The sequence below is a fragment of the Pezoporus flaviventris genome, unplaced genomic scaffold (genome assembly GCF_033815535.1).
Source record: "Pezoporus flaviventris isolate CSIRO_AGI_PZ_B2104156 unplaced genomic scaffold, CSIRO_AGI_Pfla_v1 ptg000069l, whole genome shotgun sequence".
Lineage (NCBI taxonomy): Eukaryota > Metazoa > Chordata > Aves > Psittaciformes > Psittacidae > Pezoporus > Pezoporus flaviventris.
Window position 1 is genome coordinate 2,104,779 of NW_026892617.1, and position 138,233 is coordinate 2,243,011.

At 51.6% G+C, this 138,233-nt stretch overlaps 7 protein-coding genes and 1 long non-coding RNA gene across 13 annotated transcripts; 4 read left to right on the forward strand and 4 right to left on the reverse strand.

The window, feature by feature from the left end:
* Nucleotides 1–7,332: 7,332 nt before the first annotated feature.
* Nucleotides 7,333–25,143, forward strand: WNT2B (Wnt family member 2B). Its single transcript, XM_061471952.1, has 5 exons — nt 7,333–8,008; nt 19,956–20,176; nt 21,928–22,205; nt 23,011–23,275; nt 24,132–25,143. The coding sequence occupies exons 1-5, from the start codon at nt 7,845–7,847 to the stop codon at nt 24,359–24,361; spliced, it is 1,158 nt and encodes a 385-aa protein (XP_061327936.1). The 5' UTR covers nt 7,333–7,844; the 3' UTR covers nt 24,362–25,143.
* A 5,230-nt stretch (nt 25,144–30,373) lies between these two features.
* On the reverse strand, nt 30,374–53,549 carry ST7L (suppression of tumorigenicity 7 like). Of its 2 annotated transcripts, XM_061471953.1 has the most exons (15): nt 53,332–53,549; nt 52,421–52,503; nt 51,180–51,339; nt 50,276–50,330; nt 49,607–49,722; nt 47,583–47,661; nt 46,672–46,826; nt 45,839–45,936; nt 45,126–45,240; nt 43,252–43,324; nt 42,428–42,530; nt 39,281–39,431; nt 39,053–39,145; nt 36,187–36,326; nt 30,374–30,884 (listed from the first exon to the last, which is right to left on the reverse strand). In XM_061471953.1, exons 1-15 carry the CDS (start codon nt 53,528–53,530, stop codon nt 30,678–30,680), a joined length of 1,827 nt encoding a protein of 608 aa, XP_061327937.1. In that variant the 5' UTR covers nt 53,531–53,549; the 3' UTR covers nt 30,374–30,677. The 2 variants fall into 2 exon arrangements, with proteins under 2 accessions (XP_061327937.1, XP_061327938.1); XM_061471954.1 differs by lacking the exons at nt 46,672–46,826; nt 47,583–47,661.
* A 219-nt stretch (nt 53,550–53,768) lies between these two features.
* CAPZA1 (capping actin protein of muscle Z-line subunit alpha 1) lies at nt 53,769–65,683 on the forward strand. Its single transcript, XM_061471955.1, has 10 exons — nt 53,769–53,915; nt 59,280–59,343; nt 59,600–59,651; nt 60,505–60,568; nt 61,655–61,861; nt 62,242–62,321; nt 62,757–62,835; nt 63,319–63,390; nt 64,006–64,068; nt 64,679–65,683. The coding sequence occupies exons 1-10, from the start codon at nt 53,877–53,879 to the stop codon at nt 64,817–64,819; spliced, it is 861 nt and encodes a 286-aa protein (XP_061327939.1). The 5' UTR covers nt 53,769–53,876; the 3' UTR covers nt 64,820–65,683.
* LOC133278808 (uncharacterized) lies at nt 57,126–67,688 on the reverse strand. The gene is made up of 3 exons (XR_009746696.1): nt 67,527–67,688; nt 60,181–60,277; nt 57,126–57,402 (listed from the first exon to the last, which is right to left on the reverse strand). It is a non-coding gene; the product is annotated as an uncharacterized LOC133278808 (long non-coding RNA).
* A 413-nt stretch (nt 67,689–68,101) lies between these two features.
* MOV10 (Mov10 RNA helicase) lies at nt 68,102–75,321 on the forward strand. Of its 2 annotated transcripts, none has more exons than XM_061471957.1 (22): nt 68,102–68,277; nt 69,119–69,215; nt 69,319–69,452; nt 69,540–69,778; nt 69,847–70,087; nt 70,489–70,608; nt 70,714–70,867; nt 70,950–71,104; nt 71,217–71,393; nt 71,669–71,816; nt 71,887–72,048; nt 72,147–72,250; nt 72,616–72,713; nt 72,802–72,921; nt 73,007–73,109; nt 73,298–73,421; nt 73,500–73,691; nt 73,818–73,892; nt 73,987–74,112; nt 74,276–74,364; nt 74,494–74,615; nt 74,776–75,321. In XM_061471957.1, the coding sequence occupies exons 1-21, from the start codon at nt 68,144–68,146 to the stop codon at nt 74,606–74,608; spliced, it is 2,907 nt and encodes a 968-aa protein (XP_061327941.1). In that variant the 5' UTR covers nt 68,102–68,143; the 3' UTR covers nt 74,609–74,615; nt 74,776–75,321. The 2 variants fall into 2 exon arrangements, with proteins under 2 accessions (XP_061327941.1, XP_061327940.1); XM_061471956.1 differs by having other exon boundaries at nt 74,832–75,321.
* Nucleotides 75,322–82,396: 7,075 nt separating this feature from the next.
* Nucleotides 82,397–91,798, reverse strand: RHOC (ras homolog family member C). Of its 2 annotated transcripts, XM_061471959.1 has the most exons (6): nt 91,729–91,792; nt 90,015–90,087; nt 84,075–84,232; nt 83,688–83,808; nt 83,250–83,380; nt 82,397–83,110 (listed from the first exon to the last, which is right to left on the reverse strand). In XM_061471959.1, the coding sequence occupies exons 2-6, from the start codon at nt 90,019–90,021 to the stop codon at nt 82,937–82,939; spliced, it is 591 nt and encodes a 196-aa protein (XP_061327943.1). In that variant the 5' UTR covers nt 90,022–90,087; nt 91,729–91,792; the 3' UTR covers nt 82,397–82,936. The 2 variants fall into 2 exon arrangements, with proteins under 2 accessions (XP_061327943.1, XP_061327944.1); XM_061471960.1 differs by lacking the exon at nt 90,015–90,087 and having other exon boundaries at nt 91,729–91,798.
* A 960-nt stretch (nt 91,799–92,758) lies between these two features.
* PPM1J (protein phosphatase, Mg2+/Mn2+ dependent 1J) lies at nt 92,759–102,018 on the reverse strand. Of its 2 annotated transcripts, none has more exons than XM_061471962.1 (10): nt 101,946–102,018; nt 99,514–99,640; nt 98,765–99,076; nt 98,267–98,379; nt 96,874–96,958; nt 95,277–95,395; nt 95,000–95,063; nt 94,718–94,825; nt 94,466–94,617; nt 92,759–94,334 (listed from the first exon to the last, which is right to left on the reverse strand). In XM_061471962.1, coding segments are annotated over exons 1-10 (1,230 nt in total). In that variant the 5' UTR covers nt 101,948–102,018; the 3' UTR covers nt 92,759–94,186. The 2 variants fall into 2 exon arrangements, with proteins under 2 accessions (XP_061327946.1, XP_061327945.1); XM_061471961.1 differs by lacking the exon at nt 101,946–102,018 and adding an exon at nt 100,770–101,041.
* A 5,452-nt stretch (nt 102,019–107,470) lies between these two features.
* On the forward strand, nt 107,471–125,238 carry TAFA3 (TAFA chemokine like family member 3). 2 transcript variants are annotated; one of them, XM_061471964.1, is made up of 6 exons: nt 107,471–107,602; nt 114,379–114,463; nt 114,720–114,835; nt 120,750–120,899; nt 121,771–121,895; nt 124,050–125,238. In XM_061471964.1, exons 2-6 carry the CDS (start codon nt 114,450–114,452, stop codon nt 124,059–124,061), a joined length of 417 nt encoding a protein of 138 aa, XP_061327948.1. In that variant the 5' UTR covers nt 107,471–107,602; nt 114,379–114,449; the 3' UTR covers nt 124,062–125,238. The 2 variants fall into 2 exon arrangements, with proteins under 2 accessions (XP_061327948.1, XP_061327947.1); XM_061471963.1 differs by lacking the exon at nt 124,050–125,238 and adding an exon at nt 123,170–123,627.
* The last annotated feature ends 12,995 nt before the right edge of the window (nt 125,239–138,233 follow it).

Sequence of the window (138,233 nt, forward strand, 5' to 3'; positions counted from 1 at the left end):
GCCACTGCTCTCGTTACATCCCTGTTCCCTTCAGCAACAGATTTGCACCAGACCAGGCACATGGAAGCACCAAGCAAAACAGAGCTGTACCATTTCCAGGCTAACAATGATTTCCACTTGCTCCCTCTTCCACAATAGCTCTCCCTGCTTAATACTGGTTCCTGACACAGCAGCACACAGGTTATCAGAGCAAACGCTCTGTTCTTGGCACACCGGGGCTGAAAGCACAGCTTGCTCCCTTGACTCCTTGTTGGATTTCAGAGAGGCTGGCAAGTCAAAAGCTGATCCAATTTAGCCCCAGTTCATTATCCGACATAGCATGACATTGGGACACTTGCAGACATAATCCAGCTTCCTCCTGCCTTGCAAGATGTATTGACCAAAGGCAAGAAAACAGAGCATTAATAGCTCTCTGCTGTGCAGCTGAATCCAGGCAGCAGCAATGAGATTCTTTGGGCTATTTCTATCCAATCTCACACAAGAGTAAATCAGAAGCTTCTGCAGCCTTCCATTAAATTTCCCTCTCAATGTAACACAGACCAGAATTTGTCCTCATTTTTTTTACACTTTTCTGGTGTTTTAAAAAACACTGAAAGTCTTCAGCTTCTAGCTGAGCTGAAGATAAAAGTTAACCTCTGAACCACACCAGCATCTTTCATGTAAGGCACAATACCGAGAGGGCTTTTTACAGCCAGTTTGGATCCATAATGCACGTTTCACACTGTCTCTGCTTGCCCCCATCCCCACCTGCCTCCGGGAGCCAAGGCACAAGGGAACCACCAACCTTCACAACACACCTCAGGTGGTGGCAAGAGCCAGGAATGCCAGCCCATGTCAGCAGGGGTGACAGCAGGCACCACACCAAGGAGAGCGGTCCCCAGTGAGACCCATAGAATGAGACTGGCCAGGACTGGTTATAAATAAGAGGGGAAATCATCATCACAGAATCACAGCCTGGTTTGGGTGGGAAGGGGTCTTAAAGTTCATGCAGTTCTTAAAGCCATGGGTAGGGACCCCTTCCACTGGGGCAGCTTGCTCCAAGCCCCTGTGTCCAACCTGGCCTTGAACACTGCCAGGGATGGGGCAGCCACAGCTTCTCTGGGCACCCTCACAGGGAAGAGCTTCCTGAGATCTCACCTAAATCTCCTCTGTGTGAGGTTAAAGGCTCTCTCCTGGCAGATGCCTCGCATGATGCTGGGCTTTGTAATAACCTGTTATCTGATCTGGAGTTCTCTGGCCTTTCCTCTCAGGCGGACAGTCCTTCAAGCCCATTCAGGGACTATGAGTCACTGAAGAAGCACTTAAAATCCATCCTCGATGATAAGGTTAGAACTATGTGCGGTGCATTTCCTGCCCTAGTTTGGAGTTACACTCGGGCTCTCCACACTTCCTCCCTTATTCCACCTTAAAATGACTGAATCATAGAACAGAATCGTCAGGGTTGGGAAGGTCCTCAAGATCATCCAGTTCCAACCCCCCTGCCATGGGCAGGGACACCTCACACTAAACCATGGCACCCAAGGCTTCATCTAACCTGGCCTTGAACACTGCCAGGGATGGAGCATTCACAACCTCCCTGGGCAACCCATTCCAGTGCCTCAGCACCCTAACAGGAAAGAATTTCCTCCTTATATCCAATCTAAACTTCCCCTGTTTAAGTTTTAACCCATTACCCCTTGTCCTATCACTACAGTCCCTAATGAAGAGTCCCTCTCCAGCATCCCTATAGGCCCCCTTGAGATACTGGAAGGCTGCTCTGAGGTCTCCACGCAGCTTCTCTTCTCCAGGCTGAACAGCCCCAACTTCCTCAGCCTGTCTCCATACAGGAGGTGCTCCAGTCCCCTGATCATCCTCGTGGCCTCCTCTGGACTTGTTCCAACAGTTCCATGTCCTTTTTACATTGAGGACACCAGAACTGCACACAACATAACACAACCTTTTTCTCCTTCCAGATCCCCACCACAGCAAGCTGTAAAGCTCTGAGTGGCTCAGCAGAGATTCATCCAGACCCAGTGACTACACTGGGGCCATAACAGGGTTCTTGCAGCCAGGAAAGATGATGTCTGTGCTGCTCACAGCCAGCCTGGGGACACACAGCGTTACCTGCTTCGAAGGGCAGAACAAAAACCATAGGAACTTTGACCACCAAAGCTGCTGTGATGCTGCCACCAGCCCGTGAGCAGCTCCTCTGCTCACGCCAGGACCCAGCAGAATGCTCTGGGGTGGCTCAATCCGCTGTGCTGGCAGCAGAACGGGCTCGCGGTGTGAAAGAAAAGGCAACTCAGTGCTGTGGTGTCAGCAGGGCTGGGGTCCTGCAGGGTGAGGCAGGCTGTGTGAGCAGCGGTCAGCAGCCCGGCACGTTTCTCTGCCCGGGTGAACGTGAACTCGAGAGCCCCAGGAGCGGGTTCGTGACACCAGCAGTAAATCGTCATCGCTGTCGGGCACTCATCCGAGCAGCATCAGCGCCCGGCAGCATCCCCCGCTCCATCAGCTGCGTTCGGTGATAGATTTGCCTTACATGAGTGAAATAATTACTCTTAATACTTAGACACCAATCGTATTCCAGAGGAAAGGGAAACATAAATCCTTCCTTGCGCTGACAGCGACAACCCACATCCCAGATAGGAGAGGAATAATTAAGCCTGGTCATTCCAGCCAAAGCCCAGCGTGTTTGTACAAGCTTTGCGGTCAAAGTGTGCACAGGATTTGGCCCGATTTCCCCATATTTATTAATCACAGGAAAAATCCCCCATTTAGAAATAATGTTAGAGATAGACCTGATAGGGTCGTTTCCCCTCCACCACCACCTTGGCCATTTACCACTTGGCAACAGAGATGAAGTTCTGCCTTTGCAAAACATTTTGAGACCTGTTTCTGTTCCAATTCAGAATCACCCACCCCAAAGCGTTCGAGGTTATCTGTAAAAGAAAAGCTGGAGGAATGGATGGCTTGAAACGCTTCAACTGATAAACTCTAAATAAATTACTTTAGCTGTAATTTTGTTTTGCATTGAAAATGTGCAAAATCACAGGACAAAAAGTCACTGGGAATGGAAAAGGTTGTTTTGGAAACGCAGGAACAGAACTTCTGGTGCCCTGGGGATCACCTTCCCTTTCCCCAAAGCTTGACAGTGTTTCGCAAAACATTTCAAGTTTGACGTGCTGCGTTTTGGGGGGAGCTGAACTGCCCCTGATGGGGAGGGTGAGGAAAAACTCCAGGAGCAAAAAAAAACAGCTGGAAACCCGGACAAGGCACGGCAGTGCCGCAGCCGTGCCCTTCCAGCTGGTCTCTGGTGCTCCTGCCCTGGTTTACGCTTGGCTTTGGTACCCAACTGCTCCATCAGTGTTGCGAGGTGTCCCTATGGAAGGTGGCTGCTCCAGGGACACGGGACAGGCTCCGCTCCCGTTAAAACCCACCTCAAGCCCTGGTTATAAATAAAGCAGCCGCCGACCTCGGCGATCCATCAGTGGCCGGTATCTCTGCGCGATGTCACCCTGTGTTTTTCCACAGCCCTGTCAAACTCCAGCCCCTCCTGACGCGCCGATGACAGCCGGGGCTCGCGCCTGCCAGACAGCACCGGGGCGGCCGCAGCGGCGCGAGGGAGAAGCCGGAGCCCGGCAGGATTTATGGCCGGTTTCTCCCGGCATGCTCTCCCCACCGCACACACACACACACACACTGCACAGATGCCTCTGGAGGATGACGGAAACCGGCGCGGTTTTGGTGTTATTGCACCATTTCTGGCCTTCGGTGACTTTGATGAGTAACGCAGCGGGATTTGCGGCAAGCAATCTGTACCTGGTTACCTGTGCGTGCTGAGCTGTGTTTCACCAGCCAAGTGCAGCCCATCGGGCTGGCAGGCAGGGATGGAAGGGATGAAGCCAGGTCCATGCTGATGCCATGGTGTAGGATGGGTCCTGTGATGGGAAACTGGCTCTTCCCACCTCTGTCCGGGCACGCAACACAGGGGAGACTGATCCCGCATTGTGTGTGCCCAGACATCAACAGAGGCCAAAGGGTTACCAGTACCACGTGGCTGCACAGCCAGGCACTGCGTGTCCACACAGCAATTCATCAATTAATCTGAGAAGGAACAAAGCAATTAACAGGGGAACCAGGGGATAGACTAACAAAGCACATGTCAGCGCTCTCCTGAAAGGGCTGGCTCGTGCCTGTTTGTTTGGCTCCTGTTTCTATGGTGGTGGAGGCTGTTATGAAGGGTCAATTCATCGTGCTGGTTATTTGTAGCTAACCAAATGTATTCTTAGCATCTCAGACCTTGGAGTGATAGCCAGGGGCTAACCAGGGACTGCTCAGCCACTGGAGTTGCCTACAAGGAGTCTGCAGAGGGAGTTTTCACAAGGGCCTGTAGGGACAGGCCAAGGGGAATGGCTTTAACCTGCCAGAGGGGAGACTGAGATGAGCTCTTAGGCAGAAGCTCTTCCCTGTGAGGGTGCTGAGGCGCTGGCACAGGGTGCCCAGAGAAGCTGTGGCTGCCCCATCCCTGGCAGTGTTCAAGGCCAGGTTGGACACAGGGGCTTGGAGCAAGCTGCTCCAGTGGAAGGGGTCCCTGCCCGTGGCAGGGGTTGGGGCTGGAGGAGCTTTGAGGTCCCTCCCAACCCAAACCACTCAGTGATTCTGATTCTTTTGGGGAATAAAAGACCTTCCTTTCATAACTAAGTATCAAAGTCATGGAGCAGGACATCTTACCATGAGCATGGCTCTTGCCTGGGGCTCCACTTGTGCCACCGTGACAATGGCCGGCACCGTGTCCCTGCAGTGCCCAGGCCACAAGAGAAGAGGTGAGCAGGGCGAGGACCATGCCCATTGCACTGACCCTGCCAGCACATAGCCCCTCTGTGGTCCCTTTTCGCACAAGCTCAGGAGCTTGTTTGGGCCACACTATCCATCCCAAAATAAATCCTCAATAAATACGTTTACAATGGGGCTTTGTTGCCTAAAAAAATAGGTTTCCCCTGAGGTCAGCAGGCCTGGCAATGAGGGTTATCCCAGGACAGGGATTTTTCCCCTTGGGGTTCCAGGCAGCTGTGATTATGCAAGGCTCCGAGTTATTCCTGGGGCTGCCGCATGAAAGGTTAGCTTCCGAGCTGTGCCCGAGGTGCAGCAATGCCTCTGCCATGTCCACCCAGCACCTGCGCCTGCACAATCAAAGCAGGAATCCAGCACTGCGGCAAGAGACAGCTGGGAGGGAGAACAACCTCCCAGCTCCGCACTGCCAGAGCGAGCCCTGCTCACTGCGGGGCAGAGCTCCCTCTCCCACGGGAAGAGGGCAAGGGCAGGCAAGACCGTATTGCCTTCACCTCTGTGGAAAGATGGGGAGACTCCTGCAGAGCAGCTGTGGTTCTGGGATGCATCCCTGCCTTGCAAACCCTGCCCAGTGCTCCCCAAAGCACGCTTAAGGCTGGATGCCACCAATGGCACGGCAGGGAATGCCAGAGATCATCCTCACCTGTACATTTCCTTACCCTGCTTTCCTCCCCCGGGGTGACACCATGCAAGGTGTGACACAGGTCCTGGCTTCCAGCACCTGGAGTGAGTTTCCCAAGTGACCAACGTGCCAAGAAAATAGAGAGCTCCTTCCTTTGAAGTTAATGAATCGTGAAAGCCTTTGAAAGCAGAGCCTTGTTTATTTACCCACCGCAGCTCATGTGGATGAGGCACCCCAGACACCCCGAGCATGGCTAATTTGAATGGAAGATCAAAGGTGGGGCTCTGCCCAGCTGAGCTGCAGTTGGAGGAGCGAGGGCTGCCCTGGCAGCTCCTGCTCAATGCAGGCAGGCAAGGGAGAGCCTGACACAAACCCACACAAGAGATGGTGCATGGGCTGTCGGTCAAGTCCTGTGGAAGAGCATCCACATAAGTCACCAAGTTGATAGAGAAATACAGCACACTGAGTGCAGAGCGCGGTGAAACCTGGACCAAGTGTGCCACTCCAACATCCCAGTTCAGCTCTGACATCCATCCCCTGCAGACACCCACTGCTCTCCCTTCACAGAGCTGGCACTGCTGCCTGTACCACTGCCTGCACTGCTGCCTCTTGCCCTCATCCTGAAGCCAGCTACAGCCCAACCCAGAGGTCTCCTGCCCACATACAGCACAGGCAAGACCTACGCATCCAGAGGCATGTGGCACTTGTCACTTCTTCCCCTTCCTGTCCCATCAGAGCAGGGTCTGGAGAATTCCATCCCCTCTCTTTGAATGAAAGCAACCCAGAAGCAGAGAAAAGCCCATGAAATGGCCACAGCAGAGACCCAGCGCGCCCTCTGCTACGATGGGTCTTCTAAACAAAATCACAGCCTTCCACACACGTCTATAAATATCATCCCTTTCAGTGCAATCACTGTGTGATACAATATTCCGTTCGGGCTCTCAGACAAAAGGACAGCTCCATCTTTCTGTCACTGCCGTTTTCCAAAGTATAATTGGATTATAACCGAGTGTGAGCTTCGAGTGCCCGTTTCTCTCAGGCTGGGGAAGTCGCTCTCTGATCTGCAATAGGAATGGGAAGGAAAGAGCAGAATGAGCTGAGGTGGGTGGAGGGGAGGGGGCAGCTGAGGGCTTTGGCAGAAGGACTTCGGTGGATAATGAGGTTTACAATCACAGTAAATAATTAGGCAAAGTGGGAAATGCCAGCAATGAGAGGGTACCTACGGCAGCCTAACGCCCGCTCACCTCCAGGCTGCGGGAGGACCAGACAGCCAGGGACCACATAGGGAAGAGAGAGCTCGCAGGAAAGGCTGGTCTTCACCAGCCGCCAGCCAACAGCTTCAGGGTGATGAAGGAAGGAGAGCTGAGATCCACCAGCACACCCACCAGTTCTCCCTGTCCCGCAGCCACAGCAGAGGTGGAAGAGCTCCCACCAAACCGGCACGAAGGAGCGCTGCTGGTGCTGTACCAGGGGAGGCAGGCAGTGACTCTCGGTGGGGACATCACCTCCGCAGGCAGTGCTGCGGTGTCCTGAGAACAACCACCGTGTCCCGCCCCCCCACCCCGCAGGTCCCAGTGCAGCTGCGGGGCTGCCCCGCGCCCGACACCCGCCCCGTTCCCCTCCCGGCCACCAACACCGGAGGCACCGGATGCCCGCGCTGCCCGCACCGGGACGGGACCGGCGGCGGGTGGTCGGAGCGCGGTTTCCCACCCAGCAGTGACACCTGGCGGGACGAGAGTGGGAGGAACCGGCCGGGCCCCGGCCCCGGGCATCCCTCCGCGCCGCTGGCCCCTGCTCCGGCTGGAGCCCGACGGGGCTGCCGCGACCGGCGGCTCCTCGCTGCGTCCTCGCGGGTGCGGGCGCGGCGGTGGGAGCGGCCCCGGTGAGCGGCGGCGGGGGCAGGAGCCCGGAGGGGGCTGTCCGACGTGCCCTTGGGGAGGCGGGGGTCGGTCCGGCCGGAGCTGCGGCTCCGCGCCTCTGACTCTGCCCAATGAGAGCCCGGAGCACGGCGGGCGCTGTCAATATTTGGCCGCGGCCCCTGCGCTCCCATCCCCAGAGCGTCCTCACCCGCAGCTCAAGGACCTCCATGGCCCGGCCCGGCCCCGCCGCCCGTCCCGCACCGCTCGGGGGGTGCCGGCCCCGCTGAGCGCCCGGAGCCCCCGCGGGGAGCAACCCCCCTCTTCTTCCCCGCCGCCGCCCGGCCCGGCCCGGCCCGGCCCCGCCGCCCCCCGCGCAGCAGCATGCGCCTGGGAGCGGGGGCCCAGCCGGGGCTCGCTCAGCAGCGCGGAGCCGGCCGCAGTGCCGCGGGGCCGTGACGGGCAGTGCCCCCGAGGGGAGCGCGGGCAGGACCCCCCTCCCCGGTCATTTCTCCGTCTGGACGCCGCCCCGGAGAGATATGCTCAGCCCAAACCGCCTGGAAGCGTCTCCTGGGATTGCCTTGGCCCCCGGGCGTGCGGAGTGCGGAGCCTTCCCTCGGACGGCGGGCGCGGCCCCGCGGCTTTGCCTCCCCCTCGTACTCCTCCTGCTCGCCCTGACGCCCCGCGCCGATTCCTCGTGGTGGTGAGTTGAGTCCCCGCCACCGGTCCCCGCCCCGACGGTTCCGGGGCTGCGGCCGGCGGGAGGTGTGCGGGCAGCGGCTGCGGGAAGGGGATGGGAATAGGGATGGAGAAAGGGATGCAGATGGGAAGCCTGGCCGGGAGCTGGGGCAGCGCTGCCAGCCCCGCAGTGCCGGAGCGCAGCGCCCGACGTGCGGCGGTGGGAGCCGCGCGCGGGGCAGCGGGACCCTGCGGGGACCGGCCGGGGCTGTGCGGGCTCCGGGCTTCCCCCCCCACTGCCGGGTGCATCGCGGGCCCCGGCCCCTGCTGAAGCCCCGCAGCAGAACGGGCTCGGGGCTCCCCTTGGCTCCACCTGCGCGGCTCCGGGGGAATCGCCTCCAAACTGCCGTACGGCACCGGCACCGCAGCCGCCGCCGTGCTCCCACGGCCTCGTTTGTCCCCGCGGCCGGGGCTTGTCATGGGACCCCCTGCTTCGGATCCCGCCTCATCTGCCGGGGAGCGGAGCCCCTCGCACCGGGACCCCCTGAAAGCCGTGCCCGGACAGCGGCGGGGAGCGGGATTAGCCCTCGGTACGGTGTAGACCTGGGAAGCGGCGAGCAGCCCCCCGCCAGTTTACCCGTTTCAACCCGGGCATCACTCCGGAGTCCGGGTCCCCGCGGGCTGCGGTGCTGCCCTGCGTGCTCGTATTGCGGCTTCTCCTAAGCTAGGAAGTTGCCGTTCTCCTTCGTTTGGGTAAGATGAGGCTCTGTAACAGGTATAAATGATGCCACAGAAAATACCAGCCTTCTAGAAACTAGTCCCCTCCCGTCCCGATTCCTGTAACAATGAAAATTCATGGATGCAGAATGAGAGTAATTAGGAAAACAAGGGCTGTGAAGTTTTCCAAGCGACCCCGTGCTGCTTCAGCAGTTCAGTAACACTACAGGGAAAAACAGTTTGCTGCAGGAAAGTTCTCAGCGTTCCCCACCCTAAAAAGTCCTCTCTAATCTTGTGGAAAACACTGTTTTTCACGCCAATCTCATCATCATTAGCACATTGTAGTGGATGAGGCAGAACTTAATCAAATTCAACCCATCTGCTGCTGAAAGAGAAGTGGTTTCTGGAATTCCTCAACTACCGTGGCGCACGTTGCGAGGGCCCGGGAGCACTTAGTAGTCGTGCCGATAACCCAAGTATTCCTAGTGTTTGAGAGCACGTCTGGGCGTGTGGCAGTCATGGCCCGGCTGGCATCCCTGGAGAGCGATCCAAGGGTGAGGAAGGCGAAGGGGAAAGCTGCGGGGCTGGGAGGGAGCCAGGAGCCCGGGGAACATGCTCGGGCAGCGGGTTGCAGCCAGGCACAAAAGGTGGATTCCATGGGGGAAAACTCCCTGAGAGCAGCACAGGCTTTGGCGGGGGGGGCACACGATGCAAACCAGCAAGACCAGTGCTGCTCCCGGCTATGCCAGGAGGAGCTCCGCAGCCTGATGAGCCCGTGGGGAACTGGAATAGCTGGGCAAGAAAATGAGTCATGGTCGGGGAGCATCGGGTTGATACAAGTGCTGGCCTGGCTGCCAGTCGCATCGGCCCCACGCGTCGGGGCAGGTGAAGGCACGATGGTGTCTGCAGTAAAGGGGATGCTGCTGATGTGCTGAAAGCCAAGGAAGGGTCATAGGGCAGTGGAGAAGTTGGATGATTTCTCTTCATTATCAAGGATTACCCCAAGATCATTATTATCAAGGGAAAGGAGGCTCAGTAGAGCTGAGGAGTGGGTTAATGAAGTGATGCTGCTCAAAAAGACGAGGTATCGAGCATCATTTGCCCGGAGCTGGGCAGTTCTGGTAACACTTGAATGCTGCCTGAAGGATGTAATTTCTTTCTTTAGGAGGAGCATGAAAAACACCTATTTTCCTTGCTGTTGTGCCCCATTTCTCCCCATACACTGCAGTGTCAGCCCTAATTCCAAGCACACGTCTCTTCCCAATGAGCCGGGGGAAAACCAGCCGCATTTTAAACCTCTGTAGCTGCGGCTTATTTGGAGGAAGCTGGATTTAGCTCCCGCAGCAGTTTGCGGTCTCAGCTTGCAGACCGGCTCCCTGGCTGGCAGCTTCTCTGCCGAGGGAGGATGGGCTGAGAGCGGGGACAGCCCTTGGGGTGGCTGGGGCTGAAGCCCAGCATGGGGCATGAGTCCTTCTAACGTTTTCAGCAAGCAGAATTGATCCCAAGGGCCTTTAAAATGTGACTTTTAAAACAAAACAAAAGAAAAAGTAGAAAGCGAATATGCTAAACTCAAAGTTCCCGTTTTTGATCGTACTTTTCTCTTCTGTAGATCAGAACATTCCTCATTGAAATTCCTTCATATTGAAATGGGTGGTTCTGCTGGACATGTCAGCGCTGATAAAATACCGTGTTTAGATGAAATTGTGTTTTACTGAGAACGGTCTTGACCAGCTGTGGTTTGGGAAGAAGCCATTCCGTGATTTACCCAGGTTTTCGAGCACATCTTCAGCACTACTGATATTCCAATAAATACATTTGGTGGTGCATCATCGCTCCTTATTTTTATTATTGTTGCCAAATTCTTCCAGGGATTCACACACAATAAACTTGTGGAAAGAGAGGAAATGCTTCTCATTTTCGGAGTCAACTTTTAAAGTAGATTAACAGGGAAAAAAAAACCAGCCCTGGGTCCATCCTGATGGCAGGACACGGGAAGGAAATATCAACCAAATGTTTCTTCTAAACAACTGCAAATTATTAATTTTGGGTGACGTCAGGCCCGGCCCACGCCGCCTCCCAAACCCACCAGGAATCAGGGAGATTTGGCGCTGGAAGAAGTGTCCCTGGGTGCATGTGTGTGTGTGTGGAGCATGTAGTGATGGGAGCAACGTTTGCCAAGGCAGAAGGGCTCAGGCTGGTCTGGCGGCGCTGCCTGGGCTCTGAGGCCACCGGGATGGCTGAGAGCAGCACCCGTGCGGAAATGCTCCCAAACTATAAAGTGTTCCTAAGCAACAAAATACCACTGAAACACAGACTGAAATGAAGAAGGAATGCAACGGGGAAAATCCCTAAATCCCGTTTACACTTGAGTGCACTTCGCGTAGGGAGAACAGCGAGGGCCAGGGGACGGAGGCTTTCCCCGGGCAGGACTGTGCCCTGCCAGAGGCCATCGGGCCCCGAAAGTGGCCTCTGCAATTCCTCCTGGAAGATTTGGGGAGATAAGACAAACGTTGCTTATAAACATAACCCGTGCGGTAAACAAGCGCGGTGTAAATAACTAAGTAGAGCTTACTCGCTGTCGAGAGCCCCGCCGGCTGCTCTGGTGTGGAAAGCCGTTTGCAATTGAAGGTTTGGTTAAAGAAAAATGTCCACAAAGCCGCACGCACACCCCCTGCACCCACCCTCACACGTCCCCACTTGCCTGCAAGCCCACACGAACCCCCCTCCAAGCACACCAAATCCTTGTTAGCGAGCTTGTTTGTTGCTAACCACAGCCCTTGGAAAGCACAAATATTTGATTTCATCTGGCATTGGAGCAGATGGGAGGCATCAGGCTCCCAAAGAGATAAAACAAATCTGGGGAAGGAAGGATAGCACAAGCTTGGGCGCAGGCTGAGGAGTGTGGAGGAGCCTAGCAGCTACGTGGGGCTCCTCAAGGCATCGCCAGGTTATGGGGCTTCCGCTGCACCCCGGTGCTTGGTGCCTGTCTCATTACTCTTAGGGATGCTCTAGTCCAGACTTAGGCAGCCATCACTCTCCAGCTCCCTTCTTGGCCAGGGAAGGAGGTTTCATGGGCAGGGAAAACACACCAAGGGCAGAGCATGAAGGAGGCATGCCCTGTCCTAGAGTCAGCCCTCAGAGCTGGCATCAAGCTTTTCCCAAGGGCTTGGTGAGGACACCCCCATTGCAGGTGGAGAAGGGGATGTTCCCACCACAATGCACAGGAAGGAGCAGTGCTCCTGCAGCCATTCCTCTCTGGGCTTTGCCATGGTTTTCTCTCATGGCATCAGTGGTGGGTCATGGTCCAGGGCCTGTGGATGGGCATAGAGAGTGATGGAAAAATTGAGCCACCCGTATGTGTGGGTATAGGATACAGGGGCTTATTTAAACAGGCACCACACTGAGGTGTGTGGGAGGGGAAATAGCATCAGTAGGAATGTTTGAAATGAAGCCAAGGGAAAGACAGCTGCACGGAGGAGCTCCACAGCCATGTAACCCTTCTGGGGTCACTGCCTCCCTCCGTGCCAGGCCCAGCGGGCAGACCCCAGCAGCACCAGGAGTGCTTCACTAGAGTCTAGCAGCTCGTAAGGTGGCTCTGAGCAGTGCTTTCTGCAGCTCGTGATGCTATGGATGAGCCGTTCCCTCCTCCACCAGTGCAGAGCAGCTCATCATCCAGCCCCGGTGCTGTCACAGGCAAGGCGACATCTCAATGGCGAGATGATGCGCGGCGCTCAGAGCACAAGGGAGCTGCAGGAGGCTAGCACTGCCTGTACGTTTGTTGTTGCAGAGCATTTTGCATGGCAATAAAAGCAGGAGGTCAGTGACCAGGAAGTCTTTATCCCAGCTCCGGCTGCCCGCACAGCCACGCTTTGAAAAATCAGTTTTAAAGTAATGTCAGACTGATGGGGAATGAACCCTGTGGCCTCTGCAGCAGCCCTCGTGTTCTTGGTTGGGCTGTATCGAACAGATGGGTTCTCTCAGTCACTCTGCACCGTTAGAGTAATCCCAACTGTGTTTCGTAGTTCATTTGTCATTAGGGTCACTTTCACCTATAGGAAATCTTTCTTGCAAAGCGATGCAGAGCAAAGCATCCTCCTGCTTTTCCAAGCTCATTCGCTTTTCCTAACACTAAGAACAATTCGGGCAGTGCCTGCAGCCCACCAGGAGATGTGTGCTGGGCTCCGAGCAGCTCGCATCTAACACACAAGTGATGCCATGGACTAGAGAAGAATTATCCATCCTACTGCACCACCAGAGACTGTCTTAACCTCCCCCCTTCTTAGCAAAGTGCTTTGAGATTTGGGGGAGAAAACAAATTGTTCCTTCGGGATGAAGCATATTCTTGATGAGCAATTTGTGCTGTATTCATGCATCACCATCAAGGGACAGCTTTCACGCAGCACTGAGCGAGAATTTGGGGCACTGCAGCATTTCCCTTCCCACAAAACCAACATCCCGTGGCTGCACACGGGAGCAGGAAAACCACAGAGAGGGGACTGCGACAAGGAACCAAAGGCAACTTGGTGGTACAGAAAGGATGGAGGCGCAGAAAATGTCCCTTGAATGGCTCAGCATTATGGTCTTACAAATTACTCAAGTGAGACCAACGCTCTCAACATACAGAGTAGTGGCTCTAAGTGAGGAAATTAGGACTATTAATCATTCCAAGGCGTTAACAACTCCAGCAGGCCAGGATGGCCCTGTTCCCAGTGGGGCTTAATAAAATACTCAGGGTTTATAATAATAAAGTAATATCTCAAATGTCTATGGCACCTTGCAACCCACAGTGCTTTGCAGTTAGCTATAAATTGTCTGCCCACAGCCAGGGAGAGCAGAGGAAGGAAAGTGCAGCATCCTTGGGAAGTATGCAAAGAACTCGAGGAGGTGAATGCTGCCAGGCACGTTGGAATTTGCTCTTTATCAGGCACAGAGGCAGGGATGTTGGATTTGATCCTATCTGGATGAGGTGTCTCCAATAACCGTCTAGGGCTTTCCAGCCTCCCACCAAAATACAGATTTCGTGCTGACTCAATGGGATGGGAAGAGAATGGAAGCCAAGATAGTTTGGCTCCCAAGTTGATCTTTCAGGGCTATCAAAGTGGTTGTAATGGGGAGGTGGATCGGTTTTCTCAGGGGGAGGACTCCAGCAGCCTCTGACACCACCAAGAAGCCAAACCATGCTCCCGTCTCAGCACCCAGGCCAGAGCTCTTGGAGCAGATGGCAGCAGAGATGAGGCTCTGTGCAAAGCAGGCTCTTGGCCCCAGCCCGTGGGATGGATGGCACAGGAGGCTGAGCATCTCCTGCCCAAGGAGATGGGGACTGGGGCTCCAGCATTCGCCATTGACCATGGCACAGCGCGCTCAGGGGCAAGAGCAGAACCAGTGCCAAGGGGAACATCCCAAGCCGGGACCAAGCCCCAGTTACAGCTCAACTTGTGGGTGTCTGGTGGCACACACTGGAGCTGTGGAGGGGCTTGAGCCCAGCATTCCTTCCAGATGGTGCTAAGGTTATTTGTCCAAGTCATATTAGGTGGGAGAACTGCATGTGACAGGCAGGCAGCGGCAATCAGAGGATGCTGAGTTGACAGGCATGCTTAACACGGCCAGGAACAGCACCTTGTGATTTCATGTCTGCTTGAGTTTTCGGTTTGGTTTACTTTGTTGTTTAAATGTGGCTTGGTCAAGGTCAGAGCCCCCGAGTGCTGCTCTGCACACAGCACAAGGCTGCCAGCATCTCCTTAATGCCTGTAAGAAAGGAGCCTGTTTGTTTGGAAACCTGTGCCTGGGTCCAGTGAGTTAAGCTTGCTTTACCCAAGCTGAGAGCACCCTGCACTTGAGGAGCGGCAGCATCAGTATCTCTGGTGAGACCCCCCTGCAGTCCTGGTCCTGCTCTGAGGCAGCAGCACAAGAGGGACATGGAGCTGTTGGAGAGAGGCCAGAGGAGGCCATGGAGATGCTGCGAGGGCTGGAGCAGCTCTGCTCTGGAGCCAGGCTGAGAGAGCTGGGCTGGGGCAGCCTGGAGAAGAGAAGGCTCCTGAAGGGGAGACCTGAGAGCGGCTCCAGTGCCTGAAGGGGCTGCAGGAAAGCTGGAGAGGGGCTTGGGACAAGGGATGTAGGGACAGGCCAAGGGGAATGGCTTGAACCTGCCCGAGGGGAGACTGAGATGAGCTCTGAGGCAGAAGCTCTTCCTGTGAAGGGGGTGTGACCATTCTGTGATTCTATGATAAGTATGGAAGGGAAATTCTCAAGCTGAAAACCCATGAGATGGGATGTCAGAGCTGAACCTGCTTCCTGCACCAAGGCTTTGGTTGGAGGAGCAGCTGTCAATGATTTCAAAGCCATCACGCTGACAGGCTTCATGGTGCTGTGTCTGGCCAGAGCATCTCCTGCCCCCCAGGCACTGCATCCCCCTCGTGCTGCTGTTCCTGCCCTACTCTGAGCCAAAGAAGGGGTTACAAACAGGTGTCAAAATGGTTTTGGATCCTCTGGAAGAGAGAAGCCACAGGAAGAAAAGCTGTTACCCTGCCACAGATGAGCTCTCTGCATCACCATATGATACGTCTGGCTTACTGATCATGAGCTTTAAGGTCCCTTCCAACCCCAGCCTGTCTGTGATTCTATGATGGGGGGGGGGGAAGCTGAGGCAGCCTGTAACCCACACACCCCACACTGACACATGGGCAATGGGCAATGGCCAAACCCACACAACGAGGCACTAGGAGGAAACGCAGAGCTTTACCCAGCCACCGCAACCACCACCACAGCCCTGCAACGGCTGCGGTTTCCCTGCAATGCTTGCCCCGACCCTATGGCAAACAAGCAGCAGCAGGGAATGCTGCAGGGATACAAAGGTTCCCCTATGTGGGGCTGACTTACCAACCCCCTGGAGAAACGGCCCTGCGTGTGTGGCTGGTGATGGGAGCCGTGGGGCTTCACTGCCATTGCCTCTTGGGGACTGGAGAGCCAGGAACCACTGGGTCTGCCAGGAGAGCTTTAGCAGCTCACCACAACCCCTGCCAACAGCTCAGCAGCAGCAGTTACCGCCTGCCTGTTGCTGAAGTGCCTTTGGTTGTGCTCTGAGGGCTCTGCAAGTCATAGAAACATAGAGACCCAGAACAGTTTGGGTTGGGAGGGACCTTAAAGCTCTTCCAGCACGGGCAGGGACCCCTTCCACTAGAGCAGCTTGCTCCGAGCCCCTGTGTCCAACCTGGCCTTGAACACTGCCAGGGATGGGGCAGCCACAGCTTCTCTGGGCACCCTGTGCCAGCGCCTCAGCACCCTCACAGGGAAGAGCTTCTGCCTAAGAGCTCAGCTCAGTCTCCCCTCTGGCAGGTTAAAGCCATTCCCCTTGTTCTGTCCCTACATCCCTTGTCCCAAGCCCCTCTCCAGGTTTCCTGCACCCCCTTTAGGTATTGGAAGGCTTCCCCAAGGTCTCCCCAGAGCTGGTCAGGCTCTCATGGGAAGCACAGGAGCAGGACACATTCAGCACGGAGGCACTCCGGGGAAGGGGGTTAGCACAAAACACACGCTGCCAAGTAAATAGATGCCTCTGCCTCTGATTTGCATGTTTATCTTAGAAGCAATTTGGGTTTCGCCTTGTTTACAAGAGTCGAAGTCAGCAGACTCTCAACAAGAACAACTGGGAGCCAACACGTGATGCTTGTCTCCTGTCTCCTGCTCCCCCAGTGCAGTGGGGACAACCAGCGAGGAGCCTGCTTCGGCTGCACCAGGGGCTGCATCCCTGCAGCAGATTGCTTGTAGGGAGAAGTAGGGTTAGCAGGGAGCAAGGAACGCTTCATCTCCAGGCTCTGGGAGCACTTGCCCTTCTAACGTGAAGCCTCCATGGGCTCTGCACAAGCCGCTCCTCTTAGGGAACAGGGAAGGGAAATCAGTGCCACAGAGGGTAGCAGAGAATTCCCATGCCTCACACCCATCTCCTGGCAGCTGAACTGGAGCAAATGGGAAATACAAGCTGGTGGTTGATGCTGATTTGCAAGAAGCAAATGGTGCAGCATCACGCAGGCAGAGGCTGCCAAAGGGACTGGTGCCAGCCCCATCCTGAGCTGAGCAAACAGCTCTATGCTTGGCGAGGCAAGGGCTTTACTACCCCAGGACCTCACAGGAGGCAGCAGCCCGTGGAACCCCATTTGACAGGGTGGGGGATCGTTATCCCCACATGCACTTAATTATCAGCTGCCTCCCTCGCAGCTCCTCCTCGCTGCAGGCTCTCACAGCCTTTCTCCTCCTGACCACGCAGAATCCAAGCCGGAGCAGCCTCCAGCACCAGAAAGAGTTTCCTCTCACAGAATGTTCTTAGCTCAGGGCTGGAGGGTTCTTTGTTTCCCTGCAGTGAAAATGCAGATTCCCCAAGAGTGCAGCATTTCACGGGAATTTGCCACTTCCAGCACAACTTCATGTGTTAAAACTGCAGTTCTGACACGGCAGCCGGGGGCTGCTCCGAGCATCCATTGTCTTTCCTCTTCCAGTGCTTTCCAAGTGCCATAGTTTTTTAGGAATACAATCGGAAGGGATGCTTTCATCACTCCAAAACAAACGTTCGGGCTTTTTGCCCTCCCGCCATCCTGCTTGGCAGAACTCACTGATGTTCCCCATCTCGCTCCATTTCAGAGGAGCTGAACCCAACCGGAGCACTCACGCAATGGAAGATCTCGGCCCTGCCGAGGTAACCCCAGCCTTTCCAAGAGGGGAAGGTGCTGTCCCACTTTCCAGTGCCACAGCCATGGGGAGCTGGTTTCAGGATGCACTCCAACGGGTGCCTGTAGGTACCGCAGCAGGTACGCTGCTTGTTGGCAGCCTCAAGCAAAGGGAGATGCAGGCGCTGGTGCTCCGTCGGCGATCGGCGCCCTTTGCCCTGTCTCCTTCCACTTTTTCCTCCTGATACTGTTTGCTCTGAGCTCAGTATTTGGCAGGAGAATTAAGCAGACGTAATTAGCTCAGTGTGCAAAGGGAGGGCCTGGTGTTTATCTTGTCTGGAGGGTTCTCCTTGATCTTGTCTCCCAGGGGTGCTGTAGTTGGTGCAGTATCTCGTGGCTCTCCTCTTGTGGAGGCAGCTCCACCTCCACCAGCATCTCTCCTCCAGTGAAGGGGAGCTTTTGTACTGCTGCAAGCTCCAGCCTGCAGCCTTGCCCCAGCTCTTGGCAGCACAGGCAGGGACACATCAGCCGTTCCCATCCTTGCTGGGACCGGCCAGGTTGTGCAGAATGAATTCAGGACCATGGTACCCAGCCATGCTTCCCTGCTGGATCTCTGCAGCCGCGCTCGAGACCGCTGGCCATTGCCATCATCCAGCTTGCGGGATGCTCCTCTTGTCCTGCTCCCTGTGGGAAGCACCGGCAGCTCCTGCAGCCCAGCCTGAGCGAGGCAATTAAACACCCATGGGCAGCATTGCTCCTGTCGGCTTTTCTGCCCTTTAGGGTTTCTGCCACCTCCCCTTTCCCCCTGCTGCAGGATGAAAGGCTGACGAGCGAAATAATGCTCACCAGCCCTCGAAGTTGGGGCTTACAGAACCATGGGGAGCCGGGTTTATTATCCTCAGCTCCAGCCTGAGATGACCTTGTGCCTCTGCCAGCATTTAAACAAAATATGTTTGAGAAGGGAACAGATCCCACTGCGTTCTGTGCTCCCAGGGCGCCCCTGAGCCCGGAGCTCTCTGTGGAGCTGATGGAAGTGATAGAACATGGCCAGAGAGAGACAATGAAATATGGCCCCAGCTTATGGCTTTTTATTATCATTAAAGGAAAGTTCTTGCTTCCAGTCCGGGAGGGGGTGGTGAAAAATGTGAATCCCACCCGAACCTCATCCCTTCCATCCAGAACCACAGCCCCGTGCTCCCTTGCAAAGCACACACCGCCGCTGCCTGGCTGGGATGAGCCCGTGGCGCAGGCAGCGGCTGCCCAGGATGGAAAATTCCACGTTGCCACCATTGTGGAGGCTGGTGCAAAGCTCAGGGTCCCTCCCTGTGTCTGTGGAATGCTGCCCGTGGGGCTCAGCCAGGCTCTACCAGACTGTTGTTTGCACATTGTCTTTCTGCTCCGAGCTCCCACCCTCTCCCACTGCTGCAGGGAGGGGACTGGGATGCAGGCAGGGTGCAGGGATGCAGGCAGGGTACAGGGATGCACACAGGCTGCAAGGATGGCTGGAAGGTTTGGGCTTGTTCAGCCTGGAGAAGGCTCAGGGGTGACCTTTTCACTGCGTTCCAGTATTTAAAGGGTGGCTACAACGATGGAGACTCCTTTTTGACAACGAGTCCTATGGAAAAGATGAGGGGTGATGGGCACAAGTCACTCCTGGGGAGATTCCTACTGGATGAGAGGAAAATTTTTCCCAGTGAGAACAACCAGCCATTGGAATAACCTCCCCAGGGAAGTAGTGGATTCTGGACACTGTTAAGATGGCTGGACAGGGTGCTGGGACATCAAGTCTAGGTCATGCTTTGCCTAGGAAGGTTGGACCAAATGATGCTTGAGTTTCTTCCAGTCTGGGATTCTGTGATTCCATGAACAGCAGTGTGATCCAGGACTGCAGCAACAGGAGGTGAAGCCTGCTCCTCCTCTCTCAGCTGAGCATCGTGCGGGTGCCTGTGCCATGGACCCCACAGTGTGCCCCAGCCAGCGTGCAGAGCCTGTGCTGGGCTCCATCCTGCTGTGCTCAGCAGGGCCGGGCTGGGATGCAGGGGAGAGGGTGGGAGCGAGGTTTTGCACATCAGCAAGTTCCTGTGCTCTGCCCTAGGAGCTCACAGAGCCCAGGCTTGCAGGGGCATGAGCACCACGACTCGCAGCACCCAGGGGTGGCTGTCTGAGAGGAGATGGGCTCTGCAGGACCCCTGCTCCCTGCCACAGCCATGTGCACACAGAGCAAAGCTTCACCCACCCTGGGCTGGGGCAGCTCAGGAGTATTTTGTTAAACCCAAAGACCAAAGCCAAGTGGCTGTGATGGCTCAGCAGTGCCCTGTCCCTGTATCCTGCCTGTCTAAGCCACAGAGCTGGGCAGGTCTCTTTGGGCAGCCAAGCCGGTACAGGGATGCAGGCAGGGCTCTGCATCTCACCCACACCAAGGGGATGCTGCAAGGAGGGATGCTCTCAGCAGAGCCCAGAGCAGCTGTGACAGGTACAAAGAGGGAAAGGTGGGCTTCAATATCAACCCCTTCACAGCAGAGAGAAGACCCAGGGAGGCAGAGCCCTGCAGCTTCCCCTTGTTCATGCAGTGTGATAACATGGCTCTGTTCTATCCCCCAGGTACATCGGGGCGCTGGGTGCGAGGGTGATCTGCGATAACATCCCAGGGCTGGTGAACAAGCAGAGGCAACTGTGCCAGAGGTATCCCGACATCATGCAGTCGGTCGGGGAGGGAGCCAAGGAATGGATCCGGGAGTGCCAGCACCAGTTCCGGCACCACCGTTGGAACTGCAGCACCCTGGACCGGGACCACACCGTCTTCGGACGGGTCATGCTGCGAAGTAGGTGCTGCCCCATCCCCTCCCCTCTGCCTTGTCTCCCTGGGAGAGTCTCTCCTCTCGCTGGGCTGCCGTGCCCAGTGGCTTGAATTACTCCCTTAGGAGAGCTTTGCCTTTCCCTGTAAATTAATCAAGCCGTAATGGGAGCAGAGCGCTGCGTTTGGAATAGCTGCACCAGATGAGATGGAGCAGGGGGAGCACTGGGGGAGAAGGGGGAAGGAGGAGACACCTCCAGAGAACGGGCTCGTATGTAAACAGTAATGGGATATATAAATATTTGGAGAGCAGGGTTGGCCAGGACTCAGCAGTTCACGTGGGAACTGGCTGTTCCCTTGCATGGCAGAGCCGCGGCTCCAGCCCTCACTTCGGGCTCCGAGGTGGAGGAGGACCACGGCCACAAGGGCCCGAGCGGCTGCACACAGACCCTGCAGGGAGGGACCTTCCACTCCAGGTGAGGGTCAGGTACAGCCCAGGCAGGGATGCACCCAAGGAGAAGAGGTTTGATGGGGACAGGGACAGGGGTGGTTCTGGAGCAGGAGCAGCATCGTGGGCTCCAGCAGCAATCAGGCCCTGGGATGCGGAGAGAACCCAGCACTGTGGGACAGATGCTGCTGCACCCCGTGATGGGCCGGGGCACATCCAGCCATGCGGCCTCTGAATCAAAGCAGTTGGGAAGAGCCTTTCCACTCACCAGGAGGGGCTCATATGGAGGACATGTGAGCCCCACAGCGGGAGTGGGAGCAGGGGCCTGCTCCCAGCTGCAGGGGGATGGAGCAGCTCCCTGTGGGGTGAACAAGCAGCAGAGCTTGTGAGGAGACCCCCAGAGAGGAGCTGGTGGGAGAGAAGCATCTGAAGGCACTGGGATGCAGCATTCACCCTCCATGCTGCAGCCTGCCCCGTCTCAGCCTCTCCATCCCTGTGCCTGCACCTTTACTCTTGTTCGCATCCTCTCCCGGCAGAGGATGGGGAATGATGAAAGCTCCTTGCCACAGCCCCATCCTGCGAGGCCCAAAGAGAGCTCTGCTGCCTTTGAAGTTGCTTTCAAAGGCTCTCAGAATGAAGATGAACATGGTTTTGATTTGCAGCTTCTTTTACAGCATTATAAAACCAGCTGCGAACTCAAACCAGAGACATACAATAGCAGGCAGCAAGCTGTGCCACGCGGGACAAGCCGAGCCCGGCCAGAGCCGGCACCAGCTCCTGTGCTCCACATCACCCTGGGAGGTTGGTGGCCTTGGCTGAAGGGTACTGGTGGTCACAGCACCAACAGGCACCCACACTGCCCCTGAGCTTCAGAACAGCAATGGGGACCGGTCAGGCAGCCCTGAGAGCAGCCCAGCATCTGAGCTGCAGAGCCTTGAGGCTCCACATAAAAACATCCTTACAAACATAGAATCAGCCAGGTTGGAAAAGCCCTTTAAGCTCATCCAGTCCAACTGCTCCCCAGCACTGCCAAGGCCACCACTAACCCATGGCACTGCGGGCCTCATCTATATGGTTTGTGCCGGTGACTCCAGCACTGCCCAGGACAGCCTGTTCCAATGCCTGAGCACCCTTTGGGGAAGGAATTGCTCCTCAGCTCCATCTAAACCCACCCTGGTGCAGCTTTCCCTTAGGCTGAAAGGTGCCAGGGAAGCTGGGGCCGGGCTTGTCTTCCCTGTGTGCGGGATGCTCTCACCCCGCTGCATGGTGCCACGCTCCTCAGCGCAGCCCGGCGCGCTCCCTGCTCATCCCTGTTCCTCTCCCCGTGGCAGGCAGCAGGGAGGCCGCCTTCGTCTACGCCATCTCCTCGGCCGGAGTGGTCTATGCCATCACTCGGGCGTGCAGCCAAGGGGACCTGAAGTCCTGCAGCTGCGACCCGCTCAAGAGGGGCCGCTCCAAGGACGAGCGCGGGGAGTTCGACTGGGGCGGCTGCAGCGACAACATCAACTACGGGATCCGGTTTGCCAAAGCCTTCGTGGATGCCAAGGAGAAGAAAGTGAAGGATGCCCGGGCGCTGATGAACCTGCACAATAACCGCTGCGGGAGGATGGTGAGTGCAGCCCCTGCAGCTGAGTTGGCAGCATCCCACCGGGACCTCCTGCTGGGGAATGGGCAGTAGGAGCAGCCTGGGCATGGGAGCTGGGCCCTGGGTGTCCAGGGAGGGCAGGTACCACTGCAGACAGAAGCAGGATGTTGCCCCTGCATGGCCTGTGCAGGGAACAGCCCCATAAGGATGGCAGGACTCTGCTTACTTGTGCCCCCAGCATGTGTCCTTGATGATGTGGCCATGGGAATCACAGGGTGGTTTAGGTTGGAAAGCACCTTAAAGCTCCTCCAGCTCCAACCCCTGCCATGGGCAGGGACCCCTTCCACTAGAGCAGCTTGCTCCAAGCCCCTGTGTCCAAGCTGGCCTTGAACACTGCCAGGGATGGGGCAGCCACAGCTTCTCTGGGCACCCTGTGCCAGCGCCTCAGCACCCTCACAGGGAAGAGCTTCTGCCTAAGAGCTCAGCTCAGTCTCCCCTCGGGCAGGTTAAAGCCATTCCCCTTGGCCTGTCCCTACATCCCTTGTCCCAAGCCCCTCTCCAGCTTTCCTGCAGCCCCTTCAGGCACTGGAGCTGCTCTCAGGTCTCCCCTTCAGGAGCCTTCTCTTCTCCAGGCTGCCCCAGCCCAGCTCTCTCAGCCTGGCTCCAGAGCAGAGCTGCTCCAGCCTCTTCACGCAGCATCCTTCCCCAGTTAGGGGCCCCGTCTCACAGGGGAAAGGGCTGACAAGCTGCACCAGGGAGGAGCAGACACAGGTGTGATGTGTGACACCCAGGGTGTCCACCGCTCCTCACAGCATCCCTCTTCCCACAGGCCGTGAAGCGCTTCCTGAAGCTGGAGTGCAAATGCCATGGAGTGAGCGGCTCCTGCACGCTAAGGACTTGCTGGCTGGCAATGTCAGATTTTCGAAAGACAGGGGATTACCTAAGGAAGAAATACAATGGGGCCATCCAGGTGACCATGAACCAGGACGGCACCGGCTTCACCGTGGCCAACAAGAACTTCAGGAAGCCCACAAAAACAGACCTGGTGTACTTTGAGAACTCACCCGATTACTGCGTGATGGACAAGTCAGCAGGTAAAAGCCAAAGCTCCAGCTATGGCCCGAAAGCTGCTCTTCCTCCCCTCCTGCCCAGCCTGGCAGGGATGCTTTGGGATGTCAGCTCCCCCAACAAGCCCCGGTCCACAGTGGGGTTGTGCTGTTGGGGGGGTCACCCAGTGTCAGTACTCGCTGGAACATTGGGTCCCTGCACAGCCAGGACTGGATTTGTCCATAATCCTCAGGCTTTCCACTAAAGATCCAAACTGAGGAGGCTTCTTCCAATGAACTCAGCACAGCATTTCCTTCAGAGCCTTCGTCCTGCAGAGCAGAGCTCTCTTAAAGAGGCAATAAAGAGCCTGTTTCACACAGCAGGCTGCTGGCTCCTCCTCTGAACACAGCTGGAGGGATGAGCAGGGAGGGTGGCCCCAGGGCTGCTCGGCTCCTGCAGGGATGATCAGTGGTTTCCCAGCCTGGAGCATCCCCAGAGGCTGTGGGGGCTCGGCTGGTCAACAACCTCTTCCGTGCAGCCTGTGCCCAGCCTTTGGGGCTATACTGTGGGACCATGCTGCAGCACACGCTGCAACAGAAACAGTGAGAACTCATCACTGCTAAGACAGGGGTAGCCAAGGTCTCTGGTGCAGATGGTAGATAAGAGGTTGGCGAAAGAAATGGTAAATGCCCCACCCCTGGCAGTGTTTTAGGCTGGGTTGGGTGATGTCTTCTAGTGGAAGGTGTCCCTGTCCATGGCAGCGGGTTGGAACTGGATGATCCCAAACCCCAAACCGAAGCCTGTGATACCCAATCCCCCCCCAGCTGACCGCAGGGCACGGGGTAAGAGGCATCATTTGAGTGAGGAGAAGGAACACCCTGACCCGCTCTCTCCCTCCTCCAGGCTCGCTGGGCACGGCCGGCCGCGTGTGCAACAAGATGTCCCGGGGGACGGACGGCTGCGAGGTGATGTGCTGCGGGCGCGGGTACGACACCACGCGCGTCACGCGCGTCACCAAGTGCGAGTGCAAGTTCCACTGGTGCTGCGCTGTGCGCTGCAAGGAGTGCGAGGACACTGTGGACGTGCACACGTGTAAGGCACCCAAACGGGCCGAGTGGTTGGACCAGACCTGAGGAGATGGAGCGCAGAGGGAAGAACCCACCGCCACCTCCCCTTCCTGAGTTTGAAACCCCTGTGCCCCGAGGGCCAGGACGTTCTGGGAGCTGTAGTTCAACTGCATGGCTTTTATTTAATTAATTCTGCAAAGCACTAAAGAGAGGACTACATTTCCCAGGAGGTGCTGTGGACCCTTCTGTTTGCTCAGCAAAACTAATCCCCTACCTAGGAGGAGTCTGCAATCCTTGCTTAAACTGTGAAACTGCCGCTGCGGGGTGCGCTCTCTGCAAAGGAGCGGTGCAGCCGATAGGGATGTGAAGGACCGATGGCTGGGATGCGATGGCTGAGGACATGTGCACCTCCCCAGAGAACTTCCGTTGCAGTAAAGCTTCACCAGCAAACAACCACTAGTGCAGAATAATCCACTCTTGCAGAAAGCATTCTTGCTTGTCCTTTCCGGCAAGGCCAGAGGAAGGGTGCTGTGAATCCGTAAGACAGCTCCGTGATCCCTCGCACTGAGCACCAGCAACCTCTGCACGAGGCTTCTCCCCGTCTCCCCAGCGAAGGTGATGAGTGGAGCTGTGGGTTGAAACTGAGTCCTCAAGGACTGCACAGAGGCAAGGGTCAGCCCCAGGTGCTGGCAGACCCAGAGGGATAGAGAGAGCAAAGCAACCTGTGAACATACTGGGAGGTTCTGGAGTCAACAGATAGAGCAGCGTCTCTGTACAGCTCACTTGTATGTTGTGTATACTGCTTATTATTTTAAGTCAAAATTCATTATAAACCTGTATCAGAAAATTACATTCTTTCCTTTTTGAGTTCCTACACACCCCATCGGGCACTTCCCCAGGGCAGGAACCAGCCTGCAGCATTTCTGCTGCCCACGTGCCTGCAGCTCCTAAAGCACAGAGCTCCCCACCTCATTTCCCACAAAGCAGAGCCATGGCATTCAGTGTGAAAAGCCCCACGGAATCCTTATTAGGCAGCAGCAACCGTCCAGGACATGTAATGACACAGCACGGGGCCAAGCAGGAGATGCTGGTTTAGCTTCCAAACCTTTCCCATAAAAACAAAACCAACTCAAACACCCCACAAACTTAAACCATCAACTACTGGCAAACCCCCAGAGCCTGGGTATCAGAAACACAGTAGTTCCCTAGAGCTAACTCCAAGGGTTGGTGCAAGATGAAGTCCCACTGTGGACTTAGGGGAAACGCAGACTGGTCAATGTCTTCCTGCAGGTGAGCCCCAGTGAAGCTCCCCTTCAGCACACTCCTCAGCAAGAGGTTTCCCATCTATGAACGCTTATGAAGGCTGCAGTCCCATCAGGGAACACTCAGTTCAAGCCCCTCAAGTAATGTGCCTAAAATGTGCAGGGAGTTTTTTATGTAAGATCATCTTCTACTTACCCTCCAGCCAGAAGCTTGTCTGAGCTCAAGGACAAGGAGCAGAATTAATTCCTCCATGAGCTTCAGAGTAAGTTACCCTCTTTGAAGAAGCTGGATGGGACACCCAGGAGGAGTTAGGAGGCATTGGAAACACAGGATCCACAGAAATTCAGGCTATTTTTTCTCACATGTGAGTGAGAACAGCCATTCATGTCACCACGGTCCAGGTGACACCATCATTTTTTGGGATGGGTGTAGTGATAAGATCAAGTTGCAGCATGGTCAAGTTGCAAGTGATAAGATCAAGAGCTGCAGCGATGCAGAGCACACGCGCTGCTCACCTATACCCAGTCCCAAACCCCCTTGTTGCTGCCCTTCAGTTCAACATCACGTTCACACACACACACAAAAGGCTTTGCTTGTGTGGCCTGTGGGGGTCATCTGCTGTAATAGGTCCAGCTCTCAGGGTCAGATTCATCAGGGCCCATTGACTCCCATTTGCACAACCTGCCCAGACCTGTGTGGGAGCTTTCACATCCTGAATCACTGCAGCCAAGTCACCACAGGCTGCTCCAGCGAGCAGCAAGGGGGTCACTGCTCTGGAATCTCAGCTCATGAGTCAATGCAGGAGAATGCAATAGTCACACACTGTGTCACACTGGTTTATAACTGATGATAGTCTACAGCCAAATTAGAAAAGAAATCAAGAGGTCCTTAAGAGAAGGGTCCGAGCTACCGAGGCCATGATATGATTGCACAGTTCAGTGCACCCAGGCTGACTGGAAAATGTCACTGCCCAGAAATAACCACAGCAAGCAGATCCCCACTGGAGACACACTCATCTTGTGGATGCATCCTCACTGAGGCACTACGTGTGGGTGTGTTTTCTAGCTTTCCCCAGTGACCAGACTCACCGAAGGGCCCACCAAAAAGCACAGTACAACTGAAACTGGAAATGAGGAAAATTCCAAGCACATGAGCAGCATCCCTCATCACTGTCTTCCTGCTGCAGTGCTAAGGGCTGGGGCATGCAGAGCACACCCCGCTTGGGAGGCTTGAGAAAGGGAGGAGGGAGCCAGGAGACGAGAGGCAGAGCTAGATGCTGGAGCTGCCCTTCCCCTCTATCCACCTTTATTAAAAGCAGGGTGAATTCAGACCGGTGTGGTTGCTGCCATCAGCATGATCTATGTTGAGAGGATTTTGACACATAAGATCAGAATAGCTCACACATCACCTGCGCACTGTACAGCCTTAACTGCAGAAGAGGGAAGAATCTGTCGGTCCTTTATAACAGCAAAACAGGGCACAGAAGCTGGTAGAGAACAAACCCCATCTGCCCTTCCTGCCCATGCTACCAACACTGTCCTCTGCTCAAAGCACAGCATCAGGGTGGGTTTGCTCCCTGCCTTCACAGCACCCATATATTAGCAGCTTGGGAGGTGCATTCCCTCCCTCGATGTCTCATCTGTGGGCAGGAGCGAGGGCAACATTCATGTATGTCTGTGTGAGCCCCATCCCTGTCTCCTTTCCTCTCAGCGAGTTTGCTCTCGTATCTAACCTCTCCAGCCTGTTGGCACTGGAGGCAGATGATGCAGCCTGTAGAGGTACAGGCACTTCCCTCTCCCCCTCTCCCTGGAATCTGCCTCTCACTTGTGGTCCTTGGGATTCACCCAATGTTTCTCAGAAAAAAAAAGAAGAGGACCTCAAGACAAGTATGCATTTAATAAGCAGAGAGACAAATAAGCTCCAGTTATCCCAGCAGAATTACAACACCAGAGAACAATTTTCTGCATTCCTCTGAAGGCCTGAAGGAACCCAATTGCCTGCTCTCAGCCTAAATAGGTACCAGACACCAAGTGCTCCATAAGCAAACAGAGCCCCCAAAGTGCAAAAATGAAATAAGTAAAAAGCTTCACATTACATATAAACCAGCCGTTTGCACCTTGTTATTAATGGTCTTGACTATGACCTTTAAACCCTGCCTTGCTCAGAGTCATGGATCTACGAGCCTTGGCACCCTCACAACAATTCCAGGATGAGGAGCAGGGAATAAACAAGAGCACCGGAGGAGATGCGGGAAGGAACTGGCCTGCCACAAACCCGGAGCAGGAACTGCTCCAGTGCAGCAGCCAGGGCTATGGGGTGACCATCTGCATGTGAATCTGTCACCAAACCTCAGAGACCAGGGTTTCTGACAGCAGAAGTCCTGCTGCCACATATACATGTGCACAAAAGCTAGTAACACACACACCTATCCCCAGAGAGCAAAGGGCTCACAGCATGGTGAATAACTGCAAGAGAGCTCATTCCCCAGAGGATAACTCTGATGTGGCTCAAAGCCCACATGAACTAGAGCTGCCTTAAGGAGACCCTGCTACCTAGAAATATTTATTAGTCTAAACTGCCTCACCGCTGCTCTAAGAGCTTTGTTGTTCTAACAGCACCAGTAGCCAGTGGAAAGTTTGACTCCATAAAGATGTTCAGCACAAAGTCATTGACTCTGGAGGAGAAGACACTGCCACACATGGCTGAGAATGCTCTGGAGACATGCACACGCTTGGCTGGCTTGGCTTCTCTGGGCACCCTGTGCCAGCACCTCAGCACCCTCACAGGGAAGAGCTTCTGCCTAAGAGCTCATCTCACAGTCTCTCCTCGGGCAGGTTAAAGCCATTCCCTTGGCCTGTCCCTACAGGCCCTTGTCCCAAGCCCCTCTCCAGCTTTCCTGCAGCCCCTTCAGGCACTGGAGCTGCTCTAAGGTCTCCCCTTCAGGAGCCTTCTCTTCTCCAGGCTGCCCCAGCCCAGCTCTCTCAGCCTGGCTCCAGAGCAGAGCTGCTCCAGCCGTCGCAGCATCTCCATGGCCTCCTCTGGCCTCTCTCCAACAGCTCCACGTCCCTCTTGTGTTGTTGCCCCAGAGCTGGATCAAGACTGCAGGGGGTCTCCTTGGAGTGCAGTAGACGGGGAGAATCCCCTCAGATATATATATGTGTATATACACACACACATGCATGCAACTTAACTGCATATGGACTGATACAGGCTATTACCATGGTATGGATCAGGTTGTAGGGCCTTGCTCCAAAGTGGCAAATCAATGTCCTATACTGCATGAACAGCCCTGCTAGGAAATCATAGAGAGAGCTCCTCCTTCCTCAAGAATTACTGGCACTTGCAGAGAGAGGAAGATTTTCATTACACTGCCTGTTGCCAGCTATACTTTCAGCATAAGCCCATCCCCTTTCTCTTACTGTTATGTCAGGGGAGGACAGTGAAAGAAAGCAGCTCTTGGGATGATACATGGGAGGCAGTGCTTCATTTATAACCCCACACAAACGCTGGAAAATGTTCAACTTTAAAAAGCATTAGGTTGGTTACCTTATGGGCCCCTGCGGACCAAGAAGTGAAATTACATGAACACAACATATCTATTAATCACCCCAATGATTCCACAGCGAGAAACAGCCCCAATGACATACATTCAACTGGAAAGAGAGTTGAGCAAATTACCTGCTAGTAGTTAGGCAACTCAAAAAATGTGATAGTACCTTTGTGTAGGGCTCCCCTCTTGACTCCTCAATGAATTCAAGTATTTCACTTGGATTAAAGCCCAGTCAATACATACATACAGTGGAGAGTAACAACAGCATTTCTAGCTAAACATGTGTGTTTCCTCTCAGCCAGGGTTACAAATAAGCTCCACTTACATGAGATGCGTAGGCAACTCTCCACCTGATAGCACTTTGCTTACAATGTAAAGAAGGAGTCGGGAATAAAGAAGAAAAAAGTCATTTCCAGTCTTCTGCATCAAGACAGATTACAGGTCAACTCAAACTGACCTCTAATTGATTGATTTAGGTGTTACTATACAGAACAGAGAAGGCTACAGCAAGCTTCTTCCATCCAAAATTGAGAAACTAGAATAATTAACACCACCTTTGAAAGCAGCCATCAATGTCACAGCTGACATCAATCCTTCACCAAGATCAGTGAAGGTTACACATGTAAAATCTCCCTAGTTATCATGGTAAGTATATGTGTTTATCTATAAAATGTAAGATGATGGCCAACGTTTCCTGTGCTCAGAATTTGCATTTCTCCACCAGTCTGGGCTATTTTTATCACTCCCACCCTTAAGCAGCCTTGGTTAACGTGACTCTGCCTCCTCAATGCCAAGCAGTGGACCTGAATGTGAGAAAGGAGACATTTTCTCTAATGGGGGTCATACCAATTACCTCAAACCACTTGGCTGCCACAGCCTTTTTTTCACCTCTGCAGTAAACAAACCCTTGTAGCTGGTCCGTATATGAAGCAATTCCTTTGAAGAGTGCTCCACATCTCCGCTCTCTTCAAGGCTTGATATCAACAACGATGATACTTTGGACTAACACTTGAAAGTTCAGGTCTCCCAAAAGACTCCCATGCAGATATCACAACCACTTTTGGCAGTTTCAGAAAGCAGCCTGTGCTTCAAGGCAAAGTGGTTTGAAAGACAAAAGATACACAATTAAATTTAAAGAAGTATCAGTGTGAAGGAGTTTATACTTCCATTTCCTTGCATAACGCAAGCTTATAGGACACAAACAAATCTTTGTTTGCCCACTAAAATCCAATTTAAACAGACACTTAAGAAGGCAACAAGTTCAATGTGTTAAGAAGCAACCTTTTAATAACGAAAGCAGAACCATACTTTGCTGTTAACAAATATTTTGAAGAAGGCTTATAAAATTAAATCTAAGCCAATTATCTGGTGCATCTGCAGCTGAGAAGGAAGTGTCAATACTCCAAACATCTGCTCCATTTGTGTCCTCTCCTTTCTTACAGAGGAAGTATCAGCTTCCAATTGTATGATTAAGGTACTGCTCAACAAAAACTGTTTTCTTAGGTGATTACAGACTAAGGCCAAAGAAGGAATTCGTAAGTTAAGCACCATTACCAACATGGAAGCCTGTCAAAGGTAGGAGTCTGAAGAGCACAGCTTTCTTCCTTGCCCCACACATGCAGGGGTCAGGTAACCACCTGGGGTGAGGCTTACGAGAACAATCATGGAAAGCATCTCCAGTGACACTGGAGTCATCTGATGCCAGAAACTGGACAGCAAGAAGACCTTGATGTTTTCCATAATGGAGTTGAGGGGTGAAAGAAGAGTCCCAGAGCACTGGAAGAAGCAGAACACAACAACAAATTAGCTCAGTGTCCAAACCAATGTCTTTTTACAGGCTCGAGGTATGAACACAGAACCACCCTGTATCTTTCCCTCAAGGCAACAGAGCTGATGCCATGAAACAGGCTTGCAGGAAACATTAAATACCACCCAAGACATACAAAAGAAGAAAAATGCCTCTGGAAGGCAGGGCTCCAGCCTCATCCACTCACCTTGGTGCAGGCCACTCAGCTGGAGGCCAGAACGCTGGGAGCACTCACAGGCCACAGCACCCGCAGCACCTAGGGAGAAGCAGGGGTGGGGATTAGGACAGTGTTTCTCTGTGCCACAGCATTTCCAGCCACCCTCTTCAGTGTGGAACGGGCTGGGGAGGAGGACAGTGTGTTTTCTTGGAAGTTCATGGATTCTGTGCAGGTCATCAACTCAAATGTGTGAAAACTGAACAGACCATCCACCAAGACCAGCCCATGCTTCCAGACAGGATCCATATTCTAGATGCCATCTAAACAGTTCCAGAAATAAAGATTAGGCTAAAACAAATGGTGCAAACTCCTCTGCACCTTCTCAACCCATCCCCCAAGTATTCCACTGGGACTTGAGTTATCCTTGCACAAACCCTCTTTTCACAAGGCAGCAATGACAGGACTCATTTACTTTGAGGGTTTTACTTGGGCCCTCCTGGCTTCTATCATAACCTCAAATATTACATTAAAAAGGCTTTTAAAACATAACATTCGGAGCAGTGCAGGAGCTTTTCACTGAGCTAGCTTCTTCCCTGCCTGCTTGCGTGTGGCACCTTCACATTAAGTGCATGAGTTAAGATGGAGATTAGCAAGGCAAGAAACCTTTGCCCTTGGCATCGACACTCAGCTGTGACAGGAAACTTCAGGCTTTGGGTTTTTTCTATGAAGTGTAGAACCACTCATTTCACATTGGAGGGAAGTGCACATCTCCAAACTATACACATTTTCTCTTAGATAAGCAAAAGACTCAAGTGTTTATAAATATGAAAAGTTCAGCAGCTGGCTCAAAAGTTAATTCTCCAGTCTCACTAATGAGCTCTGGGGAAAGTGGCAGAGGGATTTGTTCAGAGAGTAACACAGTGTGTCACAGAAAGCAGGACTTGCCAGACAGGGCTCTCTTTAGTCCTATTTTTCTCCCCCTAGACGGCTGCTATCAGCAAAATGGCAAGAAGTCCTTTAACGGGGAGCTACAAACAAGAAGAATGAGAAATGGTTTCTTCTAATCATGCAATCAGAAAAAAATAGCCAATTTTTAATGTAAGCCCCATGACTTCTTGCTTTGTTGTGAAAACATCAAGCAATCCATATCAAAACACTTTAGAACACGGACTGTCTTAGGATTTTGTCCAATTCCCTGCACAAAGAAGTTGTTTTTAGTAGGATTTAGCAGGAACACTGCTGCAATATTTTTTCAGTACTTTAGTATTAACTACTACTGGCCTATTTCAGTAGCACAAAGTTTGGACTTAAAGAATGGGACTGACTTGCTTGGAAGGTTAGCTGTTTAAAGGAACTTCTAAGAAGCCTATTTCCAGTGCCTGCTGTCACTCTGCATCTCTGGCTTTCTTGAAGGCAGACTTTTTGGTGTCTTCGTAAGAGATTACAGAAGGATTTGGACAAGATGATACAGAGCTACCAGTTCTCCACCTTTTCATCTGCAGTTTCAGAGGTTGTTTTATGTAACAGTATTTTTCAGTTTTCTCAATGAACTGCACAGATTATTGCCATGCCTTTTGTGCGCCTCCTCCCTCCTGTCACTTAATGAGGATATTCTGACCAGCTTCCTTAAGTAGTTGCTGGTCTCTGATGACCAAGAACAGGGTGATTCTCCAAGGCATCAGATATCTGGCTGAAACAAACAGCAAGGCTGAGCTCCTACCCACTGAGAACAACTGTACTTGTACTTCAGCTGATGTGGAGTTCTCTACCACTACCTATGCCACCGTCCCCAGTGGCACATCTTCCCTTCATCAGAGAATATTAAAAGTCCGAGTTGCAAGAGAACTGGAAAGCCACATTTGGGTCTAACTGAATCCATAAACCACAGAATGGTTTGGGTTGGAAGGGACCTTAAAGCTCATCCAGTTCCAACCCCCTGCCATGGGGGGGTTCCTTCCACTAGAGCAGCTTGCTCCAAGCCCCTGTGTCCAACCTGCCCTTGAACACTGCCAGGGATGGGGCAGCCACAGCTTCTCTGGGCACCCTGTGCCAGCGCCTCAGCACCCTCACAGGGAAGAGCTTCTGCCTAAGAGCTCATCTCAGTCTCCCCTCTGGCAGGTTAAAGCCATTCCCCTTGGCCTGTCCCCACAGGCCCCTGTCCAAAGCCCCTCTCCAGGTTTCTTGCAGATGCTTGTAAATGCTAACGCCAGCACCACTCCCTGGTGCTGGGAAACCCTTCCACCTCTGCAAGACCCCATGAAACCCCCTCTGGTGCCTGGTCCCAGGGCCGTGAGGACGGCCCAGGATAGTCCCCTTCCAGAAGGATCCGACCTGCAGACAGCACCAGCGCTTGGGTCTCTCCTGCTGGTGTATTACGCTGTATACATTGGAACTAGTAAATGCTTCATTGTGATTTTTGGCCACTTGGAACATTTTTAGCAACTTGCCAAGGTTTACCCTGTGATTTATTATGGAGGAAACAAACTCAAGCACTAACAAATGAAAATATGTAAACTCAGACTTTTCAAGTCAATACAAAGGTATTCAGCTTCTTAAAACCCTTTAGAGGCCTGCAGTTTGCTGTAGATTCAATTGCTGGAAACAACAGGTTGCTCAAGAAACAACTGAAATGTCATCTAAGGAGTCACATTTAAGTCACTTTATAGAGATTTATAGTGAAAAATTCCACATGTATCATACTTTCCAATTGTCCTTCCTAAAGCTCTGGTCTGGATTTGTTGGGAAATTCAACAGTTCAACAATTTGTTAGAAATATTTTGTATTGCTTTTTCATTAAGGCCAACATACTCCAGGTATCTGCCACCTAGAACTTTATTATCTGAAATTACTATATGTAATAAGTTAAAACACACCATGAAAATATACCTGCAATAATTAAATACATGGGGAAAAATCATTTAGAAAGCTTAAAGCACTGGAATTACCTGCAAATATAATGCTACATACAGCAAATAATAGTTGCAATACAGTATTTTTGGGTAGAGAGGCAGATGTTGTTAAATAGAAGGTAAACTTCCATTTTCAGTATAAAAATTCAACTAGATGCTAGTACCATGCACTTCCAGAACACAACAGTGTTAGCAGCCATCACAGCATTATCTGTACTTAAAATACTGAAGCAATCTATGAATAAAATCAGAAGGGTTAGTTTGATTTTGAGTATCATTGTTTCTTGCAAGTTGTGTGAATGCCTTGAATGCATCAGGAATGGGATTGAGAGTACAATAATCTAATAATTATGGGTATTACTGGGAGTTCATATTAATTCCATCTAAAAGAGCAGAATACTGGAAGATTGTATTGTCAGCTGTCAATCTCAAGAGATGAATACGGAATTCCTTTCTTTGCTGTTTATCTCAATACACAGTTTCCACTTTTACCAGCATGAAACTGGTACAGTGAGTGTCAAGAACCTCTCTGTCTGTGCCTGCCACCAGTGGGACTTGGTTGGTGGAATGATGCAGCAACATGCATGTTTCTTGACCATCTTTTCAACTGAATAGACACTATCCATCCTTTCCTATAGAAAACAAGCAAAATGAACAGACTGCAAATGACCAGACCCTGGGAGTCTTTTCCCCTCATTTGGACACGTCACTTGACATTCAAAATGCCATTATGCAAAGCCAACTAACTTGTACAAAGTCTTTTTTTTTTTTTGGTTCAAGAAACCCAGCAGAGAACTTCACCAAGCAATTCTTTGTTAGCATAACATTTGACCTTGTATCTCTTTGGAAATCATACAACTTTGCTAATGCAGTCCTTACAGAATTAATCAAGCAGATAGTTAGACCCTGGTTACTATGAACCCAGCCAATTACGAGCAGCACTGAAATTTGTCACTGGCATGTCCAACTACATTTTCCAACATAAAGATCAACAGAACTGTGTGGAAATGAGGCCCCACTCTCAGACCTGCATGACTTGGACACTGTAGACTAGAATCACTAGCAAAGCCAACGCTTTTAGGAACAAAGTATTCTTAAGCAAAAAGGCTCACCTCCCTGGTCTCCATTACCTGCTGCATTAAAACAGCAAGAAAGCATAATGCCTTTCACCCCCTTATTTTGACTAGCAAAGCTAGAAGAAATGATTCATTGAGAGTTCAGAGCTCTTTATTTGCCACTCTGCTTTACCGCATGAGCTCCACAGTTCAATAAAGGGCATATCTACTGCATGGCTTAGTATGAGAAGTGGGGAGGGGAAGATGCCTAGGCAGTTTCTCCCTCTGTCAAATGAGACAGCACAGCTTTCAGAGTGCAAGGAAAGAGGACAAGGTTACAGCCAGCAGCAGTGGTAACAAGTAAGGAAAAGAAACCTGGAAAAAAGCAGGGCAGAGAGAGGGAGAGAGGAGACACACAGAAGGTACCCATAGGAACAAACAGCTCAACAGCAGACGTATTTAGATACGTTTAAAGCAGCCTGGATTAGAAACATATCTACCTAAAAGCCTGATTGCCATTGTCAAGTGTAATTTCTGCCCTTGAACAAGTACTCAAATGACAGAACTGTGGGCACTGAACACGTTCTCCATCGAGTAACTGGAACCGGGCGAGATATAAACCCATTGGTCTGGTTCCCAGAAGGGAAGTGACAGCTAGCTAACTGCTGAACCCAGCTGGAACTTAACAGTTACTTGACCAGTGCTCCCATCCATTCCATTCACACCATGCTACTAGTTTCCAATGCTCAGCAAGAGATCTGGTTTTGCCTGCAGCCCAGCCTGCCTTTTACTCACTTCTCAAGATCTCCAGTCCATAAATGTATCTGAGGCTCTCACACTGCAGTCTTGACTTCCATGAGAATAAAATCCATACTCACCACAGTACTCTGTGCCAGAATTTCTCTGAAATGCTGCTCCCTTACCATAAGAGGGCAAATTAAAGCCATGCTGTTATAGTAGCAGTCAGTATCTTTCCAAACCAGACATTTTGCTCAAATTTCAACAAGTGTTGATCAGTAATGAGATTCTTACAAAAGGAGAGAAAATGATTCATGCCCAACAAGCATGAGACTGACTAGAACATTCTTCACCACCAGCCTCCAAGTTCAAAACATCCCACAAGTTACCCCACGACAGAGAGAATACTCACAGCTTTAGCAAAAATGACCATCAGCTCAGGGAACTGGTGCGTGAGGAGGGCAAGCATCGCCGAAAAGGAACACAGGCCTGCTGTGAAATGGATGAAAAAGGGGAGCTCCTTCTGTGGGTAAACGGAGACTTCGTGAAATGCTGAAAGAGAAAATGGAGAATTATTGGTATTTGATAATCAAGGACAGTTTTCTGAATTACTTACAGTCTTGTACCTCAGTTCTAGGCTTTCAGAGGGATTAAGTGGGGACTATCATGCAGCACGTTAGGTCCCAGCACTTAAAACTTCTCAAGCCTTTTTCCCTATATTAAATTCTTCATTCATTGGAACTAGATGTTCTTTCCAACCACAATCATTCCATGATTCTATGCTTATTAATAGTTGATACATCTTTCTCTTCCCAATCTTTTTTATCTTGCATGGGCTTTATTTTTGAAGCATTTTATGAGGCTTAGTTTTTGGTACCTACTCTTTCAACAGGACAGCGGGAAGAACTGTACAATTCACAAGCTGTCCAAATTACCTAAACCAACCGAAACAATTCAGGTGTTTCAAGGCTCTGAAGCATTAATCCTGTTACCTGAAGAGACCAGCACTTCTTCCCACCCTGTAAGAAGCCCAAGGCAACCATCCTGTTGTAGATACAGGGTAGCTCCTTAATACTTCTCAAAGATTCCTGCTTGGTAGGCCACAGTAAATTGTTTCAGAGCAGCTGACAGAGCAGACCTCAAAGAAAACACTACCAGGACCAGGTTATAAATTCTGCACATAGCAGCTCCTTGCAATTTCCAATTCATGGTAACAAAATCCAAAGAAGGCGATTAGACAGGCTAAGGACTGGCATCTGGAGCTTTCAGCACTCAAGACACTACTACTGGTTACTAGCTGAGGACCCATGTGTGAATTTGCAATTACTGGCTCAGAATACCTGCAGCTCTGAACTTTTATCCAGTGATTTTAAAGGGTTTTTAAATGCAGACAAAAACCAGTTTCTATAGACATACTTAATTCTGAAAGGGCAGCATGCCCAAACTGTGCTTAAAATCTAACAAAACCCTCAAAATTTAAGCAAGCCCTCTCACAAAACAAGAAAATGCAATAATATTAGTTTTTAAACTGAAGTCTGAGGAGTAAGAAGACACTCTACCCTCTCAGTTGTAGCTCCTGAATGCTGGCACACAATATGCTTCCATTGTAAGAGCAAGCCCAGCAGAAGTGGTTTGTGCTCTTGCAACTTGTTAATGGTCAAGTGCTTGAGTTTTGGTTTGCTTTTAAGTATATGATTTTGGAGCACTACTAAGGAGAACATTTGGGGCTCTGTGCTTAATGCCCATCAGCCATGTTTAATGTTCTCCCAGCGATTATCAGTTCACTTTAATATGCAACCAGCCCTGCTAGGCCACAGTACAGGTAACAGTAACTTGCTCCCCTCTACTGTGCAACCAAAGAAACCATTTGTCTACCATAGAACACTTCTACACTCATACTATGTGAAATATGGAGCACTATAATTTAGGAAAGGTCCCAACAGAAGTTTTTCCTACACTGAAAAATCAAAATCAAACCCAAAATAGATAAGGACAACTAAAGATAAATCTGTGTGTTCATAGCCACAAAACTGGTACCAGTCAGACCAATACAGGATTTGTGAACCATTGATTTGGTCAACGTTATTTTAAATAGATAAATTACAAAAAAAAAAAAAACCAAAACCAAAAGTGTCAAGATTTCTCAAGGAAGTTCTGCAATAAAAGTGTTAAGATGATTTTATTTATGGGTAAGTTTATATTTAAAACATAACAGGAATGCGTGAGTGATCCTGTTGAAATAGCTGCATGTGTTGGTGTTTAATTATGCTGGGAAGTCTACAATTTAGGGGTAGCTGCTAACCAAGGAATTCCTTGTGCAATATCCTGCATAAGTGAGAAATGAGTAATTTAAAGCAGTCTGGGGGCAAATTTACATTACACATTTTAAATATAACTTCAGGCTTTTGAAACAGAAACAAGTATGCGCAGTTTTCCTTTCCACAGCTGTGGTCTCAGTGGTTCTGCTGGTGCTTTTGCAGTAGCCCTTTTCAGTCCCAAGGGACTTGTGTTTCTTCATAATGTAGAAGTCTATCCCAACGGAACTCTATTAGCATGTACAATTAGCAGTCCAATTCTGATCTGAATTAATGCTATCTTCCTAAATCTGATGAGCACAGACCCCAATGATTAGTCTGTTTGCCTTATCTAAAGAAAAAATAACATGTAGGCTCATCATTGTACAAAGTAATCTTGAAGTAATGAGCAGCTGAAGAAGACTTACTTTTCAGTGTAAAGTGTTAGTATAAATCCATAAATGCATACATAGATAAAAAGTTCCAGGAAACAGACAAATATGTACCAATGAATTAATGACAGAAAGCAATATTCTGTGGAGCTGAGATTAACCAAGGGTTCTCTGTATGATCACAGGCAAGTTCTGCTAGACGCTGAAATGCAGGGCTGGAATCATGCATTTAGTCCTTGCTAAAAGGAGAGCGCTCCTCTACAACAGCAGTCAAATCCAAGACTTCTTCTAAAAGTAACTTACAGAACTGGCCCACTTTGCTGTTCTCAGAGTTGGCCAAACTTGGTCTGAATGTACCACACACAGATTTCATCTCCGAAGGGCTTGCACTGTTACGGAATCAAGCTAACGTTTACCACACATGCATGTCAAGTGCTTCAGGATCATTTGGGAGGGACAGCAACAAACAGCTGAATCCCCTTCACAGGAAGCTCCAACTAAAAAATTCACAGTAAGGTAAATACAGAATACCACAAGCTGAACATGCCCTTAGCTTATGTTTTATTATCATTACTGCTTAGAAACCACTTACTTGGCAACAGTTCTCTGTCTGCTGTTTCTGTGCAACTGGGATAGGGATAGAACAGATGACCTTTCTCTAATGGGTATGGGATCATCCTAAATGCTGAAAAAAAAGAGTGGGTGACATTAGATCTGTATCTAAACCAAGTGACAAAGAGAACCAGTTGTGCTGGAGATGAATAAAAGCAGAGAGACTAATCTACTGTATAGGAAAAATAAACCAAGGAGAGATACTTACTGCCTTCCCACGTGCAGTGTAGCAGATTTAGAGCCCCTTCTATCCTCTTCCAATGCTGGAGGTGAAAAAAAGCATATGCTACTGCCTCACTGTCCCCTCGCTTCAGAATATGCTCTGGAGGTAGCACCAAGCTTTTCATTTCTAGTAAATACTGAAAGTAAGAAAGGAAAGGACTCTTATTACATGGAATAGTCAAGAACTTTGAATTGTGAAACATAAATGATCATTTGAGGCACAACTGAGCATATCACAGGGGCCAGCTTCTGCCTATTGAAGAACCTGCCCCATCCCACTATAGAGCAGACAGCCCACATGGGAAGTGAAAAGCAGCAAAACACATGTTTTATCTAAGACTCAAATTGGGGTTTTCACACACAAAGCATAAGGAAAAAACCTGCATCTTCAGCAAGGCAAAATAAAAATACATTCCTGTGGACTATACATACAAGTGTAATGTTGCAGGTACAATACCAATGGGCTACAAGTTTAGGCTACTAACAACCAAACCACTGAGGTTATTTTTGCACATCATTTCATCACCCACAGTTTCAACATGGGAGGCTAAGTACTTGTTAGCTCTCAAGTATGAGGAGCAAACCAGAAAGTGCAAGTGTGCTAACCAAAGGAATAACAACAAACCTAATCCAGGAAAATCTTGGTTTCATGTGGTTTTGCTGGACTACCACAAGGTATCTCTCGCTTTCAGGTTTTTTCAGTTGCAGCCTTGTCCCTCCATCAGCAGAATAGCTGCTGCACAGCAGGGTCAGGGAACACAAGGATCAATAGTTTTCCATTTCCCTCGAAACACAGGACATGCAATTTTATTTTCTCATAGCTATTAAAAAGAAGGGCAGGTATTCATTTGAATTTGGCTTTTAAAACCTGATGAGTAACTTTTACAGGAATGAAATGACAGCTTCAGCTCCAGTATTTACCTGTGAGTCGTTCTTTCCTACCATGTAGTGTCTCATTGAATCACAGCCAAAGTTAATCCACATTCTTTGATCAATGTAGCTGGCAATTCCTTTGACTGTCTCCCGAAGTGTAAGAATGCAGCTAACTCGCCGATTTATTTCAGCAGATGCCACAAACTATGAGATTATTTACTAATCCAGTTTGAGGACTTAACTTTTCCCATTCAGATTCTTGAAGGAATGTAGGAGGGGTTATGCCCTAGCCAAATAAAGCACATTTACTGCCTGGCTAGGTTCTTCTCTTAGTGCCTTGGGCCTGCACTCCAGAGGGGAATATTCCTGCTAATCCCCTCTAATCCTCTTCAATTTTTTTCTTTTTAATTTATTTTTGTTTAACACAGGGAAGGATCACTCACACTGGGCTGCTGTGGGAAAATGGTCTCCAATATCTGACCCTTGACCTGACTCCTCATCACTACTAACCACGCACAGCGGTGGGGAATGAAGCCCCTCTGCAAGTATTGCCACAACATACCAGTGCATTGGCTGTCTCTGTGCCCATGTTACCCATAAACAGCAAAACTCCAGAGTCTGGCAGGTTTTCATGTCAGTGTTCAACCATAAAACAGGCAAAGTCTCACCCCTGAAAATACCTTGGGGTTTGCAGATTTGAGAAAGTCTTTGCACACAAGATAAAAGTCTAAGATATTCAGAAGATGATTGTTTCCTACATGACCAAAATGTAGTTACAAATCTCTAATGTGAAACAGCTCAGGAGGGCCAGTTCTCTGGCACTGTAAAATGCTTTCCTCGGTTGCCAAACAAAACGCATCCTTGTAAAAGCAGAACTCAGAACAAAGGGAAACAAACATTATTTTCCTTATGCAAAATGATGTTACGTGTAAAGACAACCCCTTTCATCAGATGCAAGAAGAAAGGGATTTCAACTTTACAGACTCATTTATTTTTAGTCCATGGGACAGAACTGACTACAAATTCCAAACCCAGATTTTCTTCCCCACTAGTCCACTGACTTTGCTTGGACTATGAGCATTTCAGAGTTCTCGACAGCCAGCACCAATGAATTCCTGCCCTGCCATCTAATAAACTCATGTTTCAAAGCACTACTGTAATAAAAATCAATCATGAAGACGACTGGATAGGTACACAATTAGAAGAGAAGATCAAACTGCTGAAACCTGGAACCAATTTCTGTGATTGTCTATAGATCTACAGAATATATTTTGCTAATAGCCTGTTTGAAATGGTATCTTAGCTTCTTTTAAAATGTATATGAAGCTCCTGAAACAACTGGAGGATACACAAAATAAAAGCACTTCTAGATAACGATAATGCGTTATAATCTTCTTCCCCTAAAGGCAGAGGCTAAAGAAAAATCTGTCTGAGACTGTCTGAAATGAACTTGCCACGCTCTTGATCAGTCATGCACACAAGCAGCAATTTCTCCCAGCAATTAGCTTTCTCAGTGCACATTCTATTAGATTGGACAGGCAGACAGAATAGAGCAGCTGGATAATTCCAGCCCTCCCAGCACCGGTCACTGGGACTCCGTGATCATTTGGAGAGGATTAGGTCCAGGACTAAGCCAACCTACGGCATTCAAGGTTTCAAGCTGAACACATCACCAACGCTAGTACAGTAAAAAGCAACATAACATTTTATTTTCACCCAGTGGAATCTGTACCTTGGCCACTTCAAGTAATGCCAGTAACTACATTACAGCCTGTAGCAACACTGATTCTGAATCTTGTTGACACGTGGATGAATAAACTAAGTGACTGTAGATATTTGCATAAGCTAAATCCTGAAGCGATGCGTGGAAGCACAGCAGAAAAGTGGTTTGAAACACTGTGAGTGGTTATTGTTTGGAGAACTTGATTTGGCTTCAAGGATTTTAAGTATCCAAATTTCTCTGTATTAGTGCTTACCCTTACCCAGTAAAGGGACTTCAGTAACAGATTAATGGATTTTCCAATGAGTTAGAAAATTCTGAGTTTATATGTTTTTAGAAAACCCTGTTTGATCATCACCTATTGCAAACAACTAATTCTGGCACCAAACATTTACGACATAAATGCTGATTTAACTCCTCAGTGGCTGGAATTACCCTAACCAACCCAAGGGAACATGGGGCTAGAAAGGCAATAATATAATGTGACTTGCTTTCAACAGACAATAGGAAGCAGTCCAATAGGAAATAAAATACTCCTACCTTTGGAACATGAGGGTTAAATTCCACAGCTCTGTGAATTGCTTCCACAGCATTAATTTCTGCTGTACTGAGCCCTCTTTTGGAAGCAGTTTCTGGGGAGAACCTGAAAGGAAAAACCCATACTGAACGAAAGTAATAAATAATAAATGCTAACCAGGTGTTGATTTGCATTGTAAGCCTGGAGTTCATTAAAAATCGGCTGATTTATCAGGAAAGATAAACAAACCCTTCTAGGAGACAAATGGTCACGTTCATTTAGGTATCCTGACTGTCGCCCACGCCCATATGACAAAGTTTTGTTTAACTTTTTGAAACAGCATGTCAATCACATAAGGTAACTGAGTGCCCAGTCATTCATATCCCTGATACAGCATCACCTACTGAGAGGTAAAGCTAGAAATCAGCTGTGCAAACAGACCAGGGTGAAAGCAAAATGCCAACATGAACTATCACAACCATCCCACACCCAATCCAACCATCCCACACCCAATCCCCAAAACAAAGAAGTGTTGAACATCACAAGCAAGATGCTGAAAACAAGACTGATACAAAAGCACACATGTACACATGGGCCCTTGAGAAACATCTTCACCTGTATTAACTTTACGGATGCTTTAGATTACAGATGATTTAGAAACTTTAGATTGCATTTTAACTACACACACATATGTACGTAGGGATACGCTTAACTTGCTCTTAGAAACGCAACTGCTACATACTGGATTTAGACCTTTTCAATTCACATTCAGACTTTTAAAATTCATATTTACAGCATAACCCAAGATTAGTAACAAATCACTGTTTTCACAAACATGCGTGCTTACCTTTCTGAAACAGCTCTGGCTTTTAACAGGGCTGCTGTGTAACATATTGCTGCTGACTTTGGGAGACTGATATCTATGATAAAATAAAACAATAAAGCTGTAAGATCCTAAGGCAAGACAAACATTTTAAACCCACATCCTTTGAGCTTAAAGATTTTCACTTGGGTGTACCAGACAATGAATGTAACATCTGGAACATTTCAGCTAGGATGAGAAACTCTGCATTTCTTTGCACAGTCTCCCTTCTGCTCACCAGTCAGATTAACAACTGATTAACAACTCAGAGCTGTAGTTAGGTGGTAAAGTGTAATTTTTTCTTCTTAATGTACCAAAACATTGAAACTGAGTATAAAGAGACATGCATGTTTAAATACACACTTAAGACTGGTGTGATTTTCCTGTATTAACCCAAGGAGGTTTAACATAATCTTCTTTTACCCGATAACTGCAATTGTACATTAACAGCAAGCTTTACACAATGCTAAAAGAGAGACTGACTTGAAGCTGACCAAAAAATGACACTACTGACAGGTAGACAAATTTGACTGAAGATGCAATTTCCATTTTTTTCCAGTTCCATGGGGAAAAATTCTTTTAGTTGTAGTTTTTTGTAGACTATCTGAGGCCAAGTTTGAGCTGACAATTACAGATTAGAAGGTTAACACTCCACAGTACAAGTTTACTTTAAAAGCAGACAAAGTCTGGGGTCTAATTCCCAAGTACCATGTTGTGTACAGTCAGATGGCTCTTGCTTTTTTTTTTGTAAATCCCATCCTGGGCTTGTCCATCACTTACTAGAAGTCTGGCTGTCGTGTCAAGCAAAACACAGGGGTGCTACAGACTGCCTGAAGCTCATACTCATTTTTCCAGATGCTTAGGAAAAAATCAGCAACCTTTTCTTCAGTGTCACAATTCCTGATTTTAACGTGAAGAAGCACGAGGAAATAAGGAAACAGTTCTGTTAAATTAATAAGGATCCACACAGAACACCATGGACAGCCAAGTAACAGGAGCAGGCTGCTAGGGTGGCCAAGCACAAGGGGCACAGGATTCGGGCAAGAATATTCTACTTTCAATTCACTGAAGCAATAAAAAATAGACATAAGAGAGAACATGGCAACTGCTCACAAGCAGGGAACAACAGCCACAAAATACTGTGGCTGTGTCCCTCCATTCTGAACGTCAGGGACAGCTTTGACAGCAGCACTAATGATGTGGGCATTACCTAGGTGGCAAAACTGTAGGGACAATAAGAAAGTAAGTACATATTTTATCAACCTTTATCTAGACTTGCACAGTACCCAAAACGTATTAACTGAAATGGAAAGTGAAAGCAAGCTCCTGCCATTTAATAGACCAAAGCTTGCACACCACTAATCTCTGACATGCAGCACGCTTGCACATTGCTAATCTCTGGCAAGCAACCTCAGTTTACAGAATCATGAGGCCAAGCCTAGAAGATAATAGAAGGGAAAACTACCTGTTCCAGCTTATTTACAGCAATTACTATAGGGGCTATGCACTGACTGATAAAAGCCTGATGAATTTAGGCATAATCAGGGATGCAAAAGAGATTAAAAATTTACAATATCCTTGAATTGAAGCAGAGTGAGCGCAGGAATTTCTTTACAGATTAGAAGTCACCTAAAAACACAAAATAATTTGTGTGCTATTTAGCTTGCCTACATTTGACCTCATTGTTCAAAAGAAAAAACTTAACTTGGACTCTGGAGCTTCCTATTTGTTGCTGATGAAGTGAATCTACTCACCTAGCTGAGCTTAGCAGTAGACATCTTCTGGACAGGCACACCTTGCCCTACTCACCTACACTCTTACATAAAAACACCACTGTTTCCCCAACAGACATCACTTACCATCATACTTTGCTAAAACTGCTTGGACATCTGCATAGGCCTGTAACTCCAGCAGTGCCTCCAGGAGGTTTTCATGAATATTCAGCATGCTGAGAAGTGGAAACTCTTTCATTAACTGCAAATCAATACAGAGAAATATATTAAGCCCATGCAGAATTGCACCTGAAACCCTGAAATACTTCACAGAAATCAGTACAACAATTTAAGCTCTTTCAACGTTCTCTTCCTTCAAAGTGTTAGAAACTGGCACATAAGCAGCATGAAAAGAATCACATCATTTCTACTTTAGTTTTTCCCTATATTCACCTGCTGGAAAATAAGTAGACTGAGGCTCACACAACACACTCTCAGCCCAAATTTGCACAACTCCCACAGTGAGCTGGTTTGGTCAGTAATATTTTCCTATGAAAAAAGAACTTATGATGCACCTGGGGCAAGTGAAAGAAGCATTGTGAAGTCTAAAGCTCGCTATTTTGACAAGTTAAGAGAAAAGCATGAAGCAAACTGGACAGCAGAAACATATGACATTATGCAACTTAAACCTGACATGGAGGAACAAAAAAAACTGTTCTCAAGAAATCGTCAATAACAACATACAAATCTCATCCGAAGAGAACTGAATTAGATTCATTATGATGCCTAGAAAGGAACATTAAACAATCAATTTGGAAATGTGACAAAACAAGTTGCTCTCTTTTTACATTTTCACTTACATCTCTCATCATTTTTACTGCCTCTCGGATTCTTCCAAGTTTTCTGGCACACATAGCCAGTCTCCTTTTCACATATACCAATACATTGGTGTCTCTTCCTGATAACAAAGACAGAAAAAATTAGGCTATCAGTTTCAAACCTTCCCTCTCTTTCCCTCTCTCAAAAGCCCCAAACCACCCAAAATCCCACAGCCTTCCCTGTGAGGGTGCTGAGGCCCTGGCACAGGGTGCCCAGAGAAGCTGTGGCTGCCCCATCCCTAGCAGTCTTCAGGGACAGGTTGAAAGGGGCTTGGAGCAAGCTGGTCTAGTGGAAGGTGTCCCTGCCCATGGCAAGGGGGTGGAACTGGATAAGCTTTAAGGTCCCTTCCAACCCAAACCACTCTGGGATTCTATGAACCTTTTTCATAACCACACGTAAAAGCATAAAATAATTACTACTGCTGTCCCAAGCAAGGCCCATCTAAACCAATGGCAACTTTCAACTAGGTTAAATGAGAAAAAAAATAATCTATTTTTTCCTAAAAATAGTTGGTAGAATAAGAGCAGATACTACTGGCACACACTAATTGCTTCAGTAATTTGCTCTACCTATCTATCTTTCCCAGAAATAATGTACTGAGCCTCAGCAAGACAACCCACGATGAGTACAGAGCATAACTGCCACTGCCTAAGATTCATTCAGGTGCTATGTAAGATCCCATGGCATGCCACGCACAAGCATGGCTACAAGAGTAAGAACTCCTTCACTGAGCTGGGAATCTAACTAGAATCATGAATTTTAACTTTAGCTTTACATTTCTGCTCACACAAGACCAAGAGTTATGAGTCCTTACTCAGCTGTGCTTCATGCTGCGGACTTTGGGAATGGCAGTTCTGAGACTTTCTGTAAATCATTTCTCCTGCTTTCAGAGCCTGCTTGAAATACTTCTCAGCATCCACAATAGTTGTTGCTTCTTCCTCAGCCAGGAGGACATATGCAGTGGCACAACTGTAATAAGAAAGGCATAAAGTTTAGTGTTTTTTAAGCATTAGAAGCATTAGACCTCGGCAGTTTTCACTGATGTTTAGTATCAAAGCACTAACAATATTCAAGTACCAGAACATTGCCTTGAGTTCAAATGGTGAGCGTCAGGAAAACAGAAACCTTTTCCATGTTACAGAGTACGCATTTGGAGAAAGAACAAAAGAATAACAGCAAGTCAAATTATTTCCCTTGAAATATTAAAAATGCTCTGGCAATTGTTGGGAGAGAGTTTTTGTGGTTGCTTTGCTTTTTTTGAAGCAGGAGATAGACATTTTGCACAAAACCAACAAGACTACATAAAAAGCAGACCACAGAAGTGTGTGGAATTGTTTGGTTTGTACTATAAGAGTGTTTTCAAACCCCTCACAAGAGTGACATCTGTGAACTTCCAATACAGTATTAGCACGATGCCACCTCTGAAACACTTCCAACCTCTTCTTCAATTGAGACTGTTCCATATCTGAATAACATTTCTCATTGGTTATGGCTACTGATACATAGATTAAATGGCATCTTTCCCAAGAAAAGAAGGTAACAAAAGCTATTTTATAATAGAATGGTTCAATACTTCAGTGCAACTGGCAGCCCATGTACAATTCTCACGGTCACCCTTAAGCTATTCAGAATTATCAGAACACTAAACTGGCAGCGCGCTCAATATCACTCCATTTAATCTTCCCCACTAGAAATACAGCAATTGAACTTAGACTCTAAACTTACTCATTGTTCAACTCTAAAGCTTGGTATGCTGCTTTGATCCGAGCTTGAGGGTTTCTCTCTCGCCACGCTTTCTGCATAACTGTGGCAAAAACATTGAAAGGTTGATGAGGGACAGAGACAAACACCTGAGAGCCAACAGACGTGATGCTAGCTGCTCTGGGTCAGCTCCACAGTAACATTCACTTCCATTCTGCAAATTCCTCTTTGCTATACGACTGGTACAGGGAACAGTAAACAAGAGTTTGAATTCCATAAGCAGCAGACTTGCAACTTCTCATCATGAAGCAAACTTAGTTCAAGAAAGCAACACCGTCAGAAGATTATTCTCTGACCATGTAAGAACTCCTACGCTGAGAGCAAAGACAGCTTACACAACCAGGCAGATGTACAATTTCTACACTGCTACAGATTTTTGGAAACACTTCCCCAGGCTTGCTGAAAGCTTGGCAGGAGCAACTGTTAAACACAGGTTCTTGCACGGACCCGCACAGAGTTTTATTTAAGCTTTCAAACAGAACTTCAAAGGAAACGGGGACGGAGTGTGCTGTGTCTTGCACAGGTACTGTTTCATACATAAGGATTTAGACAACTACCAGATCACACAGGGTTAAATTACTTGTTTTTATATTCACAGAATCCCAGAGTGGTTTGGGTTGGAAAGGACCTTAAAGCTCATCCAGTTCCAATCCCACATGCCACAGGCAGGGACACCTTCTACTAGAGCAGGTTCCTCCAAGCCCTGTCCAACCTGGCCTTGAACACTGCCAGGGATGGGGCAGCCACAGCTTCTCTGGGCACCCTGTGCCAGCGCCTCAGCACCCTCACAGGGAAGAGCTTCTGCCTGAGAGCTCAGCTCAGTCTCCCCTCTGGCAGGTTAAAGCCATTCCTCCAGTCCAGTCTCTACATGCCCATGTCAAAAGGCCTTCTCCAGCTTTCTTGAAGAGGCCCTTTTAGGTATTGGAAGGCTGTTACAAGGTCTCCCCTGGGCCTCCTCCACTCCAGGAACATTTGAGTTGAAAATTCAATTCAAGATATACTATAATAATTTATCGCCTTATCAGAATGTGTCCTAGGAACAACCAAAAAGGGTGAAATTATCTATTCAAAAGGGTCACTTGAATTGCAACTTGAATTCAAAATCAGTCAGATAAGGAGCAAACAAAAGCTCAGTGGAATGACTCTGAACTCTTTCCCACTATGCTTGTATTAGGGAAAAATGGAAATCCCAAACTGAAACCCAACTTCTAAGCAAAAGGAAAACAACATATTTGGAGCTACCGCTTTTCGTGCAAGAACTAACAGCTTTCACCCTAAATCTGGAGGTCTGAAAGAACTCCAAAACTCATGGAGTTACGTATCTGGCCTATCTCAAGTACGATAAGAAAACTGAAGAATCTATACATGTTTCTTTTGGAACAAAACCTTCTGCTGTCCAGCAAGAATAACGTGGAAAAATGTTTGAGTTTTCTTTTGGAAACAAAATATTAGTCTTGGCTTAGGGAGCGAGACAATACACTCCATTTTGTGAAACAAAAACACATCGTTCATGTCAAGCATGTCACAGCCAGCTGACAAGTAACACTTGCCCAGCTTGACAAATTGACAATGGTTCACACCCAGCCTGACAATAACCAGGTAGAGAACGTTTTCTGCACTGAACATGTGGAGCACAATGGAAGAATTCTGCAGACTGCATTATTCATTACTGAGGTTTAAATGAGACATCTCTGGCTGTTGAGAATACAATCCAGGTTTTCAATATTGTGCTGTTAACTATTTGAAAAGTGTGAGACCTTAAACTAAGTCAGGATCCTGACAGCCTCCAAGTTAGTAGAGAAAGCACATGGCAAAAAAAAAGAAAACATCTTTTCACTAAATACATCTGTTAAACCTCATTAGTAGTTGAGAAAAACTATAATTTCACAAAGCATTTCACACAACAGCTTGTGCTACCACCAGTATATATTAAATACCCACTTTACACTCTCCAGCAGTCAGATATGTCATGCATAAGACACTGGTACCTGTATCTGAAGGCCGAAGGGCATCTGTATCACATGTGAAAAAGTTCTGATGATCCTGAGCAGACAAATTCATGTCGTAGTAGGTAAGAGGCTCCTTCCCAGTCACCCACATGTACCTTTAACAGGAGAAATCTCAGTAACAGGCACTCCTAGACAATAACAATGCTGATATCAAGGGGGCATTGATGTGCCTAACAACTGAAGCTAGTGCAGGAAAATTCAATTAATAAAAGACTGGAGCTACTAACCAGAACTTTCAAGTACTACTGCCCCATAAACTGTACAGATTGGAAAGTACTAACCAACCTGAGATCTGACTTCCTAGCAAGCAGGTTTTCCTATGAGACTTACAACACAGTCCAATCAGTTTAATAAAGAGAAGTTAAATTCAGAATCACTGTCTCAACCTCTGAATAAAGCTTTTCCTCCTACTTTACTGCCTCTCTCTCAAAAAAAAAAAAAAAAAGATGTTATAGTAATATTTGCATTCTTAACATTGAAACTGCCAAAACTTGGATAGGTGCCTTTTAAACACAGGATTGGCATCAATCACCACTATAATCCTGCAGGTGCCTCCTGATATTACTAGTTTGAGCTCTGTACAGAAGTCATGTGTATGCCCCCAAATTCATTTTAACAACATGCAATGGCAAGTAGGGTAATAAATACCTGCTGTACTCTGCCCCTCTGAAAAGATTGAGAGGATTTCGCCACACTTTGCACTCTGAGGAAAAAAAGAATATGAACTTTTAAAATATGGAGTCCAGGCAACACTCCCCTGACTTTGAAATACAGGAATGCAAGTGCAGGTTTACCTTCTAAAGGTGCTTTAATTGTATCACTACACAACCTGAACAGAAACATATGATCCTCTCTATAAACTTCTGCTATTCCATAAGCATTGTTGCTTCCCAGCATTGCTGGGGTACAAAAGCACATGGTGGAAAGATCAAGCACTGCCGTTTACATTCATGCAATATTTATCTTGCACATATTCAGAAAATAAAATATCTAATGTTACTGAAACAGTTTTAACTGAATAGGTAAAATACTTTAACCGTATTTTTAAGAATAAACATTTTAGATCAAAGACACATTATTATTTATCATAGAATGGTCTGGGTTGGAAGTAACCTTAAAGCTCATCCAGTTCCAACCCGCTGCCACGGGCAGGGACACCTTCCACTAGAGCAGCTTGCTCCATGCCCCATCCAACCTGGCCTTGAACACTGCCAGGGATTGGGGCAGCCACAGCTTCTCTGGGCACCCTGTGCCAGCGCCTCAGCACCCTCACAGGGAAGAGCTTCTGCCTAAGAGCTCATCTCAGTCTCCCCTCTGGCAGATTAAAGCCATTCCCCTTGGCCTGTTCCTACAGGCCCTTGTCCAAAGCCCCTCTCCAGCTTTCTTGTATGCCCCCTTCTAGGTATTGGAAGATTTTGCTTATTGGAAGATTTTGTTTACCTTTACCATTATTAATAAGCACTAACGTGGAGTCAAAGCCATTTAAAAGCCAGTTCATGCCAACCAGCAACCTTGAAGCTTAAGGAAAACTGCTGGGGCACATCAGCAATACCTGGCATGTTCTGCCTGCTGGTCTCACTCTCTCCAGCAGAGAATGCCGCTGGTGCTGGAGGGCTGTTTTCTGCCCCCCCAATGAGGGGCCTCAGGTGACTCACAGAAACCTGCTCAATGAAAGATGTGCCGTACTTTCGGAAATGCCACCACTCAAACACCTGTTACAGGAAGAAAACACCAGAAATTCCTTAGGTGACACCCTTCCAACAAACATCAGAGAGGAGGAGCCCGTTGGTCACAGCTGGTACATCCCCTTGCAAATGACTGTAGACAGAACCCATCTGCTTATAAATTAACACCAATTATTTTGGCCTGTCTCGTCATGCAGGATGCCATGAAAGAGACAAAAAAAACAACAGTAAAATTTTAGTCAAACCTATGTTCCTCCCTCCCCAAGTCATTAGAATAATGTCTAAACCCTTTCAGTTGGGTTGTGGCTGGAACTGGATGGGGCAGCCCCAGCTTCTCTGGGCAACCTGTGCCAGCACCTCACCACCCTCCCAAGGAAGAACTTCCTAGTATCAAATCTAAATCTACCTTCTGATATCTAATCTAAATCCTTCAGTCAAGTCCCAAGCAACACTACTGACTGCAAAACAGTTGTGTCTGCCATAAAAGACACTTTTTTTTTAGTGGTGGCTACAAGAAAACCTTACCTATGAAACAGACTTTGCATATTCTGGTAAATAGGTTTAACTGATGTGAAAAGACATTTTCTTTAGGTTCTAATACTGAAATAGAGATTAACCTAAAAGATTTGCATGTAGCACCACAGGTTTAGATGACCCTCACTGAATCATTGCTTCATTTTCACATAGTTATACAATGACACTTGCATAGCACCACCCCCCCCCCGAGTTACTGTGGGAAGCCAAACAATCAACCAGCTGGGTTAAGGGAAATACAGATCTCAGTGTTTTCTATACACAGAGAGGCCTGCAGAGTTTGCATGTGTTTGCTGCATTTTTCACATATCTATGTATATACGCACATCTGTGCACATACATATGGACATGTACCTCCTTAAAACAAGTGCTCTTCCTCAGGCTCACCCTAATGTACAACACACATAGCAAAATAGTCATACAATGCATCAGAAAAGATACTGAACAAGTTCCTTCCTAGTACAAAAGCACCCTCTAGAGTCTGACCAGAAAAGAGCTGAGTGCATTTACCCTTAATAAAGGCATCTTAGAGGTGTTAAAAGTCGTTTAAAACAAATAAACGTGGACTACTTACAAATATCAGTCCAGATATAAAAGATGAAGTCACTGTAAGGGCAAAGTAGAATTTTGGAGTCAAAGTGCTTAAGAACACAGTCACTGTTAAGAGAAGCAGAAACAAAGACTTTACAAGAGAACTGAAAAACACAAAGAGGTTTTTATTAAACAATGCCAAATGAAATATGCAAATTACAACGTGAGCCTAATAGCTTTACAGATGTTCCTTTGTTAGAGAATTCTTGCCATCTAGCATTACTTCTTGTTTGCAACCATCTATTACAGTAAATTAGGTTATATACCCAATCTAAAAAAAAAATTCAGTGTAAAATCTTAGAGCAGACGATGGGTTCAACCACATCACAGCCGCTGGCCCACAAGCCAATTTAATGTATTATTTCATTTTAATCCCAAATGGAAACGTGCAAGTTGATCCTGGACGTTAAGCACACATTTCCCACAGACCTCCCTTCCCGGTACTCCCAACACAAGGCAGTTTTCCAGCACTCTCTGCCCCTGGGTTTGACCCTACTGCACATCAGCTCCGGCCCCGCCGACAGCCCAGGCGGGCAGGCGGCCGGCAGCTCGGGCTCTCCCCCGCTTCAGGCTCCAGCCACCCCGGGAGCGGGTGTCTGCAGGGACACGCAGCCGGACGCCACGGGACAAGGCGTGGGCCGGGTGGCGGCGGGGCACGGCCAGCATCGCCCCGGGCACTGGCCGGGCCGCCTGGGACGCGGGCCCCAGCGAGAGCCCCGGGGCTGGGTGGATACGCTCGGTGTGTCGCTGCGAGAGGCTCAGGAATGCAGGCGCCCGGCCCTACCCTGCCCTGCTCAGCCCGCACCAATGACCCGAGAGTGGAGCTCGGTCTGGACAGGGGGAACCGTCCCCGCCGAGCCCGCAGCCCCCCGATGCGGCCCCGCCGCGTCTCACCGGCCGCCAGGCTGTCCCGGAGCCGCAGCGGCACCCGCAGCACCACGTAGAAGAGGCCGAGCCCGGCGGCCACAGCCAGGAGCCCGCGGGCCCACGGGGCCGCCGCCGCCACCCGCCGCCTCAGCTGCTCCCAGCGCCGCAGCGCCGCGGCCGCCCCAGGGCACGGAGGCCCCCGGCCGCTCCCGCCGCTATCCGCCATGGCCGCCGCCGGGGGACGCCGGGAGAGGGGCGGGCCGGGCGGCGGGGCGGGGCGCGGCGGGCTCCACAGGCGCGGGCAGAGCGCTCCCCAGGCCCATCACCGCTCCTGCACCGGCGGGGCGCGGGTCGAGCGTCCCGGGGAGCCCCGCAGGGCCCCGCGGCTGCCACTGCCGGCGGCTCCGCCAGCGCGGCCCTTCCCGGTCCGCCCGCTCCTGCAATGGCCGCCACCGCGGCGTCTTGCCCGCAACTAAGATGGCGCTGAGCGCGCTTCCGGGCCAACCCGGCGGCGGCGCGCGGTCGGCCGCTCCCGGCATGCTCCGCGCGGGGCCGGGCCCAGAGCTGCCAAAATGGCGGACTTCGAAGACCGGGTGTCGGATGAGGAGAAGGTAGGGAAGGAGCCGCTGTTCCACGGCGGGATCGGACCCCTGTCCCCACAGCACCCGCGGGAGGGTAGCGGGCGGGAGGTGGTGAGGAGGGTCACCCGTTCCCGGTATGCTGGTCTGTGGCCCGGTCTCCCGTCGCCTCCGGGTGGGCGGGCCCCCGAGCCCGGCCGGGCCGCTGCTGCCCTGGTGAGAGGCCGGCGGCCGGGGATCAGCGGTTACCGCAGCAACTCTTTGCTTTTCGGTTTGTTTCGGTGCAGCTGAGGTGGCTCGGCGTGTCTTTGTGCGTGGAAATACATTCTTTGGTCTTCCGCTTTCTCTTTCCTGGTCAACAAAGTTAGCGGCGTCTTCAGAAGGTGCTGTGCAACCTATTGGGCTCCAAAACGCCTTCAGAGCATGTCTTCACGTTTTCTGCTTGCCTCAGCTGCTGACAGTAACTTTGATGTTGATCCTACAAATTATACTGGGTGGAATAGAATCACAGAATCAGCCAGGTTGGAAAAGGGCTGTAAAATCAAGTCCAGCCGTTCTCCCGGGTCTGCGAGTCCCCCACTAACCCATGTCACTGATGGACTAAGCAGAAGCAAACTGGCAGCACTGATGCCATTTAACACATGAAACTTGCCTTTTCTGCCAGGTAACGCTAGTTGCCTACAACAGTAGTTAAAAATCCACTGTTACTCTTCCTTACATAATAACAGAGACTACATGTAGCTTTTTGCTTTGTTTCTTAATGATCTGGAGGAGGTATTAAGCTCATGGATCTTCAAGGATCTTGCAAGTCTGGAGATTGCTTTCATTTTTCCCTTAAACTGCCTGTTTCAGCTTCCTTACAATGACATTCATTGTGAATCAAGCAGAGCTTTAAAGGTGCAGCTCATCCTTTAGTTAATATTTTAGATGGCATGAGCATTGTTGGAAACGGAAATTCCAGAACTGAATTCAAATGGCCTTTAGCACGTAACTGAGATCTATCCAATGGTGTATAAACTATTTTCCCCTGGCATCATTTGGCTGAATTTCACTTGAAGTGATACAACTGAAGTTATCATTGCGTCTGATGTGAAAATGAAAACAAACCTGAAGCTTGCATCAAGGCCTGGGATTTAGTCTGGGACTGAGAGCTGGTGGTGCAAGGACTTGGGGTCACTGGGTGGGGTTTTTCCTCCTTTTGCTGCATTCATCTGAAATTTGCGGTTCTTTCAAAGCACATGCAGGGAAGCAGTGTCCTTCAAGAAGTGGACTGCGCTTCCCCCAAGTGCTGTACCTGGCAGAGTAGATGAGATTTCACTTGAAATCGGAGCTTACATTCTATTAGATGTCCTGGCTCAGGCAACCTAGATTCAATTTAAAGCAGCTCCATGCCTAGCATGGGTAGAAAAGGATAGAGAATCTGAAAAAGAAACATACAGTGAAGATTTACCATAGGATCCATTTCATAACCTTTTAGATAGGTCTGGACCTTTTATATATGGTTCCTTTTTTAAGTCTGAGTTTGCCAGTGCTTCAAGATAAACAAAATGAATTCATTGCATCCCCTGCCAAGCCTCACTTCTTTATTCTCTGTATTTTAGGTAAATTAAGGGATTCATTTTAGTTTAAGGTCTTCTGCAGCCTACCCTATTGTCTACTTAAGTTCATCGTGCTGCCATTTTGCCACTTACACTCATGGCTGAGCAGCTTCTCTCAGCCACTTTCCCCATTTCAGCAGCAGGAAGCGAGTTCTGCTGGCATGGTGCACAGCACCTGAAATGGCAGCGCTGGCCAGGAAGTAGGTCAGCTTGCAGAAGTCTTGTTTTGGTGCTTCTGCAAATGAACATCCTGTTATGTGCTGACACCACTTTGAAACAAAACAAGTCTCAAAACCAACTGCAATTCAAATGCTTGACATTTAGGATTAATTACTCCGCAGCCTGTTTCCTGCACTGCACTCCTGAATTCAATAGTTTGATTTAAATGCTTTGTATTTAAGGTTGGATGGGGCTTGGAGCAACCTGCTGTAGTAGAAAGCGTCCCTGCCTGTGGCAGGGAGTTGGAACTGGATGAACATTAAGGTCCATTCCAAACCAGACTGTTCCAGGATTCTGTGATTTTATTACTCCACACAAGAGACAGGGCCAGGGATCCCTTAGAAAAGTGAACGCCATTCACTGGCGGCATTTTCTTTGTTGATGGCTGGTTTTGTGATAGCATTTGATTGAAATGCAGGCTCCATTCTGTTTTGGCTTAATTTTGTTCATCCTTCCAAGGAAAAAGAGTTTGTGGAAGACTAAAAATCTCTCCTGTAATATTTACTTTGGTTTTGGTTTGTTTTTTCTTTTTTTTCCTACTTTTTCCACAAGGATCTGTTTATGAGAATCTATTGATCTAAAAGCTTATTAAAACAGTGTCCCTTTTATGAGGGTTCCATGTACAGTGCAATTCTGCAGCCACAACACGGATGAATAAATTCATAAAATACTAAATTTTATGTCTTTTTAGGGGCCTTATTTTTCCATATGTTGAAGCACCTCATAGAAGGGAATCTATTCATCTGGGGAGTTAATTTACAGGATGTATTCTAGTGCAGTCCTCCCACTGACAGGCATCACAGCATGAAGTGCTTTAGCACAGTGCCACACTTCAGCACAGGGAGACACCTGCGCTAGTGCTTCCACTCATGCTTTCTTAGAAAAGCACATGGTGTCATTTCAGAAGCCCCTCAGCTATTTTGGGCTGGCTCTCAGCAAAGGCCACAGAGAATATAAAGCAGAAATATCTCTCTTAGTTACTTATACATTATCTTCATCACCTTCCAAATATCTGACAGTGAAATGTAACAAGACTGTGGCAGCAGTCTCTCCTTGTTACAGTTCTGTAGATAGTGAAAACTTTGAAACAGCCAGAGCTACGTTTTTAGGATTGCTGGATACTAACAAACCTTATCTAGAAGCAGAAAACTAGGAGAAAGGACTTTGCTATTCTGTATTGCAGCAACTACACAAGTCCTTTTAGGGTTTCATTTGTATTGCAGAATTACTTAAAGCATGAAGATAATAGATGCTCAGTCCAGTTAAGGCAGAGCTGTTACTCAACACTGTTGGAATAAGGCAATGTACCCTTTGTTTGGGAAGCTGTTATTTATTTCCTTTCATGGCTTGCTTTAAATCATTATGTGACAAACAATACAAACAACAATTAAGAATTAAAGCAGGGAGTACGGTTGAGAGAAGCAAGTTATGTACAGCTCTGGCATAATTCAGCTGAAGAGGGTGGATGTATGCACGTTCCTTTGGTTTACTGCTCAGAATGAAAAGTAGAAAAAGTAACCAGGGTTGTCATGAGCACTGTTCTGCAGTCACCTTCAATAAATGGCTGAGGCAGGAGGGCTCATTGCCCAGCTGCTTAGCTGTGCTTATTGCAAGGAATGTGACTTTTATTATTCCAAGGGAGAGTTTTAATTTGTGACATTTCCTGTTTCAAGTGTTCCAAGATGAGTCTGTTCCTTTTGGGCCTGTAAAAACCATAAAAGATTTGATTTTGAAAACCATAAACTCACTAGTTTCAGCAAAAACAATTCCTAGACCACCTAAGTTCCATCAGTGCAAGACATGTATATTGGATTTCAGAGCACAGTGCAGGTTTATTACTTTTTAGAAGAGAATGGGGTTTTTCTGTTCCAGCTTCAAAGGTCTTTTCATTTATTTATTATATCACTCACAGCTTCACGTCACTGAGTTCTGCCACTACTCTGACACTTCATGGCTGAGCTACAGACCAGTTTCCAAGAAAACACTACAAGATGGGAGGAGTAACATGCAACAGAATGGCATAAATGGTGTGTCTGCTGCTCAGGGTTAGGAGGGACCAAGGCAGCATTAGAGGATCACAAAAAACAACCCCAACACCTTCTCAAATTTGAATGCTTTCACTTGGAGGCTCTTATCTGACTTTTCTGGTTCATTTTGGCACTTTTCCTTGCCCATTTCTGCCAGTTCCCAGCTTTTTACCTTGCGTCTCCATAGCGCCTTGTGCATGCTGAGCACATAACGTGGCTTTTCAAAGTCCATGGGGTATAATTAGCTGTGGAAGCAGTGCCATGGCAGTTGATGTAATTGATTTACTGCTCCATTTCTAGAGGGATCAGCCTCTGCTACTTCACATGCTTTTTGCTGTGAAGCTGTGGCATCTAGTTCAGCCAGTCATCAGCAACAAGCAAGTTGCATCACAGGGAATCACAGTGTCCTGCAATATAAGGTGTAAGGTTCTCTGAGTGCAAGGTGCTGCACATGGGTTGGGGCAGTCCCAAGCAGAAATACAGGCTGGGTGGAGACCAGATTGAGACAGCCCTGAGGAGGACTTGGGGGTTTTGTGCAATGAGAAGCTCCCCATGACCCAGCAGAAAGTACTTCCAGCCCAAACCAACAACCCTGATGTGGGCTGCATCCCCAGAGCACAAACAGACTGTGTGAGCAGTCGAGGGAGGGGATTCTGCTGTGTTCTGGTGAGACCCACCTGCAGTCCTGATCCAGCTTTTGGGCCCCCAGCATAAGAAGAACATGGAGCTGTTGGTGTGAGTCCAGAGAAGGCCATGGAGATGCTGTGAAGGCTGAAGCAGCTCTGCTCTGGAGCCAGGCTGAGAGAGCTGGGCTGGGTCAACCTGGAGAAGAGAAGGCTCCTGAAGGGGAGACCTGAGAGCAACTCCAGTGCCTAAAGGGGCTACAGGAAACCTGGAGAGGGGCTTTGGACAGGGGGATGTAGGGACAGGCCAAGGGGAATGGCTTGAACCTGCCAGAGGGGAGACTGAGATGAGCTCTTAGGCAGAAGCTCTTCCCTATGAGGGTGCTGAGGTGCTGGCACAGGGTGCCCAGAGAAGCTGTGGCTGCCCCATCCCTGGCAGTGTTCAAGGCCAGGTTGGACACAGGGGCTTGGAGCAAGCTGCTCTAGTGGAAGGGGTCCCTGCCCATGGCAGGGGTTTGGAACTGGATGAGCTTTAAGCTCCCTTCCTACGCAGACCACTATGATGTGTCAAACACTCCTTAGTTCTGAGGTTGTGCTGTAAGTTACCATCTAGTTACAATTACACTTCTACTCCAGTGGTTTCTTATTCTTTGTGTATCTTGCCATTTAGCTGACTGATTACAGTTCACAGGTGCCCATGTGAAGTTTGAGCTTCTTCCTGAGTACATTTAGAATTATTCTGCTACATTACACTAAAAAATCTAGTTTTAAGAGATTATTTCTACTTTGACAGTGCATGCCTAGATTTCTTCCTAAATCTGGCACTTCTATCACTGTCAGAGTTGATATTGATGGTGAATTGCTTCAGTGTAGGTTGCAGTATGTGTGAACTCAGTAAATTACCTCTAGTCCTTTTGTGCTTCTCTGTAGGTGCGTATAGCTGCAAAATTCATCACTCATGCACCCCCTGGAGAATTCAATGAAGTGTTCAATGGTAAGTAAAAAAGGTAAATTGATCGGTAGTGTTTTCTTCACATTTCATGTATTATAAGAGTCTAAGGCTCTGTCACAATACAGTGCTTTTAAGGTTAGGAAGTGGTGAGGGAAATGCATGCTGTCATCCTGTGACTACACATGCTTAATGAAATGGTGTAATCATTTTAATGTTTGTATTTGCCCAGTTGGAAATGAAATGCATGAAAAGAAACATTTGATTAAAACCCCAATAACCTGCACTCTCTGTTCTCCAGATGTCCGGTTACTGCTCAGCAATGACAATCTTCTCAGGGAAGGAGCAGCACAGTAAGTACTAATATTTCAAACACATGTCAAATTACCATCAGAGATGCATGTTTTCCTACACCCATCACTCTGTGACAAAGCCATCTATTTGTTATATTGAGAGCAATCTTCTGTTATTCCTTATCCTCCCAACAAAATACATATTGAAAGGCATGGATGATTCTTTTTAAAGCCCTAAGTCAGAATTTATACTGTAGAGGCCATATAAAACTGACAGGAAGGCACTCTGCCAAGAAGTTTTAACTCTGCAGCAGCAGGAATGTCTGATCTTGCTGAAGCATGATTTGGAAAGCAAGTGGAGCCTGAAATACTGAGTAATCCTTAGCTGAGGTTCAGAAAAAGAACTGCCCTGAAAAGAAGAGCTTTCAAAATACCTTGTTTACTTACACAGTCTCATCAGAAGGTGTTTAAAGATTATTGCACACAAGCTTTTTGATGCTAAGATCTTCCTGCAAGCTATGTGACATGTCACTCAGCAGGTCTTTGCATAAGAAGATTGTTGTGAATATTAGGCTACTCCTTTGCTTACCTCGCTGCTGTCTGAATGGGAGCTGGGGTGTTCCTGTTTTGGCCTGCTCACGTTCCCCCAGGCTGCCTGCTGTTCCACTTTTGAACTCTGTTCTTCCCTGATCATCACTAAAAGAAACCTGGCTTCAGACCTGGGGTTTTATAGCTATCTTTAATAAAAGGCATTGAAAAATCCTTTAAAAGTGCTCATGTGTATTATTTGCTAAGTTAGTTAAAATTTTCTATAATATAAATCATACCATGTACTACTTTTGATTGTACATTTAACTGTAGTCAAATAGATGTGCATGTACAGCTAAAGTTCATGTTCTCTTAATTCTTACAGTGCATTTGCACAGTATAACATGGATCAGTTCACTCCGGTGAAGATAGAAGGGTATGATGATCAGGTAAGGGAAGACACTCTGCAGTTGAGTTTTGTATTACTACACTGTGCAAACCCAATAAAAATGTTCCATCAAGATGTTGGCTAGCTTCATTCTACTTAGAAGTTACCACCTCTTCTCCTCTCCCCACATCATTCTGTTACCAACCTTTTGTTCTTATAGAAGCAGCATAAGTAAAATGTTCTTCTAAAGCATTGTCTGATACTACCCAGTAACTAATTCATCGTCCCTTAAGTAAAGCTCCTTGCTGAATGCTCTTAAATAGGAGTATGAACAATTAAAGATTATTGTTTGTTTAAAGCTCACTTGCAAATCCTTATGTTGCTGCCTGCTTACAGCTCCTACTGACAAGCAGTAATAGATTCATTTTCTGCATTTTTAACCCATTCCCAGCTACTGTACAAAGTATGTCTGGTCTGTTCACCAAGCCAGGTGCCTCCATAGCTTTTCTGCTCTCCCAGATATGTTCATGGGAGGCAAGTATTTGAGAGGGCTGTCCATAGAAATATCTTTGACAAGAGAAAGTTACAGAACAGCCTGCAAAAACCCCAAAATCAGTATTTGGGAAGCCAGAGAATTATGGTGAATAAGACAAAGGAGAGGGGAGGTACAGTGCTACTTTGCTGTGTACTTTACTTGGTGTTTATTAGAAATAGCCACATCTCTGTACCCTTCTTCACCAGAAGGAGAGCTATTGCAGCATGAAGCATGACAATAAATGCTAAATCTCAGAGTAAATTTTTTTTATTCCTTCAGAAACGAGAAAGGGAAACAGCAAAAATAACTTCAAAAGCAGAACCATCTGTTTGTACTGTAAGGATGCCCAACTTTAGGCTAAACTTACACATTATTATAATATAGCCATTTCTGGGAGAGAAAACTAAGTGCAGTACTACTGTGAAGAGCAGAGTTTAACTCCAGCCTCATTAAGCTACTCTTAGTTGAAATTATTACTGAAAAACATTTTTTCTTTAAGTGGTATTATAGCTCAAAGAAAGAATCTATGAAACATTGATATCTATTCTGATAAGGAAAAACACTAAGCACCACATTTACAGCAGCATATCTTAATTTCAACTTCTTTTACAGGTCTTAATCACAGAACATGGTGATCTGGGCAATGGCAGATTTTTAGACCCAAGAAACAAACTTTCTTTCAAGTTTGACCATTTAAGGAAAGAAGCAAGTGACCCGCAGCCTGAGGACACAGAATCAGCTTTGAAGCAATGGAGAGATGCCTGTGACAGTGCATTGAGAGCTTACGTGAAAGATCATTACCCCAATGGCTTCTGTACTGTTGAGTATCCATCTTTCCCTGAAAGTTCATTGTTCCATGTCAGGTGCTTTGTGCTGGGCAGTGCTGTTGGAATTCTCCAGCCTCACGAGTGTTTTCAACAATTTTAGAATAAGAAGTTCCAAAGAGGGTGCAAATATTTTGTTTGCACACAGTATTAGATCTTCTTTCTCATAGTCATGACTACCAACCACCTGAGCACCTTTGGTTAAATAACAAGAGGCATAATTTGTTCATGTGAAGGTGTTGCACAATGTCATTAGTGGTGTATGTTCCCAGTGCAATACCACAGTAGCAAGCCTCCACAATGCTGCCAAGAACAGAAATGAAGAATGGCTTTCCTCTGCTCTTGGGCCTTTTTAACTCTTTTTTCTAAACACAGGTTTATGGTAAATCTATAGATGGGCAGCAGACAATTATTGCCTGTATTGAGAGCCACCAGTTCCAGCCCAAAAACTTCTGGTAAGACTATTTCAATGTAGTTTATTTTCTTCCTTTACTGGTCCTCGAACAAACCGATCCTCTATGTTTTGTGACACAGTCTGAAGAGCAAATAGTTTTGGGCTTCCAAAGAAGTTCTTTCCTCATTCTGTAGTCTCTTTTCCTTGCAGCCCCCTTGGCACTTTCCTAAAGCTTTCGGTGTGGCTCAGTGACATACCCAGAGAGAAAGGTTTTAGCAGAGGCAGACAGATACCCCCTTACATATTCCAGAGCTACTGGAGCTAGTCTGTGCTGAAGCTGCATGGGGTTTTGCTGTGCTTCAGAAACTTAATTCAGTGCCATGCAAGGCACTGTAACACTGGTCATAAGCTGACAGCAGAAACAACTTGCTCTGGTTAGTTTGGTTCTTTTTGTTTGAGCTTTTTGGAAATGGTTTTCATGCTTTGCTTATGTTAGGAACGGTCGTTGGAGATCAGAATGGAAGTTTACCATCACACCACCAATGGCTCAGGTGGCTGCAGTGCTCAAAATCCAGGTGGGTTACTTTTTCTGGCAGTAACAGAAAAGGGCTGCATCATGCTTCCCTTACGCAAATGCATTTGACTCAGAATGAGATGCTGAAGTGTAGCCAAGATGTCCTCCTCAAGTCAAGATGCTATTACAATTCAAGAAGTTAAATGTAGTGTTTCAGACATCATCTACAGTCTGGCCTGTGGTTTATTATATAGCATTACCCTATAGGCCTCCAACTCGGCTTCACGTTATATGGCTAAAACCTATACCATGAATTTTTTTATAATTGCTCTTATTTCAACTCTAGGCGTTTACTGCATTAACATAATCTTGAACAGTCTTGACAAAGAATGAAACCTTTTAGAAAATCCATCCTGCTTTTAGTCTCCACGTAAGCAGAGAAGACTGGCACAACGATGCTGTTGTGCCATTCTGGTAGCATTGGGGGCTCTAGGGATTGCAAAATGAGTGTTAATGATAACCTGCATTTTGTTTCTCTGTTCAGGTTCACTATTATGAAGATGGCAATGTTCAACTGGTTAGTCATAAAGATATCCAGGACTCTGTACAGGTTTCGGTAAGTATGATAAAAGATGGGTTTATGATAAAGCAATCGTTTTATTCCTTAAACACTTCATGACCACATTGTCTTGATTTGAGAGTAATATAACTTTAGGGTGACTAGTCAGCATAGTTGTAGTGTTTAGAGTCACATGGGAAACACATTCTCAGTTGCTTAGACTGTATTAGGAGTCTCTATTGGAAAGCTTATCCTACAAGATTCGGTTCAAGAGGCCAAAATGTGCTTTTCTGTCTAAGTGCAACTGTCTGTGAACAGTTAAGAGCAGTATACTAAGGGAAAATAAGTCCTCAGTACAGTGGAGGGAGCAACAGTCCTGAAATGCCTAATTCTATGCCATGAAGGTCTACTTCCCTTCTGCTCGCTAGGGTGCAGTAGTGCTCCAGTTTGGAGCACAAGCTTCAGCAAGTACATGAAATCGTAGAACAGTTAGGGTTGGAAAGGACCTTAAGGTCATCTAGTTCCAGCCCCCTGTCTTGAACCTCAACATGAGGCAGAAGTTACTGAAGTTTTCCACTTCATCTATACTCAGCCTATCATTTGAGAAGAAACGCATCATACAGCTTCTGTAAGTTGGTCTTAAACATAGAAATTTCTTTTTCCCCTTTGTAGAGTGATGTCCAGACAGCCAAGGAATTTATTAAGATAATAGAAAATGCAGAAAACGAGTACCAGGTAAGATTAGTGGTGGTTAAATAAGCATCAAAGAATCACAGAATGACTTGGGTTGGAAGGGACCTTAAGGATTATCTAGTTCCACCCACCTATAATGGAATCATGCCAGTCTCCATTTACAGCTAATGGAAACATGGAAAACTGACCTTTAATTCTGTCTCTGGCTGAATCTGATATCGATTGTAAGAATTACTTAGGAAAGGGCAGCAGTATTTGTTTAAAGAACAAATTTTAAAGGTATTTGTAATTAAGAATCAGGTTTGCTGTGGGGTTATCTTAAATGGCTACAAATGATCCCTGGAACAAGCATGGAAGAGGAATGGGCAAGTCTATGAATCTTCCTCTGGGATAGTTAAAAATACTAAAGAGGAAATTTGTGTCACAGCTTTTTCTATTGTCCCAGCTTGCATATAAAGAAACTCAGTACAGGTAAGTCAGTGAAACACCAAAGGAGATACCATTAGGTTTATAAGGGGAATTTATAGAGACCCTTTTCTTTACACACGCCAGTGACTGTTGCGTGTCTTCTCCCCATAGAAAAGGGTTGTGGACTTTACGGTGATGCTTTCTCAGAGTGTCTTACTACTGCTGTCACTGCTTGCCTTTGCAGACAGCAATCAGTGAGAACTACCAGACGATGTCAGACACCACTTTCAAAGCCTTGCGCCGGCAGCTTCCTGTCACCCGCACCAAGATCGACTGGAACAAAATCCTCAGCTACAAGATTGGCAAAGAGATGCAGAACGCTTAACCCGGGAACGGGGAGATGAGGAAATGTTTGTGTGCAAAAAACAAATGTGGTCCTATGCCAAGTAGATGGTTTCTAAACCAGTGCAGCGTTTTTCTAGGGCTTTCAAAGTTAACAGGTTTTCTAGCCTCAGAGAGAACTGTGGAACAAATAGCATTGTCTTTGTGTTTTGTGTTTCCTGCTGCATAAACTTCCTGTTGTGACTGCATTTACTGATAGGTTGTTTTAATTAAGCCACATTTCATGGCTCAGAAGTGTAGCTGTTTTCAATCACTGGTTGGAAAACTTCCTAGCTGGAAAAGCCCTATTATAAATACAGCTGAGGGTGCAGAGCATTCCCCTCACCCATGTACAGCACTCCAGGTACTCCAGTAAGTTTGTCAAATCTGCCAACAGCCCCCAGTGCTATGCTGCAAGATACAGTAAATGCAAGAGACAGCGAGTCCTCGTGTAGCCTGACCTCCACAGAGCAAAAGCCTGCAGGCTTAGGTTGTACTATATCAGATGAGTTTACAAGACCCTTTACAGAACCCCCCCTGCCACGCAGCCAGCTCTTCCAGGGACACAATTAGTGGGTTTTTAACCTGAAGATTTGAGCCATGTTCCCTAAAAGTGAACGTTTTTGCTCTCCCCTCCCCTGTGTGTGTACGGTTATCAGGCATCTGCATTTTTACAGAGCTGCAAGCTCCTGTGTTGAATCACTGCTGATCCATGTAGGCTGGATGGTGATTAAAGATGCAAGTGTCTACAGAACAATAGGTATGTTGTGCTTCAATGCTTTGTGGCAGGTTCCTAGAATTTGTATCACAGGTGTATGGATGGATAGTGTACAAAATAAATAAACTTGCACCAAAGTGAGAGAAAAAACCCTTTCCATTTTGTCTCAATCATGGCCAGTTTCTTACTATCTTAAAGGGGATTTTAGAATCAATCTCTTGCTCTCCCAGTGCTTGCTCTGTTGCTTTTCTTCCCCCCGTAAAAGCAAAAACAGTCCTACAAGTTTCGCTGTAAGGGGAGGCTGAAGAAACATGTTTCTGCCTTTCAGGCAGAACTCAGAACATGTATTCACTGCAAAATTAAACCTTTGGTGAGCTTGCTTTGCTTTGTTTGCACTTGGTTATCACTGGGCCTTCCTGCAGTTGTGGTTTTTAAACTGGCTAGTGTCTTCCTGGGTTTAAATACACAAATGGGTTGGGATGGGGCTGACTGTGCATTCCACTTCAGGCTTTGCCCAGTAACATCACAAAAATAAGTGTGTCTATCCTTTGTGAGAAGTTTTGTCTAAATAAAATATATTTGTATTTGCTGTTGAGACTGACCTTTCATCCTCCAGGCACCCTCTGTATCCAACAGTCTAGTGAAAATACACTGGTCTTTGTTTTAAAGCCATCTGTGTCTGGTCTTTCCTGGTTTTGCTTGTGTTAGCTCCTGCTGGAGGCAGATCAACAGGCATCAGCCCGAAATCGGGGCTGGTGTTGTACGCAGACCCACAGGTGATGCTCCCAGAACTTTCCAATTCAAAGAGCACTGATTGAAGCCCTGTGCATGCAGGAAAGCAGCAAATGAGGTTGTTCCACTCCTCATGGGAACACCTACAGCACCTTTCCTCCTCAGCTCATGAAACACTGGCAGTGGGTTGCATGCTGTGCCAGGTGAAGCAGGACCATCTCTTTCTGAGGTGCTGCATGCCACCAAGCAAAGAGGTGCTCAAGGCCAGTGCTCCAGTGGACAGTGTTTGTAGAAGAGTCACCTCCCTGCCTGTGGTGCCCAGAGTTGAAAGGTTGTGTGGACAAACAAAGGTCCTGTGCTCTGTGGCCATGGTCCCATCCAGACAAGCGCTGCAGTAATTCCAAGAATGTGGAGCAGAAGCAAGGCCCAAGATAATGCTGTGCACACAACAGGGCTTTTATCTGCCTCAAGGCTTTTCCCCGCTCTGGGTTAGTTACACTGTGAGCAGCTCACCACCTCCTGTTCCAGCCTGAAGGCTGTTTCTATCTCTCTGTCCTTCTCCAAGTCTTTAGCTAATCATCCTTTAGGGCAACTCATTCCCTGCCCACTCCTGGCCCTTCTCCCCCACCAGCCTTCTTTACTTCAGGCTCAGCTATCCCAGTCTTAGCTCCTTCCCAGCTCCTATTTTTTCCTTGGAAAACCAGCTCTTTGTGTGACCAATCACCACTGGAGCACTAAGGAAGCACCAGCCCAGCAGTGACACATACCCAGAAGCATCCTAATCCTTAAAGTTGCGGCCTGTGGTCTGCTGGAGACTAAAGGCTTCAGTGGAGATTGAGGCCACCTCTGGAGCAGCACATACCCTGTGCTGGCTCTGCTGAAGTGTGCAAGAGTCAATCTGACCACGGAGGAGTCGTGGTGAGCCGGCACTGCAGCGTGAGCGAGTCAGGGAAGGCAAAGCCAGCCCAGGCAGCAGCAGGGCTATTCAGCTGCACCAAATGGAGAGAGCTTTTTCTATCGGTTTGCAAGATCAAACCTTAAAGCTCCAAGATTCTGCCTGCAATATGTGACAGAAAGACCGACAAGCAACTTCTCCAGAGGCTACATCTCCATTTTCCAAGCCTCAGAGCCATCAAACAGCCTACAAGGAGCCCTCCACCATGGGTCTATCAGGCATCTCCAGGCAGCAGCGCATTCTCGGCATGGCCTGGGGCAGAGGAAAGACCACCCATGCTAAAACCAGGGAAAACAGCAGACTTACCCCAAGACACCCAGGCCACAGACAGGGCCCAAGCAGTGCTTTGAGCAGTCCCAGCGTCTGGAGCCGTTTCACAGGGGCAGGTCGGGGATCACCATCCTCACCGGGCAGGCTGGAGGGTGAAAGAACAGTAAACCAGGTCCTGCTGCTGCCCTATTTATAGAGCTCCTGCCTCTCATCATTGGATACAGCCCTGCCAGCACCTGGGCTCCTCTCCTGCCCCCCCGGGCAACTCCAGCCAGTGTTACTGGCCGGGGGTGGCGACAAGCCCAGACCTCTGACACCCACCGCTCGGCTCCCCCAGCGCTGCACTTCTGGGGTGCCCCTGTGGGGTACGGGGCAGGGGATGCACCCCTCGGGGGTCCGGGCTGAGCCATCCCCACAGTCTCGCGTGGACCACGCAGGCGGGACCCCCCCGTGGGGTGCGGGACCCCAGGAAGTGCGGGGCGATAGGGCAGGATCCGGTCCCTCCCGACCGCCCCCCCCCCCCCGCGAACCACTGTGCGGGCGGGCCCGCAGCGCGCACGGCCCCTTTCGCTTTCGTTTCCCCTTACGGGGAGAGCTCCAGCCCAGCCCGGCACAACCCTGAGCACCTCCTCCCGGCTCGGTCCTGTTCAGCCATGCCACGGGTCAGCGTAGTGGAGGCCAGGCTGCGGGGGGATGAGTTCGTGCAGTTCCTGCGGGACACGGGCCGGGAGCAGGAGAGGCGGCGGGACACGCTGCGGGGCATCTACAACCAGGAGTTTCGGTACAGGTGAGAGCGCTTGGCCAGACCCGGGCAGCATCGCCTGGCACTGACACCCCCCCCCCCCCCAGCATTGCCTACTCCCCCTGGCCAGCATCACTGGTCCCCAGCCAGCATCACTGGGGCTTCACATGGAGTGTGAAGCCAGCTCCAGTGGGGTGTGCTGGGGAGCAGTGTGTGGGGGGGGTCTTCAGGGTCTCTCCTTTGTCATCTGCCTGGTGTGATGGAAGAGCTTTGCTTTCTGAGCAGCGAGGACCACCGGGGCCTGTTAAACACGGGCTCTGCTCCCTCGAGGCATGGATTAAACCAAGCACCACTGGGATCTGGAAGCAGAAGGGACAGAGCGGCCCCTCCGCACACCAGCCCACATGCCCCCGAGCTCCTCTATTGCACCACAGCCGTGCTGGGATGTTATCCAGCTGCATGCCCCCCACCAGCAGCCACCTGGGCACAGCTTCAGACCCCCAGTGCCTGCCTCACCCCATTGACACCGGTCACGCTGGCTCCTGCCCAGTGTCACCACTGTTAATCATTGGCAAAGCCCGGGTGTGGGGGGAGAGACCTGGGAAGCGCAGTAGCCGTGCCTTGGAGGAGCTGCCATCTGCGCTGCTGCTGTGCAGGGGGTGACCCCTCTGGACAGCCTCTGTTCAGGGTCTGGGAATGGGGACATGTCCCTGCCCATTCCTTCTCCCTCTCCTGGCACAGCAGGCAGCCACCGCGTGCTCCTCACCCCAACCTCAGCCCTGCTCCAACTTCCCTTGTTCCCACTTTGCCTCCTCTCGGCTGCAGCGCTGAGCACAGCCCAGCCGTGCTCTGTCCCCCCCCAGAAACCTCTCCCTTGTCTGTGCAGGACTGAAACGAGAATGCCCAGCTTCTCCTGTGTCCTGTACGCGCTGAAGGTGACCCACCGGGTGCAGGTTCAAGGGGAGCTGGTGCGCTTCAGGAAGGTGAGGGATGCCGTGGGCTGGGGCCGTGCAGCAGTAGCAGCACTGGGACTGGCTCTGCTGGAGCTGCACCTGGGGCCATGCTGATACTGGTTGCTCCCTGCAGAAACAGCAGCGCGTGGTGGTGGCAGACCAGTACTGGAGACCCAGAGCGAAGGCAGCGGCGCCAGTGTCCACATCTGCCTCAGGGCAGCAGCCCAGCTCCCGTCCTCGAGCACCCCTGAGCCGTGCCAAGAAGTGGTATGAGCAGCAGCACCCTGCCCGCACCCGCAATGCCCTGGGGTATCCCGTGCCTCACTTGGAAAACCTGTTCCTGCCTTCCCACAGGGCCGAGCTCATCAGCGAGAAGCACGGGGTGAAGATCTTCTCGGAGCATGACAAGGGCAACGGGCACATCCGCTTCCCGGTGGTGTGCGGCAAGCGCTACACGGTCACCGTGGTGGTGCAGAACCACGGAGCAGAGGCGGTGACGCTGCGGCGGTACCGGCCACGCAAGCCCTCCAAGGAGCTCTCCTTCACTGATGAGCAAGGGGTGACACAGGGCCAGTCACTGCTGCTGCACCCAGGTAGGGTCCATCCCTTGCACCCTGCCCTGTTCCGCTCAGGACCCAGCACTCACCTCTTGGCCGCGCAGGCGGCACATACCCCATCCAGGTGCAGTGCCTGGCCTCCTACAATGGGTACTTCCATGTCGTGGTGGACTTTGAGTTCATCAAGGAGCCGAATGTGTCCTTCAGCATCGGGCGCTGCATCGCTGCTGTCGCCGAGAGCCAGCTGGCCAAGGACCTGGGGCCCTCGGCACCGTTCCAGCCTTACCAGGCCAGCATCCAGCACCCTGTCACTGTTGTCACCGAGGATGGCATCCCCCCTGATGGGTATGTGGTGGGGTCATAGAATCATAGAATAGTTTGGGTTGGAAAGGACCTTAAGATCATCCAGTTCCAACCCCCCTGCCACGGGCAGGGACACCTCACACTAAACCATGGCACCCAAGGCCTCCTCCAACCTGGTCTTGAACACTGCCAGGGATGGAGCACTCACAACCTCCCTGGGCAACCCATTCCAGTGCCTCAGCACCCTAACAAGAAAGAATTTCCTCCTTAGATCCAATCTGAACTTTCCCTGTTTAAGTTTAAACCCGTCACCCCTTCATCCCTGCGCAGTGGCCCATGGTGGTGGGGCTGGGGACACCCTGCTTGGTGGGGACATGGGTGGTTGCATCCTGGGGGCACCCCAGCTCTGCAGTCCCTGTGGCACTGCTGTCCCCTCTGCCCAGCTTCCTGAAAAGCAAACTGGAGATGGAAATCCCGCTGTACACCTACCAGTACCCCAAGAGCCTCAAGGACACGATCCTGCTCGGACCCAGCAACGCTGGCTCCAGTTGGGCTGCCATGCAGTGAGTACTGAGGGATGGGGGCGACGCTGCCCATCCATACACCTGCCCCTGCTGCCCCTTAGCTGAGGTGTTCCCAGGGCACGGTGACATCCCTGCTGCCTTCAGGTCCATGCTGGAGGCTCCCCTCCAGGCTGGGAACTACCAGGAGAAGTTCCAGCTGCTGCTGCACCTCGAAGAGATCCAGATGGAGGTGGACATCCGGCGCTACGACATGGAGGACGTGCCCATGGTGCAGGACAGGGGGCTGCTGGTCCTCGACGTGCGTATGGGAGCCAGGGTGGGGGGCAGGAGGGGTGCTGGGTGTCCCGGGGGTGCCGGCATCACCCCAGCGTTGGGTGCAGGTCCCTGGTGTGGCTGAGAACCGCCCGTCAGTGCTGAAGGGGGATCACCTCTTTGCCAACCTGAGCAGCGAGCGGCACCTCTCCCCACTCGTCCAGTACAAGGGCTACGTGCACGGTGTGGAGCTGGAGAAGGTCAGCCTGGGCTTCTCCTCCAAGTGAGTGGTGTCCGGGCTGGCAGGGCCCTGCTTGGATGTGCCAAAGGTTTGGGCAGAGCCCAGGTGGGTGCAGGGAGCATCCCCGTGCCCTGCTCACGTGGCTCCTTCCCAGGCTGCAGAAGAAGTTTGTGAACAACCTGAGGTTCGATGTGACCTTCACCTTCAACCGGCTGCCGCTGCAGGTAAAGCACCGGGCGGCAGCCCTGGCCATGGAGCGTGGCTTGTCCAGCCTCCTCTTCCCCTCTGCCTCCTGCCACAAGTCCCTCTTCACGGGCACCTTCCAGCCACGGTGAGTGCTGTGAGTCGGGATGGGGATGGGGATGGTATAGGGACGGGGATGGGATAAGGATGAGGATGGGATAGGAATGGGGATGGGACGGGGATGGGATGGGATGAGGATGCGATAGGGATGGGGATGGGGCGGGGATGGGATAGGGATGGGGATGGGATGAGGATGGGACGGGGATGGGGATGGAGATGGGGATGGGGATGGGGATCGATAGGGATGGGGATGGGATAGGGATGGGGATGGGAACCCAACCCACTCTGCCTCTGCTCCTGCAGGTGGTTTGACCGCAAGCTGCAGGCGAATGAGGAGCAGTGCAGAGCTGTGACACAGATCGTGACAGGCATGTCCCGGCCAGCCCCATACCTTGTCTTCGGCCCCCCTGGCACTGGCAAGACGGTGACTCTGGTGGAGGCCATCAAGCAGGTGAGTGGCTGATGCCCAGGTCCAGCACTGGTCATGGGGCTCAGCACTGTCACCCCCTCCTCCCGCCTAGGTATGGACGTGCTTCAAGGATGCCCAGATCTTGGCCTGCGCCCCATCCAACAGCGCTGCAGACCTGCTGTGCCAGCGCCTCATCAAGGACATTGCCCCCCGGCACATCTACAGGCTCCTCGCCAGCTCCAGGAACTACGAGGAGGTGCCTGCTGACATCAAAGTAGGTCTCAATCCCTCTGTCCCAGCCCCTCCATCCCAGTTCATCTTTAATGGTGGCCCCCACAGAGAGCAGGATCCCACCAAACCCCTGTGTTTCAGCCCTGCTGCAACTGGGATGATAAGCAGAGCTGCTACGTGTACCCCAGCAAGGAGCACCTGGGGCGCTACCGGATCCTCATCACCACACTGGTGACAGCAGGAAGGTCGGAGGACCTGGGGTTGTTCCCACTGCCCGTGGCAGGGAAGCTCACGGGCTGCCTTGCAACCAGGCTGCAAGGGGGGTGTCCCAATGGGGTGCAGAGGAGGGTGGGCAGCAGCAGGGACCCCTTGTCTGCAGGAGGATGAGGACAAAGGGGGTGTGAGGCGATGCCCAGGGGGTGTGAGGGGATGCTAATGGGATGTGAGGGGATGCTAATGGGATGTGAGGGGATGCCAAGGGGATGTGAGGGGATGCCAAGGGGATGTGAGGGGATGCTAATGGGATGTGAGGGGATGCCAAGGGGATGTGAGGGGATGCTAATGGGATGTGAGGGGATGCCAAGGCAGCCTCACTCCACTTCCTCCCCAGGCTGGTGTCGGCCAACTTCCCCCCGGGATATTTCTCCCATGTCTTCATCGATGAGTGTGGCCAGGCAGTAGAGCCGGAGAGCGTGGTCGCCATCGCAGGTGAGTGGTGCCTGGCTGCTGTCCTGGGGACCAACCCTTCTGAGTCCTGGGGATCCCCCTTCCCCTGCTGAGCTCTCCCTCTGCACAGGGCTCCTGACTGCCATGGACCAGGACACCAACCCCAACGGGGGGCAGCTGGTGCTGACAGGAGACCCCCAGCAGCTGGGCCCCGTCCTGACATCTCCACTGGCCATCGAGCACGGCTTGGGTGAGCAGGGAGAGGGGACGGAGCGCTGCTGGCACCCAGGGGTGGAGCAGCCTTGCAGGGAGCCATGGGGTCTTGTTGGGCACAGGCACCTCGCTGCTGGAGAGGCTGATGCTGCACAACCCCCTGTACAAGAAGTCAAGTGGAGGATATGACCCACAGTTTGTCACCAAACTGCTCTGGAACTACAGGTGGGGAGTGGGACAGCATGGGGATGGGGCTGCTTGGTGTGTGCACCACGGGCTCTGGCTTCCTAGAGCCTTGTAGTGCCCTGGCTGGTGCAGGAGATGGGATCGGGACCCCTGTCCTGGGTGCGTGGTGCCTGGGAGGGTGCTGGGGCTGTGTGGTACCCACCCTAGGCACTGTCCTCCCTCCGCAGGTCCCATGAGGCCATCCTCAGGATCCCCAATGAGCTCTTCTATGACAACGAGCTGAAGGCCTGTGAGAGTGATGAGTTTGATGTCCGGAGCCTGTATTGTAACTGGAAGGAGCTTCCCAAGAAAGTAAGGGGAAATGCAGGAAGGGGAAGAGGGGAGCCCTGAGCTGTAGGTGGGGCAGAGCCCAACTCTCTGCACCTCCAGGGCTTCCCCATCATCTTCCATGGGGTTTGCGGGGAAGACCGGAGAGAGGCCAAGAGCCCCTCGTTCTTCAACACAACTGAGATCGAAGTGCTGGTCGAGTACCTCAAGAAGCTGCTGCAGAGCCGGGGCAAGGGGGGCTGCCCCAGTGTGTCACCAAAGGAGGTTGGCATCATCTCTCCCTACAGGAAGCAGGTGAGGGCACGGCTCTGCCTGCAGGGCATGGGCAGAGACCTCCCCATGGGACAGAGGGGCAGCCCCAGGGCTGCCACACGGGGACGGCTCCATGACCTGGCCCGTGCTTTGTGCCCCCCACCCCAGGTGGAGAAGATCCGGAAAGCCATCACCTCCCTGGATCCTGTCCTGCGGGCGCTGCCGGACATCACACTGCTGAAGGTACGGTCCTGAGAGCCGGGGGAGAGGAACCCCCCCCTGTCCCACCACCCTGGGTGCTCCCCAGCCCCTCGTCTGATGCCTTCCCCCCCCCCAGGTGGGCTCTGTGGAGGAGTTCCAGGGCCAGGAGCGGCGCATCATCCTCATCTCCACCGTGCGCAGCTGCAGCGATTACCTCCAGCTCGACCACAACTTCAAGCTGGGCTTCCTCAAGAACCCCAAGGTACCTGGGGTTCCTTGGAGATGGCCCCTTTCCCTTGGCACCCCCCCCCCCTCCAGTTATCAGGCAGAGCCGTGCTGGGTGCTCAGCACCACATCAGAGCTGCTTACTGGGGAGGAGGCTGCGAGGTGCTGCTGCAGGTAAAACGCTTCTTGTTCTCTTTCAGAGGTTCAACGTGGCCATCACCAGGGCCAAAGCTCTGCTGATCGTGGTGGGCAACCCGGCTGTGCTCAGCAAAGACAAGCACTGGCAGAGGTGAGCCCCGTCCGGCTGTGCCTGGATGATGCTGGGACATGCCCGGTGCTATGCAGGCAGCGAGCGCAGTGCAGGCAGCAGGGCCAACGGCACCCTCCTGCCCGTGCTCCCCTTGCTCTGTGCCCGCAGGTTCATCAGGTACTGCAGGGAGGAGGGTGGCTACACGGGGTACCCCTATGAGGAGGAGAGCCAGGCAGCGGACGGCCTCGCCACGGACCTCCAGGCGCTGCACCTCGGCAACTAGCACCCAGGTGAGCAGGGCTGGAGCTGCTGGTGGAGCTGTGGCAGGAGTGGGGTGAGCAGCGGCAGAGCTGGACCTGCAGCACCAGCATCAGGGGTCAGCAGCGGTTTCATGTGTGTGAGGGGCACTGGGGGCTTCTCCTGCAGCAAACACGACGAGGTTGAGGCCAGGGGCTGGCTGTCCCCTCCCAGGCCAGCAGCCAGCTCTGCCATGGGGTTTTCTGCAGGAAACTCACCTGGGAAAGGAGAAGAAGTCCCATGGAGCTCCAGCATCCCTCAGCCTGCCCCTGGCCTGCAACAGCAGCCTGCTCTCCCCTTGCTTCAGTGCATCCCTGCGGAGACAGGGCTGAGCCCCCCCCGGCAAGGGGGTTTCCTGACAGTCACTGCTGCAGCCAAGAGCCCTGGCATGGACCATGGGGCATCCTTTATCCGCTCTCACAGAGCGGGACCACACCAGCACCACTCTCCATTTCAATCATGACACAGCCATGGAAAGCCAATTCTCTGTGACTGCTCTCACTAGTCAGTGAATGGCTTCAGTGAGTTCCAGCCTCTGAAGAGCATCACTGGGTGCAGGGGGGAGCTCAGTGCTGCAGTGGGTAACTGGGGTGCAGGCAAAGAGCTGGCCGGGCACAGGGGGGTTCTGCACCCCTACCACAAGAGCGGGCAGCGCTGTGCAGGTTCGCTTTGCTTTGTTTCCCTAGAATAAATGTTTGGGTAAATGGGGTATTGATGTTGAGTCCTGGGCCCTGCCACTGCTGCTGGGGCTGGCAGAGCACGAACAGCCTCGCAGCAGCCTTGCTCCAGTTACAGAGGAGGGATGGCTCCAGCAGTGACCACAGTGCCCATTACATCAGCAACCGGGGAGCTCCCACCTGGCTCTTTCCAAGTGAGATGCTCCCTGGGTCTTACCCAAACAAGTGCTGATGAGCCCTGATCCTGCGCGAGCAGCTGGAGCAAGAGGGGATGAAGGATGCCACTGAGACAAGGGGGCACAAAATCACAAAATGGAATATAGAAACCTTTAGAATTAGTTTTAAGTCATGTTAAGGTTGATGGCTTTGTAACAGTAGCAATGGAACATTACTGAGGTGCATGATACATAGAGAAAAAAATAGAACATACTGAGAGTTCTTGTCCAAGATAAATCGTTATAGTTGACATAGTTGTAAGAAAAACAGTCTAGAAGAACAGGACACAGGGATGAGGAGTATCTGGGAACCGCAGGTGTCCAGGATGGGCTACAGTTAAACCACCTGATAAGTAGGAGGACAGGAGGATTATTATGTCTCTGGTGCTAACAAACCAATTAAACTGATATGAGCATCTACTGCACGTGCTTCAAAGGCTGCCAGAAGGGATGAAGATTGTTGGAGGAAGTAAAGGACCCTCAGAGGCCACCCCCACACTTCTGTACGCAGGCAGGGAACGTTCTGGAAAATGATGTAATCCATCCGTAGCCTCATGACTGTGTATGTATGCCCAGTGGCTCTATAAGGACGGCTTGTGTAGCAGTAGGGAGACACACGTCAGGAGGAGCTCTCCCCCGTGTCTCCCGGCGCCGCAATAAAGAATACCTGCTTGTCAGCTTGAAAACTTTGGTGGTGAGTTTGTTCCTGGAGTTTTCTCCGAATCAATTTGGCGACCCAGGTGGGACCCTCTCTGCTCGGCTGCAGGACCCGCTGAGGACAGGGCTCCCTAGGGCCCGCGGAGCTTTTCCCGGAGGGACCCCTCGACTCATTCGGGTCGCTGCGGGAGCAGACAAGGACCACCTCATGAAAGGTATTCTTTTCTTTTATGTAGTCTGTAAGGTGCAGGGGGCATCTTGCATAAAGACTAAATTGGGAATTGGGTTGGTTTGGTGAGCGTAAGCAAGGTTTGGAAGCCGTCCATTAATCGAGATCGGAAATCTCCTGGGTAAAGGCGTGTACCCGGCTGCCAGCGCCCGTTTGGTGTACACGCACAAGAAGCAGGGGGCTTCTTGTGGTTTGGGTCCTGCAAGACGCAGGGGGTGTCTTGTGGAAATGGTTTTGGGTCTTGTTGGTATTTGAATTACTTTGTGGCTTGTTGCGCTAAGGATTTTGGTCTTGTGATTTTGGTATCAGTGACAGACTGTTACAACTAAGCAGGGGGCATCTTGTGGTTTGGGTCCTACAAGACGCAGGGGTGTCTTGTGGAAATGGTTTTGGGTCCAGTGTGCTATCAACAGCCCATAAGGGATTTGATTCAGTGATGCTGTCAGCATGGGTCCCTGAATAGGTTAGTCGAATCACCCTCTGATACAGTGGGCTATGGGGAGTTTGGACGTTGGAAGTGAGACTGCCCTGGGGGGGGAGTGCCATGGGGTGGCTCCAGTGACTGAATTGGAACTAGACTGACAGGGACCTGGGGAATCTTCCCTAGCAGATCCACTGGTTAGATTAAAACTAGGGACTGGAGGAAATAAAGTGGAATTTTAGTGGATACAGGAGCAACTTATTCGGTGTTAAATCAGAGAGAAAGAATTTGTTACAGATGTGGGAGCTACTGGCCACCAAGAAAAAGAAAAAAAAAAAGGCATTCTTTCTGAAACCCTTAAAAGTACAAATTGGGAAAACAAATGGGAATGCATAAATATTTATGCATGCCAAATTCTCTAAAATCTTTGTTAGGGCGAGAAGCAACATTTAAAGAAGGCAAAATGGAATTTAGAGTTAAAAACAATCAATAATTGCAGGTTTGAGTTTATCTTTAATTCAGCAGAAAAGCCAACAGGAGGACCTCCCTGAAATAGAAGAAAGCCTTAATCAGGTGTATGTGGGAGTATGGGCACCTGAAGTTCCAGGTAAGGCGAAAAATGCTTTGCCTGTTAAAGTGGAAATAAAAAAGGGGGGGGCTTGCCCAATTAGAATAAAACAATATCCCTTAAAATTAGAAGATCAAAGGGAATTAAAAAAATCATTGATAAATTTTAAAATATCGATTATTAATTGAATGTGAACTGCAATATAATACTCCTATCTGGACAGTAAAGAAATATGATGGGAAAAGTTGCCGATCGGTTCAAGATCTCAGGGCAATCAACAAAATTGCGGAGGATATTGTCCAGTAGTAGCTAATTTGTATGATTTATTGACTATATTGAATAATAATCAGAAATGGTTTGCCGTCCTGGGTTTAAAGGATGCTTTCTTTTGCTTACCATTGGCCAAAGAAAGCCAAAGTCATTTGCTTTTGAATGGGCAAATCCCATGGATTCCCCAAGGAAGGGAAACTCAATTAACTTGGATGGTATTACCTAAAGGGTTTAAAACCAGCCCAGCAATTTTTGGAAATGAGCTAGCATGAGAACTAGAATCATGGAAGCCACCTACTCAGATGGGGACTCTGTTACAGTATGTGGATGACCTGTTAATCGCCACAGAAACAAAGGAAGAATGTATCCAGTGGATAATGGAATTATTAGATTTCCTGGGACTGAATGGTTATTGGGTATCCAAACAAGGCCCAACTAATCCAAACCCGAGTTTCCTACCTAGGATATGAAATAACAGGAGGACAGAGAGAACTTAGAACTGCTAGGAAAGAAGCCATTTGCCAGACTGAACGACCATCGACTGTCAAGGAGCTCTGGACATTCCTGGGAATGACTGGATGGTGCAGACTTTGGATGCATGGTTACGGTGTTCTGGTAAGACCACTGTATGAACTGTTGAAGGGAAACCCTCCCTCTTTAGAATGGACTGCTACAGCAGAGGGGGCTCTTAGAAATTTAAAAGCAGAGCTAATGAGAACGGCAGCTCTGGGACTTCTGGATGCGACTAAATCCTTCGGGCTATATTCCTGTGAAGAACAGGGAATAGCTTTGGGGGTCCTGGCTCAGAAACTGGGACCCAACAGAAAGGCAGTGAATGTTTTTCAAAGCAGCTGGATGAAGTGAGCAAAGGATGGCCCGGATGGATGCCTATGGGCTGTGGCAGCAGTCGTCATGAATATTGAAGAGGCTCGCAAATTCACCTTGGGACAAAAGATCACTGTGCTAGTGTCCCATGTGGTATCAGCAGTCCTGGAGCAGAAAGGAGCCCACTGGTTATCTCCTTCATGTTTCTTAAAATCCCAGGCCACCCTTGTGGAACAAGATGATATAAAAATTATGACCACTAACGTTGTGAATCCAGCATCCTTTTTGCAGGAATAGTCGACAGACCCGCTAACACACGACTGCTTGACCACCATGGAGGCTGTATATTCGAGCTGACCAGATCTGAAAGAAAAACCTCTGGAAGATGCTGATTCTTGGTTTACTGATGGCAGTAGCTTCATGGAAACGGTGAACGAAAGGCAGGATATGCCGTTACCACCACTTCACAGGTTATAGAAGCTAAACCTTTACCAGCAAACACCTCTGCCCAGAAGGCAGAAATAATAGCATTAACGAGAGCCCTGGAATTGGCTTAAGAGAAAAGGATAAATATTTGGACTGATTCTAAATACACATTTGGTGTGGTCCATGCACATGGTGCTATCTTGAAAGCGCGAGGACTTTTGAACACACAAGGGAAACAGATTAAAGATGCTACAGAAACTCTACAATTACTGGAAGCTGTTCAGCTACCTGAAGAAGTAGCTATTATGTACTGTAAAGAACATCAGCAAGGTGACCCTGATCAGGAAATTGGAAATAATTTGGCTGATTTTGAAGCCAAACGAGCAGCTGAAGACTCTCAAATCATGTCCTTAATCCCTGACGGCAAACTAACAATTGAAAAATCTAAACCTAAGTATTCAAAAGAGGATAGAAAATTGATTGAGGATCTAAAAGGACAGGAAAATAAAGAGGGTTGGGGTCAGATACCTGATGGGCGAATTGTAATCCCCTATAACCAGCTCTGGAAGTTAGTTCAGGAAGAACATAATAAAACTCATTGGGGTAGCAACTCTTTGTATAAGTATTTAGACAAACAAATTGTAGGAAGGAATCTATACACCACAGTCCAATCAGTGACAAAGCAATGTCAGCTATGTCTTAAGAATAATGCTAAGACTGAAAACAGAAATCAAATTGGGACAATTCGGAGAGGAAGTTATCCAGGACAGCAGTGGGAAACAGATTTTTCTGAATTACCAAGAAAAGGGGGTTATCGATATTTGTTGGTGTTAACGGATCCTTTTTCAGGCTGGCCAGAAGCATTCCCTTGTAGGCTCAATAATGCAAAACAAGTGATTAAAACATTATTTAACGAGATAATAACCTCGTTTTGGGGTACCAGAGGCAATTTCTTCCGACCGAGGCTCGCACTTTGGTGCAAAATTGTCACAAGAAATTAGCAAAAAATTAGAAATTGATTGGCAAGCACATGTTCCATACAGGCCGCAGGCCAGTGGGCAAGTAGAAAAGATGAACCATCTGATTAAACAACAGAGTAGTAAAATATGTCAGGAAATGAATTTATATTGATACCAAGGTTTACCACTGGCTCTACTAAGAATTCGAACTAAACCTCGGTCAAAAGAAGAGGTTAGCCCATTTGAAATTTTATATGGAAGTCCGTATCAGTCCCAGTTTAAAGGAGAAAGTCTTCAGGAAGAGGGAGAAGGCTATCTCTGACAGTTTCTGATCAATCTGGGAAAACTATTGGAGGAGATAAATAAGACAATAGTAGGGACAAGAGCAAGAGGTTTGGATTATCCGATTCACCCTTTCAGATCTGGAGACTGGGTTTATGTTGAGAATTTTTCAGGAGGTCCTCTACAGGAGAAGTGGAGCTGACCGTACCAGATATTACTGACCACCTTTACAGCAGTGAAGATAAAGGAACAACCTGCTTGGATACATTATTCAAGAATAAAGAAAGCACTGGAGCCAGAGAAGAGATGGTGGATCAAACCTTATGTATGAAATTGCATCGGTCATAATTTGGACTCATGATAACCAGCGCACAAGCTTGGAACCAGAAATTGTACCTGAAATTAGTGCAGAATGAAGGTTTTAATCGTAGTGACTGTTGGGTGTGTGCACAGTTGCCTAAATCAGGAGAAAATCCGGACCTTCCATTAACTGGGGTTCCAATTCCTAACACTGTCTCATGGACAAATCTGTGGGTGAACACTAGCAATCTACGTCCAAGGGAAAGGTTAAAATTTGGGATAGTTAATCCTAATCCAGGTAATAAATATTATACCTGAGTACAAAGATGTATTACACCAGGAACCAGGGTAGGAGATCATGCTTGTTTAAATGCCACAGATGTAGGTCACCATTCAAATTGCAATCATACTACTAATATAGATGGTATCGTAGTTCAGTGGTGGTCCATTCCTAAAGGGAAAGGATGGTATTGGTTATGTGGAAAAAATGCTTGTAAGACTCTACCCCCAACTGTAAGGGGGCATGCACCTTAGGTGCTGTAATACCCAATTTTACTACTATCGACAGGTATCCTTCTGGGACCTGGATTAGAAGTTTTGCTAAATGAATTAAGTGAGGGTTTAACCCTATTATTGAACGGCACACCGCATTTCATAGTTGTGGAAGAGGGCTAATTCCATCTTTGGCAGTAAGTGAATTAGAGAAGGCAATTGTAAATATCTCAACAACCATAGAGGAAATGGAAAGTAAAAACATTGATATAATCCAGGCAGAACAACAAGAGATAACTAGCCTAAGGTGATATTAAAAATCCAAATGACTCTACACGTTACTGGCATCACAAAGAGCGGTTTCTTCCATAATCAATGAAAGTTGTTGTTCCTATACAGACTAAAGTGGCGGAATTGAAACAGATCTGGAGGAAATTTGGAAACAAATTGAGATATTTCATGCAATGGCCGTGGATGACACCTCCTGGGGTTTTGGAGAAATAGTGAAAAAGTTAACTTTATGGTTACCCAATCTCTCCTGGTTGAGGCAACTGGTTGCAGGAATATCGTTGTTAATTGTTTTAATATTGATTACTTGTGGTATGATACAATGTTCCTTCTGGTGTTGTAAACGATCTATGATAAATTATGAAGATTGGAAAAGGAATAGAAGCAAGCACCAAGTAGAAACAGGAAATTATTTCAGAAAGACTTTTGACGGTAATGGTAATATATAAAATGTTGCAAAAGAATTTGCAAAAGGACAGAAAAAGGGGGGAATTTGAGACAAGGGGGCACAAAATCACAAAACGGAATATATAAAACTTTAGAATTAGTTTTAAGTAATGTTAAGTTTGATGGCTTTGTAACAGTAGCAATGGAACATTACTGAGGTGCATGATACGTAGAGAAAAAAAGAGTGCAGCGAGAGAACACGCTGAGAATTCTTGTCCAAGATAAATCGTTATAGTTGACATAGTTGTAAGAAAAACAGTCTAGAAGAACAGGACACAGGGATGAGGAGTATCTGGGAACCGCAGGTGTCCAGGATGGGCTACAGTTAAACTACCTGATAAGTAGGAGGACAGGAGGATTATTATGTCTCTGGTGCTAACGAACCAATTAAACTGATATGAGCATCTACTGCACGTGCTTCAAAGGCTGCCAGAAGGGATGAAGATTGTTGGAGGAAGTAAACGACCCTCAGAGGCCATCCCCACACTTCTGTACGCACGCAGGGAACATTCTGGAAAATGATGTAATCCATCCGTAGCCTCATGACTGTGTATGTATGCCCAGTGGCTCTATAAGGATGGCTTGTGTAGCAGTAGGGAGACACACGTCAGGAGGAGCTCTCCCCCGTGTCTCCCGGCGCCGCAATAAAGAATACCTGCTTGTCAGCTTGAAAACTTTGTTCCTGGAGTTTTCTCCAAATCACCACGCAAGCAGAGCGGATTACTAAAATACTGGTTTGCATTTATTGTCCCAGTTAGGCAGTTCAGTTCCTTGTGCTCAGTCCGTGACCAAGGCACACCCCAAGAGGTGTCACTGGCAGCGCTGGGCTGAGGTGCTGCCCCAGCACAGGTCCCAGGAGCTCTGCACGTGGGGATGGGCTGAAAGCTGCCCTGGGCACGTCTGTCTGGAACAGTGTGTGCTGTCCTCACAGCCCAGAGCACCGTGAGGGCCCAGCAGACCCCACACTGGAGCTGTGGGCACAGCCAGCAGCACCTCCCCACCTCTGTGGCTTCTGCATGGAGCTGGGAAGGGAGCATGAACACCACAACCATCCCCACGGGAGAGGCAGAACCAGGGAGATGGGTACAGACTGGGGCGACATGGGCAGCTACGCTAATGCCCACCCATAGAGAGCAGTGGGTACTGAAGGCACTGGTGGCTCTGGAGCCTCGCAGGGACACCCCGCAGGCTCGCGTGGCAGCTCCGGTGCAGAGGGTTCAGGGCAGGTACCGGCACCGCGTGGTCCCGCTCTGGCTGCTCACAGCAGCGGGCAGCCCCTGCGCTTCTTGTTCTTGCGGACCTGCAGGCCCGCTCGGGTGGCCATCTCGAAGACCTCCCGCACGCCCTCCTTCGTCTTGGCTGAGCACTCGAGGTAGCCGAAGGCGTTGATCCTGTTGGCCATGTCCCTCCCCTCCTCTGGCTTCACCGGCTCCTAGGAAGCATCAAACAGAGGGTTTGGAAACGTGGCCAGAAAGCAGCAGCAAAAGCACAGTGCCCTTGGCTGTGGGTCCAGCCATGGGTGCCAGGCACCGGGAGCAGTGGATGGCTGGCTGAGGCAGCGCTGTCCTGACCTGCTTCATCTTCGCCAGCTCCCGCCGCGTGTGCTCATCGTTGCGCAGGTCCTTCTTGTTGCCCACCAGGATGATGGGCACGTTGGGGCAGAAGTGCTTCACCTCTGGTGTCCATTTCTCGGGGATGTTCTCTGCAACAAGCACACAGGGACACCCCTGAGCTCCCCCCCCCCCCCCCCCCGGCCTCCTCACAGCCATGGGAGCTGGCACTGGGCTTTTCCCATGGGAAGTGGGGAGAATTCGCCCCACAGCATCCTTCTCTCCCACCACCTCCACCAAGCCAGGATGATGCCAGCATCTTCCCGGTGCGCACACACAAAGCCAGGAGATGGAGGGGAGGGATGGGCAGGGTGGGGGCTTCTCAGAGCCCAGGGGATTTGGCACCAGCACCCGATCCTGTGCGAGCCCCTGGTATCCCCCTCACCCCCTGGTCCCTACCGAGGCTATCCGGGCTGTCAACGGAGAAGCACATGAGGATAACATCTGTGTCCGGGTACGAGAGGGGCCGCAGTCTGTCATAGTCCTCCTGTCCCGCTGTGTCCCACAGGGCCAGCTCCACCTGTGAGGGCACAGGGGTATGGTTGGCAGCTCGCAGGCATCTCCACAGCCCAGGAGCCAGGAGGCTGATCTTCCTCAGCTATAGCTACGGTCTTCCTCAGCCTGGGTTCAAGGCTACCCGGAAATACAAGGACCATGGGGCTCCCCCAAGAGCTGTGAGTGTGTCTGAGCTGCGTGGACCAAGCCAGGTGGCAGTGATGGATGGTGGCAATGCCAACACAGGAGGGAGAGGATGGGAGCAGCTCCGGCACCCACAACAGCCCTTACCTGCTTCCCGTCTACCTCTATGTCAGCAATGTAGTTCTCGAACACGGTGGGCACATAGACCTCGGGGAACTGGTCCTTGCTGAACACAATCAGCAGACACGTTTTTCCACAGGCACCATCTCCTACGATCACCAGCTTCTTCCTGATGGCTGCCATCGCTGTGGGGAGAAGAGTGCAGCTGTGAGCGGTCCACGCTCCTGCCCCATCTTTGCCCCTTGTGCCCCAAAGTCTTTCGCATGACTGCCCAGAAAGGCCCCAGACACAAGCATCTGGGCACATCCCAGTGTGTGGATCCCATCCCAGTCACATCCCTGGCAGCCTGCAAGGGGCTCTCCTGACATCCTCGCGCCTGCAAGGAGCCAGCTACACCAGTTGCTGCATCTACAGCCAGAACCACCACACTGATGCCCAGCCAAGGCGAGGGCGGGTGGCTGCACGCAGGGACCTCCTGCAAGATGCTTGACTGCTCTGCCCTACCCAGCCAGCCTCCTGGCCATGATCCAACCCCTCCACATTGGCCTTCTTACTGTGCCACCACCCGGAGGTTGGATTACTGACCATCTCAGAGTCATGCAGTAATCCACAATAAACCAGTTGTGCTGGGTGCAAGAGATGATGAATTCTCCAGGGCAGAAGCTGCGCTCTGGCTCTCACCCAGGCGCGCTCACCCGCTCCCGCATCATCCCATCAGCAACTGGAACGCCCCAAGCTGAGCTGTAGGGGCTCTGGGTGAGCACAACCTGCGTGCCCAGCACCCAGCACTGCGCTGGCCCCATCCCAGCCAAGCTGACAAAGAGGCCTTTGCCACGTCACCACTGGCACTGGCGGCATGGAAGCTGCCATCCATCAGTCAGAGAACGGAGATGAAACCCTGCAGCAAAGCAGGCTGCTTTCTGCCCCAAGTGAAAATGATGCAGTCCTGCAAGTACAGCACACCCCCCCCCCCCCCCTCAGTCCTGATCCAGCTCTGGGGCAGCAGCACAAGAGGGACGTGGAGCTGTTGGAGGGAGGCCAGAGGAGGCCTTGGGGATGCTGCGAGGGCTGGAGCAGCTCTGCTCTGGAGCCAGGCTGAGAGAGCTGGGCTGGGGCAGCCTGGAGAAGAGAAGGCTCCTGAAGGGGAGACCTGAGAGCAGCTCCAGTGCCTGAAGGGGCTGCAGGAAGGCTGGAGAGGGGCATTGGCACGACACCAAACCTTAACTATGGCCTGGTGCCTGTCCTCTCATGGGGCAATCACATTCACGCCTGGAGCCTATAGCAAAGGAGGAAAAGAAAACAGCCCCCTAAGGCTGCATCACAATTAGCTGGGAGTGAAGCATTAAGGAATGAGACTCAGCGCGGTCTTGCATTTCAAACACGGGCTGAAGAGAGCTCCTCTCCTCCGCACCCTCAGCAGGTCACAGCTCAACTCCTGCCAGGAGGAAACCCCCCGGACCCACTGCACGGAGCCCTGGGGAAGGAGCAGGCGTCAGCTCTCACAAACCGAACTGCCCAAGCATGGCCTTGGGGCAGAAGAAAGATTTCACCCAGCTCCCGGCCAGACCCTGCTGCAGCCCTGGATCCTGGCAGGTTACAAGTGCTTTGGCTCCCAGGAATGGCTCATGGCTGCCAAGTGCTGTGCGAAGTTGGCACTTGCAAGGTGAGAATAGTGAGGATGAAGGGCTGTATCCGGCAGGATCTGGCACTCCTCAACCGTCCCAGTGGAAGAGCTTGGGACTGTAAAGGGCGAGTGCATTCATGCCTCACTGAAGTTGAAGAAAAAGCTTGAAGTGCCCAAAGGGTCCCACTGCTGGGGGCTGAGAAAGGACAGAAACCAGGTTTCTGTTCTAAGGGGAAGCAGGGCTTCCATCCCCTTTCCTTGTGTTCTCCTGCATGTCTCAGCTGGGCGAGGGATGCCACAGCCCCCAGCATGGGCAGCATCCAGGAGCTCATCCCAAGGAGACAGGACATGTGTTACAGAAGCAGATAGAAGGGCTGCCCACTTGAGGGGGGAAAGCTTTCAAGGATGACATATCCCTGGGGACATAAGAAACGCACCCTCGGCTTGTCCTGTCTCCAGCCATCGCCTCCACAACACAGGATAAGGAGAGCTTATGGGCAAAAAAAAAGTCTATTTACTTAAACAGAAAAAGTCTATTTACTTAGAGAGCTCCTTTACCCGCAGCAAAATGCGATTTGCTGCCTTGTGACTCTCCATCTCAAAGACAAACAGAGGAAGGACGGTGGTGTGGGACGCGCCGCTATCTACTCCACACAGCGCAGCAGGAGGCGCATCTGCAGCGCAGGAACAGCGGATGCCCTGACAGACAAACACCCGCTGCCAGCGATCTGCCTGTACCCAGTCTGCGGACATCAGACCTAAACCAAAACCAACCGGAGTGGGGCTGCCCGCTCCCCTGCCTGCACCCATCCTGATGCTGTCACCGCATCCAGACCCCTTCCCACGGCCTCCGTTGTCCACCCTGACCCAGGATAGCTCCGGCCCCAGCAGCTCCAGATCCGGGCACGGTGCCGAGCGGTGACTCAGCGGGCAGAGGCACCGTCCCCACCCCAAACCTCAGCACAATTCATTCCATTACTCCAGAGAGCAACCCAGAAATAGCCCTTACTAATCCCGAGCTGGCATGCGAGGGAGAGGGACAAGGAGGCTGCGAGCACCGTGTGCTGTCCCCATCCCTGCCCTTGCTCAACCAGCACAGCACCAACACAGATGCCAGGAGAAATCAGCTCCTCTGCCAGGGGATGCTCTGTCACTCAGCAGGATGAGGCCAGTCCTTTGCATGGGGAGCCTGATGCAAAGGGCTTCGCACAGTTCCCAGATCATGAGCAATAAAAGAAAGTGGAAAACATGAAGACAATGTGAGCAGCACAGCTTGACTACAGCCGCCAGCAGGCCAAATGGTTTCAAAGGACACAGCTACCCACATCAGACATGGAAATTCAAACTCTGCCAAGTGGTAACCACCCTGAGTTACAGCAAAGGCTGCCCAACCACGCTCACAACCCAACCCAGCCCATACAGGGGTGTGAGCAGATACCTCCTGCTCATTCACAGAGATAACAAAAGGGAGCAGCAAGTTCGTGGCCATGGTGTTACCAGCACTGGCCTAATGCTGAGCGGGCAGCTCCTTCAGCATGCCAAGATGCTACAAAATGAAACCAAACCTCTCGGTTCTCTTTTCCAAGCAGCTATTCCAAAGCCATCACTGTAACACCAGCTGGGCTCCAGGACAGCCTTGGTGTTACTGGCCTCTCCCTGCTCTGTACCTCAAACAGTGAGGTTCCTGCTGAGCAGGAAACTGGGAACCCCTCTGGCAGCAGGATGTGTCCATCACCCCGTGTCTGCTACGGGATCTCAGGAAATGGCAGAGAGATGTTGATGCTTCGAAGGCTCCAGCCAGGGACAGGAACCTTCCAAGGAGGCTCCTTGGTGAGCCTGAGCTCCCGGAGCAAACAGCAGGGTTTTGTTCTACAGCAGAAACTCCCAAGTGCTGCTGCTGCTGCTGCTGCTGCTGCTGCACCCTGACCCAACCTCTCACACCACGTATCAGCCAACCAGCCCCATCTGCTCTGCCCACAGCCCCAGAGCCTGGGCAGGGCTGGGCTGGAGCTGTGCTGGGAGCAGCCCTTCCCAGGGACACCCCCAAGGCTCGGCAGACACCCCACTCCCAGCAAAACCTCCTTATCCAGGAGGAACACAGGAGAGCAGAGCAAGGAGAGGGGGGGGTCAAGCACTTGCACATCGCCACACGGATCCTTCTTGGCCAGAGATAGAACAGACCCAGGGCTCATGCTCCTGCCCTGCAGAGCTGCCAGCAGCATCTCCTTACAGGCTGTTGGATGATCCGGGACTATTCCTGTGCCCTGGCAGCTCTCTGGGCATGCCCCTTAGGCTGGAGTTACAGGGAAAAAGCAGTCCTGGCATCCCAAAGCCCTGGCACCACCAGAACCCCAGCACTGTGACACAGGCACAGAAGGAAAACCTCCTCTTTGAAGAGAGGTGCTGGGAGCTGGTATCGCTGTGTCTTCAGCTCTGCTCAGCTTAACACAAAAAGCACCCGATGCAGTTTGGACCAGTTTTGATTTAGCGCTTGTTGGGGAAGGAGCTGGGATAAGGCAGCACAGAGGGGCTCAGGGCTGCAGCAGCCACGAGGGATGTAACTGGGTTTTAAAAGCCCCCAAACACACACCTATGGCTGAGGCTGTGCAACCGGTACCACAGCCAAGAGCTGAGGCGGCTGCAGCATCCGCGGAGCACAGAACACTCGCAGGGAGCGCAGGAAGTGCTTTGTGAGCAGTGTAGCCAAGGACAAGCTGTCTCCACTTCTAAACATGGCTCTGTGTGTGTGCACAGGGCTGCTGCCACCGCCAGGGCACCTCGGGACAGGACCCGAGAGGTGCCACCGGGCAAACAAGAGCCCCTTTGGGCAGCCCCAGGCCACCACAGGCACCGCTGGACCTGCAGGGGCCAGGACATGGGGTGCCTCCATGCAGCAGGACCCACTCTCCTCAGCCCACCGCTGGGTCACAGCTCCTATTAGCAGAAGTGGGAGCCCCACTGAAGTGTGTGTCAAGGCCATGGCTGTCCCCAGGTTAAAGCAGTCGAAAGGGAATTAAGGTGTTTGGGGAGAGAGCAGAGGTACATGGGTCGGTTGCCAGCAGAAAGCCCCTCCGTGCTGCTTCACAACAGGAATGATTTTAGGTGGCAGGACTTGCTGGCACAGCAGGAAGTAAACTTCCACACCAACATCTGACAGGTATGCCCATCGAGGGGGATTTAATTTGCTGAGACATCTAAACCATGGCCAAGGTAGTGTAAGTACTGGCAAGTGCCTCCGGTATCAGAGGAACTCTTACACAGAAGCAGAAAAGCATTCCAAAAAGGGCTTGAAGTGAAGAGCAATGAAATGGCCAGGACAGAATCCTAGCACAGAATCCCAGGCTGGTTTGGGTTGGAAGGGAGCTTAAAGCTCCTCCAGCTCCAACCCCTGCCACGGGCAGGGACACCTTCCACTAGAGCAGCTTGCTCCAAGCCCCTGTGTCCAACCTGGCCTTGAACACTGCCAGGGATGGGGCAGCCACAGCTTCTCTGGGCACTCTGTGCCAGCGCCTCAGCACCCTCACAGGGAAGAGCTTCATATCTAATCTAATACCCCCAGGGCTCCAAGCTCCACAGTGGCTCACAGCTTCAAGACAATGAAGTGGTGTTGCTTTGGCACAGCAGCATCCCCAGTTTTAGGCTCCCCCAGCTCCGAGGCTCCAAGCTGTGCACTTAGGAGCAGCACAGCGTAGAGCAGCCTCCAGCCCTTGTTTGCACCAGCAGCCATCACTCACACCCCAAGCACACACCGCACCCGCTGCTTGGAGCCTCCCATCCTGCCTGCCACTGCTGCCAAAGCTGCCCTGTGCTGTGGAACATGCCTGGCTTTACCCCCAGGAAAGCTGCCTGAAACCTCCTTGTATCGAGACCCGTCACATCCAAATGATGGGCGACCATCCAAAAAGGAGCTCAACCTCAGCGCTTCCAGTTTAGACCTTCCCAATTCTTTTCCTATAATTGTGAGCTGTGCTTTGGGCACGATCAGCCAGCCTGGGCATACAGCAGACTCCAGAGGGCAAGCACCCACAAAACCATCCACAAACAGAGCAGAGAAGAGGACTTGGAACAGAAAGAAATCTCAAGCCTAAACCAAGCCTGAACCACAAGTGCTTGAGCCTTGCGGGGAAACGCTGCCTGCCCTCACCTCCTTTTCCAAAGGACATCATGCCACGCTCTTGTTTTACCTCCCACGGAAGTAACGGCCTTCCCAGCCCCACTGCAGGACAAGTGCCTTGCTGGAAGCTCCGAATACCACGCCACAATCCCGGCAGATGCCTGTACTTATGCAAGGCCTGACTGCCGCTGCCCCAGGGCCCAGCGATGTTTGCTAATACATTCCTTACTTTTCATGTCAATACGCCTCTCCAGCGCACACAGCCAGTTAGGAGGTGAGCCTGGTTAAACGCTCCCGATAACCTGTTGGAAGACAGGGACTTGGCTTATTTTCTGCTTAAAAAACATCCTGCAGAAGCTGTAGCTGTCAGGAACATGGATTCCATTGAGTCAGTAAAGTCTCACGCAGTCTCTACCTGCACTATGTGTAGCTCAGGAGGATGAGCTGGACACCAAAAGGTACTTGGCAAAATAGAAATAACATGCAAATCACAGTGAAACACAAGCAGCCAAAGCTGCTGCCTCACAGTCTCCATTCCACAAGCTAAACACCTCACTGGGAATGGGGCAGTGCTGCTGCCTGGCTGGGGGGGGAGACCCATCCATGTCCCTGCTCCAGGATCCCCATCGCACCAACACACGCAGGGATCCCATTGCCATCGGGAGGCTGGATTTGGGGGGGGTTGGAGGCTGCTGGGAAGCTTGGCTGCCAGACTCGGTGCTGGAAAGAGCCGCGCAGTCATGCTTTTGGAATGCTCCCTTGCTCCTAAGACAATTATTTCTCCCCCCTGCAAGCCCCCCCTAACATAAATGTTTAAACGTGAGCTCAGCAGCAAGCAAAGGGAACTTTGTTTTCCTTTTTCTGAAGAGACACAAAGCGGCTGCTGCATGAGCAGAGCCACTCGTAGGGATGCTGTTAGAGCCCCGGGGCTGCGGGGAGGGTTGGCGGGATGGGATCGAACACCCAGGCTCTTCCCCCCAGCTTGGCCGGGTCAGTCAGTGGTGGGAAAGCAGCCACAGCCCTGTCCCTGCGGCACCCACAAATCAGGACCCACAGCCCAAGGCTGCAGTTGAAGGACAAACCAGCGCTGTCCCGACTGCCACTGACTCATCCCTGCCCATCCCAAGGACCCCCGCCCCATCCCAGGCACACCCACCCCATCCTGTCCTCCTGCACCCCACCCAGCCCGGGGGGGAAGGGGGGCATCCGCTTCGCAGCTCTGCTCCCCCAGCAGTGCCCTAACACCACACCAGCAGTGACCCCCCCCCGCTCTGAACCCCCCCATGCCCAGCACTGAACCCCGATCCCAGCTCTGAACCCCCCATGCCCAGCTCTGAACCCCCATGCCCAGCACTGAACCCCGATCCCAGCACTGAATCCCGATCCCAGCTCTGAACCCCCATGCCCAGCACTGAACCCCGATCCCAGCACTGAATCCCGATCCCAGCTCTGAACCCCCATGCCCAGCACTGAACCCCGATCCCAGCTCTGAACCCCCATGCCCAGCACTGAACCCCTATCCCAGCTCTGAACCCCCCATGCCCAGCACTGAACCCCCCATGCCCAGCACTGAACCCCGATCTCTGCTCTGAACCCCCATGCCCAGCACTGAACCCCGATCCCAGCTCTGAACCCCCCATGCCCAGCACTGAACCCCGATCCCAGCACTGAACCCCCCATGCCCAGCACTGAACCCCGATCCCAGCTCTGAACCCCGATCCCAGCACTGAACCCCGATCCCAGCTCTGAACCCCCCATGCCCAGCTCTGAACCCCCCATGCCCAGCACTGAACCCCGATCCCAGCACTGAACCCCTCATGCCCAGCTCTGAGCCCCGATCCCAGCTCTGACTCCCCACCCCCAGCACGGATCCCCCCCAGACCGCAGCTCTGACCCCCCCAGCAGTGCCCCTGCCGCTCGGTTCCCCCAGCCCAGCCCCGCACCTCTCTCCGCCGCTGCCGCTGTCCCGGTCCCGGTCCCAAATCCGGCCCCGTCTCCGCGGCGCCGGCGGCACCGCCCCGTGCAGGGCGGCCCGGGGGAGGCGGTGCTGAGCCCAGCACCCGCCCCGGGGCACCCCGTCGGGCAGCGCGGCCGGGAAGGGGAGGGGGGAATCGGTGCTTCCAGCCTGAACCCCCGGGGCTCCCCGGAGGGCTCCCGGTTAAGGTAACGCCAGGCAGGGAGAGGGGCTCCGAACCCCTGCTTCATGTAGGACCAACAGCAAAGCTCACCCCTGCTTTGCCCTCCAACCAGGAATGCCTCCATCCATCCGAGCATCTCTCGGGGAGATGCTTTCCCCCCATGAGCTTTATTGATGACAGAACCAAGAGCCCCACTTCGAGAGACAAGCTCTTCCAGGGATGCAGACCCCGGGGGAGGGGGGGCATCACCCGAACTCCATCAGACCCCCTCTGCACTTCCATATGCTGCCTACTCGAGGAAAGCCCCATTTCCCACAACAGACACAGCAGACATACAAGAGACAGGCAGCATCTCAGGTCCACCAGCAGGAAGGGCTGTGACAAAAGCCGGCCTCGCACCGAGGTGACCCCAGTGACACAGAGAGGGTTTCATCTCCCCTTACCCGTCAGCTGGCAGCAGGGAAACCATCACCTTTTTCTTCCCTCCATTCCCTTGTCTATATCCAGGTGCTGCCTGCAGCAGGGAGGAAAACCTGGCTGGTACCTGCAGTTTCACAATGCTTATCCAAGCCCAATGCAGCACTCACCAACCAGGTCCCATTCCGGGTCACTGACCAATCCTGCAAGCCTTCCCTATGAGACTGGCGAGCCCCAGGTTGCTCTGACCCCACAGTGGGGTTCCTACTCCCATGGGATCTGTGCAATGCCAAGGGCAGAGGGACAACAGCTCACATGGCTCCGCCTGGGTCTATTTGCTGCCAAATCTGCCTACACCAATTAATCAGGGCTAATTGGCTTTTAGGTAAGTCTTCTTTGCAAAAGAGAGACTTTGAAGTGGGGCTGCAAGTGGCAATACCTTTATTTAAACACACTGTGCTGCACCAGGACAGGCTCCCAGCCTCAGTATCCCTCCCTGCTCCCTTCTGCACAGATGGCAGTAGGTCAAAATCTCACTGGATAACTCTCACTTCCCATTAAGTGCACCCAGTTTATTTACACCCGATTACAGGAGGCAAACAACATCCACCAAAGGTAGCCCATGACAAGAGCTGGCTGCACCCAGCAACAGCAGGACACAAACTACTAGTGCCAAACCAAGGGACCACAGCCCTGCTCTCCCCATCACCACGCTGCAAGGATGAAGCATTCCTCCTGTGATGGGAGGATGCAAAGCTCTGATAGGCTCAGGAAATGCATCCTCCAGGATAAAGGTTGTGTAATTCAAAGTAAGACCTTGTGCAGGGGTCAGCCACTGCTGCAGCTCTGCTCGGTGCCAGCCTGGAGATTATTAAGGAAAAGGAGGGAGTTGCCTTTCCTCCATTCTAGTCACAACCAAGCTGCTTTTATTGTGGGCTTCCAGGCATCAGCTAAGCAGATCCATGTAGCAGTTAAGCTTGCCTGAATAGGGCTGCTCTGTGGCCAAATGCAGCTCGGTTTAGAACCATTCGAAACTATAGACATATAGTCACAGTCTCCCCACACTAAGACTTAGACATTTTCCAGCTCAGCTCCCCAGTTAACAATAAATAATTGGCTCCAGAAACACAGCAGTGACCCGTGGCACAAAGAGGGGTGGGAGCAGAACCCATGGCACAGCCAGCACAAGTGCAATTAGCTCGTTCCTTCCCAGGAGCTCTTTGTGCAGTGCAGTGATGGAGCACAACCCCATCCTCCCAAACCAGTGACTAAGACGAGGTACATGGCTGGGATGAAGGCGTGAAGGGCTGGAGAGGACAAGCACAAAGCTGGGATGTCAGTCGTGGGGCTTGTCCACCTCCACCCCACACACACCAGCACTGAGCAGTGCCTTCAGCAGAACTTCACCCACCACAGCCCATCCCAGCCCCAACAGCAGCTTCAGTGTCACAGGACTGCAGCAGCAGGCACACGCTTCTCCAGGTACAAGTGCTCCACCTGCCCAAGGGCCACTGCACACTGCTGGAACCAGCGCACCGAGGGTGAGGTGCAAAGGATGCCCTGAGAAACCAGGGAGCCTTTTGGCTCTTCACAGCAATCAAGAAAGTAGCAGCACAAAACCCATTCTTCCACAGCAGTCTCAGCCTCTGTCCAAGGCCCTTCCATCTCACCCAGGGCTGTGCTCACACAGGGAGAGAGGGATGCTCTGAGCAGGGGCACAGAGGCTCCAGGGTTCTTACTCTTCTCACACTTGGCTCAGGAAACAAGTGCTTGGGGGAGAGGTGGCCCCAAGGCAGCACCAGTGTCCTGCTCATCTCCATCCACGCTGCCCTGGGGTCATTGAGCATCACGTGTAGTTGCCTGGGCCGCCCAGAGGGATCACAAAGACAGAGATGTCATCGCCGGAGCCCAGTTTGTCGTTAGCCAGCCGCCAGCCCCGCTCCTTCAGCACCCCCCTGGACCGCACCACCAGCTCCTGGGCCACCATGGTGTACCTGGGGGGCAGAGCACAGCGGTGAGCCCAGCCCGGAGGGATGCACGGCCACAAACCCGCTCCAAGGAGCAAGGCCAAGGGGAGGTGCTAGAGCACAGGACACACTCATCCCCCTGCCCGCTCGCAGCTTACCTGCATGGGTCATTGGGCTCATAGCTCGTCAGCACCTCCATCACCACACCAGCCACCTCCTTGTCATTGGTGACATCCCAGAGCCCATCAGTGCCCAGGACCAGAACATCATCAGGGCAGTGCTCGTACTGCGTGAGGTCGTAAACCCTGACCTGGCAAGCAGCAGGGCAAGACACAAGGGTGAGGGGCAGAGAAGATTCTCATTGCTCCAGCCACGGCAAGAACCCCTGGGCACAGAGCAGCCAGGCTCACCTCCGGGAAGCAGGACAGGAAAGGCTTGATGTGGATGTTGGAGCTGAACACCTTGAGGTCATGGTCTCCCAGACCCCGCGTCACCCCAATCGTGGCCAGCACCCGAGCCTGGAGAACAGTGAAATCAAAGGAAAACTTTCAGCTGCTTCATCTCCACCTCCATTCCCAACTGAGAATTGGTGGCTTTGGAGTGGTGACAGCACAAGCAGAAACAGGCTGGAAACCCCCCGATTCAGCAAGAGCAGGCAGGACCCACACACAGCTCCTGCCACAGCACTTCACCTTCTTTCCTTCCCCATAGATAAGTGGAAACTTGAGGTCATCCTCTTCTATCTTTTTGTAAGCCCTGGTTAAAATAAGACAACGTGTCAGCAGGAGGTGGCTTCCAGCTCCTCCCCTGCCTGCTCAGGACACGGCACCCCCAGGGACAAGGACTGCTCAAGACATGGGTACCCAGTGTGCCAGAGCCCTGCTTCCCATGGGAGTGATGCAGACCCAGGCAGAGCAGGACCCTGCATTGCCCCTCAGCACAGAGCCTGCGAGGTGGTTTAGGGGTTACCAGCCGTTCATGTCCTGGTCTCTGTACAGCATCTTCCTCCCCAGCTCCTTGGGCTGGATCCTGCGGGGGAACTCGAGGTGTGTGAACTCCTTCCCCAGCAGCTCAGGCCTCAGGAATGCCTGTAGGAAGAAGTGATGGCTCAACTGATGGGCTGGGAGAGCAGGACCCACGGAGCAGCGCCTGCCCCAGCAGCCAGTAGTGCCCACAGCACGAGGCACAGCCAACCAGTTGGGACCTCAGCTATGGCATTGCATGGTGGGGACATCACCAACTGCTCTGCTGCAACTCGAACAGGGGGTGGTAAAGCAGCTCCAAACCACCCATCTGCGCTACCCCCAGAGCAGAGACAGGAGCTGGGCACTGCCATGCCAACACCCAGCACGAAGGTGAAGCTTTTGCATGGGGACTTTTGGGAAATCAGGGTCTCCAAATGGGATCAACCCCCAGCAAATTCCAGGAGGAGCTGGAATTTGCCCAGAGGAGTGAGAGCTGCAATCCTCCCAGGCTCAGCACAGGGCACGGCACCCGCCTCAGGGAAAGAGCTGATGGCTCTTCCAGAAACCATGACCTGGCTGTGATAAGGGACAAGCAGCAGCACAGAGCCCCTTCCCAGAGCAATCCAGGGCCTCCTGGAGCACAGAGTGGGAATAAGGACAGCGCTGGAAGATGCAGATGGAGGAAGAAAGAGCAAAAGAAAGGAGGAGAGCCCCTGGGAATACAGGAGGGTTCAGTGCAGATGCACGGAGAGCCCCATCCGCCTCCCGGGGGGCTCTGGCCACGGGCACTCTGCAGAGGAGCAAGAGCGTGGCTGGCTCCTGCCTGCACCCTGCCCACTGCAGCCGGCTGGAGGAGATCCTGCTCCCAGCAGTTTCCTCCTGTGGGTCACTCAAAAACAGAGCCAAGAAAAAACACCCCAGTGTTTTTCCAAGCCAGGAAACGGCATCCAGCGAGGCCTCCTCCTCTGTGCTGCCATCAGAGAGGTCTTTATAACCTTAAGAAGTCTCCCTGTGTGGCACAGGGGGGGGTGTCCAGGCCAGGCAGGAGAAGGAGCTTTCAGGATGAAAGCTGGAAACCCACTGGCAAACATTAGCTCCCTGCGTCCCCAGGCAGCAGGCAGGGAAGAAAGGAGGACTCACTCCTTGGACCGTGCGAGGGAGCAGGATGGATGGAGGGAGCAGAGCTGTGCTCCTCCTCCTGGTCACTGCACAAGCAGCCCAGCGCTCCTGCAGCAGCACAGGCTGCTCCCCATCCCTGATCAGGACAAGATGGACCAAACTGGCTCCATGCACCAATACAAACCAGCCCCATGCCGAGAGCCCAGGACCCCCAAGCCAGACTCAGGCACAGCCCCTCACGCTGACCCTGCAGCAAAGCAGGGCTCTACCAGCCATGAGATGCCCCACACCGGTGAGCCAGGGCAGCTTTATGTCCCAGCACCTCTGGGCAGCCTAGAGAGCACTTGATGGATGAGTGCCCATCAGCAGGTCCCAGCTTCAGGGCTGCCCTCAGCCCCTGGAACCCCACCACTAAGGCAGCACAGGGGGCTGGCTGGGAGGTGGTTCAGCAGGGACAAGGTTAGAAGAAAGGTCCTTCTTACTAAAAACTGCAGCCTCTGCCTCTCTGTCTCTGGAGTAAACTCCCTGGACATTGGAATGATTTCCCCGTTACGGATGATAATGGCCCTGCAATGAAACATGGAAGGATGAGATTAGAGAGGAGGAGAGGAGATGTGGCAGGGGAGCTTAGCCTGGCTCTCTGGGGCAGATTCCCTCACAGCTGCTCAGCTGGTGCAATCTCTTCCTATGTGCTGCCTGCCCTCTTCCCTGCTAACCCCTGCCTCCCTCCTGCAGGGATAGGGGTAGGGAGGAAGAGAAATGGAAGAGAAGCATGGGGCAGAGGGGAATAAAACGGAGCAAACCAAAGGACAGGTTAGAAAAGGAGCAGTGCAAAGGTGGCAAACCCTCCTTTAGAGGGGAGCTGCACACAGGACAGGCAGAAATCACCAGCAGCAGGACATGGGTGCAAGTGCCCACCAGCACTGCGGGTCGCTGATGGGGCTGGTCTGATTGATTGATGTGTTAAAGAAACATAAAAGTCTGATTATGAGATGCTTCTGGATGTCGTGGGAGGGGATGAAGGATCTCCAACACTGGTGACCCTGCTGTCCTGTCTCTGACTGTGATCCCCTCCAGGGATGCAGGGCCTGGCTGAGCCCAGCTCCAGCAGCATCTGATGCCCAAGGAGGGAACACAGAGGCACAATTACAGCCTCAGGACCCTGCTCGCACCGCTGTCCTGCATGGCTGGTGCCTGGCCACTGCTGCCATGGAGGGGGCCTGCACCCAAAGCAGAGGCACAAAGGATCTCCTCTGTCCCAGAGCTGGAAGCACGTCCTCCACCATCTACCAGAGCCTGTATTTGCTGGCCTGACACTGCTGAGGACAAGCTAAGCCAGGGCAATTCAAACCAGCTTCACCCTCGGGGGACTTTCCTTCCTGCCATTGCTCTGGGGTACAAACACCCCCAGGTGCAATTACAGGAAAGCACCCAAGGAAATGCACGTCAAAATCCTTGGGCTCCAAGCTCCCAAGGGATTTATCTGCACACGGATTTGTGCGTCCTCCTGAAACAGTTCATGGGTACAAAGCGTGCCCTAAAACATCTTGCACATTTTGGAAAGCTTTGCTGAGGGCAATTTTCACACCCCAGCTTGCAGCCCATGCCAGCACTGGCAGCAGGATGTGACCCAGAGCCATCTGGGAAGCAGACAGGATGCTGTTGGGAAGGAAGGGAGCAAAACCCAGATGTGGAGAAATGATTCTACAGAGCCATGGGTGCCCTGGTCAAACACAAAGCCCACAGCAGGGCATGGTGGCTCTGACCTCTCCCCAGCACAGCCCAGCTTCAGGGATGGAGCTGGGTGCTCCTCACCGTGCCTCCAGCACTGCTCTGCTCTACCAGGTGGGATGGGGCTGCCCTGTGGGGCTGTACCTGCTGTCACCAGCGTTGGCCACGTAGAACTTGCCCATGAGGTAGACGGCAGCCAGGGCACAGCAGCCCCCAGCCAGGCGCTGGGATGCTTTCTCCTGTTCAATCTGGTCGTCCTGGGGAGACAGAGAGCGGCTCCAGGCAGGGCACCTGCCCATGCAGCCCAGGGGACAGGGACCTGCAGGGCAGCTGGGGACAGGTCTCCACCGGGACAGTGGAGAGGACAGGATAAAGCGAGACAGGAGGGGAGCAGCTGGGACTGCTGGAATGAAGTGCAGTGAAGCACCCACACAGAGCCCAAGGCCTCTGCATCCCAAAATACAGGAGAGCATCAGAGTGCCCTCCCCGAGACCATCCTCCTAAGAGCCTTCCCTCACTGCAGACCCTTCCTTGCTGTAGAGCTGCCTTTTGCCAGAAGGGACAAGCCAAGGTAGACATAGAGGAAAGGGATGCTCCCAAAGGATGTCCTGGACATCCCTGTAGGCAAGGGGGCTCACTCACCATGTGCTTAAAGGCATTCTCAATGGCACCGATCACCAGGCTCTCATGGGAAACAGCTTTCTCCAGGTGAAACCGTGGCACAGCATCACTGGGGACCTCCCCATCGTCCTCTGTGAGGGGCACCCGACTTAACTCCACAGGGCCATGTGGGAGGCAGATGGGAGGTGGGGATGGATCCTGCAGGATGTCCACGAGGTCCCGGAGCTGTTCACAGATGTGCAGATGGAGCCTCTCAGATGCCATGACAGCAGCACCACTGCCTGCATGGCCATCAAACAAGGCCCAGTAGTGGAAATAAAACCCCTTCCTGCCCTGTGGGGAGAGAAAGGAAGGTGAAGAGAGCCTGTGAGGAAGCAGACTGGATGGGGAATTCAGAGCAGCTGTGTCACCAGTCAATGTCCCAGCCCAGCCCAGGCAGGAGCACTATAGGCAGCTGATCAGGGTTCTGGATATGGCTGGTCCCTGGCTGGAGCCCAGCCCTGTGTCAGCACCTTGTGTCTCCATCAGCCCGCTCTTCCAACGGAGCAGCAGGACAGGGCCTGCAAGCAGCCACCTCCTCAGCCCAATGGGGCACATTGGCCAGTGGCATCCTCAGGCCAGCCAGCCCTGGTGTATTCCAACAGGGATGATGGCAGGAGCTGGCAGGAACCAGGGGAAGCCCCAGGGAAGCAGCGCTGCACACGCATTGCCATGTGTCCCATCTCACATCCTGCTACTGGACATCCTGTGCATACTCCCCCTGCTCTCACCCCAGTCAGCTCCCCACAGCCTTCCTTGGACAGCAGCCGACCCCTGGGGCTGGGCCTTCTCTCCACAAACACCACCTCGCAGCATGCCTGGTCCTCGTTGTGCTGGCTCTTCCCCGCATTAATCACCCTGCCGAGGGGAAACAAGGTGTAAAAGCTCTGCCTTGCACCCCATGCTCCAACAGAGACCACCCCGCAGCACCTCGCTCCCCCCCCCCCCCAGGGATGCTCTCCTCTCTGCAAGCAGAGGTCTCAGACCACTTGCATGGGTTGATCCAGGGCCAGCAGCTCCCACCAGCACAGCCAGGTCCAAGCACCAAGCAAGAGGGCCACAAAAAGACTGTTTGAGAGTGACTGCCTAAAGAGCTGCTTGAGTCTCAGTGCACATGCACCCAGCTGGGACTCATGGACGGGATTACAGCCTCCTCCACATCCCATCACCTTTCAGAGGAGGGGAGAAGGTGAAGAAGGTGAAACCAGCAGAACTTTTGCTAAAAGATTCACGCTGACTTTCCACAGCCTATGCTGGCACAGTAGAGCTCAGGTCTAGGCTGCAAAACCAGCTCACAGGAGGAAGCTGTGAACATGTACAGCAGGATGAGATCTTTCAGCATGGACTTTTCGAGTGGTTTGCAGAAAGAAGTGTCAGGAGATGGCAGAGAAGTCCTGCTGCTGAGCAGAGTGGGTTTGGTCCAGGTACTCTCATCCCAGTTTCTCCTGAGGCAAGTTAACATCTCTAGGAGCTCCCCAGGACATGAGGAAGATCAGGATGCAGAAATGGACTAATCACGGAGCAGCAAAAACGGCCTTCAAAGCCTGACCTTCCCCACTGTCCTTTAGTTAAGGATGAAGCTCGCAGCGAGTAAAAGGAGAAGAGAATCAGGCCCTTGAAGGGGAAGTCAAAATCAGGTCCCAGTCCCAAAACAGCTTAAACTCCCCTAGTCCAGAGAGAGCCGCATCAGATCCCCATCAGTGCCACGGGGCATTGCGCAGATAAGCGCAGGAACAAACAAGACAAAAGAGCCTGAAACCCTCGGGGACGGGTACGAGCACCAACGCACGCTGCCGGCATCCCCAGCAGCCGGCATTTACGGAGCGAGCTTCCATCTGCTGCTCCTGGAGAAGCAAACGCAGCTCCCGGGCTACTGCCGCGACCCACTTTAGTTCCCAGGGGTGCCGAGCGCTGCCAGGCCCCCTTCCCAGCGCCGCAATCCCCCCTTCATCCTCCCCGCGGGTACCCCCACCCAGGCCCCGCTCACTCGGCATAGCCCGTGCTCCAAGGCAGGCGGCGGCGGCCGTCGCGGGGGCTCTGCACAGCCCGGCCAGCGTGGTCCTGGGCACGGCGCAGCTCCGCGGGGCTCAGCTGGAGGAAGGCGGGCCGGTAACACGGCTCCGGTCGTGACCGCCCGCACGGCTCCGACCGTGACCGCCCGCACGGCTCCGGCGGCGGCTCCCCGGCCCCGCCGCTCCGGGGCTCCGAGCCCAGCCCCGCCACCAGCTGCGCCACGGCGGCGCGCACCCGCGGTAGCATACCGGCAGGAGATGAGATGGACCGGACCGGACCGGACCGGACCGAGCCGTGCTGAGCCCCGCCGGGCCGGGCCGTGCCCGCCGCCCCGCCCCGGCCGCTCAGCGCGTACGCGCAGCGCCCGCGGTTACTGCGCATCCGGGCCGGCCCCCGGCGCATCCCGGCCCCCCTCCCGGAGCATGAGCCGTGGCTGCGCGGGGAAGCAGCTCCGGGCAGGTCGTTAACCGGCTTCAGGGAGATGGGTCTGCGGTGGAGGCGGGCTCGCCGTGCCCGTACGGGGCTGTTCGCCTTGCCGGCGGATGGGATTCCTGGCTGGATCTTCCAAGGGCTCCGGCAGAGCCATCTACCCTGATGCGCCATCCGCTTCCAGAGGCAGGTGCTTCGTCACTCTCCCGGCCACCCATCAGCAGAACCCAACCCTTCGGCAGCCGTGCCGAGGAGTAGGGAAGCTAACATGAGAGGAGCGAGGGATTACTGCCACCCTCCCACCCAGGCTGCAGCCCTCCAGCACCGGTCGGGATGCAGCTTTAGCTGACTCAGAACAGCACATTCTGTCTGGCTGGCTTAAGAGCTGTACTCACACAGCCCAGCCTCAGCCCCTCCCTGCCTCTGGGGTCCTGTTACAGCAAAGGACTTGCTAACCCTACAGTATTACCCTACTATAAAGTAAAACTGAGGCTATTTCCTAACACTTGGGTACCCGAAAGCGCTCAGTTCCACAGAGGAACCATTTATTCCTCTCTATGCAGGTCTTTGCTTCAGTTAGGCCTAGAGAAAAGCAGGGCTCTCACTACCAATTCTGTAAAGCCCTCCATGGTTTAGTCACCTTCTTTATCCAGAAGCTGCCTAATTTTACTAAACTGCTAAGGTGACTGTATGGAAGTTGCTCATTACTTCTTATACTCACATCTTGTAATCCTCAACATTAAGCTGTGCAGTAATCTGCCTTTTTAAAGTGCTCACACATCCAAACTCACATCCCCTATCTCACTCTGCTTTCTGGTACCCCCTTACATACCCCTATTTGAAGCTGCTGCCTCATTTCCTGCCCTGCTTTGCACCCTCTGCTCACCTGAGTGTCCCAGCTATTACTTGGCTCCAATTAAAGTGTTCCCTGATAAATACATCCCTGCTCTCCCTTTATGGGCTTTAAAAGACTGAGGGAGGGAGGTAGAAGTGTTGTTCTGCAGCTCTTTGAGATGGAAGCATAGGTAAGTTTATAATAGAGCCAGACTGGCTTGTGTTGTATGGGACCTTAAAGTTCATTCAGTTCCACCTCCCTGCCAGAGGGAGGGATGTTTTCCACTAGAATAGGTTGCTCCAAGCCCTATCCAGCCTGGCCTTGAACACTGCCAGCCCCTCAGCACCCTCACATGGAAGGAATTCTTCCTAAGAGCTCATCTCAGTGTCCCCTCAGGCAGATTAAAGCCATTCCCCCTTGTCCTATATCCTTGCAGGCTCTTGCCCAAAGCTCCTCTCCAGATTTGTTGTTGGCTTCTGCGTCTGCTTCTTCACTGCATCTCATGTTAATGGGTCAGAGCTTCCTCTGTGCTCCTGCGCGAGCTGCTCTGCTGCCAGCACCACGCTCCCATCTGCTGCGGGAGCTGCAGGGAGCCGGGAAGGCGCTGGATGGCGGCACAGGCCGCCTGGTCCTTGTTCCAGCTGTCTTCTCCCTTCCAGCATCTCTGTCCTGCTGCTGGTGGCACAGGGGGGTCTCAGAGGAGTGCAGTATCCTTTGTGTTAACCTTGGAAATCACCGTTTTCTTTTCCAGGGAATGTTTATCGTCTCCTTAGGGCTGACAGTCTGCCCCGTACTGCTGAATCACCAGGATGCTTTCCTTGGGAGGAAGGAAATGGCGGTTTCCAATAGGAATCTTAGGACCGTTTGACATTTGTTGCTTCTCTTATGCTAAGCACTGCGCAGCATCCTGGGTTCAGCTGTAATGGCTGTTTTTCTCCTTTGTGGTAGCTGGTGCAGTGCTGTGTTGAAACACAGCCTGGGAGTGAGCAAGCGGTTGCTTGGTTCTGAGTTACCGACTTGGGCTTAAAGCACAACACACAGGAAGAATGGTCTGACACAAACACGCGCTGCAAGAATGCTGCCTGCAACAATGCCATGCTAATAACAGCTTTCCAAGAAAGAGGGCAACATTTCCTCCTATTCATATTGCCTGCCCGTTTGATGGGAAGTTTCTTCCTGGTCTGTGAGGCTGGGGTTCCCCTTCACAAGGCTGCCTGGAACAAGCCCTGTGCATGTGCCTGGAGATACAGTCACAGGCTGAGTGAGACTATGAGCCTGGGGAGCAAATGTCAGTAAATGGGCATTTGGGATGGAGCCTGGGGAGCAAATGTCAGTAAATGGGTGCTTTGGATGATGGCAGCTCTGCCCTTTGCCCTGCAGTTCCTGCAGGGATGCCTGTGCTTTTCCTGCCTCCATGTCTCACCCAAAGCATCCCCCCTGCCTGCGCTCACCCTCTGTGAGCAGTGGGGTTTCCTTCCCCTCTCCAGCTTGGTGTCTCCCTGCCCCAGAAAGAGGATAAATGCCCCTGTCCTCCTCTCCCTCAATTGTCAAGGGTTTGCTTATGCAGAATAGAGGAGATATAAGGTTATATCATCTTTCCTTTTCTGGATAGAGTTGTGTGAAAATGGTAATGAAAATTATTCCTTATAATTTCGGGGGGGGGGGGGGGGATGTAAACGGAGGAGCAATCTTACAAATCCCATTTCAAATTAAAAATCCTATTTCTTAGAATCGTGGAATGGTTTGTGTGGGAAGCGACCTTAAAGCTCCTCCAGCTCCAACCCCTGCCACGGGCAAGGACCCCTTCCATAGAGCAGCTTGCTCCAAGCCCCTGTGTCCAAGCTGGCCTTGAGCACTGCCAGGGATGGGGCAGCCACAGCTTCTCTGGGCACCCTGTGCCAGTGCCTCAGCACCCTCCCAGGGAAGAGCTTCTGCCTAAGAGCTCAGCTCAGTCTCCTCTCTGCCAAGTTAAAGCCATTCCCTTTAGAGACGAGATTTTAGGCCTTTCAGAAAGCTGATTTCTTTGACAAGACCAGCCCTTTCCCTGCCTCTCCCTGTCCCTGTGCAGGGCGAGAGATGCTGACCGCACCAGGCAGCATCTGCGTGTGCATGAGAAGGAAGTGGCTGTGCATGAGGAGCCCCAGGACCGATAACTCCCTGCCTACATGCTGCCTTGCAAACACCAATTTGAAGACAACAACATAGGAGTTAGACTTAAATGATGCTGTTTTGCCGAGTTTCACATACAAATGCTTAGAATTAAAAACCAAACTTTTCTAATTTTCATCATTCCTTTATGTACCTGAGCCCCAGAGGACATAGGATGAAGCCAGGAATATTTCCTTGTGAGAGAATGACATGTTGGTGGCATTTAAGCCAGAATAGAAGTCAATTAAACATCTAGATCATAAAAGTACCAGAGGATGCTTTAAAATAGGCTCTTTGCAGCAGTGCATTAGTTGTCTGCACAGCTTTATTGTGTAATGAGCAATATATTAATTTATAATTAGTGTAATACAGTGAAGCTCAGCAAATAGCTCTGTGCACTCTGGATAATTCATCAGCAGAAGAAGCAGCTCTTAATGGTTTCCAAGGTTTGCCTGTCCCTTGTAATTGGGAAGTTCAGAATTTATTGTTATTTCTTTGAAGGGATAATTTGATTGCAGCCACACATCTTTATCCCATGTCTGTTCCTGGCAGAAAAGCCTTTGGAACGTTGCAGCTCAGGGGATGTGTGACCTCTCTTCAGGCTGTTGCAATCAGGGGTTTGAGCCTCCTGCTCTTATATCACATCACCTGATAGCAGAAATACAGGGAAACAAGAATAAATGTGTGGTAATAAGGCTAATAGGAATTTATGGAGCTTTGGGGGGGGTATTTTTCCGGGGAAGCTCAGACCTATGCCCCATGGGATGCTCAGGCTTCCCAGAGATCCTCCCCTCTGTGCTGCTGTGTTGTCACGCACTGAAATTCCCCACTGTCAGCAAGGTCCTTTGAAAACGGAACAAAATCCTCGGTGCTGCCTCATAGGAAGGGGATAAAGAAGCTTGAATCTTAATTCAGTGACCCACTGAAGATGGGGAATGACAACTCTTCCCTGGGAATAAAGCATCAGTTCTGCTTATTCCCGCTTTGATGAAATACTCCGTGTGCCTCTGCCCATTAGCAGCTGTGGATAAGTTGATTGCACTGAGGATTTAAAGTCTTTCTGGCGTGCCCATCTGCCTCATGTAAGCATCTAACCCAAGGCTTTGTCCTAAACCTTGGTTTTTCCTCCTGAACAAGAGCTGCTTGGCCATCTAGAGAGCACAGGAGTGTTCCAGGTACATCCACAGCTTCCAGCCTAAGGGAAAATGAGTTCTTACATGGTACCAACAGTTTTCATTGCTAGGATTTTCTAGTGGAGTTGCTTTCCTTGCCAAACTTGTCTTGTTATGGATACCAAGACCTCTTCCCCTCTCCCAGTAAAACATGGGTGTTGAAGAGCCCCCGCCAGCAGAGAGGGATGCTGGAGGCTGCTGCTGTACTGTTGAACAAGAAGTCAGCAGGAGAAGGCATTACTGTGGTCTTCCAGCCAGATTTGAATGAAATCAGTTTTACCAAAGTCTTAATTCTTCCTCTGCATTGAAATGCTATGATCTAGAAAGCAGCAAGTTTGTGTTTCTGTACCATTGCATCAATAAAGAGCTTTATTTTTGTAGGCTTCTTTATTGAATAATCTGGCCTCATTTAATTGGAATTTGGCTGGTGTGAAAGGTACTTTTGATTGCATTTGCTCTTCATTTCCGTGAAACTTTGTGATCTGAAAACTAATATGTTTGTATTTATTTATCATAGCAATCAAGACCTGAATTGGCAGAGTCTCCATCAAGTTACCTGACAAATAGAAACAGCAGATTGAATTTAGTTTCATATTGATTTTTGCCATTATTATTAAAACCCTCTGCTCTGGAGGAGGACCTGCTTGTATTTCCTCAACATCTTATTGCTGGGGGTTGGGTTAATCTTGTAGAGCCTTTTCCCTTTTCTTTTTTGAGCAACCAAATCTAATTAATTGCAATTTAACATGTGGAGATCTTGGCTCTATAAAGGGGAGGAAAAGCCTCAGCTGCCTTAGATAAAACAGCAAAGAAACCTATTCTTATCATGGGCCTCTTAAAGCTGGGGTGCTTTCCTCTGGCTCCCTGCGGGTGTTTTAGGGTGATGACAGAAGATGTCAAGTTTGTGGGTCCCCCAGGAGCTGGTGATCACCTGGGGCATCTCCATCCAGCCTGGCTCTCTGCATTCACCAGCACTAATTGGTTTTACTGATCTGAACTGAGGATGCTCTAAATCAAACCAAGATTAGAGAGGGACAAGTCTAGGCTTCTGCTGTGGATACACCAAGGGAGAGGCACCTTCCCCAGTTTTCATCACTAAGATGCGATGGGGGGGTTCTACAAACTGGGTGTCTGGTGATGCCAGCCCAAATGTGGCACTTTGCTGGGATTTTGAGCAGAGCCAGGAGAGGGGATGGATGAAGGTGTCTGTGATCTCATGGAAAGAAAACGGCTGGGATGTTTGCAACCTGCCCACCCATGGTTTATCTGAAGAGCTGCCATTGATCTGTAACTCGGATTGGTCTTGGAAATCGCTCGGTGCTTCTGGCTGAGCTGTGGCTTGAAAGGTCCAGGGGTAAACTGTGAGCTGGCTTCAAAAACCAAAGGCTTCATTAGTACACAAATGGTTTTAAAGCAGAGAAAACGAGTTGGGTGTAATTCAGCTGTGTCTGGGCCGTGGGACTGACTCCTGGCAACAACTGTTGGGAAAAAAATCAGCCCTTGCTTTTGCTGTTTGCTGGGAGAGCTGTGAGAGCAGTCAATTAGAGCCCGGGGTGTCCCGGGAGGACTGCAGGGCCAGCACAGTTATCCCGGGTTGGGCTTGGGGTCCCGGTGCCAGGTCCTGCAGGTACCAGGTCGGTACCGGCACATGAGCGGGTCTTGTCTCCTGTAAAGTTCCGGGTTTGGTGGGTGATGCTGAAGCCAGGCTCCGGGTTTAAGAAGCGGGGCTGGCAATCGGTCTGCCTGTCTTCTGTCTGTCCTCGCACCGTACAGTACCATTCGCTGCCCGCCGGGCCCATCACACCTTGTTTTGGGGCGGAAAATGGTTTCTTCATGTAAATGAGCTCTGCCCGGTCCTCCCCCCGTCCTACGTTAATGAACGCCGGGGCTAATCGGGGCGGAGCAGCGCCCTCCCGGGAGGGACCGACGGCGGGGCGGGCTGGTGCGGAGCCGGGTGGCAGCCCGGGATCACGGTGCGGGTCCCGAGGGCGGCGGCAGGCGGCGCTGCGCCCCTTCGTGCGGGCACCGGCACCGCACCGGGGCCGCTCCGCTCCGCTCCGCGCCCGCCCAGCCCCGAGCACTGCCGGTGCCGCCGCCGCCCGGCGATGCCAGCGGCCCCCGGCCGCAGCGGCCCGCGGACGCGGCGCTGACCCGACCCGGCGGAACGGGCGGACGGCGGCCATGGGCAGCGGCGACCCCAGCCCGCACGGACGGCACAGGCAGGTACGGAAAGTTCGGGGTGGGACGGGACGGTGACCCCCGGAGCCGAGCGCGGCGCAGCGGCGAGCGCCTGCGGGGCTCCACGCTCCTGCCCGGTGCCGGTCCCAGGGAAGGCGCCGCGCCCGTCCCGCTGGGGCAGGGCCGTTACCGAGCGGGCACCGAGGCTGAGCCGGGGCACGGGGAGCTGGGAGCTCGGCGGCACCGGCGTTCGGCGGCGGGGTGCGCTCCCAGCCCGGCCGCCGCTCGGGTGCAGCGGGTTTGGGTTCTCTTTCCCCTCCGGGGCGGTCGGTGCGAGGCTCCCCGAGCTCCTCGGCGGCTCGGTGCGGGGCTCGGGTGGGTCTTCGCGGTAAGTTTCTCCCTGCGGGCTCCTGCTGAGCTCGGTTACCGGTGATGCCGTAAGAAGTGGCGATCTCCGGCCCCTGCCCGGCCCTTGGCAGGGGGCACAGCCCGCAGAGGGGGTGCTCGCCCCGACCTGGATCTGGCTGGGGGCTGCTGCTGGGGGCGAGCTCTGGCCGAGGCCACGATCCTGCCGCCCCCTCGAAGCTGCTTCTGCAGAGATCCCGGGTGACTGCAGCCAAAAATGCTTCTTCACCCTGGAAGGGGAAACCGAGACCAACCGTTTCCTGCCTTTGGTGCAAGCTGGCCCCTGCAGCCGAAGCTTCGGGCAGGACGGATGGGTTGTGGGCTTCAGTCTTCCTCTACCTCGTTTCTCTCTGTTGTAACTCCTTCAGCGGTGGGGCTTGCTTGGCTGGAGCAAAGTGGGGGTGCTGGATGGGGAGCAGCTCTCATGGGCTGGGTGTCCCCCTCACGTGCAAGGGGATGCTTGGTGGCCCAGAGGAGAGGGTGATCTGTACCGGTCCCATTCTGGAGACAGGCAGGAGTGGATCCATGCTGTGGCGTTGGGCAGGGAGCAGGAGTCTCCTCCTCCTGCCGGTTAGCGCTCCCTTTTGATGCAGTGTGAGTGAGGCTTGGGGGGCTACTCAGTGTGCAGGTCCCCTTGTCCTGTGAGAACTCATCTGTGCTGGGGCACCCACACCCCAGCAAAGAGCCCGCTCAGGTGAGATGCTGAAAGCCCAGGGGAAGCAATCTGAGCTGTCAAGCCCTCTGCTTTCCTCCCCTGAGAAGACTGAGCTGCTGTTGACCTTGGGTTTCGACACCCCTGAGGAGCAGCCATGCTCTGCCAGGGAGGTTCCTGGCACTGATGAGTCTGAGGTTCGAGCTGTCAAAGGCAGCGGGGTGGTGGGATTCACCGAGCGAGGGAGCCGGAACAGGGCCATGCCAGGCTGGAATTAGAGCTAAAAACTCTCCTGCTCACCTTGGCTGGGAAGGAAATGCTGCAGATGCTTGAGGAATAAGCAAGGAGATGGAAATAAATCACAGAGGAGAGTGCAAAAGAGCACACTTGGGGGGAAGGAGCCCTCTGTGTTTCTGTGTGCTCCCAGGTCTCCTCTTTGCCCTGGAGGGCACCTGCCTCATGCTGCCCTCACTAGAACATCTGTGGGGCTGGACTGCTCTAAGTGCACCCAAGTAAGAGCTGAAAGGACTCCGCTCAACCTAGAGCTCTTGGGCTTGGGTCAGGCTCCCCTGCAGCAGGTTTTCCTCTGGGGAAGAGCAGCGCAGTGTTTGGGGAGCACAGAGTATGGGAGGGTGCAGGAATCACTGCATGAAGCTCTCATCAGTGCAGGTCCAAGGGGGGATGCAGCCTCCTAGGTGCTGTCCCAGAGCTATGGCTATTGTAGCTCTGACTCCCCAGCTTTACCTGTAACTGAGCATCCTCAGCACTGCAGAGGGAGCAGGGTTTGGCCAATCTCCTGCCCTGCACTAGGAGCCCGAAGCAGTGGATGTGGAGGTGGCTGCTGCAGTTGTGCTCAGGGGATGGCAGCATCTTGCTGACCAGGCTCCCCAGGGACACCCCAGCCCTGCAGCTTGTTCTCAGGATGGGCAGCAGCAGTGTCTCAGAGATCCTGGGCCGAAACCTCACAGCCTGTGCGTGTCTGAGCACTTCCTCATCAGCCCGGGGTGGAGGATCCAGCTTTTAGCTGATTTTCCAGCCTTTTGGAGAAGGGAAATGCTCTCTGCCAGCCCTTCCCTGCTGCTTTTGCCTTCTCTTTGGCTGCTGGAGACAGAACCACACCGGAGCCTGTGCTGTTCCTTCCCTGGGGACTGTGGAGGTGTCTCCTTGCTTGTCAGGATCTTTCAGGGAGGCATCAGCTTCTCGGGAGACTCAGCAGCCTCTCTGTGCCGCGAGCATCGCCTCTTGTGCAGCCCATGGAGCTGTGCCTCGGGGTGAGGGAAGGACCCCTTTCCTCTGGGCAGTGCCCGTGGGCACAGAACAGAGCGGTCTGGGGGCCCAGCCCTCCCTCTTGTATGAGGGGGGTTCATCTTGGCCACGAGTGTCATGAGGTTTGCAGGCAGCCGTGCGCAGGGTGGTCAGGGGCTGGGTGTGCAGCCTGTCCCCTGCTCCTTCACTTTGGGGTGTTTGCTGAGACTTCTTGCTTCAGGGAAGCAGTAAAATAACCTCTCCCCTTTCAGCGTGCATTGTGACATCTCCAACATGTGGGAAGGTTTCTGTGCCTCAGCTTCCCTCCCCACTGCGCCTGGGCTCCAGGGCACCATAGAGCCCTGGGTTGTGCTCTGTGGGTCAAAGCCTGCACCTCTCGCACTAAATGAAGCGACCCAACTCCAAGAAGTGCTGAAATAGCAGGAGTATGAAAATAGCTTCTGGCAAAGTGGCAGGAGTACAGGGCCAGATGTGCACAAAGGTTGACAGCGCAGGAGCTGCAGCGGGGAGGGCTTGTGTCACTTGGCATAGGAAACCAGCCGCTGTGCTGGCCTCCCCCATCTCTCTCTGCTTCTCTTTTTGGGTGGAACATTTTAGTGCTCACTGTAATCATCCAGCTCCCATGGACCATTGCAAACAATGCTCCAGACTGGCAGGACTTGGAGCATAATCTGGCCTGACAGAAAGTCCCTCATTAGCACTGCGGGTGCCGGCTGCGTTCCAGCCGAGCTGCGATGGCACCGTCCTGGCTGCGGGGTCACAGCTCTACCTGGGGCCTCAATGAAGGAGGAGGAGAAAGCCTCCAGCTCCTGTGACTAAAAGAGGGGTTGGGTGCTGGGAGGGCTGCTTCTGGTGTGTCTCTGTGCTGGGGAACCTCTATGAGGCTCAGATGCAGGTGATGGCCCATGTCTATGTGTGCCCATGGGGAGGGACGTGGGCCCATGCAGAGGAGCAGTCATCTCTTGCCATGCTGGTTAGGACTGCAGTTTATCTTCTGAGTGATTTAGGCCCTGTGGGGTTACTTCAGGTTCCAGCGCAGACCCAAAAGGTGGAAATTACCTACAAAATGTTAACGGAAAATTCCACAAAACTCCAAACAGAACGCGATGGAATAGAGGATCCTGATATTTTCAATCAAAATTAAGTGCTTTGATGTGCCAGAACGCCACTCTTCATTTCAGAATGACATTCCAGCACGTCAGACCAAACATTTGCAGCTGGAGTCTCACAACGGTGGAGGTTGATAACTGTCAAAACAGCAATTTCTGTGGAGCTCTGTTTTCTGATGGGAGGTTGTGCTGGAGTGGGAGCGCTGAGCGCCTGTGCCAGCGTGGATCCGGGTGAGGAGCATCCCTCCCGTGGCACCTCCTGGCCCCGTGCTCCTCATTACCCCGGGTGCTGTCCCCAGCCGCCGGCTCGGCTCCCGCTCGGCGCAGCAGCTTCCCTTGAGCACGGCGTGGACACCGTGGCTGCATTCTTGATAGCGCCGTGATTTATTCATGCTTCCTTGGCTCGAGCAAACAGCTCAGCCCTTCTGAGCTAAACATAGGCTGTGCTGGGAGTGCAGCCCTGTCCCGGGTGGGATGAAGGCAGCCAGTGGGCTGCTTGCTTTCTGGTCCTGCCGAGGGATTTGGGGATTGATGGCTCCTGGAGGCACCCCTTCTAGTGTGAGGCATCCCTGCCCATGGCAGGGGGTTTGGATCTAGGTAGTCTTAAGGTGTTTTCCAACCCTAACCGTTCTGTGGCTCATTCTATGATTCTGGAGAATTCAGTGATCCGGAGGGTCCCATGGGAAGGAGCTGGGCTCTTCCAGAGCGGCTCTGGGTGGGCTGTGGGGGCTCAGTGCTCATGCCTGGAAGTGTGGCTGTGCTCCCTGTATGCCTTATGTAGAGGGGGAGCTGGAGCAGCAGCTGGGAGACCGGGATGTCAGATGTGAGCTGAGCTCCCATGGGACCTGGCCGCTCTGCTGGAAGCTGCACGGGATGTGTGTTGGCATCCAATGCTCCCTGCTGCAAACAATGCAGAAAGCTGGTGCCAGCACCGTGTCTGCTGTCCTTGCATCGGGGCTGCCAGCTGTGCCCCTTCGTGCAGCAGGACAGATGTGGGCTGTGGCACATGTCCCTGGCTCCGCTGGTCTAGCGTGGCAGGGGGGATTGCGCTGTGCAGGGGGGCATCGTGCCGCGGTGCTGAGCACTGATGCACACAGTGCCCCTGGGTTTCAGTGAGGGGCTGAGCAGCTCTGAGAGCTCTTTACTTTCCCATAGAGGGATTAGCATGCTTTCTAAGCTGCCATCAGTACACAATGGGCTGTGGCATCTCTGAAGGGACTCCAGCAGCGCAGGCTCTTGTGTGAGATTCCCCCTCTGAGGAAGGCCACATTCCGGGAATTGCCTAAATACAGCTTTACACGGGGGAGTTGGCACGGTGTCATTGCATCAACTCTCGCCTGCTTCAAGGAGTGCTGGTTTCCTTGCACATGAAGCCCTCTCGGCTTCATTCTGCTGATGCACAGAGGGCTGGGGCTGTGTGGGGTGTAGCCTGAGAGAGGGTCGTGCTGGAGCGGGGTCAGTCCCTTGTCACCTTGTCACCGGTGGGCAGGGATGGAGCCGGGTGAACGGGATGCCTGCGTGTCCATGTCCTCCCCAGCCATGCTCTGCTCCTGGCCATGCCGACTGTTCCATAGCATTAATGAAGAGTGTTTGCTTCCATCTACGTTCTTTCCTAGCATAAATCCTGTGGGTTTGGTAAGACACCTTTCCCCCTTTCTCTCTTTTATTGGTTGGTTGGGTTTTTTTTCCTGGTCAAATGTCAATATTTTTGATGCATTTTTCTATCTCTCCTCCCCTCCCCCAGCTGGGAGAATCAAAATGAAAAATCTCACTTGAAATCAGCATTTTGGAACAAAACATTTTTTATTTCAAAATGCCAGTTTAAACCAGAACAATTCGCTTTGAAATGCTTCAAAACAAGAAATGCCCTTTTACCACTTCAAATCACTTGGTTTTGATTAAAAACGTCAGCGTTTCCTGTTCTGGTCCTTCATTATGAGCCTCTTTCACTGTCTCAGCCTGGGCCAGAGCAGATAGAAATTGAGGAGATGGTTGGAAATTCCAGATTTATCCTCCCAACAGCCTGGTGCCTGCCGGGAATCCCACACTGCCCTCGCTGCCTGCATTGATGCTGGTGGGTAGAGGTTAAAGCCATTCCCCTTGGCCTGTCCCTACATCCCTTGTCCCAAGCCCCTCTCCAGCTTTCCTGCAGCCCCTTCAGGCACTGGAGCTGCTCTCAGGTCTCCCCTTCAGGAGCCTTCTCTTGTCCAGGCTGCCCCAGCCCAGCTCTCTCAGCCTGGCTCCAGAGCAGAGGTGCTGGCAGCACTCCTGAACCTCGGTGTCACTTGTCTTTATGGCCTCTTGTTAATAAATTGTGCTCCAGCACTGCAGTTTTATGGGGGGCACGGTTACCTGCCCTGGACCCAGTCAGATCTCAGCAGGAGATAAGGGAGGCTGGGAGGCTGTCACTTCACTAGGCAGATGCTGAGCAGAGATGCTGCTCCCGAAGCTGTTACTGCTCATGCTGCTGCCTGCAGGGCCCCAGAGCCGTTCCCACCTGCAGGGCTGTCGCTGATAAACAGTGCAGGGAGCGTATTTAAAGCAGTCAACAGTAAAATACCAAGTCTTTGGGGTTTTACATTTTCCCTTAATGGCTCCAGATGATGTAAATCTCGGCTCCTTCCCAGCACATCCTCTGTGGCTTGGGAGGGGGTCACTGGGGACCAGGCATGCTCAGAGGTAGTGGTTGCAGCTCTGTGTCTGTGTGGTTTTATGAGCTTTGAAGTTATTACTGACAGGAGAAGCAGCCCCAGATGATGGTGTTGTGCTGGGACACGGGGTATGGGTCCTGGTGCCACCCAGACATCAGCTCCCCAGCTCCTTGGTTCCTCGTGTGGTGCCAAGCAGGATGGTTGCTGAGCTCTGGGACACCCACTGTGCTCACTGCATCCATCTGTCTGCTGATGAGTGGTTTGCATGAGGACCAGACCTCAGGTGTCACTGCAAGGGACCTCAGTGACACCAGGACAAAGACGGTGTCACACATGGAAAAGGCGATACCTGGAATGACTCACTGTTGATTTAGTCTGGCTCTTCCCACACACCCTGAGTCTGCTTTTAGTGTCTGTGATCTGTATTCATAATGTACTATGTCGATTTTCTGTCATTGATATATATTGACAGCACGATTTTGCACTGTCAGCAGTGAAATTCAAGAGCAACGACTCTGAAGCAGATGGAGCTGCACAGTTCAAAGGTGGTGAGCAGGGTTATGGGCTGAGCTCCCAGGAAGGTTTTGGTGTGTGCAATGGGCCTGTGTGTGCACATGAGCTGATACAGGGCCAGCCAAGCCCTGGGGCATCCCCAGCCATTCCCATTGCACACAGTGGTTCACACTCCCCACACACTTCCAGCAGGTATCACCACCCCATTTCTCTTTCTCCTTTCAGATGCACTGATGTCTGCCCCTTGCAGAGACCTGACCCACGCTGGGTTGGCAGATGTGCAGGTGATGCTGTGAATGCCCAGTAAAAGGTAACTATTGCTCATCTGTGCTGCTGCTGGTTCATTTCTTAGTGTCCCTCTGCCATGGCCGTGCTGCTGTAGAAGCCCAAGCCCATCCAGGGGTGATGGGTGAGCCCTGGGTGTGTGTCCTGCAGCCAGGTCCCTGTGGTTGTGGGTGCTTGGGGCTGCAGCGTTACATGCAGCAGCCTCGGTGAGTGGGGGCTGCACCTCCCAACCCTCCTCAGCCCCAACCCTTCCCTCGTGCATCTCTTCTTGGTTTTGGTAGAATGAGTGAGAGAGACCTCCAGAGCCTGAGCAAATGGGTTTTCGTGCTCACTCTCTGCCTTACCACGCTGTGGGGAAGACTGACGCTGGCCTCCACCCATCACAGAAGCCATTCAGGTAGGGGAAGCGACGTCCTGGCTGTGTGCATCGTGTGAAGTCTGAGGCCCATCTATGTATTTAGGTCATTATCGAGGTAATTCGTGATCTGTGGGCAGGGAGATGTGAATTTTCCCTCTTAGATAAGGCGCAGTGAATGTCACAAACTCTCCGCTTTAGGCTTTCCTTAGAAATACAGATTTTCAGCCATCTGGTTTTAAAGATCACTTCGAAACATGGGACAGGTAAAAACTGATGTAGAACTGAAAGCCTTGCTGGAAAAGGTAGCCTTTACTCTGGGTGTGAATCTGTCTTTCCCAACGGTGGTCTCTGGACCCTGCTCTGTGTGTCTGGAATGCTGTTCTGTGTGGTGGATGGGGTTTTTGGAGGGGTTACATGAGCCCCCGTTTGCAGTGTGTGTTTTGAGACGGGAAACAGCTGAGAAGCCGTGCTCAGCCCTTTGTGCCAGAGCTGGAGCCTTGATGGGCCTCAGCAGGGGGTGGAGTTGGTGGTCCAGGGCTGAGTTCCTCTGCTTGAGTGCACGGTGGGAGGATGGAGTGGATGCAGCAATGCAGTATGGAGCAATCCTGGGCAATGCTGCCTGCCTCTTGGGCCTTTGCTTGCAGACGAAGGTGTCGAAGGGTTAATGTGCAATTCCTGCTGCCCCTGCCTGACCCACACCAAACCCTGTCCCAGTTCTCTCATTTTTGCCTGGCAGTTAAAGCAGTTCTAATCTTATAATCCCCATCCTCACTGCTTAAAACCAAAACGTACCTTCCCAAACGCCTCCCTCAGCCAGGCAGTCAGCAGGTACCTGCCTTCCCCTCCTGCTAACCTGCAGCGGGGGTGTGAGGAGATAAAAACTCCTCAGTGGTTTCTAGAAGGACTTTTTGGCACCCAGTGTGCCCAGTCTGGGGCCGCAGAGCCCTGCTCCATCCCTGGAGGGGCCATGTGCAGGGAGATGCTGCTTTAGGGAAGAGTCAGACCTGGCATGGATAAAAGCTGCAGCTCACCTTGGATTAAAGTTCAGATGCCCCAGTGCACTCGTGGGATGTGAATGATGGAGAAATCTCACTCCGTACGTGAGGACATGGGCTCGTGTGTTCCCGTGCGCACAGGCAGAGCTGGGGGTTCTTCGCTCGCCCATCCACAGTGACCAAATCTGCATTTCCATGGGCTCAAACCAGGAATCCTTCAGCTGCCTGATGTGTTTTTCTGTTGTCTGCCCTGGGCTTTTGGTTCATCTGGGACAGGTTTTGGTAAAGGAATGCACTTTCATAGAATCCCCTTTCATAGAGGGGCTTTGGACAAGGGCCTCTAGGGACAGGACAAGGGGGAATGGCTTTAACCTGCCAGAGCAGAGACTGAGATGAGATCTCAGGAAGAAGTTCTTTAAGGTCCCTTCCAACTCAAACCATTCCAGGATTCTATGAGGATTCCCTCACACTTGAAGTCGTGTTGGTTCCTCCATCGTGTGCAGCCTTTACCTCACTAGGGAATACTTTTCTAAGCCATCTTCCCCAGATGAGGCAGGAGCTGTGCAGGGGGAGGCAGGCTGTGTATTGGGAGCTGTATCCCCTGACCACAGTGGTCCATACAGTGGCAAAGCATTGCAGCTGTTCTCCACGCAGCCCAGGCGTTTCCAAGTGTGAAGGGATGGGATTTGAGCAGTTCATAGATGTGCACGCGTTCAAACATGCGAGGGAAGGGGACAGAGCATGACGTGGAGTCTTGAGGTGACAAGGTAGTAGACGATCCCAACTGACACGCAGTGGTAATGAGCAATAAAAACAAGCCTGCTTTTTCTCCAAACCTCTCTTAAATCTGCATTTAGGGCAGCAGTGAGTTTAAGACTTGAATTATTTAGTGAATATTAGTAGAGTTGTCATGGGGCGTGAGGCATGGATCACTCGTGCTGCTGGTGCCCAGGTTGGATGCTCAGGGCTGTGCTGCCCTCTGAGCAGAGCCCACTGGGGACTGGACCCTCTGCTTGTCCCTGCTGTGCTGCTGAGCCCCCCTTGGGACATCTGGATGCCTTGAATGGCATTGCAGTACGCAGAAGGAAGGGGTTTGGCACAGAGGGTTTGCCCATCACCTGATGGTTACATGCATTCAACTCCTCTTCAGTTTACGACTCCCCACCAGCAAGTGCAGTGATACTTTACCCTGAACCTGTGGAGCTCTGCCCACACCTCCCTGAGACACACAAAACGTGTCCTTTCACAATATACCATAAAAAAAAACAGGCTCTGCTGCTCACTTAAAGGTCAGCCAGAATAGGACAGCACTTTTGTTTTACTCGCATGCGGGGTTCAGAAGCCCTGTGCTCTTACGATGCTTTTATGGCTCCGTGAGATCAGATTCTTTTTAAGAAGGGTTCCAGTGGGGAAATACCAGTTGAATGGGAGGGACAAGCGTGCCAGAAGCTCTGGATCTTATCCCAGGCTCCCTGGGGGTTTCCTGCTCTTGGCTTGAAACACACCATCCATCCGACTTGCATTTTGAGTCCTATCTGGCTTGAAGGTTCCTGCTGCTCAGCGAAAGGAGCAGCAGCTGCAGCTGGAGGAGCCCATCGCTTGCCCTGCACTGCTTTCTGCTTGCTCTTCCCAGCTGTGTGATATGGAAGCCAGCATGGCAGGAGCCCTGGGCACGGGCTGCTCATCTCTGCATGAGGAAACGCAGAGCCTCTTGCTGACATCCTGGGAATCTCCGTATTTGATGCGGAGGGATTCATGTGTGTCCATCCGGTTACAGCCCTCCAAGTTCAAAGCAAGGTTGGATGGGGCTTGGAGCAAACTGCTCTAGTGGAAGGGGTCCCTGCTGCATGAGCTTTAAGGTCCCTTCCAACCCAAACCAGGTTGTGACTCTATGAAACTCCTGCGCTTGCTCTGGTGTCAGTTGGTGGCGCTGGTGTTTGGTGGGGTTGAGGAGCAGAGAAGTGAGTGAATCTGGTGTGCAGGGCACTGGGATGTTTGACACCAGCAGGGTGGCTCTTCTGCTCCCCATGGGGCTGTCCCTCCTGCCCAAAGGCAGCCTGCAGCTCCATGGGCAGCAGTCACTTGCGAAGAAGATGCCCCATACCCTGTGGCTGTGCCTAAGGCTGTGGCTGCTGACTGGAGGGCTCTGTGCAGGAGGGAAATGCCCAGGACAGGTTTCCAACACGGATGTGTCCTAGGGCAGGATGCCCACAGGACCTTCAAGCAGATGAAAGTACTTCATAGATGTGGAGAGGCCATGGAGGTCCTGGGGGTGCATGCTGCTGCCCCAGCGTTGCCAGCAGCAGAGCCCGTGCTGCAGGGCTGACCTGCATCCCTGACACAGCCCGTGAGCAGTGAGAGCATCTCTCCTCTGCCGTGGGTTTTGCCTTCCCTGCATGGTGTGCCCTGCACGAGGCACAAGCTGGAGATGGGCCATGTCCATCTGTCCTGGTGGGAGCATCTTGTGTGTGCCTGCACACCCCCAGTCTGCTGCGTTCCTTGGTGCTGCTGCAGGGACGCAGCGGGTGTGGAGCAGGATGGGCTCTGATGGTGCTGTGCTCTGCCAGCTGCAGGAAAGGCAGATTTCTCTTTATCTCCATGCTGCACCTTTTTGAGCAAATGGAAAGGGCTCTGGCACGTTGGCAAACTCCCTCTGCACGCTTGGAAGGAGCCGTTCCTCAGCTCTGCATCACCCTCCCTCGGCTGAGCCCTCTTAAATTAGCTGAAAAGGAGAAGCCCAAGAGCAGAAGTGAGGGGGAGCAGAGGGGTCGGTGGCCCTTCCTTTTGGGAAGAGCTCTGCTGATGAAGCTTTGTGGAGGAGCTCCTGCAGAAGCGAGTCAAAAGCACAACGGCATGTGAAGCTCAAGGGTATAAAATCCCCTGTTGGAGGGGTGTGCAGGGTGGGTGAGTGACTCCTCGTGGTCCTGCACCAGAGCGTGGTGGGGATGTGGGTTCATCGCCAGCCAAAGCCAAGGACCTCTGCTCGGTGCTCGGATCCTTTGAAAAAGCCTAATAATGATAAAACCAGGGCAAAACATTCATGTTTGTTCTGTAATGAGTTGCTTTCCCTCTCACTTTCACCAGAGCCTATCCTTTCTGCATTAAAGAAGAATAGAAATAATCATTAAAGCTGAATTATGGTGGCATTTAGAAGGGAGGATAAAATCTATGGCCAGAGATGCTACTAGGAAATATCTCCAGGATAGGTAATTGTGTAATTATTACGGGTGGAAATGAGAGTGATGGTTCATTAAAAGAAAATGACCATGAAATAATAGAGGCAAATTAAAGCCATGGTAACTGCGTGGCCCATCCTGCCCATGTGCCGGCGGGTGCAGGGCACGGGGGTGTGTGGTTCCCTGACGCAGTGGGCTGTGAGGGATGAGCTGTGGTGTCACTGCCCATGTTCATGTTAGAATGTGGTTGTTCTGCCTGGCAATGAGCGTCTGCTGTGGCCCCGGGCTGGTGGCATCGCAGGAGAGCAAATCCTGGCATGGTTCCTTGCATCCTGCCCTTTCATCTCCCGGTTGGTGCTCAGCATTGGGAGCAGGAAAGGGACAAGCGCTGCTTTGGCTAGAAATCCATGTGGCCGTGCCTGCTTGACACGAGCCAGGAGGCGGCCCTTGGATCAGTGTTTTCCTCTGGGAACGTGAAAATGCAGCTGCCGGGCAGAGGGATTCCCCCAGCGCCTGGAGACAGATCCCATTTCCTAAGCTTTCACTCGAGGAGGTGAAGTGGCTGCTTTCCAGAAGGGAGACGGGAGATGTCCGGGTGAGCACGGTTCCTACCCGGGGCCACTAACCCTGCTTTAGGGTGCTGAGGGTGGATGGGCACCCCTGCAGGCCCCTCCGGCTGTGGCTGGGGATGAAGCAGAGCTGGGAGCTGAGGCTTGGATGGGCAGGGTTGGAGCAACTGCCAGAGCTTGTGGGTCCCTGCACCAGCAGCAGCACCCACTCTGCTCCCCAGTGCCCTGCGTGTCCTGCTTGCACCCCTATCCCAGCCCTATCCTCCTGCGGCTGCTGGGGGTGGATGGGGCTGTGGGTGCGGAGCAGCCAGGTCTGATGTCCCGATGCTCCTGTCTGCAGGCGTTTGGGGATGGCAGGCTGCAGACACGCAGCTTCCCCATCCTCCTCGCAGCCTGGGCTCCTGCTCGCTGCAGAAACAAAAGCCTGCTCCCAGCAACCCAGAGGTTGTCTCTAACCCTCCCTCCTGTGCTCATTAATCAGGACCTGGAGGGATCACCCACTCTCAGGTCATGGGAATGAGCCTATTCAGCCCTGTTTGGGTAATGTGCCTTGTGCTTGTGTGAGCGAAAGTCATTGATTTGTGATGCTAACAAGCTTCTAAACCCAGATCCCAGAGGTGATAAGCCAACACATTGGTTTTCTTTCTTCCTTAATATTTTAATGGCACTGGGAAGGGGAGCAGCAGGGCAGCCTGGGTTTCTGATGAACACTGACATTTCTGTTGCTGCAGGGCAGAAACGCATCCTGGTCCTCCCTCCTCCAGCCGGAGGGTGGGCTGTGATGGTGAGACAAGGAGCATTGGTTTTAGCTGGGGTTGGAGGTGGTGGTACCCTGAAGCCAAAGGCAGCACACCACTTCGTTCCCTCTTGTAGCGAAGTGTGCGGCTCATTCTCAGCTGCACTTAACTAATTGCTTATTCATTTGAATCAAGCTCTGGGCTTGGCTGTGGCAAGAGGCTGGGCAGGACAGGCGTGGGGGCTGCGAGGACGAGCTCAAACACCGGAGGTCTGGAGCAGGACCAGTGCTTCTCCCTAAGGGTGGGCTGGAGCGATGCTGGGCCGAGCTGGGTGTGTGTCATCAGCATCCCTGGGTGACCGCTGGAGGCTGGGACAGCTCTGAAGTGCCTGGCTCCCACCGGGGCAGGGAGCAGGGGGTGTGCTGGGGGCTCTAGGGCACTGCCCCAGCTGACAGGGGCTGTTTCTCCTCCCGCAGTGCACGTAGAGCCCGGCACATGCGAGGTCATTGCAGCTCACAGGTGCTGCAACAAGAACAAGATCGAGGAGCGCTCCCAGACGGTGAAATGCTCCTGCTTCCCGGGCCAGGTGGCAGGGACGACACGGGCAGCTCCCTCCTGTGTGGATGGTGAGTACGAGATGGTGATGGCCAGGTCCTGTGCCATCTCTGGCTGCACCTTCCCCATCGGTTAGGCTGGTGTGGGGTTTCTGTGCCCTTGGGATTAACAGCAGAGAGCTGCCTGGGGCTCCTGCAGTGGAGAATGGGGGAAAAGGGAGCGTTCTGGGGACACTCTTCATTGATGTGGCTGCGTTACCCACTCCATGCAGCCCCAGGCTGCGTGCCATGGGGGGGATATGGTGCTCCAGTGGTTCGAGCTCCTCTGGTGCATCACTGCGCCGGGTCCTGGCACTGCAGCATTGATCCCTGCTTGTCTGCTCATCACACTGCTGCAGCCAGCAGCAGGGATATCACTCCAGCCTTGCAGCACCATCACCTGTGAGGAGCAATAAGCAAAGCTCAAACCATGTGTATTCTATTCAGTGGCATCACTGAAGAGCTGCAGCCTCTGCCAGCACATTATCGATTCACCTGACAGCAGTGTCCTGAGTGTGGTTGTGTATGGCATCAGAAAATGCCTGGATGAATTGTGAGGGGAGGGTTTTGTTGTCCCAAGCAGCCTGTGTGTTCTTGTTCCCAAATGTAAGAGAGCCTCCTCTAGTTACCCATGTTGGAGGTGGAGGTTTCAAGAGCCTAACAGAGCAGTGTGGTAGTAGGCAGTCCCTTTGCCTCCGTAAGTGAAGCCTGAAGTGGGTTATTGCACAGCACTGCTCTCCTTGCTCTTGCTGGGAGTCAGGGCTTGTCCTTAGGCTTCTTACCTAGAGTAGTGAGAGAACAGAGTGTTTGAGTGGCTGATGAAGCAGCTGGACCAAGTGAAGCGATGACTTCAGCAGGGTCACTGTGCCCCTCACCCCTGGCACTGACACCCTTCTCCCCACAGCCTCCATCGTGCTGCAGAAGTGGTGGTGCCAGATGGAGCCCTGCCTCGACGGCGAGGAGTGCAAGGTGCTGCCCGACCTCTCAGGCTGGAGCTGCAGTAGCGGCAACAAAGTGAAGACAACCAAGGTACGTCCCCTGCAGGGGCTGCGGGGAGCCGGGCTCTGCTTTCCCTAAACCTGAGGTAAGCAAAACCCAGGAAAGCATCCCCAAAGGGGAAGGGGAGAGCTCTGGCTTCTCCAGGGCCTGTGCTGGAGAAGTTGTGGGGAGTTTGTTATGGATGCACTGAAGCAGAGCAGAGAGGCTGGGCTGGGCTCTTGTCACCGGAGCTGGAGGGGCTGGTGGAGGTAGCACGAACCCCAGGCGGGTCCCACAGCTTTGCTGATCAAGAACTCATCATAGAACCATAGAATGGTTTGTGTGGGAAGGGACCTCAAAGCTCCCAACCCCTGCCACTGGCAGGGACCCCTTCCATAGAGCAGCTTGCTCCAAGCCCCTGTGTCCAACCTGGCTTTGAACACTGCCAGGGATGGGGCAGCCACAGCTTCTCTGGGCACCCTGTGCCAGCACCTCAGCACCCTCACAGGGAAGAGCTTCTGCCTAAGAGCTCATCTCAGCCTCCCCTCTGGCAGGTTAAAGCCATTCCCCTTGACCTGTCCTTATGTGCCCTTGTGGGCCAGATTTCTTCCGTGGAGAGGCTCAGTGAGGAGGGGTTTACACCCTCAGCCCATAGGCAGACAAGCTGGGATGTTTCTATACCAGCCCAGGGCTGCTGGTCCATCCTGGCCGCTCCCCAGCATCTCCCCATTGCTCCGGGGTAGCTGGCTGCTCATCCCAGCCCTGTGGCACTGCCCTGAACCCATCTTCACTCCCCCATCTGAGGCGATCATCTGTGACAACGCTACGTGATTATTATTTTCATGGCTTGCTGAATGCCCCAAAGAACAAGGTGTAATTAAAATTTTATCAGACTCATTAGTAATTACATATATGCCGTGATTAATCAGCTGCGTAATTTTGCAATCATTGTTCATACTGTTGACTTATACCTTTTTTTATTCCTTATGCTTTGGTTTTTCTCACCCTGCATCCCCTGCTATAAAATTATCGTAGTAAGTGATGTTGGGTTTCGTTTCATTATTGCTATTGCTGTTGTGCACAGAAAGCACTTTCATGCTCAAGTGTTTTTATAGACATCCAAGGCGATTGCTCTGGCCCTGGGCATCCAGCACTGACCAGCAGCTGCACTGTTACACGTAGTTCATTGTCTTTTTCCCATCTTAGAATTTGGGGGTTTTCCCTCAGCTGCTTATTTAGCCCAAAGCCTTTGTGGTCCTGGCCTCTTGGTTGGGACCATTCCCACCTGCAGGGTCCCAGAGCATCTGTTCTCCCTCCTTGTCCAGCAGCCCTATCTCCATGGCCATCCTCCCAGCACTCAGTTGGGTCCCTTGCCCTGCCCTAGTGCCCTGCCCCGGTGCCCTGCCCCAGTGCAGTGGTGGTCTGGAAATGGAGACCTATGTTTTTGGAAGGCCTTTGGAGAGTTTGGGTGCTCCGTTGGGTGCTGTGCTGAGGAGGTTGGATGTGCCACTCCCAGTCCCCTCTGCAGACAGACCCCTGCGGAAGCTGCAGCCAGAGCACGGGGTTTACCAATCATCCATAAGCTGAAATTTGGAATGAATGAAAGAATAAATCACATTTTCATCCCCTAAGGCTGCTCACTGACAAATTGTGGGTGGGAGAATCATAGAACTGAATCTCAGGATGGTTTGGGTTGGAAGGGACCTTAAATCTCCTCCAGTCCCAAACCACTGCCATGGGCAGGGACCCCTTCCACTAGAGCAGCTTGCTCCAAGCCCCTGTGTCCAACCTGGCCTTGAACACTGCCAGGGATGGGGCAGCCACAGCTTCTCTGGGCACCCTGTGCCAGCGCCTCAGCACCCTTCAGCTTCTGCCTAAGAGCTCATCTCAGTCTCCCCTCTGGCAGGTTAAAGCCATTCCCCTTGGCCTGTCCCTACATCCCTTGTCCCAAGCCCCTCTCCAGCTTTCCTGCAGCCCCTTCAGGCACTGGAGCTGCTCTCAGGTCTCCCCTTCAGGAGCCTTCTCTTCTCCAGGCTGCCCCAGCCCAACTCTCTCAGCCTGGCTCCAGAGCAGAGCTGCTCCAGCCCTCGCAGCATCTCCATGGCCTCCTCTGGACTTGCTTGAGCAGGTCCCTATCGCCTGCTGCAAACAGCTCAACTGTTTCCATCAGCAGGCTCCTGCCTCTCTGCTCTCCTGTGCCCGCAGGTCACACGATAGCCTCTGAGCCCTCAGCAGCAGCTAACCAGCCTTGGTGCAGGTCCCCGGTGCTCTGCAGAGCCGTGAGCAGCAGGATGTGACCCATGGAGGCAGGATGCTCCAGGATTGCCGTCCTGCATCTGCTGGTGGGACCCTGCCAGGTACCGCATCAGAAGTCCACTGAGTCCTAGTTTCCCAACAGGCTGCGAGTATGGGACCCCAGTGCATCTGCAAGACTTGTGTCACTCCATGGTCCCTTCCTCTCCCGTGGACACAATCACCAACCAAGAAATGGGCTCATTTTCCTATCCTCTTAGCTAAAATACTGCAAACATGTAAGAGCTGTTGACAGTAGAAAGACAGACAGACAGCAGGCCCCCATAACGGGCTTTACTCTGAAATAGCTGAAATCATTGCTGAGTCGCCTTTCCCCCTCTCCCAAGATGCTGAATGAGGTTGCCTTCAGGAATTGGGAAGTCAATGGCTGTGTGACATCCTGTCCCTCCTGGCTCATGGCTGCTGGGTGCCCGGGAGCAGGCGCTGAGCTCTGCCCTCATCTCAAGTTGGGGTGTGCTGAGCCCTGGAGCACGGTGCTTTCCTCACCTCCTGCCTGCTGTGACCATGCATGGTGGATGTGGCGGTGGGGCTGGGGGGGGTCCGGCACCCCATCATCCGCTGGAGATGGTGAAATGTCTCCATGAGCATGCTGCTGGGTACCCCTTCCTCGGGAACTGCATTAATGGGGCCAGGACTGTAACACACCCTGCAAGTCCCAGGCACCAAATTACTGCTTGTGTTTGCAATTGAGTTTCAGATTCATGTGCAGGGAAGCCCACTCCTGTGTGCAGGGCTGGGGGTGCCTGACACCCTGCAGATGCCTCAGAGCCCCACACTGATCCAGGGTTTGTTGTGTTAATTCCAATTGTACCATCTCCTGCCTCTGAGCTCATGCCCTTCTGCAGGACTCCCCATTTCCCCTGCCGTGGCAGCTCGAGGGGGTGATGATGGGAGCTCCATGCTCCCAACATCCGCAGGGCTGCAGACTCCAGGGGACACGATGGCTCCGGAGGGGCCAGGGGTTGGTGCCTGCCATTGGCGGGACTCCTCATGTAGATGCTTTTGTAACAGGAGATGTGATACCTGCTCCAGATGGGATGTAAATACCAGACTGTGAAATAATAAACGCATTTTAATCTCTGCAGAGCACCTTTTCATTCAGCAGCAAAGGGAAGCTTTGGGAGCGCTTCCCTTGCCGACCAGATCCAAGGCGGAGCGGCTGGGGCTCCAATCCCAAGCAGCTCATGCAGCGGTGGCCACTGTTATTACTCATGCAAATGTCGAATCCTGTGGCTCAATAAAATCTTTTGGCTGTGACTTACACTCTCTAATTACACATTGCATTAAAAAGGCATCCTCCTGCATTTAGCTGCGCCACAGAGGGACGATGCTCAGCGGGCTGATTTTCATCTCCATTTCCCTGACGTTGCCTCCGGGGTGAGTCTGCTCCTGTCTCTCCATTTCTGCACGCTGAGATCTGACCAGCATCAACCTCCTCTGGCTCCGTTAGGCAGCTGCTCATGTGCTGCCAGCCCTCTTGTCCTGTCGTGGGTTACCCAGCAAAGGGCTTCTGTGTCTTGCCAAGGGTTCGGATCCATTTTTGGGTTATTACCCATTGCACTGGCTGGAATGGTTTGAGGAGCAGCAGAGGGCAAATCCTCACAGAGGAGCTGGCTGCTGCCCATGTGCGTGGGGCCATCAAGCTCTCCATCAAAGGAGCCTGGGCCACAAGTTATCAGGAGAAGGAACGCATGGCAGGAGCCTCCTTCCCTGGGGAAAACAGACTGAGATGGACTAAAGATACAGATAAATCCAGCATCAGCTTTCTGCACCTCTCCTGATGCAGAGCCGTATCTGGTGGGAGATCTTATCAGTTCAAAACAGCAAACCCAGGGAGGAAAAATACTAACAAATTCAGAGCAGTTGGCAAGAGATTCCTCAGCGCTGATAAACAGAGGATGTGCCCTTCCAGAGAGGAAAGGCAGGACTTGTCCTGAAGGTGGGCAGCGCTTGAGAGGAGGGGGACAGGACGGGACAACTTGTGTCTCAATCCAGGCCAGGGTGTGGAGCGAGGGCCAGGGCTGCTGGGCTGGAACAAACAGCTCCTTTACAGTGATGATCACAGCGTGAAGGATTTACCCCCTCCAGACCTGATCCCTGTTAGCGCAGGCAATGGCAGGGCTGGCAGCAAGTGAGCTCTGGTTAAACACCTTCTTCCCCTCCGATATCGACTGCAGCCTATGTGCTTGAGGGAGAGCTGGCTCTGGAGGAGAGCTGAAGGCCTGTTCTGACAAGCAAAGGCTAATTAGCTCATAGCGGTCCTACAGCAGTTCGTGTGCATTAATGTCTCCAGGATGCTTTGCTGAGAGCTTCCCCTATCCTGTCCCTTTTCCTCTGCGCACTGGTTCCTACGGCTGTAATGCGATGTCCCAGCAGATGCTACCTCTCCCCAGGACCAGTCTCTGTTTGTGCCATCCATCCCAAAGAGCCCCAGCTATAAAATGCAGAGTGGAAGCCTTATTCCTGATAACAAACACTGTGCTGCTGCTGGGAGAATCCTGCTTGGCTAAGCGTATTTGCAGTCGTAATGCGAAGGATCCCCTCGGCAGAAGTGTAGAGCTTGACACCGACACTGGTATAAAAACACTCTATTGTCTGCATAATAGCCACTCTTAACACTGATTTTTCATGTACATGGTTTAGTGAGGAAATAGCCCCTTGGTGTCTCTGCTGCGTGCTGACCCTGCCTGTTGTACACTGCTACCATGCTATCAGAGTACACAAATGTAGAAAATCACTGCTCCTCCCCAGCGGGTAAATGCTTCTCAGAGGCAAGTGCTGTAGCCTGCGGTAGTGCTGCCTTTATCTCCTGCCTCCTGGGAGCAACCAGGGAAGGATGCTCCTGCCCCAGCTCCCAGCACTCTTCCCTTGCACTCTCTTTCTGTATTTTCAAGGCTTTCCTTTGGCCAAACAGGCAGAAAACGTTTCCAGCAGGAGCATTAAGCCAAGGAAGAGGGTGATGGAGATGGGAACATCCTTGTGCTTGTGGCTGCCAATGCCTGCCCCTGTGGCAAGGACTGCATGATGCTTTGTGTCTTTGCTCTCTCAGTGGGACAATGCTGCCTCAGACCCCCTGTTTTCACCTGGGGCTATGTTGCTGGTCCCTGCAGGCCCAAGGAGCCTTAAGGAGGCTCAGAGACCTCAAGACTGTGGGCCTGGAGCAGCACCATGCCAAAATCCCCCTAAGCTTGCCCTTGGCTCATCAGTACAGCATCCGATATGGAGCTTGAACAGCCAAGATTTGGTAGTTACTGAAGGGGCAATTAGAAGAAACTGTCACAGTTAAGGTACTTTCAACATCATCTCCCTGGGTATTATAATTACACCCCATTCAATTAGTCTTTGGGGGGGGGGGAGCCTTTTGTACTAAGGTTTGGTGGAGAATTATTCAAGAGTGAATGAAAAGACAAGGATTCCATTTTACTTCACAATAATAAAGGCATAATGTATAAAATACCCCCAAATTACAAGCTGACTAAATTTAATGCTGTGCTAGGAGGTGAAATGAAAGGTAAAATGAAACCTTTTGAGTGGCTATGATGTGCACTACAAGGGGGGGGGGGGGGTGTTATCTGGGAAATAAACTGAAACATAATTAACCACCCTGTATTATGCTGAAAGATGGCAAATTGAAATGGGAGACAAAATCGGGCCAAATTGCAGAGCAGGCTCATTGATTTCTGCTTTATAAATCAGCGCTACCTGTCAGCAGTAACGTAAAGGAGTTCTCTAGCAGGAGCTTGCTGAGGGATGCTGCTGGCGGGGACCTCACCTGGTCCGAGCCAGGAGGGATGTGCACACACCTGCACTGTGTGTCACCAGGGAAGAAGCTGATGTCTTCAAGAGCCAGGTCCTCAGTGCTGCTTTCTCTCACCGCCCTTTGTGCCTCCTGCCAGCGCTGCTCCTCATCATCACGCTGGCATCTTGCCTTCAGAGGCCCCTTGCACTGGTGAGTTGAACAGCCCACTTTAGGGCTGGAGGAACGTTTCCTTTCCCTGGCTTTATGTTTCCTCCTCTCAGACTTAATTGGCTCCTTTCCCCTGTAGCAGGAAGAGGCAGAGGTAACCTCTGCCACCTCCATCCTACTGCTGTCTCTCAGCTTGCTCCTCTCTGGCCACTTGGTTTATTGCTGCTTTTACAATGAATTCAAACAAGGACAAGACAAGAGTTTCTCTTTCCCAGAAGCAGCAAAACTTTCCCTAGAATTACCTCAGCTATGGGAAAAAAATCACCACTCAGCTCCCATGCTGTTCTTAGGAATGCAGAACACCAAAGCTGGCTTCTCAGAGAAGCAGCTCTTGCCCAGGGAGTGTGATTCAAATAGTGGAAAGTGGCACATGTGTGTTCTCTATTCTTCTTTAGCTCAGTACTTCTGTATGTTGCCAGCAGCTTTCACTAAGAAACTCTTTAGGTTTTCCTTTCTCTCTGGCATGCTCCTGAGTAGATATGTTCCTGCTTGACAGAGGGGGCTGCAGGGGGGTGAAGTGAATGGCTCCAGTGTTCACACACGTTCCCCCTTCCCACCAAGAAGAATTCAGAGCCTTGGCTGCTGCTGAGCCCAGCTGCCAGGATATGGGGACACTGGGCTGTGAGCATCTTCCCCATTGCCTCACGTGTTGGGACTCCATAAAAGTCCCCAAGATAAAAATACACCTGCAGAGCGTTTGCTCTGGTTAATAAGCTGTGACGGGGCTGTTAGAAGCATTAGATGGCTCTTTCAAAAATGCATCCTCATGTTTTATTAACGTGTGCATTTGTGGAGATGTTCATCAGGGACTGGATAAAATATTCATTCAGAGGCTACTGCGCAATGGAAGCGGAGTCAGGGAGCAAACCACACTGCTGGGGTCACCTGCAGACCTGGCCCTGCTGCAGGCTGCCTGGTCCTGCCAGCCTTGTCCCTCGTCTCTTCTTCTGGGCAGGGCTGCATCTCCACGTTTGCATCCCTATGGATTTGGAAAAGCAAAACACTCCCCCCTTCGCGGGCAGAAGGCTCATGGAGACAGGGTGGCTGTTCTGGTGAGGCTCTGCTTGCTGGCTGCAGCAGGGATTAAAGTCGGGTCTCATTTTTATAAAGTGATTTCTAATCTTGTTTTTCCTGCTGGGGGGCTGCAGTGGCCAGAGCAGAAACAGAATCATTGGCTTGGGCAAAGCAGCGAGGGGGGATGCAATTTAATTTGTGTGTTTCCCAGATTGTTGTTAATCTCCCGATTTACTGCTGGTATTTGGTTTCTGTAGCATTACTTCATCATAAAGGGATTAGCTAGGACCATAGGTCTCCTCTTTGATGCTCATCTGCTGGGGATTACTGAGCAATGTTGCCGTTAGTTAACAGGTCAAATAGGTAAAGATGAAAATACAGCTATGATTTTGTTGACATTTGCAGGAACATTCACTCTGTGATCTGGCACTTGCTCTCCTGGCCTGTTCAGCATCCCTGATGCCTGTCTGATGGGGGTCCTGATTCCCTGCTGCCAGGGTCAGAGCCCCAGCACCATAAAGCAGGAGCTGCTCTCCTGAAAGGAGCTGCTGCAGCCCTGTTGTCCACAGGGACCAACGCCACTGAAAGATGCTCCGGGGAGATGGAACTTGCACCAGGCATGGGAGGACTTGGCTACCTGGGCAGCTCCTGCGTCTGTGGGACAGAGTCATTTACAGCTGTGTGAAGCCCGTATCATGGCAGGGAGGTTGGTGCAGCTTTGTCACGGGGATGCTAATGGCACCAGTGCAGAACCGGGCTCAGTCTGCACGACTGGTTCCCCCCCCAGGCAGGACAACCTCTCCTGTCCCCTCTGCTGCCTGAGCTGATTTGATACCCAGGGATGTGCTGAAGAGCAGGGCATCTGCACTCAGTCCAGCTTCTTTCAGGCAGAAGGCATATTTTACAGTTTTCATCCAAGTCAGCAGGAAAAGGATTCTTCCAGCTCCCACCTCTCCTTGCTGGCTGCAGGGCACCCCTTGGCCATGGCACCCTTTGGCCATTGCACCCCTTGTCATGGGCAGCTTCATTCTCCCCATCTTCTTAGACATCCCCTCTCTCCAGAGAGCATCAGCTCTGTAGCCCCAGCCTGCTCAGCTCATGCTGGTCTCTTGCTGCAGCCCTGGTCCTTGGGAAATGCTGTTTCAGCCCCATGTGTGCCTCCTGGAGCATCAGGGTGCTCTGGAGCTGCAGGCACTGGGAGAACCTTCAGCATCACCCAATGGCCAGGCTGATGGCCCTGTGTTGAGCTGCCAGTGATGCTTTTGGCAGCAGTGCAGAGAGGAGGTGCCTTGGGCAGCATGTAAAATCCCTGCAGAGCATGGTTTGAATTCTTCCTGTGCACATCAGTGGCAACAGAGGTTAATATAATATTAGCAGGCTGACCTGAATATGAGTAAGTCAGACATCCCTAATAAATGCCTGCTAACTGAAAACATAGACAAATTAGCACATGCTCCATTGCCTTCTGATGCTGTGCTTTTCTCTGGTCTCAGCTCCCCCATATGTGTTGGGAGCCGCATGTGCCTTGAGTCCCATGGAGAAGGACTGGCCACCTCCTTCACTATCACCTTCTCCTTTAGCAAGCTCCGAGCTGGACCAGTGCAGTGACCCCACCACAGCTTTTGCTGGCCCAGCCTGGTCCTCTGAGCCCCCAGGAGAGAGATTCTGTAGCAGAGAGACACAACTGATTTATTGGAAGCACAAAGCACTGCACAGAGCCAGGATCAAGGAACGATCCAATTGAATACTTGTGGATGCATTCAGATCAGTGAGCTCTAAGTCAATCAATTATTTAACTACACTGGGAATCAAGCCTGTGGCTATTAAAGGGGCTGAAAATCACGTTGCATTAATAACAATAATAAATATGGTGGCTATTCAGTTCTTTAAGAAAATGATTCCATGAGTTGTGACATCTGTTGTGCAGGAGCTGGGAGGATATGGGAACGGATGGAGGGGGATTATTACACATACCAGAACCAAGGGACAAAATTAGAGAGTGCTTAAAATTCTCCACAAAGGCAAAATGTAGAATATGAAAACTTTTGCAATCATTTGTAATTATGAAATTATGATTAGAAAGCCAGGATCATGCATAAGTTATTGCATCAGCCCTCCAGGCCAAACAGTGGATGCTGGTGGGGAAGCAGGATGGGTGATGGAGCTGAGCAGTGCGTGCTGATGCGAGGTAGGGGGAATGAGCAAAATGAACTGATTTGGAGGAGGAGCAGAAGGAGGAAAAGAAGGAGGAGGCAACCCCACGGGTCAGGGGTGTCTTTCCAGAACATCTCCATCCAGTGTTCGTAGCACTGGTAGCTCAGCCCCGTGTGCACCATGCAGAGGAAGGAAATCTTTCTTCTGTGTTTTTCTGCTCTTACATAGTGAGGAAAACAGTACATAAATTATTTAAGCAGGCAGAAGATAATTAACTCTAATCAATCTGGATTCTACCCAGGTTATAGCTCTGCAACAGCATTAATCCTACTAATTACTTAATATTACTAACACAGTTTTCAAAGAGTTCAACAATGCATTCAGTGAATCCAGCACTGAGTAATAGATGTAAAGTGATTGATTCCGGGCTGAAAACCCCTCCGGTACTGCAAATCTGGCCATTTTATTAATCAAATTATCACTTTTAGGGCATTTAAGAAGTCGCAGCTCAATCTTGCAGGGAAATTTTTTCATTACACTGATGGGTTATTCCTGGGTTGCGTTACGGAGCGTTCTTTCAAGAACATTAAGAAAGGAGAATTCAGACCAGATTAACCATCTCTGATAAACAGAGATTACAGGGTGAGCGTTGAGGTTTTGATTGATGGGATCGGACTTGTGTCCAGCTCCGTGCTGGTTCACTCCACCAGTAGGTTTGGGCAGGACCCATCCAGGTATGGGGTCCACAATCCTTTCCATCCCTTTGATGGTGCCTTTGCTCGCATGCAGCTCCCTGCGGGTGCCAGGCTCTGTTTGGTGCTTCCCAGGCCTGGTTGTGGGTGGCACAAGCTGGGCAAGCCCTGCAGATGTGCAGGAGAGGAGGGAAGATGCCTGGTTGGGATAAATCAACTCCCTGGTAAAGGAAGACAAAAGCCACCGGGCTCCTCGGTCTGTTCTTCTCCAGTCATTCCACTGTGCAAGGCGCAGAAACCGAGGGAAATGGGAAGGTGAGGATGCATTATTGATTAATTGCTTACTCATCTCCAAAGGGTTATTGAGCATGGCTGTGACTTTGACAAATTGCTCCTCAATTTTTGTGACTGATACGCGAGTTGATGAATGCAGTTGCACGATGCTCCTGTCAGAGGGTGGCGTGGAGTGCGATCCCAGCGCCTTGCAAGAGGCAGCGGTGTCATGTTTTCATTCACTGATGGCGTTTGTGAAGAGATAACCAGAAAATAATCAAGGGAGGGGGGTTATTTTGTTTGAAAGGAATGCTGGGTTAGTCAGTTGAGGGGAAGGTGGAATTATCAACTTTGTATAGTCACACTGATGGGTGAGCTGATGCCATCGCCAGCGCAGGGTGTCTGAACCCTGAACCCAGCCAACACCAGTGTAGCCCCTGCTCAAGAGATTGGCACTGGAACCCCCCCCCTTATGCTTCAGCCCCTGGCTCTCTCCAGGCTGATTCCGCTCCTTCGGAAAGGCACATGTGTGTTGGGGCTTGGTGGTGCCTGATTAATCACAGAATCCCAGCCTGGTTTGGGTTGGAAGCGACCTTAAAGCTCCTCCAGCTCCAACCCCTGCCACGGGCAGGGACACCTTCCACTAGAGCAGCTTGCTCCAAGCCCCTGTGTCCAACCTGGCCTTGAACACTGCCAGGGATGGGGCAGCCACAGCTTCTCTGGGCACCCTGTGCCAGCGCCTCAGCACCCTCACAGGGAAGAGCTTCTGCCTAAGAGCTCATCTCAATCCCCCCTGTGGCAGTTTAAAGCCATTCCCCCTTTTCCTGTCCCTAGAGGCTCCTGTAATACTTGGTTTTGGCTCCTGTGCCTTCCCTTTGGATCAGATGCCTTGGACAGCAGAGCACACAAGGAAATGCAGTTAAAATCCTTTGTAGGAAACTGGAAAATTAACCACCTATGGTTGCTGTGCCGGGCAGCCCTCACCTGCAGCACCGGGCCTCTTATCCTTAAATCCTCAGCCCTGAGCAATGGAAGAACAGGACAGCAGGGCCCGGAGCGGACAGGTTGTCTCTCTAACAAATAGCATCAGGGATAACTGGGAACATTAGATGCTGCAAAAGGCCGTTCTTGTAGACCAGAAGGCAAGTGGCCTCCTAAAGGATTTCACACTATTTAAACAATAAAACCCCTGCTGGCTGCCTGGGGAAAACAGCCTTTCACCGTGAAAAGAACTGTGATTTGAAACTAGTGACTGCCAGCCCCCACTTCCACAAAGGCTGGTTGCGAAGGGAAGAGCCGGAGGAGCCGGTGTGATAACAGCACGGCGCAGACACGAACCTCTTGCCTTGGTCCATCCCTGATGAGCGTCCTCCCATGCTGCCCGGGTGAAAAGAACCCCAGCAGAAAACCTGGCTGTGAGCACAGGGATGCGAGGGGAGCTCCAGGGACCCCTCACCCCGTGCTCCCCTGCCCACCTCCCAGTGTGGTTCTGCTCATTTGCACTCCCCAGTGAGCAGAGATTTGCTTTTTTTTAGTCAAACTGTCTTTCTGCTCCACTTGGAACCGTTTCCCTCCCGCTCTGCTCAGGGCTCCCTTTAGTGCTATGTGTTTAGTAAGCTGCTTCCTTCAAGTTTTTCTCACCGAGCTCACGTGCAAAGGGTTTTTCTTGCTGTTTGTGCTCATCACTGGGTTGCTGGCAACGTGCTCGTGCTGCAGCTCGCTCTGGTGTGAGCTGTTTCTGCACCTCCAGCTCTCTCCTGCTAGCACCTTTTCCACGTGAGGCCTGGGGCGAGCTGTTGGGGATGGGGCACAGGGAACAGGGAGTCTTCAAGGTGGCAAGAGGAGTAATGAATATTTGACCTGCTTCACTGGAGTAAATGCAGCCTGAATGAAATGACCTGGAATTGGCGGCCTCGTGCAAAACGGGAACAAGGACGTTGCTTGTCTCATCTCATAATGTCCCAGTTCTTAAAGCAAAGCTGCATTTCAGGTAGGACAAACTCCATCATCAGATGGTCTCCCCTGCATCACTTCCACATGCAGGGTGGCTGCTGGGCTGCCCTGGAGCTGGGAGCTGGAGATGTGCCACCAGGTGTTGGGAATGAAAGAGAGCAAGCACATCTGCCTCTTAAAAAATAAGCCACTGTTATTTGGGGTGGAGCACTGGGACTTGGCATCAGGTTCCCTCTTCTATTAATCAGTATTTGCGTTGGGTTTAATTAGTTTTGATTGCAGTTTACAGATGTAAATGTGTCTCTCATGACATCTCCCTCGCCTCTTGGGAACATGAAATGTGTGTTTAGTACAACAGCATCTGAGGAAGGAAAACAAGCAGGAAAGCTTCTTGTACATTCACAGCGCCAGGGCAGCTCCTGGTATCTCCAAAGCCCCTGTGTCCAACCTGGCCTTGAACACTGCCAGGGATGGGGCAGCCACAGCTTCTCTGGGCACCCTGTGCCAGCGCCTCAGCATCCTCACAGGGAAGAGCTTCTGCCTAAGAGCTCAGCTCAGTCTCCCCTCTCAGGTTAAAGCCATTCCCCTTGGCCTGTCCCTACATCCCTTGTCCCAAGCCCCTCTCCAGGTTTCTTATAAACCCCCACAAGGTATTGGAAGGCTTCTTTAAGGTCTCTGGGACCACAGGAGACCAAACAGGGAGATGTCCGCTCTCCGTCAGCTGAAGGCAAGCTTCCTCACTAGGTTAATGTACTTGATTCACCACCCACAGGGATATCATCTTTCTTATTAGTGTTTGCTATCTTATAGCTTAATTAAGGTCACCCAGTGGGCCTGTAAATGACATCTTAATTAATAGCCTGTGATATCTGCAGGTGCCAGCCGGGCTTGCTGTAGAGTCAGTGCATCAGGAAGAGGGCGCAAGAACTGATGTGAGGCACGCCTGCAGGCATTCATCTCCAGGAGAAGACGCTGTGGCCTTACCCTGAACTAGCCCATGCACACCCGTGTGCAAACACGAGCAGCACGGTGGCAAACACCTTGGTACCCAATGCAGGGCATGTGGTGAGGGCCAAGCTCTTGTCAGTGGGAGCTGATGCATGCCCTTTGTTCCCTGGCTGCTAACTGGGGTCAATAGGACCAGCGGTGGGACTGTGCTGCTGCTTTAGCTGAGCCCGTGTGCAACTGAGGTGGGAGGGCTGAGTGCAGGGTTGCTGGCAGCTAATGCACATATCCTGGTGGAAACATGGCTATGACGTGCTGGTGACAGTTGAGGGCACAGCCAGCCACCCTCTCTCATGTAGGTAAATGCCAAGTCCCAGTGAAAGTCGTAAGCTCAGTGCATTGCCATGTACAGGATGATTTCATAGCATCATACCATAGAGTCAGACACTGGTTTGGGTAAGAAAGGACCTTAAAGCTCATCCAGCTCCAACTGGACACAACAGGGACATCTTCCATAGAGCAGCTTGCTCCAAGCCCCTGTGTCCAACCTGGCCTTGAACACTGCCAGGGATGGGGCAGCCACAGCTTCTCTGGGCACCCTGTGCCAGCGCCTCAGCACCCTCACAGGGAAGAGCTTCTGCCTAAGAGCTCACCTAAATCTCCTCTCTGTCAGCTTAGAGCCATCACTCCTTGTCCTATCACTCTATACCCTTGTGAAAAACATCCCCCCACTTGCCCTTTCCGGGGCAGCATGGATGGGGGCGAAGGGCTCCTCACCCCCGATGGCAGCCCCATGCCAGATTTACACCATGGCGTTTACTCACAAACCATGAGCTAATGCAGACACCACCTCACCGGCCCCTAAATCAGGGTGTGTGATCTGACAGCGGGCTTGTGACTCAGCTCTGTACCCAGATCCATCTCTTGTGATTTATGACTCAGCTTTGTGACTTATTTCAGAGTCAGTCATAGTTCAGAGCCCATAACTCAGACCCATCACGTTTTCATCAGTGACACAGGACTTGGATAACTCGGGGATAACTTCAGAATTAATTGTGTTACTTATGAAGTTGCTGACATGTCTGATAAATTGCCACACGGTCAATAAATCAGCGAGACACCTGAGAAGTTAATCATATTTTCTTTTTCAGTCAAAAACTGCATATGCCTTATAAATCAGACACCGGAACAGCTTATTGTACATCAAACCCACACTTGGAAAACAGCTTTTGGGGGAGAATATATATTTATGTTCTATCTGTCCTGAGCAGGGTTAAAGAAAAGGTAAGGGCAAATGAAAGTGAAACATGTGAAGGAAAAGCACCCATCACCACCCCTACTGCAGCATTTGTGCTGATGGAGCCAACGTTGTCCCTGCAGCTCCTGTGCACGGAGCTGACTGGGGCCTGTGCACCAGGGCATGGTCCTGCACACTGATGTGGGATGCTCGGGTGGTGGTGGTGGAGCCTTGCTGCTGGGGTGGAATGCTGCCAAGATCTCATCTCAAGCTCCCCTGTTTCAGTTTGAACCCATCACCCCTTGTCCTATCCCTACAGTCCCTGATGCAGGTCCCTCTCCAGCATCCTTGTAGCTGCCTTCAGACACTGGAAGCTGCTCTAAGGTCTCCCCACAGCTTCTCTTCTCTTTTTTCTCTTCTCTTCTCTTCTCTTCTCTTCTCTTCTCTTCTCTTCTCTTCTCTTCTCTTCTCTTCTCTTCTCTTCTCTTCTCTTCTCTTCTCTTCTCTTCTCTTCTCTTCCTCTCCAGGCTGAGCAGCCTCAGTTTTCTCAGCCTGTTGAGGCACGTATGGCACAAACACGTGAGGACTGAGATTTCTCCAGGGTAGGACGATGGCTTTAAGGAATTGCAGGGCTCACAGGGACATGCAGGTCAACCCTCCAGAGCCTTCTGCTCCATAGTGCTTGCTGCTGCTGTTATTTCTATCAACCCCCTGCTCAGAAAGTGTAACAAATATGCTCTTAATGACAACAATCAATACATTCGATAAAGAATCGGATTTTATTTAATGTGCAATTCACTTAGAGCTTGACACATCTCTTTAGATTTATTAAAGCAATTCTTGTACATTGACTCAGTACTGATTGATTCCTTGAAATACATTTTAGTGGGGCTTTAAAATCCCAGCAAGACAGACATTTTCCGTATCCAGCATTTAAACTACTACGAATGCAACGTGTTCTTATCAGTAGGTGTCCCTTTAGAATACAGAATCTCCCTATTTTTGTTCTATAGAAAACGCATAGAAGAGATTATTCAGGACATATTTAAAACATGGGGGGGGGTTAATGAATCTGTGGGCAATTTACCATAAATTACACATGGAAATGTAAAATCTAATCAACCAACTGCATAAGCATAGCCATATGTGCAGGAGCTTCACTCCTGAAAGAAGAAAGGCAAATTAAACGAACACATTGGGGATGATTTGAATACATCAAGCAGATTTTTAAAGTATTTCCCTCAGAAACGCAGCCTGCACAAAGCCCTGTCACTAATGGGATGGGAATAGCTGCTGGCAAATATTTACAGTAGCAGCTTTGGATGGGAAAACAAAACTTCAGGCAAAACATCCAAGGCTTTCCATCAGATGAGGCTCTGAAACCTGGTTTTTCCTGCTGCTCTCCCCAGTGGTGCGGGGTCCATGGGTAGCTCTGCCCTCCCTGCTGAGGGACCTCCAGGATCCCAAGAGCTTTTCCAGAAGCACCTTTAGAAAGACTTGATCCCAAGAGCTCCTTCCCTGTGATGTGCACCTGAAGTGGAGGCCTTAAACTCCACTTCCAGTGCATAAAGGGCTTGGCGAGGGTGGGTGGCCTTCTTTCTCCAAAGCCTTTTGAAACGCATAGATGGAGATTACCAGGGAGCAGCTGCATCTGCTGCTGCTGGTGACCAAGCCTGGTCCAAGCCCTCCTGGGATGCTCCTGGGAGCAGTGGAGAGGGGTCACAGTCGAGGAGGAGAAAAACTGAATCCCAGCGTGGTTTGGGTTGGAAGGGACCTTAAAGCTCCTCCAGCTCCAAGCCCTGCCACGGGCAGGGACCCCTTCCACTAGAGCAGCTTGCTCC

Bases quoted from the DNA above. Each gene is read 5' to 3' on its own strand.
- WNT2B (XM_061471952.1), top strand. From the start codon at position 7,845: ATGCTCAGCCCAAACCGCCTGGAAGCGTCTCCTGGGATTGCCTTGGCC. The intron at 8,009-19,955 runs GTGAGTTGAGTC...TCTATCCCCCAG, and splicing joins CGCGCCGATTCCTCGTGGTG to GTACATCGGGGCGCTGGGTG. The intron at 23,276-24,131 runs GTAAAAGCCAAA...TCCCTCCTCCAG, and splicing joins CGTGATGGACAAGTCAGCAG to GCTCGCTGGGCACGGCCGGC.
- ST7L (XM_061471953.1), bottom strand. From the start codon at position 53,530: ATGGCGGATAGCGGCGGGAGCGGCCGGGGGCCTCCGTGCCCTGGGGCG. The intron at 45,937-46,671 runs GTAAGGACTCAT...CTTTGTTATCAG, and splicing joins GCAGCATGAAGCACAGCTGA to GAAGAGACACCAATGTATTG. The intron at 43,325-45,125 runs GTAAGTGATGTC...ATTTTATCATAG, and splicing joins AGTTTTAGCAAAGTATGATG to ATATCAGTCTCCCAAAGTCA.
- CAPZA1 (XM_061471955.1), top strand. From the start codon at position 53,877: ATGGCGGACTTCGAAGACCGGGTGTCGGATGAGGAGAAG. The intron at 60,569-61,654 runs GTAAGGGAAGAC...CTTCTTTTACAG, and splicing joins TAGAAGGGTATGATGATCAG to GTCTTAATCACAGAACATGG. The intron at 63,391-64,005 runs GTAAGTATGATA...TCCCCTTTGTAG, and splicing joins AGGACTCTGTACAGGTTTCG to AGTGATGTCCAGACAGCCAA.
- MOV10 (XM_061471957.1), top strand. From the start codon at position 68,144: ATGCCACGGGTCAGCGTAGTGGAGGCCAGGCTGCGGGGGGATGAGTTC. The intron at 71,394-71,668 runs GTGAGTGCTGTG...CTGCTCCTGCAG, and splicing joins ACGGGCACCTTCCAGCCACG to GTGGTTTGACCGCAAGCTGC. The intron at 72,922-73,006 runs GTGAGCAGGGAG...TGTTGGGCACAG, and splicing joins GGCCATCGAGCACGGCTTGG to GCACCTCGCTGCTGGAGAGG.
- RHOC (XM_061471959.1), bottom strand. The intron at 83,809-84,074 runs GTAAGGGCTGTT...GTGCCCTCACAG, and splicing joins TAGAGGTAGACGGGAAGCAG to GTGGAGCTGGCCCTGTGGGA. The intron at 83,111-83,249 runs GTCAGGACAGCG...GATGCTTCCTAG, and splicing joins AGCTGGCGAAGATGAAGCAG to GAGCCGGTGAAGCCAGAGGA.
- PPM1J (XM_061471961.1), bottom strand. From the start codon at position 101,041: ATGCTACCGCGGGTGCGCGCCGCCGTGGCGCAGCTGGTGGCGGGGCTG. The intron at 98,380-98,764 runs GTGAGTGAGCCC...CTGTCTCCCCAG, and splicing joins AGAATGCCTTTAAGCACATG to GACGACCAGATTGAACAGGA. The intron at 94,618-94,717 runs GTGAGCCTGGCT...GCTGCTTGCCAG, and splicing joins TCCTGTCCTGCTTCCCGGAG to GTCAGGGTTTACGACCTCAC.
- TAFA3 (XM_061471963.1), top strand. The intron at 114,836-120,749 runs GTAGGGGAAGCG...CTCCTCCCGCAG, and splicing joins CCATCACAGAAGCCATTCAG to TGCACGTAGAGCCCGGCACA. The intron at 120,900-121,770 runs GTGAGTACGAGA...TTCTCCCCACAG, and splicing joins AGCTCCCTCCTGTGTGGATG to CCTCCATCGTGCTGCAGAAG.